This window comes from Eucalyptus grandis, chromosome 9 (assembly GCF_016545825.1).
Source record: "Eucalyptus grandis isolate ANBG69807.140 chromosome 9, ASM1654582v1, whole genome shotgun sequence".
NCBI lineage: Eukaryota > Viridiplantae > Streptophyta > Magnoliopsida > Myrtales > Myrtaceae > Eucalyptus > Eucalyptus grandis.
The window spans coordinates 31,490,399-31,629,178 of NC_052620.1; the positions used below are offsets into that span (position 1 = coordinate 31,490,399).

The 138,780-nt window shown below is 40.9% G+C and overlaps 16 protein-coding genes across 20 annotated transcripts; 10 read left to right on the forward strand and 6 right to left on the reverse strand.

Moving 5' to 3' along the window:
• Nucleotides 1-8,719: 8,719 nt before the first annotated feature.
• On the forward strand, nt 8,720-13,114 carry LOC104420644 (UDP-glycosyltransferase 90A1-like). The gene is made up of 7 exons (XM_039302675.1): nt 8,720-10,681; nt 10,794-10,842; nt 11,141-11,254; nt 11,445-11,664; nt 11,760-11,875; nt 12,230-12,490; nt 12,581-13,114. The coding sequence occupies exon 1, from the start codon at nt 8,813-8,815 to the stop codon at nt 10,088-10,090; it is 1,278 nt and encodes a 425-aa protein (XP_039158609.1). The 5' UTR covers nt 8,720-8,812; the 3' UTR covers nt 10,091-10,681; nt 10,794-10,842; nt 11,141-11,254; nt 11,445-11,664; nt 11,760-11,875; nt 12,230-12,490; nt 12,581-13,114.
• A 266-nt stretch (nt 13,115-13,380) lies between these two features.
• Nucleotides 13,381-17,701, reverse strand: LOC104419280 (benzaldehyde dehydrogenase, mitochondrial). Its single transcript, XM_010030904.3, has 12 exons — nt 17,238-17,701; nt 16,905-17,011; nt 16,618-16,752; nt 16,357-16,499; nt 16,025-16,178; nt 15,700-15,929; nt 15,272-15,361; nt 14,789-14,962; nt 14,527-14,664; nt 14,143-14,280; nt 13,960-14,021; nt 13,381-13,880 (listed from the first exon to the last, which is right to left on the reverse strand). Exons 2-12 carry the CDS (start codon nt 16,963-16,965, stop codon nt 13,607-13,609), a joined length of 1,599 nt encoding a protein of 532 aa, XP_010029206.2. The 5' UTR covers nt 16,966-17,011; nt 17,238-17,701; the 3' UTR covers nt 13,381-13,606.
• Nucleotides 17,702-27,197: 9,496 nt separating this feature from the next.
• LOC104419281 (benzaldehyde dehydrogenase, mitochondrial) lies at nt 27,198-30,546 on the reverse strand. Its single transcript, XM_010030905.3, has 11 exons — nt 30,486-30,546; nt 30,198-30,332; nt 29,939-30,081; nt 29,610-29,763; nt 29,285-29,514; nt 28,849-28,938; nt 28,377-28,550; nt 28,114-28,251; nt 27,729-27,866; nt 27,549-27,610; nt 27,198-27,471 (listed from the first exon to the last, which is right to left on the reverse strand). Exons 1-11 carry the CDS (start codon nt 30,544-30,546, stop codon nt 27,198-27,200), a joined length of 1,599 nt encoding a protein of 532 aa, XP_010029207.1.
• Nucleotides 30,547-32,916: 2,370 nt separating this feature from the next.
• Nucleotides 32,917-34,136, reverse strand: LOC104419283. The gene has a single exon (XM_010030906.3). It carries the CDS (start codon nt 34,004-34,006, stop codon nt 33,029-33,031), a length of 978 nt encoding a protein of 325 aa, XP_010029208.2. The 5' UTR covers nt 34,007-34,136; the 3' UTR covers nt 32,917-33,028.
• Nucleotides 34,137-34,702: 566 nt separating this feature from the next.
• LOC104419284 lies at nt 34,703-35,909 on the reverse strand. Its single transcript, XM_010030907.3, has one exon. It carries the CDS (start codon nt 35,789-35,791, stop codon nt 34,823-34,825), a length of 969 nt encoding a protein of 322 aa, XP_010029209.2. The 5' UTR covers nt 35,792-35,909; the 3' UTR covers nt 34,703-34,822.
• Nucleotides 35,910-41,441: 5,532 nt separating this feature from the next.
• On the forward strand, nt 41,442-42,616 carry LOC108955245. The gene has a single exon (XM_018862585.2). It carries the CDS (start codon nt 41,721-41,723, stop codon nt 42,240-42,242), a length of 522 nt encoding a protein of 173 aa, XP_018718130.2. The 5' UTR covers nt 41,442-41,720; the 3' UTR covers nt 42,243-42,616.
• Nucleotides 42,617-44,100: 1,484 nt separating this feature from the next.
• Nucleotides 44,101-55,845, forward strand: LOC104419285 (DNA repair protein UVH3). Of its 2 annotated transcripts, XM_010030908.3 has the most exons (19): nt 44,101-44,246; nt 44,357-44,607; nt 45,244-45,413; nt 45,502-45,613; nt 45,863-45,928; nt 46,026-46,079; nt 46,180-46,268; nt 46,343-46,457; nt 46,874-46,951; nt 47,057-47,110; nt 48,401-48,585; nt 48,678-50,505; nt 51,608-51,802; nt 51,989-52,074; nt 52,333-52,630; nt 52,747-52,883; nt 53,126-53,210; nt 53,455-53,979; nt 54,887-55,845. In XM_010030908.3, the coding sequence occupies exons 1-19, from the start codon at nt 44,159-44,161 to the stop codon at nt 55,571-55,573; spliced, it is 5,103 nt and encodes a 1,700-aa protein (XP_010029210.2). In that variant the 5' UTR covers nt 44,101-44,158; the 3' UTR covers nt 55,574-55,845. The 2 variants fall into 2 exon arrangements, with proteins under 2 accessions (XP_010029210.2, XP_010029211.2); XM_010030909.3 differs by lacking the exons at nt 44,101-44,246; nt 44,357-44,607; nt 45,244-45,413 and having other exon boundaries at nt 45,506-45,613; nt 45,795-45,928; nt 54,887-55,843.
• A 2,136-nt stretch (nt 55,846-57,981) lies between these two features.
• On the forward strand, nt 57,982-61,204 carry LOC104419286 (WAT1-related protein At3g28050). Its single transcript, XM_010030911.3, has 7 exons — nt 57,982-58,393; nt 58,498-58,563; nt 58,764-58,877; nt 59,632-59,866; nt 59,946-60,101; nt 60,176-60,327; nt 60,674-61,204. The coding sequence occupies exons 1-7, from the start codon at nt 58,203-58,205 to the stop codon at nt 60,828-60,830; spliced, it is 1,071 nt and encodes a 356-aa protein (XP_010029213.1). The 5' UTR covers nt 57,982-58,202; the 3' UTR covers nt 60,831-61,204.
• A 495-nt stretch (nt 61,205-61,699) lies between these two features.
• On the reverse strand, nt 61,700-67,083 carry LOC104419287 (protease Do-like 9). Its single transcript, XM_010030912.3, has 9 exons — nt 66,347-67,083; nt 65,634-65,833; nt 65,373-65,553; nt 64,930-65,121; nt 64,123-64,355; nt 62,643-62,744; nt 62,475-62,525; nt 62,277-62,381; nt 61,700-62,195 (listed from the first exon to the last, which is right to left on the reverse strand). Exons 1-9 carry the CDS (start codon nt 66,951-66,953, stop codon nt 62,097-62,099), a joined length of 1,770 nt encoding a protein of 589 aa, XP_010029214.1. The 5' UTR covers nt 66,954-67,083; the 3' UTR covers nt 61,700-62,096.
• A 927-nt stretch (nt 67,084-68,010) lies between these two features.
• Nucleotides 68,011-71,282, reverse strand: LOC104419288 (protein ALTERED XYLOGLUCAN 4-like). Its single transcript, XM_010030913.3, has 3 exons — nt 70,947-71,282; nt 70,570-70,844; nt 68,011-69,006 (listed from the first exon to the last, which is right to left on the reverse strand). Exons 1-3 carry the CDS (start codon nt 71,221-71,223, stop codon nt 68,239-68,241), a joined length of 1,320 nt encoding a protein of 439 aa, XP_010029215.2. The 5' UTR covers nt 71,224-71,282; the 3' UTR covers nt 68,011-68,238.
• Nucleotides 71,283-85,491: 14,209 nt separating this feature from the next.
• LOC104419289 (xyloglucan glycosyltransferase 4) lies at nt 85,492-88,475 on the forward strand. Its single transcript, XM_010030914.3, is given in 5 exon segments — nt 85,492-86,341; nt 86,645-86,953; nt 87,039-87,443; nt 87,583-88,114; nt 88,117-88,475. Coding segments are annotated over 5 exon segments (2,001 nt in total). The 5' UTR covers nt 85,492-85,687; the 3' UTR covers nt 88,218-88,475.
• A 1,491-nt stretch (nt 88,476-89,966) lies between these two features.
• On the forward strand, nt 89,967-95,405 carry LOC104419290. Of its 4 annotated transcripts, XM_039302713.1 has the most exons (10): nt 89,967-90,122; nt 90,204-90,364; nt 90,841-90,999; nt 91,377-91,460; nt 92,009-92,164; nt 92,724-92,816; nt 92,914-93,057; nt 94,324-94,431; nt 94,979-95,030; nt 95,110-95,405. In XM_039302713.1, exons 2-10 carry the CDS (start codon nt 90,266-90,268, stop codon nt 95,136-95,138), a joined length of 924 nt encoding a protein of 307 aa, XP_039158647.1. In that variant the 5' UTR covers nt 89,967-90,122; nt 90,204-90,265; the 3' UTR covers nt 95,139-95,405. The 4 variants fall into 4 exon arrangements, with proteins under 4 accessions (XP_039158647.1, XP_039158648.1, XP_010029217.1 ...); XM_010030915.3 differs by having other exon boundaries at nt 89,972-90,364; XM_010030916.3 differs by having other exon boundaries at nt 89,975-90,364; nt 92,009-92,131.
• A 2,036-nt stretch (nt 95,406-97,441) lies between these two features.
• Nucleotides 97,442-99,058, forward strand: LOC120288150 (pollen-specific leucine-rich repeat extensin-like protein 1). The gene is made up of 4 exons (XM_039301607.1): nt 97,442-97,569; nt 97,674-97,703; nt 98,093-98,467; nt 98,748-99,058. The coding sequence occupies exons 1-4, from the start codon at nt 97,513-97,515 to the stop codon at nt 98,826-98,828; spliced, it is 543 nt and encodes a 180-aa protein (XP_039157541.1). The 5' UTR covers nt 97,442-97,512; the 3' UTR covers nt 98,829-99,058.
• A 3,007-nt stretch (nt 99,059-102,065) lies between these two features.
• Nucleotides 102,066-104,183, forward strand: LOC104419292 (gibberellin-regulated protein 14). The gene is made up of 4 exons (XM_010030918.3): nt 102,066-102,235; nt 102,321-102,359; nt 103,032-103,293; nt 103,622-104,183. The coding sequence occupies exons 1-4, from the start codon at nt 102,176-102,178 to the stop codon at nt 103,804-103,806; spliced, it is 546 nt and encodes a 181-aa protein (XP_010029220.3). The 5' UTR covers nt 102,066-102,175; the 3' UTR covers nt 103,807-104,183.
• A 713-nt stretch (nt 104,184-104,896) lies between these two features.
• Nucleotides 104,897-115,043, forward strand: LOC104419293 (GPI ethanolamine phosphate transferase 1). Its single transcript, XM_039301700.1, has 18 exons — nt 104,897-105,390; nt 105,822-106,013; nt 106,140-106,299; nt 106,906-107,198; nt 108,100-108,314; nt 108,396-108,470; nt 108,635-108,701; nt 109,089-109,414; nt 110,138-110,371; nt 110,478-110,665; nt 111,205-111,346; nt 111,454-111,562; nt 112,118-112,220; nt 112,342-112,531; nt 112,975-113,073; nt 113,157-113,215; nt 114,222-114,327; nt 114,464-115,043. The coding sequence occupies exons 1-18, from the start codon at nt 105,153-105,155 to the stop codon at nt 114,626-114,628; spliced, it is 2,961 nt and encodes a 986-aa protein (XP_039157634.1). The 5' UTR covers nt 104,897-105,152; the 3' UTR covers nt 114,629-115,043.
• A 1,821-nt stretch (nt 115,044-116,864) lies between these two features.
• LOC104419294 (senescence-associated carboxylesterase 101) lies at nt 116,865-120,674 on the forward strand. The gene is made up of 4 exons (XM_010030920.3): nt 116,865-117,207; nt 117,380-117,740; nt 118,904-119,437; nt 119,670-120,674. Exons 1-4 carry the CDS (start codon nt 117,035-117,037, stop codon nt 120,513-120,515), a joined length of 1,914 nt encoding a protein of 637 aa, XP_010029222.3. The 5' UTR covers nt 116,865-117,034; the 3' UTR covers nt 120,516-120,674.
• Nucleotides 120,675-138,780: the final 18,106 nt, after the last annotated feature.

The following is a 138,780-nucleotide window of genomic DNA, read 5'->3' on the forward strand; positions in this document are numbered from 1 at the left end:
CTTGAGGCAAGTCTTTTGGGTCTTGCAGGAGAATGATTTGTACATGAAACGTGAGAAATGCGCATTCACACAAATTAAAGTCCCATTTTTAGGACACACTGTCAGGGGTGGACACGTGTGGATAGGGGTGGACAAGATCCGTACCATCGTTGAATGGGAACCACTGATCAAGGTGACAGAGTTGAGATCATTCCTTAGTCTTACAAACTATTATTGATACTTCATCCGGTCTATTTGAACATCACCATACCACTCACGGATATGCTAAAGAAAGAAAGGCCGTAGGAGTGGACGGATCGGTGTCAAGAGGTGTTTGATCGGTTGAAGCGGGCCATGACCGAGGAATCGGTGTTTGTGTTGCTCGACCATGCCAAGCCATTTGAGGTAGAAACTGATGCTTTTGATCTTGCTATCGGCAGTGTCCTTATGCAAGATGGGCACCCAATTGCCTTCAAACCTCGGAAATTGACCTATACTGAGTGGTGATACACGATCCAAGAGAAAGAGATGGCTACGGTAGTGCATGGCCTTCGTATGTGGAGGCATTACCTCTTGGGACCTCGGTTTGTTGTGAGGACGAATAATGTGTCACAAGCTATTTCCAAACCCAAAGGAAGCTTAGCTCAAAGTAAGCTCAGTGGCAAGACTTCTTGGCCAAGTTCGATTATGTGCTGGAGTATAAGTTGAGGAAGGCTTACTTCATGGCGGATGCCTTGAGTTGAAAGATGGAGCTGGCCAACATAGTGAGCCGACCTAATTGCTCGTGGGTCGACTATATCAAGGAGGGGCTCAAGCTTGACCAAATGGCCCAAGCACCCTTTTGGTACGCACAAGAGTGGAAGACCAGGCGATTCAGGTGTGATGACGATTTCCTCTACATCAAGGGATGATTACTCTATGCGCCGCTCCATGGGAGATTGAGGAAAAAAGTGCTACGCAAGTGCCATGACTCAAAATGAGCAGTTCATATGGAAATCCACTACACCATGTCACTTTTTGAGAACCAATATATTTGGGAAAACATTGAGGCATACGTGCGAACGTGTCTAATGCGCCAACAAGATAAAATAAAACAACGTTCGTCGTTAGGGCTCCTTGAGCCGTTGCCCATCTCAAAGCATCCATGGGAGAGTGTCTCCATGGACTTCATTATGAACCTGCCAAAGTTCGAAGGATGTTAGACCCTCATGATCATTGTGGATTGCTTCTCCAAGTATGCGATGTTCATGCCAGCAACCAAGGATTGTTCGGTTGAAAAGGCGACCAAGCTATTCCTTAAGCATGTCGTCAAGTGCTAGGATGTATCTTGCACGATTGTGAGTGATCACGATCCTTGATTCATTGATCGGTTTTGGATCGAGCTCTTCAAGTTGCTAGGGTCGAACCTCAACTTTTTCACGAGTTTGCATCCCAAAACTTACGCTCAAACAAAGAGGGTAAATGTGCTCATAGAAATACACCTCCGGCATTATATGAGCAACACACAAGTGAATTGGGCGCAGCTGATCGACATGGCCCGGTTCTCATACAACTTACAGTGGAATGAATCCACAAATCAAAGCCCATTCGAGATCATGATGAGGCTACAGCCGCTCACACTGAGCGTGGTTGCCTTGGGCTACCAAGGGAGTAGTCCATCAGCGTATAAGTTCATGAAGGAGTGGGATGAACAAGCGAACTTGGTGCAAGCGTGCCTGTACAAGGCCATGGAACACATGAAGAAGTGGGCGGACGAGAAGCGATGACACATGGAATTTCAGGTTGGGGACCTAGTGTTGGCCAAGCTACACTTGGTCCTTTGGTATCGAAATGTGCATGAAAGGCTGATCCATCGCTACGAAGGTCCTTTTCAAGTATTGCAGCAGACTGAGAAGGTTGCATACAAGTTGGATTTGTTGGCCAAACTCAAAGTACATCTCGTGTTCCACGTGAGTATGCTAAAACCTTTCCATGCAAATGAGGAAGACCTAGATCGAGGTGAATCACAACGGGTGCCCCTTGGGACAAAAACCTTATATGATTGGGATGTCAAGTGCATCATGGCAAACTGAGTCACATGGGAGAGGTATTGCGTATCAAATAAAGAATACTTGGTTCAATAGAAGGGCCTTCTTGAGAGTGAAGTCAATTAGGAACCGTTTGAGGTTTTGTCGCAATTCAAGAGATGCACAGATGCCTTTCATGTCGAGGACACGACGAGGGCGTCACTTGAATAGGTGCGAGAGATTGACACGGCCCAAGGACGAGCATGATCCAAGACCATCCAAAATGATGGAGACGTGTCCCATACAAGGGCCAGCCCACAAGCTGCCCATGACCGACCCCAGAACAACCTATGATCAATGCGAGAGTCGGCCCATGTGCAAAGTGGGAACAAGCCCGTGACCATTCATCTCCCTTGTGTTAGGTGACCCTTTGGTTTCCCCACGGATTAATCCTGTAGACCCATGTCAAGCATCCATTGGACTTTCCCACGCTTTAGGGCCTCTTAAGCTGCATGCACCCTTATAATGATTGTACATTTTTAAATACTACCGTTGGATCGGAGAGGGTAATGGCTGAGATGAGATTCATCCATGTATAAATGAGGGATCCTCTCTCTTTAGTTGTACACTCTAGTTCACAAACTAATACATTCGAGCTTCACTCTTATATTTCATTCTTGTGAGCTGAGGGTGTGTAAGGTTGACTTGGTATCAAATCCTAAAGTCGCACGGGTGTGTGATCATTCGTAATCGATCAATCCGTGACACCTGGCTCTTGAAGATGGTTAGATGCCTGATCTGCTGGAGTCGTGCCAACTCTGGCCAGTCGCTAGGTGAGGGAAGCAGTAGTAGTGAGATTTGGCCTGGTGGCAGTAGTCGTTTTGAGGATGATGTTGGCCTGGGAATCGCAGAGTGAATCAAGAGAGAGAGGAGATCAAGTTGGTGATGTGAGAGTAGAGATTGAAGATCTCCAGGTAGTACCCAACCTAATGTGTGAAAGTTTCATTTTAGGTAAATCATAGAGCTGCACATGATGATAGAATGATTTGAGCTGTTCTAATTGCTCATAAGAAATTGTGATTTTGGCCTTTTTACCACGTAGTCGTTTAAATTGTGAGCAAAAAAGGCAATTTCCACCAATTGTGATCTCTCGATCATACATAAATACGTCTATAAATATAAGAATAGAAGGTTGTGCCCTATTCTATGACCGGATGTCACATTTTATGTACATCTCTTACTTTATAGAGGCATGCCCTTACGGAGTTGTTGTTGTTGTTGTTTTTTTTTTTTTTTTTTTTTTTTTTTTTTCTCAACGACGATGGCATATGTTGCAATAATGCTTCACAAATGAAGGGTGCTGGTTAAATTTCAATAATTGAGTTCATTCTCAAAACATCTTTCCATCTTTATTCTTTCATTTTGGATCAAGAGATTGTAGTCTATTTACTCATACTAATGTAATCAATGTCGAAGAAGGTTAGGGCCTGTTCGGCTCAACAATATCGTGCGACAATGACATTCCATTCTGAGATGGTTGCAGCATCTGTCGCATCATGTTTCGATGCACTGGACTATTTCTTGCTGATCATGTTTCGGAATTGAACATCAAGTGAATTAAAGAACGCTAGAAAAATCAGGCCAACGCGATGGGAGGACGTAATTGATGAGAGGAGATCCTCCGTCGGCATGCTTGGCATGTGGCGTGGGCATCGATTTGCATCATGTTTACCGGCGATGGATACAAAATAACCCTAAGGAAGCATATGTACCAAGCATATTCCCGAACGCATTGCCCCCACCAATGCAGTGCGGTTGGCGGGTGGGGTTGTCCCCTTCCCTAACTTCCGATCACACAAGTTCACAGCCACCCGCGTCATGTTATTGTTTTCCAAAACTAGGCAAAAAGAATTGCCCCGAGCATCTTCGCCAACCAATCGTGCCTCCGGTGGAATGCTATTTCGATCCCAACCACGTGGCCGAATCCACTACATCCGATATCTGCACTGATTCGGCTGTTCTATCAGCATCATGTTGAGCCAAACTTCTCGTCATACCTCCTCTTCCTCATCGACTTTTGGGAGTCCAGGGGAAGGGGAATGCGATGCGCTGTCTAGCATCGTGACCCTTGTGTCGGTACTGGATGTGCTGTATACCTTTCTTTTTCTGGTTTTTTGTATCGTCCGTTCTAGATTTATGGTTCAAACGACAACAAGAGCCGACTAGAGAAGGGCTAAAGTGCGCATGCGATGTGAGGTCTTGAGTTTCCAGCGCAAAGAGACAAAACTCGCTTCGCAGAAAAAGATGAAAGATGCGCCGTCTACTTTCGGGCGAGAAGTGCGCATGCGATGTCTGGTGTAGAGAGTTTTGGCTGAGTATCAAATGATGCGACCGCCGACAGGTACTACGTTTCCAAATAGTTTTAAGCCACATATCAAGCACCAGAGAGTTGCAGACCGAGAAAGATGGTATGTGGAGAGAGAGAGAGAGAGAGAGAGAGAGGCACGAAAAGAAGCTGACCCCATATGGTAAAACTTCCTCTAGGCTTGTCTTGATCTTCGTAGTCGCATGTTGTATGGAGATCCTTCCTCAATCGACAACCTTAAGCTTGGAACGAGAGGTGGTCTACGGACAGTTGTCTGCATCTATGTGAAAGTACAGGTATAAAAATGGGAAGTGAATGAGCGAGATCAGCAAGCTAGGAAAAGTGAATTTTACAAGTCCCGCTAAAATCATGGCACGGTATTTACCATCAATAACGGTGCCACAATGACCACAAATTCCCATACGTATGGATTTGGCAACCGGAGCTATGGAAATCAAAGATATTGAAGACCATAACTAAGGGATATTGAAAAGCAAATCCACGGAAGATTATTATTTTATTATGGAATTGAAAACATCGTGGAATATTATAATGAAATGTTATAATGCTCATAAAATAAGAATATTCACATTCAACAACTTTTTACTCTTGATAAATGTCGCAACATCTATATCATAAAATAAAACAAGAAACTTATGACATTCACTTGTTTACAATAAAACTAAGTAATTATCTAAATAAATAAATAAAAACACCCATTCTATGAAGTTTTTCCCTTATAAAGTAATGTTGGAAATTCTTTATATATCATCATAATCGTAATATTTAAAAGATCATATTTCACATACTATTTAATATGTTTCACTCAATGAAAAAAAATGTCATCAACAATGGCACAACGTTATAAAATTAAATAATAAGGCATTTTATAACATCATGTGTACATGATTACGATCAAATGTAATAAATCTTTATAGAATATCGTAAGATAAAATAAATGTATTTTACGATGTTTCAAACTTGATCACATTTTCGCATAGTAAATTCGCAAAATTCGATTTTGTTTAGATCTTACGCACTACATTGATTGACACCAAGTGGAAATTTTCCTAATAATTTATTTGGGTTGGTATACATATGACCAACTAAAATCATCATATCTCAAAAGGAATAAGTGAAGCAAAAAATTTAATCAAACAAAATACTATGAATTTTTAAATAAATTTGATATTTACAAATTGATCATGATTTTGGTTTTTGGGTTAACTTGCATTGCTTTGGCTCAAATTGAATTTATCAATGCTTTAAGTTGTATAAATAAGGTTCAAGTGTTAATTTTGGTAATTGTATTCATTTTGTTAAATGATGAACATATTTTTCATGACTATAAATGTGAAAAATGTTCTACATATTAATGTTGTGAATATAAATTCTAAATTTATTTGTCTTAAATAAAAATGTTTGAATTAGTCCTTCTACACGAAATTTAAAATATTTCATGTAGATAATGCTTTCAATAAAGCTCTTTTCAATTCCCTAAGATTTTTCTATTTTTTTATTTAATCTATTTTTTTAATCTAAAGATTCCCACTATGGGATTCACAGATTTCTTAAGGAAACCGGACAAATGAGTTGTCCGGTTCCCTTAAAAATCTTGTAGGTGGGAAGCTAAGTAGACCAATACACGACACGATACGATACATCGATACGTCATTTATCAAAAATAGAAAATTATGACATGTTGAGATATCTTGTATATTAAATGAATATTTTTATTTTTAATTAATTTGATTCAAATTTATAAATAAATAAATAAATAAAAAAAGAGCCTATAATGAATTTACACTAATAATATTAATAAATTGACAAAATTTATTAATGAAACTAAGAAATTTGAATCAACTTATTTAAATAAATCCATGATCTTCTATAATGACCAAAATTTACCATTCAACATTCAATATTTTTATTTTTGAAATTACTTTTTAATCTCATAAAATCTCATCATGGGGTCCACCCCAACCACTGCCCCAACTCCCTTCTTTCCCTCGTTTCTTGCCACCTCCACCCCAAATTTATTTCTCTAAAATCATCATAACTCAAAAGGAATAAGTGAAGCAAAAATTTAATCAAACAAAATACTATGAATTTTTAAATAAATTTGATATTTACAAATTGATCATGATTTTGGTTTTTGGGTTAACTTGGATTGCTTTGGCTCAAATTGAATTTATCAATGCTTTAAGTTGTATAAATAAGGTTCAAGTGTTAATTTTGGTAATTGTATTCATTTTGTTAAATGATGAACATATTTTTTCATGACTGTAAATGTGAAAAATGTTCTACATATTAATGTTGTGAATAGAAATTCTAAATTTATTTGTCTTATAATAAAAATGTTTGAATTAGTCCATCTAATTCAAATTTATTAATGTTGTGAATACAAATTTATTTCTCTTTTATTTCCCTCCCCCATCACCTAACACGATGTCACTTCCCCCTCTCTCCAAAATTAAAAATCAACCCTCCCTCCCCACTCCTTCTTTCCTTCGTCTCTTCCCCCACCCCCAAATTTATTTATCTCCCTCCCCTACCACCTGTCAAGTTATCACTTCCCACTCTCTCCAAAATGAAAAATCACGCCAAGTCCATACAATCCCCCCCTTTTTAATTTATTCTTTTTGAGTTGCCTTCCCAAAAACTCTAGCCAGCGCCCTCCTTCTCCTCCTCCTCCTCCTCCTCCTCCTCCTCGCCGCACAACCTCCTTCCTCTCCTCTTCCTCTCGATCTTTGCTTGCTCTCAGTCCTTGTCACAATCATTCACCACCTCGTCTCTAGCCCTTCCTCCCTCGCAACTACAGCCTCATCGCCGATCTATCGTAGCATCATAGTGGCGGCTTAAGTAGTACCAACACTGACATGTGACTTGACACGCAACTCAACGCACAACTCGACGCGACGCGACACGACACGCCGACAAATTATTTCTCAAAAAACAAAGAATTCCGATATGTTGGGACATGTTGTATATTAAATATATATATTTATATATAGATAATAAATTATCATTTTTATGATTATTTCAATCAAATTAATTTGAATCAAATTTATAAATAAATAAATAATAAAAAAATCCTAAAATGAATATACACTAAAAACATTAATTCGCAATTTATTAATATCATTCATTATTTCAATTTGACAAACTCAACTCTATTTCAATAATTTATAAAACTTGGAAAAAAAAAGACAAGCGATTCATATTCTGACTCGCATGTTAGATATGTTGGAAGAAGAAAAAAAAAACTTAAATGGTGAATTGTGTATTATGAGAAATAGGAGTCAAAAGAGAAGATAATACTAGATTTTTCTTTGCTCTCAATTTATTATTTTTATTATCATGTTTTATTTTTTTTCTGCGCGCGTGCACACACACACACACATATTCACCTCTCATTTATTGAATTTTTAAAATTGACCTCGATATCAAAATCATGTGTCGGAAACTCATATATCATAATTCCGACTCGAGTGTTGGAGAGTGTTGAGAAAGTTGACCAGATGTCGGATTTTCTGACACGTATTAATCAAGTGTCGGAGAATGTCGGACACGTGTTGAAGTGTCTGACACGATATGAAAACTTCTTGAAGAGTGTCGGTGCTTCATAGGTGGCAGCCCTCGCCTCAGTCTCTGCTTTTTCTCTCGCCGTCTCTCACCATCGCGGGCTCGCTATTCTCGTGGCCTCATCTCTGCTCCCTCACCCTCGCCTCTACTCTCTATTGTCTTCCAGATACGTGTGTCAAAACGCGTCGAAAAAAATTGATCACGTGTCGAAAAATCCAACACGTGTTGATTGCGTGTCCGAGCGTGTCGATGTGTCCGACACGCTCCGACACGACACGGAAGCATGTGTAACGTGTCCGTGCTTCATAGGGGGCGCACTGTTACTCCACCCCATCATTGTTCTTCGTACAAGTAAGGTATGAACTAGCACTTTCCCTCTTTGTGAGAAGAAACTTCAATACGGAAACAGTATTGTAGAAGGAGCCTTCGTACAAGTAAGGTATGAACTAGCACTTTCCCTCTTTGTGAGAAGAAACTTCAATACGGAAACAGTATTGTAGAAGGAGCCTACATTGAGTGGTACTATAGCATGTATCAAATAATTCATACCCATAATTTATATTACATCAGATTTCATTTGCGATGCCCAACACAATTAGGTTGTGAATTAGTTACCATCCCAAACAAATTTTTTTTTTTTTGGTTTTCCATTACCATTAATGTATTCTTGTTAATTGTACTAGTGACGTTACAGGTAAGAGAAAGGGACAAGACGATTGCAAACCAAATAAATTGATTCTCATATCAAATTGCATTGAACCACCTAATGGATTCTTGTCTAGATTTACTGAGTTCGGCAAAAAGATGCAGGACCAAATTACAGCAAGCAAAAAAGGAAGTAAGCTCTATATAAAGAACCTGCTCATGCACCCCCTCGATGTTCCTTCCACACACAGAAGAAGCACCAAAAATGGGTTCACTAACTTCCGACGATCCCATACACGTCGTCCTCTTCCCCTTCATGTCCAAAGGCCACGCCATCCCCATCCTCCACCTCGCCCGGCTCCTCCTCCTCCGCCGCCTCGCCGCCGCAGTCACTGTCTTCACCACTCCCTCCAACCTCCCCTTCGTCTCCCGCCACCTCGCTGGCACCCTCGCCTCTGCCGTCTCCCTCCCCTTCCCAGGCGATATCCCGGGCCTCCCCACCGGCGTTGAGAGCACCGACGCGCTCCCTTCCATGTCCCTCTTCCCCGCCTTTGCCACCGGCACGGTGCTCATGCAGCCGAGCCTCGAGGCAGAGCTCCAGAGGCTGCACCCGCGGCCCACCTTCATGGTGTCGGACGGGTTCCTGTGGTGGACCCTCGATTCGGCCTCCAAGTTCGGCATCCCTCGCCTGGTCTTTTATGGCATGAGCAACTACAGCATGGCACTTTCCCGGGCCGCCGGCGTCGAGAACCACCTCCGTGGGCCCACGGCGGAGGACGAGCCCTTCACCCTGAACGCTTTCCCGTGGATCAAGCTCACCAAGAACGACTTCGAGCGCTACTTCTTCCAGTCGTTGACGGAGGATAACCCCCAGTTGGAGTTCATCATGAAGGCCATGGTCGCGACGCAGAAGAGCAATGGCCTGGTCGTCAACAGCTTCCAAGAGCTCGAGCCTACCTTCCTTGACTACTGGAATCGTGAGAGCGGGCTGAGGGCTTGGTGCATCGGGCCGCTGCTCCCGCTTGAGCATCCGGTGGTGGGTGGCCCTCCCCTGCGGACCCCATGGGCGGAATGGTTGGACCGGAAGCGAGCTGGGGGCGAGCGCGTCCTGTACGCGGCTTTCGGGTCGCAGGCGGAGATCCCGGCGGCGCAGCTGCAAGAGATTGCGCTTGGGTTGGAGAGCTCCGGGGCGAGCTTCTTGTGGGTGATCAAGAGGAAAGAGTCGGACATCATGGCCGACATCGACAGCGGGTTCGAAGACAGGGTCAGCGGGAGAGGGATGGTGGTGCGAGAGTGGGTCGATCAGCGAGGCATCCTCATTCACGGGAGCGTCCAGGGTTTCCTGAGCCACTGCGGGTGGAACTCGGTGCTGGAGAGCCTGTGCGCCGGGGTGCCGATCCTGGCGTGGCCGATGATGGCGGAGCAACCGCTGAACGCCAGGATGGTCGCGGAGGAGATGGGGGCGGGGCTGAGGGTGGAGGCGGCGGATGGGACGGTGAGGGGTTCGTGAGGGGGAAGGGCTGGCGGAAGCCGTGAGGGAGCTGATGGAGGGGGAGAGGGGGAGGCGGCGAGGAAGAAGGCGAAGGAGGTGGCGGAGACGGCGAGGAAGGCGGTGGAGGAGGGCGGCTCGTCGTGGACGGCGTTGGGCACCCTGGTGGAGGAGATTTCCAGGCAGAGGAAGGACCACGCGGCCTGAGGTCACGAAGGTCGGGACAGAGAACTATAAAAAATAGTCTTGATATATTTCAGAAAGAAAAGTCCAAAGTCGGTCCACTTTATTGTTTTGACATAGACTTAGATCAGTTTTCATATCTATCAAATCAGCCATTGTATGATCAATCACTTTCATGCATCTTTTGAACCTACCACTTACGTGTACGGTCGATACTATTTTCTGGTTTTTATATAAATTAACTATTCATATTGAGATAGATATGGACCTTTTTCAATACGAGGTCGGCGATTTAAAAATATAACTGCACAAACAATACAGACATTTGTAGGTTTGCCATTCTTGTATCATTAACGAGCACCAGAATTGAAGACTCCAGTTATGTCCAGGGAATTTACAGGTGCCTGGGGGAACAAAATGGCAGCAGCGGTATGTAATATTGCTTATGCAATTGGTGATGAGAATAGTTTTGTTTGATTAGATGGTTATATTTGCTTTGCGGCAGAAAAATCATGTTTTGAATAGTCTTTGTCCTGAGCAGAAAATGAAAAAAAAAGAGCAGCCAAAGGGGAAGCCTAAACTCGGAATAGGTAACTTCCGGTGTCTCACATGGCAATTCAATTTTCATAGTAGTTTGTCGGAATAGTTCTATTGGAATATATTGATCCTCAAGAGTTGTGCATAAAGCAGGCATATGGGTTTTAATTGGTGTCCTCATCGGGGCTGTTGTCGCTCTTATCATTTCCATCATCATTCAGTCAAAACAATGCCATAAATTAAATTCAGAGCCAAAAAGAGCTGGTGTATGAGTTGGTTTCCAAAATCACATTAGACTCATAGTTAAAGCTTTCTTAAGTTATTTTCTCACGGCCTCCTTCTTGTCGACAGCATTCAAGGACGTGCTTCTCAAGGGACCTGGTTGTCCGAAGGTTCCAATTAAAAAAGTATATACAGCCACAAACAACCTACACGAGTCCAATTTCATAGGTCGAGGAATTGCTGGTGAGCATTTTTATACAACAGCAGTACCTGGCACTCAACATTACTGTGCTAGAGAAGAGGCAACTGCAGAGACTAATATTTTTTGTTATAGCAATATAGCATGCTTCCTCTATTTCATTTTCAGATGATCTCATGATTCCTTTGTCTCATACATAATCTCATGGTTCTGGTTGTAATATGAAACTGGCAGGAAGGGTGTACAAGGGTATAATGCCAAACAACCAGCATGTTGCTATAAAGCATATCATTTAGCGATGTGAACGTGGAAACTGTTGTGAGAGAGGTCACAAGCTTATTGCATGTTCAGCATCCAAATCTGGTTTCGCTGCTGGGCTGCTGTGTCAATGAAGATGAGTGTTTTCTTGTCTATGAGCTCTGTTCAAATGGAAACCTTTCCGAGTGGCTTTTTGGTAAATGGGCCACCACTTTGATGCTAAATTCTGATCCATTTTCCATTGTACCCTCAAGCTGTAAAAAATCTGATCACCATGTCAATGCACAACAGGAAAGGACAGGGTTCTCTCCTGGATCCAGAGGCTTGAAATTGCCATTGATAGCACAAGAGGTCTTCTCTTTCTCCACGCATATCCAGAGGGATGCATTGTTCACTGCGATATCAAGGTCAGCCACAAAATTTAGTTCTCTTACCTATAAAATCCACGAGGGCATGTAGACTCCTCTAATATTTTCCAGCATCTTAAACTGAAACATTAGCAGAGTTCCAAATCATCTAGCCCAATCAGAGTTATTCCTCACTCTTTTTCTTCTTATGGACATACCATTTCTCTTCTTATGAGCATCCAAGTCTCACCCTGCAAGTCTTCTAGGCCTGTAGGGCTAAATGGAAAGCTTAGAAAATAATATTCTAGAGCTCGGACTCAGTTGCACGAGTTTGTTTAAATTCATATGTGGATCCAACATTAAAATTCAGGACATCTTGCTTAAATTGCCGGAGCTCAATCATCTCTCTTGCAGCTGACGAACATTCTCCTAGGACCGAATTTTGAAGCCAAACTTTCAGATTTTGGACTATCTAAGGTCATCGATCTAGGTGAAGCTTATGTCAGCTCAGAGGTGAGGGGGGCCTTTGGGTACCTCAATCCCGAGTACCACAACAACCGCCAAGTGAATTCATCAAGTCATGTTTACAGCTTTAAGATAGTGTTGCTGCAAATCCTCTCTGGGAAGAAAGTTATCAACTTGAACTAGGAAAAGCCCATGCCGTTGGATAAAATGGTGAGTTGCTGCCTCTGTGCCTTCATTACATGCTGAGTTTAGTTCCGCAAGTTTCCTGATAAGTAATTGTTTGATGCTTTTGCTCTCCAGGCAAAAGCCCTTATTAGAGGTGGCGACATCACAGACTTTGCGGACCCCAAGTTTAAGGGCGAATATTGTGCAGAAGCATTTAATATTACACTTCAGCTGGCACTCTCATGCACTGGACTGAAGCAACAAAGGCCATCCATGGAGCAACTTGCCGTAAAGTTGGTGGAAGCCCTAGAAATATCAACCAAAGCAAAAGCTTCTTCTCCTGAACTGACCCCTGAATGGTTTTCAAGTTCAACAGAATGAATGAGAGATCCTTACATGTTTTGACTGTTTTCCGAAGAATCAGCAGATAACGTCTTTGTTAACTAGATCCAATAAGGGATACACTTCATCCATTTGACTGACATATATACATCCTTGCATAGATTTTTAGGATCAGAGTACAGGTTACCAAACTTTTTTATATCAAGAGTCTTTAGTTACTGAAACTAGTGTATGCAAGAATCCTACCATCCTTCCTCTTTCCTTCGATTATGAAAAATTGTATTTGATAAACTTGCCGTCTTTTATACAATGCTTATTCTTTGCTCATTAAATTTCTGCTTCTTCAGTGCTTCACTATATTGCGATTGTATCTACTCAAAAAGGTTAATTTCTCATGAATGCCCAAGGGAATCGTCACATGTTTCAGGATTTACTGTACTCATCAGCTATGTATCTACCAGTTATGGAACATGTTGTCCCCATACAGGGGGCAGACCCCCAAGCTGATAATTCGGTCAGGGAACTGATGGCAAGAAACCTGGCTTAGACCAGCCACAAGGAACAGACATACATGTCTGGGTGAATCAATCGAATGAGACGAAAATGGAAAAATTAAGATCTGGTGTACCAATATGAGAAGTCACCTTACTTTGACGATACTCTGTTAAAGAGTCCTCCATAAAACATGCCCAAGAAAGCTGCATCAAAATTTGTCTACTGCACCGCTCGATCAACAGTCAAAGATAACGCACAAGAAATTTCCTCTCTCTCTCTCTCTCTCTCTCTCAAGCTTACCCTGAAATTTGTTAAGACAGTTATTTATAACCATGCTGGGTTCTTCAATGGATTTACGACAGCCTTAACTTGCAAATAGTTACTGAGACTGTATACTCCCTTTTCTCTCCCAATTCCACTCATCTTGTAACCTCCGAAAGGAATTGCAGCATCAACAACATGGTAGCAGTTAATCCACACTGAACCAGCCCGCAACGCACGGGCTAAAGTGTTGGCGGTGTCAATATTCTGAGTGAAAACTCCAGCAGCGAGTCCATAAGGAGATTTATTCGCCCTTCTGATCACCTCATCAAGGTCCCTTTTTAGCAAGGCAAAGTTAGCCTCCAAACCTAAAAAATTATGAGTATGTGATGAAGTAAGTATGTGGCAGAGCATACTTGAATTTCGAGATGGTCTGCACTGGGCCGAAGATTTCATCCTTTGCTATCAGCATGTCATCCTGATTTCAGAAAGATGAGATGGAAATTTATATGGTTTGAGTGACAATATGAAATAGTTTTCGGCAAAGAGAGTGACATTTGAGCTTGACTGTGCTATTCAAGAAGCAACAGCAATATTACCTGCACATTTGAAAAAACTGTAGGTTGAATGAAGAATCCTTTCGAGCCATATCGTTCACCTCCACATTCAAGAGTGGCTCCACTTTCAATACCAGACTTGATGTATGTGTGAATCTTCTCGAATTGCTTGATGTCAACCTGAGAATCCAATCATTTCATACTTATTGAAGTAGGTACCTTTTCTTCTATAACAAGTATAGTGCATTCATGCTAGTCCACTAAAAGTACAGAAATGGAAAGTGATGCAAAATGGTTGGAGCTTTAACAGCTATCCGTAAAGCTAGCTGAGGAATGGTATACTATTGAAAAACATGGTGGATGTGCTGTCCATCCATTGCAGAACGGACATAAAAAAGTAAAGGGAGCTGTAAGAAGAAAAACCACCTGAGGACCCTGCTCCACTCCAGGCTTGAAAGGATCTCCAACAACACGTTTCATAGCCCGTGCCCTTGCTTTCTCCACAAATTCATCATACACGCTCTCGTGCACAAAAGTGCGAGAACCGGCATTACAGCATTGACCCTGCAAACAGAAAATGAATTATTTTGCATGGAACATGATATTATGAAAAGATAGCCAAGATGTGCCTACTCCAAGTAATCAGAGTTGAATACATTTTAGGGACACACGTAATCAGAGCACAAACCTGGTTGAAGAAGAGGGCAAAATGTGCCAACTCCACAGCCTTATCAATTTCAGCGTCCTTGCAGACAATGAAAGGGGATTTTCCTCCCAGTTCTAAAGTCACTGGTTTTAGATTGCTTTTTGCAGCCAGATCAAGTACAATTCTACCGGTTTCTGTTGATCCGGTGAATGCAAGCTGCAAGTGAAGCACATTGATGGTTTTAGCTTCGGGTCTTAAGTTTTTGTATCTTCTCATCAATGGTCTGAGATAGCTTGCACATGAAAACACAGAATCCCAACAGAATGCATTTGGAGGCAATTGACCTCTTTTGAGGTGCTTTTTTAACTTCGACATATGCACACAGGGCAGTACAATCTCTCATTCAAAACCAACTTCCCTTGTAAGAGTACAGCAAAAAAATTTACACGTACAAAAGTGATCACATGCTAAGCAGCTAATTTAAATCATAACTACTTAACTAGGATATGAGAAGACAAAAAGTACCTTGTTCACATCCATATGACTGCAAAGGGCACTCCCAGCAGTGCGACCGAAGCCAGAGATAATGTTCAAGACACCCGGAGGAAGTCCAGCCTGTTAGACATTGTTATGGGACCATCGCATTGGTTAATGAAAAGGTGCATCAACTTATTTCTTTCTTCAATCACATCTAGAAACTTCACAAGATAGTCCTAGTGGGTACTAGGATTAGAAACCAATTTCCAAATAGTGTCTGCTTATTGTCTTAGGAAGGATCCTCCATTAGCTTACTGTTGCAGAAGGGTAAAACCAAGAACGGACAAATATTTTCCTCATACAGCTATGCTGAATGCAATATGAAGTATCTTAATAAGACTTTCTGGCCTAACCTAAACCCTGACTTGATTGTTGGACAAGGGTTAGGGTAAACCGAAATCAACAGAAACACTCACCTCATGGAGTAACCTTGCCGCATACAGAGCAGAGAGTGGTGTCAGCTCGGCAGTCTTTAGCACCACTGTGTTGCCACATGCCAATGCAGGCCCGATCTTCCAAGCAAACATTCGCAGAGGAAAGTTCCACGGGACAATCTGCCCTGCCACACCGATAGGTTCATGCAGGGTTTGGACATGATACTCTCCATCTGCTGGGATGGTGAGACCGTGGATTTTATCTGCCCAACCTATAAAATTTACGGTATATAGTAATGTAAGTCGGCTTCTGGCTAAAAGATGAATCCTGCTAGGAAACAAATAGGACTGATTTCGTTTAACTTACCAGCATAATAACGCATCAATCTTATGACATCGGGAACTTCATCTTCTGCAGCCTGTTCGTAGGGCTTTCCATTATCCCAAGTCTCGATTGCTGCGAGATCATCAATATGCTTCTCGAGTAGATCCGCAAACCGAAGAAGTATGCAGGACCTTTCCTAAGTCATAATGCAGGAGTGGAGTTCCAAGTCATTGCATTTTCAAACATTAAATCACACAGCATCACCAACGTAACCTGAAATGTTCTAATTGCATCCCATACAGAACATGCTTAATTACATTTAGCATGGAGACTAAAAAGCCATTACTCATCTAGAGAGAAAGAGCTATATTTACATAGGCAGTCATCCTTGGCCATGGTCCCTCATCAAATGCCTTACGAGCAGCAGCAACTGCGCGGTCAATGTCCTCTGCATCGCCCTCTGCAACATGGGTGATCACGTCTCCTGTCCTAGGATCAAGGGTGGGGAAAGTTTTTCCTGGGTGCAATTTTTTGGCAACGAACGAGAACAATTACACAAGAGCTGACGCAATTGAGAGGCATCACAAGAGACAGTGGTCCTGCATTTATAGAACGAAGGAGAAGGCCAGACTAACCTGATGCAGCATCTACAAACTTCCCATTTATGAGAAGCTGAGTGTCGGCTATCTTAACAGATGGAGTGATCAGTTCGTCAACCACGGAAGAGCTGCTAGACGAGCCAATGCCTCTCACCCAGCCATGACTTCGGCCTGAAAATTGCATAAGCAAACACTTGCTCATGTCATAGATCACATTGGTGATGCACTTCGGGGGTCATTTGTGAGAACACCTTTGGACAAAGGCTTCGCGAACGCAAAAGACAGATAGAGGAAAGACAGATTAAGCGAGATTGAAAAGCTACCGATCGAACTCAGATGAGCAGATGAGTATCGAGAGAGTAAAAGAAGCTTCCTGGTGGCCATTTGCGTAGAGCCAACCCTGTCTCTATCGCTTCAGTATATCTCTCCCCTGTCAATATCAGAAGCAAAAGAATTTTCAGACAATCATAGGATCTTGTAGGTTTCACGTTGATCTTGTCAAGTCTGTTCGTAGATGGACGTAGGAACCATTCTCGTTCACCCTCTTTACTCTCAACTCGCAAAGTGGGTGATCGGTTGCTTGCATATGCAGTGCAACGTCCAACAGACAAGCACTGAAAAATCTCTACCGTAAAAAAATATCATTCATACGTAACTGAGATTGCAGACACGTAAGACTCCTCTCCCTCGATCTAGCGTTGCTTGTTGAAGATGAGATACAGGAATGAGGAGTGGACTTCTGTTTATATGCGAGTTACTCAGTTCACAACCGTAGATTTCCCATCGATCTGACGGTGGACATCGAATTCCTTAACTAGTAAAAGAGGAGGATGCAAGCTTTTGATTGCCGTCCAAAATGAGATAAGGCCGGATCAATATGGATATAATCCAAATCGGAAATTTTGCATCCGGTAACATAATCAGTGGATTGGATTTCTTTCCTAGAAACCTTCCCTCTAATTATCTTTCTCTAACACTCCGATGCACTGTTAGAAAATCCAACCAAAAGCTTTAGTAACAGGTGTACACGAAAAGTACATAAACCCCATAAAGAAGAGATTCTAATACTTTCACATGTTGTAATAACCCGTTTACTTTTTCTTTTTTTTTTGGTGTAGTTGCTGATTCCGTGGTTCTGCTATGCTGAAATGAGAACGAGTCGGGCAATAATGATCCAGCGATTGTCGGGAGGAATTGAGTATAGAGATCGCTTTCTGTCTTATTTCATTAGTGTTCAGTTCTTGTCTATTTATTTATTTTTTCCTGCTAATTTTGCAAAAGACATGGCTTAGTCTCGTCTGTTTTAATTTCCTTCCAACGTACCAAAGCATTCGTTTAATGTCCATATTTTCTGGAAGTGGGTTGGGTTATTCTGCCACTTCCAGTTCTTGTGATGAATCGTTGTTTTATTTTTCAAGATAATGCAAGTGCCCATAGTAGAAACAACACAAGTTGAAATGCTTTTAGGCGGGTCGCCAAGTACTGGGAAAATTCATGGAAGAACCGCAGAGGAAATCCAAAAGCACGGGACTTTCAAGATATTCGACCACTTGAAGACCGCGAGAGACCATCTGTTTTTGGGTTCCTCCGGCGTGGAGTGATGGGTTCACTTCTGGGCATTTTTTTTTTTCGGACTCCCATGACCTCACTTTGAATCTACAGGATTACTGTCTTCAGCGAGTCCAGTAAAGACGCCTGTTCCTTGCCCTTGTTGACAGAACAACGTCTTCCGGTGATGATGAATCGGCCAAAGCGTTGGGAATCTCATCAGACGCCTGATTTCCGGACCACCCTCAGTAAGAGACTCCACCATCTTCCAACCCCTCCACAATATGCAAATTTTCCAAAAGCAGTTGGATTGGCAAGTTTACTTTTTTTCCTTCCCATTCATTGGATTTGGAAGTTAATAATGATAATTTTCTGAAGTAGTGAGATTGAAAGTTTCCTGTTTTCTTTCCGTTTTTTGGATTTGGGCATCAATAATGATAACGGCGGTTCTTTTTCCGTGGCGTTGCATCTTTTTTACTTGTCATTTACATTGATATGGAATTTCTACCAAATAATGGAGATGATAGGACATGAAACAACTGGCTCTATTAATGCAATTCACTAAAACGTAGGATATGCCAAAACTATCTGGATTTCCTGTCCCATCCAATCTTGTCGGCCAAACATAGCCCTTGAATTTGGAGGCATATGCAGGTTACGTTCAACTCTGAAACTCTGCTAATTGTACTGGGTACCGAGGTCCAAATGCCTGCCAAAACCTTTTCTCTCTCCTGGTGATATTTTAGGCTGAGAATGTCACGGGTTCTGCACGGGAATACTCATAGCTCATCAGTAGTTTTCACCGGTGCAGATTAATGCACGCTCTAAGGTAGAAGGGTGTTGCCGGCCTATTACCCGCCAAATTGTCATCAATGAGAGAACACTTTGCACATTTGTGGACAGGCATTGATGCTCTTGTCCTCAATTAAATTAAACCAAGGGGTCGAGTTGGGTCAATCCATCGCCGGGAGGACCAAATCTGGTTCTACACACGACATCCTTATATCAAAACGAACCCATTATGCCTTATTCAAACTGATGCAAGATAGTACATACGCCACGTTACATACAGACGACAATGCATACAGAACATTACTTTTTGCCCAAAACCCTGTCTCTAGCTTTTCACAAGTTGAGCAGCTTTGCCTTCTTCGACATTGATCTTTTTCTCGAGAAACGGTTTCTTGCAGTCACAGTTATACACCACGAACACCGACCACTTCACCACATTCCCCAAACACACTAGATAGACTTGCACAATCGTTGCAAAAATCCGCTTTCTTCACTGTGCCCTGTGAAATCGAGGCAAAACTGTCTCAACGCAAGCCTTCGAATGAAGAGCACGAGCATGAGGGCGAGTCCCTTTCCTCTGCTCCCTCTGCACAGATATGCAGCCACTCCTAATGCAGTGTCACCATGCTTCTCCTCCAGTATTGAGATCACGATCCACGCGTTCCATATAGCACTCCACTCCATATACTTCGCAAACAAGGCCACAAGGAGCACGCCAGACAGTACCTTGGAGAACCCAACAGGCCCCATAGATGAAGACAGCCCCACATAAATTAGATGCCAAGGAAAGAAGTCCGAGCAAAGTGAGGCAAGAGAGCACAAGCGCGTACATGAAAGTGACCAAAGGCCTCCTGAAGCCAATCTTTCCAAAGGGTCGGATGAAAAATTCCCTCGGATTGGGCAAATTTTCTCCTCCATAAATCCCAGATGCGTTGTGAACAAACATGACAATGTTGAGGCGGTCTGGTGGGTTGACAATGACCAAGTACAGGGCACTCATCAAGACCGACTCTTTAGAGTCCTCTCCCACCAATCTCTTGAGAACGCTGATGGGCACTAAGATACAGCATATCCGGTGATGAAGTTGTAGAGTCTAATAGAGAAAAATAATGTTCAAGCGTAGAAACAATTTATCTTGGGCAAGTAATTCCTAGTAGGTCACTCATCTTGTCATGTTAAAGCAAACAATAGGACTTTTATTACTGCTAATGATATACATGTAATTTCCATCATAATTATATATGACTTTTATTACTGCTAATGACATACATGTAATTTCCATCATAATTATGTATGCTCTAAACTCCTGCTATATATAGAGGTAATATCTTTTATATTTTTAATGCAGAAACTTGTAATTCTAGAGTTTGTAACACTAATACTAATAATGGAAAGATTGCCTAATGCGACACCATGGTTTTTCCCTTTCCTTATTTTGGGAAGGGTTTTCCACATAAAAATTCTCACTTGTTTTTTGTTCTCTATTTTCTCTTTATATATTCGTGTGCGAATATGGACCAATGGAAGGTGAAGATTGGTCGGTTTGATGGCAAGGACTTTTGGTTTCCGGAAGATGCATATCAAGAATATGTTGTATCAAAAGAACTTGCATTAGCCTCTATGTGGAGAAAACTAGACCCTATTAAGCAAGAAGAGTGGGAATTGTTAGATTGACAAGCTTTAGGTTTGATTCATTTCACATTGGCGTGGAATGTTGCTTTCAACATTGCCAATGAGGTGACAATGGTGGATTTGATGGCGGTGTTGTCTAACATGTACGAAAAGCCTTTTGCATTATATAAGGTGTATTTGATATGTCAACTTTTCAATCTAAAGATGGACGAGCATGCTTATGTGACATATCACATCAATGAATTCAATATGATCACGACTCAGTTGAGTTTGATGGATATCAAATTCAATAAGGAGGTAAAGGCTTTAAATTTATTATCTTAACTATCTGAAAGTTGGAGTGCAACTGTGACTGTAGTAAGCAGTTCGTCTGGTAAGAAAATGTTAAATTTCAAGCAATCCAAGATTTGATTTTTAGTGAGGATATTCACAAAAGAGAATTGGGTGAATTTTCGGGTGCTGCCTTAAATACCGAAGCCATAGGAAGAAGCGATCAACGAGGACGGAACCACTACCATGGTAGATCAAAGTCTAGAGGAAGAAGCAAATCGAGACGACGTAGAGAAATAATTTGCTAGAATTGTGAAAAGAAAGGCCATATGAAACGAAATTGTAGAACTCCAAAGAAGAAATTTTAGTATCAAAATCGAAATCAAGACGAAGAGAAATATGAGAATGCAACTCTTCAAGAGACGCATGATAGTGATGCTCTAATTTTGAGCACTGACAATCCAATTGAGTTTTGGATTCTTGACTCAGGTGTGTTGTTTCACTCTACTTTGTGCAAAGAATTAATGCACAATTTTATTGCTAAAAAATTTGGAAAGGTTTATCTTACTGATGATGAACCTTTAGATATTATGGGAAAGAGTGATGTTTATATAAAATAGACTAACAGAAATCAATGGAAGTTACATGTGTCAAATATGTTCTCAGACTCGAGAAATTGAATCTCTATAATTCAATTAGACAACGAGAAATATATAACTATTTTTGGGGATGGCTATTGAAAAATAGTTAAAGGTGCTTTGGTTGTAGTACGGGAAACAAAGTCAAGAATGTTCTACATAACTAAAAGTAAGAGAAAAACCGCAATAGTTGCTAAGTCGGAAGCCGATTCCAAATTATGGCACCACAGGCTTGCGCACATGAGCGAAAAAGGGATGGAGTTGTTAGGGAAAATTGTCCAATCTAAAGTTCATAGAGATTGATTTATGTGAAGATTGTGTTCTAGGCAAGCAGAAACGGTGTCAGTTTTCGAAGATCAAGAGAGAACCAAAGAAAGAAAAATTAGAATTGGTGTATACAGATATGTGGGGACTAGCTCCTGTGAATTCCCTTGGAGGCTGGCACTGTTATGTTACATTCATTGTCGACTCTACCAAAAAGGTATGAGTTTAATTTTGTGAAAATTAAATCTGACGTGTTTACTACTTTTAAAAGATGGAAAGCTAAAGTGAAGAATGAAATTGGCCTGACAATTAAATGTCTAAGGTTTGATAATGGTGATGGGAATGATAGTAAGGAGTTCAACCAATTTTGTGTAGAGAACAAAATCAAAATGACAAGAATTGTTCCCCACAGATCGCAACAAAATGGAGTTGCTGAAAGGATGAACAAAATTCTGAATGAGCATGTAAGAAGTATAGGGATGTATGCAGGATTACCCAAGACATTTTGGACAGATGCAATTAACACGGGAAAATTGTCCAAAAAGTCCTAAACCTATTGCATTTTTGCCAATTCAGTCCTAAACATTTTCACTTTTTACTGATTCAGTCCATTCAGCCAATTTTGGCCGGAAAATGCTAACATGGATGCTGGCGGTGCCACGTAGGACTGTCGGCGTTGACGTGGACAATTTTTAATAATATTTTAATAATATTTTTTTTTTAAATTTTTTTGAATTTTTTTGAATTTTTATTTTTGTTTTTTTCCCTTTTTTTCTTTTTGGCTTTTTCCTTGGCCTTTTCTGGTGGCCAGCCACAGGCCGGCCGGGTGAGGAGGAGCACCGGCGAGGGAAGCTGGCGAGGCCAACCCTCCCCCAGCCGGGGTGGCCTCGCCGGGCGTCGGCCGAGTGACGGCGACGCCGGGCAAGGCCGCCCTAGCCCCGGTGAGGGCCGGCCTCGCCAGATCTAGCAAGGCCGGCCAGGGGCGAGGCCGACGCTCACCTGGGTGAGGGCGAGCCTCGGCGAGGCTCCCCTCACCAAATGCGGTGAGGCTGGCCCTTGTCGGGGCTAGGGCGGCCTTGCCCGGCGTCGCCATCACTCGGCCGACGCCCGGTGAGGCCACCCGGCTGGGGGAGGGTCGGCCTCGCCCAAGCTTCCCTCACCGTGCTCCTCCTCACCCGGCTAGGCCTCGCCTGTGGCCGTGGCTGGCCTCCAAAAAGGCCAAGGAAAAAGCCAAAAAGAAAAGAAAAAAAGGAAAAAATTCAAAAAATTTAAATATTATTAAAATATTATTAAAAATTGTCCACGTCGGCGCCGGCGATCGTGGTGGCACCACTGGCGTCCACATTAGCATTTTCCAGCCAAAATTAGCCGGATGGACTGGATTGGCAAAAAGTGAAAAGGTTTAAGACTCAATTGGTAAAGTTAAAAGGTTTATAACTAAATTGGCAAAAGTGCAATATGTTTAGGACTTTTTGGACAATTTTCCCCAATTAACACTATGGCATGTTTGATTAACATGGGATCTTCGGTTCAATTTGATTTTAAGTTACCAGAAGAAGAATGGAGTGGAAAGAAAGTAAATCTGTGTTTCGTATGTTCACATAAATTCTGAAAATAGAGGTAAGCTTGATACACAAGCTAAAAAATGTTTTTTCATTGGATGTGGTTATGATTATTTTGGTTATCGATTTTGGGATGAACAAAATAGAAAAATAATAAAAATTGCTAATGTTATATTTAATGAAAACATGTTGTATGAGGACAAATCCACGACAGAATTTAGTATGAAGAAACAAACAGTGGAGAATACAAAGATTAAATTAGAGGAGGTTTCTAAGAATGTTCAGGTTGAAATTCCTAAAACTATTGCTGTAGACTCTTATCAAATACCAAAAGAAGAATCAAGTACACAAGAACTTACTTTGAGAAGATCTAGTAGAACACCTAAACCTGTACAGAGATATTCTTTGTCATTGCATTATTTGCTTTTCACTGATGCTAGTGAACCAGAAAACTTTTTGGAAGCAGTGCAGGTTAAAGATTTTATTAAGTGAGAGTTAGCAATGTAGGATGAGTTGAATTCAATTGAGAAGAGTAGAACTTGGGTGTTAACTCAATTACCAGATAGTAAAAGGGCATTGCAAAACAATTGGATGTACCAAGTAAAAGAAAAACCTGATGGTAGCAAGAGGTATAAAGCAAGATTAATAGTAAAAGGGTTTCGACAAAAGAAATGAATTGACTACACAGAGATTTTTTTTTCAATTGTGAAATTAACTACTATCGGGTTAGTATTAAGTATTATTGCTACTAAAAATTTACATTTAGAGCAATTAGATGTTAAGACTGTATTCCTCCATGGTAATTTGCAGGAGGATATATACATGATAAAACCAGAACGCTTTCAAATTCCTAGAAAAGAAAATTATATCTACAAATTGAAGAAAAATATGCATGGCTTGAAACGAGCTCCTAAACAGTGATACAAATAATTTGACACTTTTATGTGTAGTAACGGGTTCACTAGAAGTGATATGGATCTCTGCTATTACTTCAAGAAATTTGATGACTGCTATAATATTTTACTATTATATGTGGATGATATGCTCATCGCAGGATCTAGCATGAGGGAGGTCAACACATTGAAGCAGCAATTATCAAAAGAGTTTGAGATTATGGACGTGGGCACATTGAATCAAATTCTTAGGATGAGGATCACACATAATAGATCCAAAGAAATAGTAATGCTATCTCAAGAAAAGTATATTGAAAATGTGCTAGAGAAGTTCGGAATTTAGAATGCAAAATCCAAAAGTGCTCCTTTAGGAAGTTACTTCAAGCTCTCAAAGAAGCAATCTTCGAAGACAGACGAAGTGCTTGAGTATATGGCTAAGGTGCCTTATGCATCAGCTGTTAGGAGTTTAACGTATGCTACGATATGTACTCGATCAGACATAACTCACGTAATGAGAATTGTGAGTAGATACATGATAATTTTAGGAATAAAGCATTGAAAAGCTGTAAAGTGGTTATTAAGATACCTGAGAGGCACTTCAGGTATGTATTATGTTTTATTAAAAACGATGTAACTTTACAAGACTTTGTTGATTCAAATCTCAATGGTGACTTGGATAATAGGAAGAGTACCTCAGGTTATGTTTTTACCTTAAGTGGCACTACAAATAGTTGGATGTCTAGACTTTAGATATATGTGTGTCTCTCAACCATTGCTATTTTTTAAGCTGGTAAGGAGATGATTTGATTGAAAATTTTTCCAAATGAGATAGGCAAGGAGTAGGATAATAATGTTATTTTCAGTGATAGTTAGAGTACTATTTGTCTTGCAAAGAATCCGATATTATATTTAAGGACAAAACACATTGAGTTAAAGTATTATCAAATTCATTAGTTGATAGATGATGGAACATTATCATTGAAGAAGATTCTTGGTGCATAAAATCTAGTAGATACGTTAACAAAGGTTGTCACCACTAAAAAACTGAGATTGTGCATTGCCTCATTTGGCCTCCGTGATAAGTGACAAGGGGGCCACCGCACTAGGACAATTTGGGATGTAAAGATGAAGACTATGTAAGATTATTGCCGTTTTTTGAAAATTAGCCTCCAATTGGTAGATTGATGAAGTCATGGAGCCTGATAGAGAAAAATAATGTTTAAGCACAGAAACAATTTATTTTGGGCAAGAACTTCTAGTAGGTCATCCATCCTGTCATGTTAAAGCAGACAATAGGGTTTTTATTATTACTAATGGTATACATATAATTTCCATCATAATTATGTATGCCCTAAACTCCTGTTATATATAGGAGCAATATCTTTTAGTTGTAATGCTAAAGCAGACACTAATAATTGTGTCATGTTAAAGCAAACGATAAGACTTTTATTACTACTAATAGTTGCATTCACGTTCCTAACATTGATATTGATAATGGAAAGATTGTCTAATGTGGCACCGTGGTTTTTCCCTTTCCTGATTTTGAGAAGGGTTTTCCATGTAAAATTCTAGCTTGTTTTTTCTTCTCTATTTTTCTCTTCATATATTCACGTTCCTAACATCTAGAACCTAGGACTATCTCTGCTAGTGCTATACTCAGACATTCCATCAACCTCAAAGTGGGTAGTGTTGAGAAACGCTAGGTGAATTCATCGGGTGATGTTCACAGCTTTGGGATAACGTTGCAGCAAATCCTCTTGGGGAAGAAAGTTACGAACTTGAATCAGGAAAACCGGATGCCGTTGGATAAAATGGTGAGTCACTGCCTTTGTGCCTTCGTTACATGATGAGTTTGGTTCGGCAAGTTTTCTAATAAGTAATTCTTTGATGCTTTTGCTCTCCAGGCAAAAGCCCTTATTAGAGGTGGCAGCATCATAGACTTTGCGGACCCCAAATTCGACGGCAAACACTCCGCAGAAGCACTTATTATTACACTTCAGCTGGCACTCTCATGCACTGGACTGAAGCAACAAAGGCCATCTCCAGAGCAAGTTGCCATAAAGTTGGTGGAAGCCCTAGAAATATCAACCAAAGCAAAAGCTTCTTCTCCTGAACCGACCCCTGAATGGCTTTCCAGTTCAACGGAAAGGAGAAGTCCTTGCATGTTTTGACCGTTTTCCGAAGGATCAGCAGAAAACGTTTTTGTTAACAAATTCCAATGAGGGATACCCTTCATCCATTTGACTGTCAACGAACTTTTCTTTATCAATAGTCTTTAGTCACTGAAACTTGTGTCTGCAAGAGTACTACCATCCTTCCTTTTTCCTTCACTTATGAGAAATTTTATGTGATAAACTGGCCATGTTTTATACAATGCTTATTTTCTTGCTCATTAAATTTCTGCTCCTTCAGTGATTCACTATATTGTGACCGTATCTAGACAAAAAGGTAAATTTCTCACGAAAGTCCAAGGGAATTGTCGCATGTTTCAGGGATTTTCTTACTCATCAGCTATGTATCTACCAGTCATGTAACATGTAATTCCCATACAGGGGGCAGACCTGCCAGCTGATGATTCGATCAGGGAACTGATGGCAAGGAACCTGGCTTCAGCTATGTATCTACAAGTCATGTAACATGTTATCCCCATATAGGGGGCAGACCCGCAAGCTGATAATTCGGTCAGGGAACTGATGGCAAGAAACCTGGCTTAGTCCAGCCGCATTGTCACAGGGAACAGACATCCATGTCTAGGTGAATTTATTGACTCAGATGAAAATGGAAAAATTACAATCTGTGTACCAATATTAGAAATCACAGACTTAGACAATACTTTATTAAATATTCCTCCCAAAAACATGCCCAAAAAGCCACATCAAGATTTTTGTCTACTGCGGTGCTCGATCAACGGTCATAGATAGCACACGAGAAGTTCTCTCTCTGTCTCTCTCTCTCCCCCTCTCTGTCTCTCCTGCTCGCTCTGAAGCTTACCCTGAATTTTGTTAAGACACGGTTATTTATAACCATGCGGGGTTCTTCAATGGATTTACGACAGCCTTAACTTGCAAGTAGTTATTGAGACCGTACACTCCCTTTTCTCTCCCAATTCCACTCATCTTGTAACCTCCGAAAGGAATTGCAGCATCAAAAACATGGTAGCAGTTAATACACACTGAACCAGCCTGCAATGCACGGGCTAAAGTGTTGGCGGTGTCAATATTCTGAGTGAAAACTCCAGCAGCGAGTCCATAACGAGATTTATTCGCCCTTCTGATCACCTCATCAAGATCCCTGTGTAGCAAGTACAATTTAGCCTCCAATCCTCAATATAAATACGTGATGAAGTGTGTGTGTGTGGCAGAGCGTACTTGAATTTTGAGATGGTCTGCACCGGGCCAAAGATTTCATCTTTTGCTATCAGCATGTTATCCTGATTTCAGAAAGATGAGACGGAAGATATGGTTTGAGTGACAATATGACATAATTTTCCGCAAAGACATTGACGTTCAAGCTTGACTACGCTATTCAAGGAGCAACAGCAATATTACCTGCACATTTGAAAAAACTGTAGGTTGAACGAAAAATCCTTTCGAGCCATATTGTTCACCTCCACATTCAAGAGTGGCTCCACTTTCAATACCAGACTTGATGTATGTGCGAATCTTCTCGAATTGCTTGATGTCAATCTGAGAATCCAGTCATTTCATACTTATTGAAGTAAGTACCTTTTCTTCTATAACAAGTGTAGTGCATTCATGCGAGTCCACTAAAAGTACAGAAACGGAAAGTGATACAAAATGGCCGAAGCTTTAACAGCTATACATAACGCTGGCTGAGGAACGGTATAATATTGAAAAACATGGTGGATGTGCTGTCCATCCAACACAGAACGGAGATAAAAAAAGTAAAGGGAGCTGTAAGAAGAAAAACCACCTGAGGACCCTGCTCCACTCCAGGCTTGAAAGGATCTCCAACAACACGTTTCATAGCCCGTGCCCTTGCTTTCTCCACAAATTCATCATACACGCTCTCGTGCACAAAAGTGCGAGAACCAGCAACACAGCATTGACCCTGCAGACAGAAGTTGCATTCATTTTGCACGGAACATGATAGTATGAAAAGATAGCCAAGATGTGGCAACTCCAAGTAATCGGAGTTGAATACATTTTAGGGATGCAAGTAACCGGAGCACAAACCTGGTTGAAGAAGAGGGCAAAATGTGCCAACTCCACAGCCTTATCAATGTCAGCATCCTCACAGACAATGAAAGGGGATTTTCCTCCCAGTTCTAAAGTCACTGGTTTTAGATTGCTTTTTGCAGCCAGATCAAGTACAGTTCTACCGGTTTCTGTTGATCCGGTGAACGCAAGCTGCAAGTGTAGCACATCCATGGTTTTAGCTTCGTGTCTTAAGTTTAGATATCATCATCAACAGTCTGAGAAAGCTCGCACATGAAAACACGGAATGCCAACAGAATGCATTTGGAGGCAATTGACCTTTTTTGAGTTGCTTTTTAACTTCGACATATGCACAAAGGGTAGTACAATCTCTCATTCGAAACCAACTTCCTTTGTAAGAGTACAGCAAAACAATTTACATGTACAAAGGCGATCACAGGCTAAGCAACTAATTAAAATCATAACTAGGATATAAGAAGACAAAAAGTACCTTGTTCACATCCATATGACTACAAAGAGCACTCCCAGCAGTCCGACCGAAGCCAGAGATAATGTTCAAGACACCCGGAGGAAGTCCAGCCTGATAGACAATTGTTGTGGGACATGGAAAATCATTGCATCAGTTAATGAAAAGGCATATCCACTTATTTCTTTCTTCAGTCACATCTAGAAACTTCGGAAGATAGTCTTAGTGGGTACAAGGAAAGAACCAATTTCCAAAGAGTTTCTGCTTATTATCTTAGGAAGGATCCTCCATTAGCTTACTGTTGCAGAAGGGCAAAACCAAGAACGGAAGAATATTTTCCTCATACAGCTATGCTGAATGCGATATGAAGTATCTTAATATGAATTTCTGGCCTAACCTAACCCCTGCCTTGATTGTCAGACAAGGGTGAGATTAAATCGAAATCAACATGAACACTCACTTCATGGAGTAACCTTGTCGCATACAGAGCAGAGAGTGGTGTCAGCTCGGCAGTCTTTAGCACCACTGTGTTGCCACATGCTAATGCAGGCCCGATCTTCCAAGCGAACATTAGCAGCGGAAAGTTCCATGGGATGATCTGCCCTGCCACACCGATAGGTTCATGCAGGGTTTGGACATGATACTTTCCATCTACTGGGACGGTGAGACCGTGGATTTTATCTGCCCAACCTACAAAATTTTCGGTATATGGTAATATAAATTGGCCGCAGGCTAAAAGATGAATCCTGATAGGAAACAAATAGGACTGATTTCGTTTAACTTACCAGCATAATAACGCATCAATCTTATGAAGCCGGGAATTTCATCTTCTGCGGCCTGTTTGTAGGGCTTTCCATTATCCCAAGTCTCAATTGCTGCGAGATCATCAATATGCTTCTCGAGTAGATCCGCAAACCGAAGAAGTATGCGCGACCTTTCCTAAGTCATAATGCATGAGTGGAGTTCCAATTCATTGCCTTTTCAAACATTAAATTACTCAGCATCATGAACGCAACCTGAAATGTTCTAATTGCATCCCAGAACATGCTTAATTACATTTGGTATGGAGATTAAAAAGTCGTCACTACATCTAGAGAGAAAGAGCTATATTTACATAGGCAGTCATCCTTGGCCATGGTCCCTCATCAAATGCCTTACGAGCAGCAGCAACCGCGCGGTTAACATCCTCTGCATCGCCCTCTGCGACATGGGTGATCACGTCTCCTGTCCTAGGATCAAGGGTGGGGAAAGTTTTTCCTGGGTGCAATTTTGGCAACGAATGAGAACAATTCCAGGAGAGCTGATGCAATCAAGAGGCATCACAAGAGACGGTGGTCCCGCACTTATGGAATGATGGAGAAGGCCAGACTAACCTGATGCAGCATCTACAAACTTCCCATTTATGAGAAGCTGAGTGTCGGTTATCTTAACAGACGGAGTGACTGGTTCGTCTACCACAGAAGAGCTGCTATACGAGCCAATGCCTCTTGTCCAGCCACGACTTCGGCCTGAAAATTGCACAAGCAAACACTAGCTCATGTCATAGATCACATCAATAATGCAATTCGGTCGTCATTTGTGAGAACTCCTTATGGACAGAGACTTCACAAACGCAAAAGACAGATAGAAGAAAGAGAGATTAAACGAGAATGAAAAGCTACCGATTGAACGCAGATGAGCAGACGAATATTGAGAGAGTAAAAGAAGCTTCCTGGCGGCCATTTGCGTAGAGCCAACCCTGTTTCTCACGCTTCTGTATGTCTCCTGTCAATATTGACGTAAAACAGCGTTCAGATAATCATGGGATCTTGTAGGCTTCACGTTGATCTTGTCAGTCTATTCGTGCATGGACATAGGGACAATTCTCGTTCAGCTGATAAGCACTGAAAAATCTCTACCGTAAAAAAAATCATTCATGTGTATGGGCTTACACCTGAGATTGCGGAAACGTAAGAGTTCTTCTCCCTCAATCTGGCGTTGCTCGTTGAAGATGAGATACAGGAATGAATTGAATTGAGGAGTGGACGTCTATTTATACATAAGCTACGATATTTACAACCGAGGATTTCCCATCGATCTGATGGTGAAAATTCAATGTCCCATGCATATAATAGGATCTCGAATGCCAAAGAAGGACAAAATCAAAATAGGATATGGAATTCTTATCTGCTAAAAGAGGCGGATGCAAGCTTGTAACTGCTGTCGAAAATGAGATAAGGATGGATCAAATAGGAATATAATCCAAATTTAAAATTTCCTACGCAGGGTAACATAGTTAGTGGATTGGATTTAGTGGATTGGATTTCTTTCGGAAAAACCTTCCCTCTAATGCTCTCTCCATTTGCGGAGCTCTTCTGTTTACTCCCGTAAGATCTGCCTTTAAAATGTCTGACGCAAAAACTTCTTTTCTTTTAAATAAAAAGAGCGCGTAGAATACTTCAACACATATGGCTAGAACTTGACTCTGACGCCATGTTAAAAAGTCCAACCAAAACTTTAGTAACAGGTGTATATGAAAAGTATATAAACCTCGTAAAGAAGCAATTCTAATACTCTCACATCATCAATGTCGTAATAAACTGTTTACTCTTTTTTCTTTTTTGTAGTTGCTGATTCCGTGGTTCTGTTATGCTGAAATGAGAACGAGTCGGCAATAATCACCAACTGATTGTCAGAGGTGGTCTCCTTTTGTGCATTTCGGGGTTATTATTTAGAGCACATCGGGAGAGAATTGAGTATAGAGATAGCTTTCTGTCTTATTTCATTAGTGCTAAGTACTTACCTATTTTTTCTTCTCCCGTTAATTTTGCAAAAAGACATGGCTTTGTCTCATCTGTTTTTGGTTTCCTTCGAACATACCAAAGCATTCTTTTCATATCCAAATTTTCTAGAGGTGGGGTGGGTTCTTCTGCCACTTCCCGTTCCGGTGATGAATTATTCTTGTTCTTATTTGTGTTGTTCTCTTGTTCAGGATATGACGTGCCCTCGGCAGTAACAGCACGAGCTTGAAATGCTTTCAGGCGGGTCGCCAGTTGCTGCGAGGATTCCTGGAAGAACCGCAGAGGAAATCCAAAAGTACAGGACTTTCAAGATATCCAACCACTTGAAGACTGAAAAAGATCATCTTCGTCGTCCTCTCTAATGCAGAATTACGTTAGATTGGGTGGAGTTCCATTCGTGTGGAGTGATAGGTTCACTTCTGGTGCATTTTTTCCGGACCTGCCATGATCTCACTTCGAATCTGCAGGATTACTGTCTTCGGCGAGTCCTGTCGAGACCAGAAATGAAGGAGCAACAGGGTGGGGAGCAGTAAAGACGCCTGTTTTTTGCACTTATCGACAGAGCAACGTCTTCCAACCTCCGACAATATGCAAATTTTCTAAAGCAGTTGGATTGGAAAGTTTTCTTGTTTTCTTTCCATTCATTGGATTTGGAAGTTAATAATGATAATTTTCTGAAGTAGTTAGATTGAAAGTTTTCTTTTTTTTTTCCTTTCCGTTTACTGGATATGGGGGTCAATAATGATAATTACCGTTCTTTTTCCGTGCGTGGTGCAAACTGTTTACTTGCATTCACATTGATATGGATTTTCTACCAAATAATGGAGATGATAGGATATGAAAGAGCTGGCTTTATTAATACAATTCATTAAACAGTGGATAGGATATGCCGAAAATATCTGAATTTCCTATCCCATCAAGATCTTGTCGGCTAGAAATAGCCCTTAAAAGTTCAAAGGCATATGTAATTCAGGTTACGTTCAACTCCGAAACTCTGCTAATTGTACTGGGTACCGAGGTCCAAATGCCTAACAAAACCTCTTCTCTCTCCTGATGATTTTTTGGGCAGAGAACGTCATGATTTCTGCACATAGATACTCAGCTTATCGGTAGTTTTCACCGGTGCATATTAATGCGCGCTCTACGGTAGAGGGGCGTCGCTGGCCTTTTACCGCCAAATCGTCATGAATGAGAGAAATGCTTCGCACATTTGTGGATTGGTGTAGATACCCCTGTCTTCAATTAAATTAAACCAAGGGTCTATCGGGTCAATCCATCGCCCAGAGGGCCAAATCTGGTTCTATACGCGACATCAAGAAACAAACCCATTTTGTCTTATTCAAACTTATACAAGACAGTACATACGATACGTTACATACGAACGACAATGCATACAGAACATTACATTGCCCAAAACCCTGTCTCTAGCTTTTCACAGGTTGAGTAGCTTTGCCTTCCTCGACATCAATCTTTTTCTCCAGAAACCGTTTCTTGCAGTCACAGAAATACACCATGAAGACCGACCACTTCACCACATTCCCCAAACACACTAGATAGACTTGCACAATCGTCGCAACAAATCCACTTTCTTCACTGTGCCCCACGAAATAGAGGCAAGACAGTCTCAGGGCAAGCCTCCAAATGAAGAACGCGAGCATAAGGGCAAATCCCTTTCTTCTACTCCCTCTGCTCAGATATGCAGCCACTCCTAATGCAATGTAACCATGCTTCTCTTCCAGTATTGAGATCACGACCCCCGTGTTCCATATAGCACTCCACTCCATATACTTCGCAAACAAGGCCACGAAGAGCACGCCAGGGATCACCCCGACAGGCCCCACAGACGGCCCAACTGGGTTAGATGCCAAGGAAACAAGTCCGAGCAAAGTGAGGCAAGAGAGCACAAGCGCGTACATGAAAGTGACCAGAGGCCCCCTGAAGCCAATCCTTTTAAAGGGTTGGACCAAAAATTCCCTCAGATTGGGCAAATTCTCTCCTCCGTAAATCGCAGACGCATTGTGAACGAACACGATAGTGTTGAGGAGGTCTAGTGGTATGACAATGACGAAGTACAGGGCACTCATCAAGACCACCTCCCGAGAGGCCTCTCCCACCCATCTCTTGAGGACGCTTTCGAGCCCCAAGAAAAAGCATCTCTGGATCCCAGGACTAGAGCTGCTAGCGATACACTCAAAAGCTCCATCAAACGTAAAGTGGGCAGTGTGGAGGAACGTCCGCTGGAGGAGTAACTCGTTCAACAGCAAGGAGCAGAACAGCGGGAAGGATGCGAGGAAGGCGAGGATCAAGAACCTGGGGCTGCCGGTGCAAATTCTCAGCGCTTCCCTGAGAATCCCGACGAACTCGAGCCTGTCCTTCGACATGATGCAGCTGGTGTCCATCATGTTCGGCTCTTGAATTTTCCTTGATCGGATGCAAGAACAAGGATGAGTGGTGGCCTCAGAAGGGGAAATTCGGGTTGGTGAGACGGAGACTTTGACTCTGGACGTTAGCCAAGTCAACTTCGTTGGCGCGCGGGAGACGGCAAAGCAAGTCTAGATGCAGGTGATCACGGATTGCCTTTCCTTATGTCGGGAGTGAGTGATGACATCAATACTCTTTTAAAAAAAAAAAAAAAATTGGGTTGCGGACTTGAATCTAGTTTGGCATTTTTAATGTTCTCCGAGGACAAGTGGCACATATGTACCCCGAAAATGATTAAAAACAAGAAGAAAAACTAACAAGGGCCAAAAAAGAAAAAAAAAAAATCGAATCGGATGAAGGGAGAGATATTAACTATGAACGTCAATGACATTTACTAATTACAAATAGGTCATTGGTTCCCATGATTCAAGGTCATTTATCGCTTCGACAAATTTACTAATTATTAATAGGTACACAATTTTTCAACATAAATATTCATAAATGAAGGTAAAAGAGTTTTTATTAAGGTGGAATCATTCATTGCCCTCAAGGAGCTACACAGATTTGTGGAAAGGCATAAATACCCTTGTCTCTAGTTAAATTAAATAAAGGGTCGAGTGGATTAGTTCATTGCCAGGAGGATCAAGCCCCATTTTAAATGTGAAATTCTTAGGCACTGAGACGGATATATTATGTCTTATTGATATTGATACGGAATGTATAATACCCACACCTAATTTCAAACCGACTACAATGCATACTGAACACTAAATCTTCCCCAAAACCCAACAATTTCTCTAGCTTTTCACAGGCGGATCAGCTTTGCCTTCTTCAACATCAGTCTTCTTCTTGAGAAACCGTTGCTTGCAGTCGCAGTAATACACCGTGAACACCGACCACTTCACCACATTCCCCAAACACATCAAGCAGACTTGCACAACTGTCGACGCGACAAGTCCACTTCCTCTACCATGCCGTGCGATATAGAGGCAAGACAATCTCAGGGCAAGCCTGCAAATGAAGAACACGAGCATGAGGGCAACTCCCTTTCTTCTGCTCCCTCTGCTCAGATATGCAGCCACTGCCAATGCAGTGTCCCCCTGCTTCTCTTCCAGTATGGAGATCACGATCCCCACGTTCCATATAACACTCCACTCCAGATACTTCGTGAACGAGGCCGCAAGGACCAGTGCACTGGCGAACCTACCCAGCCCGAAAGGCGAAAACAACCCACAGAGGTTACCCGATGCGAAGGACACAATCACCAGCAAAGTGAGGCAAGAGAGCACGAGCGAATACATGGAGGTGACCAGGGGCCCCCTGAAGCCAATCCTCTTCAGGGGCTGGATGAAAAATTGCCTCAGGTTCGGCGGATCCTCTCCCGCATAAATCGCAGACGCGTTGTGAACGACCATCATCGAGTTGAGGAGGTCCAGCGGGTTGGCGATGACCAAGTACAGGGCGCTCATCAAGACCAACCCTCGAGAGGCCTCTTCTACCCATCTCTTGAGGACTCTTGTCGGCCCCAGGACGTCGCATATGCCGAACCCAGGACTATCGCTGCTAGCACTGAACTCGGACGTTCCGTCAAACCCAAGGTGGGCAGCGTCGAGGAACGTCTGCTGGAGGAGGAACTCGTTCAGCAGCAAGGAGCAGAACAGCGGGAAGGACGACAGGAAGGCGAGGATCAGGAACCTGGGGCTGGCGGTGGGAATTCTCAGCACTTCCCTGAGGATCCCGACGAACCCGATGCAGCTGGTGTCCATGTTCGGTGCTTGAATTCTCTTGATCGGATGCAAGAACCAGGATGAAGAGTGGTTTCACTGGGGAGCTTGGGTTGGTGGGACGGAGACTTTGACTCTGGACTTTAGCCAAGTCAACTTTGCATTGATCAAGCTGAATTGACAAGATGATAGAAAATTGGATGCATCCATAGAAATTGCTCCCGACTTCTGATTCGGTTTACATCCAGGTGATTATGAATTACTTCACTATTTCAAGAACTAATGAAATATCGGTAATTTTTTTTATATAAAATTAACTACAAACATCGAGATTTTTTTTTTTTTTTGGGTAAAGAACATTTAGAAATTTTACTAACTACAAATAGGTCAATTTTTTTCCTCGATTCAGAATTATTTATCCCATTTTAAAATTGCTGATTGCTACTTCGTATATAATTTTTTCGGTCTAAAATTTACAAATGAAGGGGAAAGAGTTTTTCTTTTACGGTGGAAGAATTTTAAGTACAATGTACTCCTTTTTTTCATGCATCCCATGTCCATCAACCCCTAATTCAGATTTTCGGTCGATTTTCCTAATTGTAACAATGATCAATGATGATGGTTTCACTTATAAAAATCCTTTATAATTAAGTCCTAATTCATAACTTCTTTTAATTTGAAAAATCATTGCCATTCAGAATAATCCTAAATCTATTGCATTTGGCCAATTTAGTCCTAAACATTTTAATAATGTCATTTAATCCTAAACATTTTAAACTATCACCAATTTAATTTTAAACTTTTTGATCTGGTATCAATTCAGCATTTCCAACTAATTTTGAACGAATATTACTAATATAGACATTGGCCAGCTTATATGACACTATCGATTTGGTGTGATATTTTTTAACAATATTTTAATTTTTTTTTCCTTTTTAATTTTTTTGAATTTTTTCTTTCTTTTTTTCTCATTTCTTCTTCCTTTTGGCGGTAGCTGAGCCAACTAACCTAGCCTGCCATGGTGAGGCTGAGCCTCGATGAGGGTCGGCCACTGCCTAAAGGAAGAAGAAAGGGAGGAGAGAAAAAAAGAAAGAAAAAATAAATAAAATCGAAAAATTATTAAAATTGTTCACATTAACTTTGGCAATGTCACGTAAGTTGGCCAATGTCCACGTCAGCAATACCCAGTCAAAATTGGTAGAAATAATCGAATTAGCACTTTATTAAAATATTTATGACTAAATTAACACAATTAAAAGATTTAGGACTTAATTGACATCAATGTAATAGGTTTAAGACTTAACTGATACTTTTCCTGCCATGTGCAAAATTTTCTAAGAACTTTATCTGAACAATAATTTTGGTTAAATAAACCAGGAAATTAAATATATCTATCCCTACAAAGATAGGGATTTCTACAAATTGTGTAGTTGATATATCTATTGAATAATCCCAGACTTCCAACTTTCTAATTTGGTTGGTGGATTTTCTTAATTTTTCCCGACCACCATACACAAGGCCATAATTTAATTAATCCCTAAGGTTTTTATTAATCCCTAGGGTTGCGTTTGAAAATCCGAATTTGAGTTTGGATACAATAACAAATTATTTTATTCGATATTTGGCTTTGTTAACTGGACAAGATATATTTGGATAAAATGTCATATAAGAAATCCAGGGTAAATGGTGGGATAAACTAGGATTGGATAAAAAGAAATCAAAACACTTACAAACTGTCATATTCGAGCAATGAAGTGATGGAGTGATCCCTGCATCAAACATCAATGACGAGCCCACCATTTTTGTTCTCAACTTGCTCATATTTGCGTTGGACTATTACAATTCCGAACCTCCACGCGGTTTGATTGCTCGAAATGGAGAATCCATCAAAATCAACTTTTTTACTGGCCCCTCCTCCTCCACTAGGTCCAATGGACCGTTGACCGTAAGGACCATATGGCCAATCTCTTTTGACAATTTGTCGCTATTAGTTTCTCCTAATTCAACCTTGTCATCTGATCCAGTAGTTTTTCTCGATTCAACCTCGTCATCTAATCCTTCTTGGGTGGTGGAACATTCATCTTTCATCTCAAAGTTATTTTTCCTCAAATACACCACGCACTTTTATTTCATTATCAGCCCGATGGGGAACACTTCACACATTTGTGGAAAGGCGTAGAGAAGGGGTCGGGACGGATCAATCCATCGGCTGAACGGTCAAACCCGCTTGTCTTATACAGGATAGATAGTACATACACTACGTTGCATACAGACAACAATGCATACAGAACATCACATTTTGCTCAAAACCCAGTCTCTAGCTTTTCACAAGTTGAGCAGCTTTGCCTTCTTTGACGTCAATCTTTTTCTCGAGAAACCGTTTCTTGCAGTCACAGAAATACACCATGAAGACCGACCACTTCACCACATTCCCCAAACACACTAGAGAGACCTGCATAATCGTCGCGACAAGTCCACTTCCTTTACCGTGCCACGCGAAATAGAGGCAAGACAATCTCAGGGCAAGCCTCTAAATGAAGAACACGAGCATAAGGGCGAATCCCTTTCTTCTGCTCCCTCTGCTCAGATATGCGGCCACTCCTAGTGCAATGTCACCATGCTTCTCTTCCAGTATTGAGATCACGCACCCCACGTTCCATATAGCACTCCACTCCATGTACTTCTTGAATAAGGCCACGAAGAGCACGCCAGAGAGTACTTTGGAGAACCCAGCTGGCCCAAAGTATGATGACGACCCATAGAGATTCGATGCCAAGGAAAGAAGTCCAAGCAAGGATAAGGCAACAGAGCAGAAACGCGTACATGGAAGTGACTGAAGGCCCCCTGAAACCAACCTTTTTCCAGGGTCGGAGGAAGCATTCCCTCAGATTCGGCTAATTCTCTCCTCCTCATCTCGCGGATGCACTGTGAACGACCAGTGCAGTGTTGAGGAGGTCTAGTGGGTTGACAATGACCAAGTAGAGGGCGCTCATCAAGGCCAACCCTTAAGAGGCCTCTTCGGCCCATCTCTTGAGGACGCTTATGGGCCCCAAGATATAGCATATCTTGAGCCCACGACTATCGCTGCCAGTGCTACGTTCATTCCATCAAACGCGATGTCTGGGCAGTGTCGAGGGACGTCTGCTGGAGGAGAAACTCGTTCAACAGCAAAGAGCAGAACAGTGGGAAGGATGAGAGGAAGGCGAGGATCAAGAAGCTGGGGCTGGTGGTGGAAATTCTCAGCGCTTCCCTGAAGAATTCCGACGAATCCGAACCTGTCCTTCGCCAGGATGCGGCTGGTGTCCATGTTTCAGTTCTTGAAATTTCTCGATCTGATGCAAGAACAAAAATTAGAGGTGGTTTCGTAGGGAATTTGGGATGGTGAGGATGAGAGTTTGGACTTGAGCAAGCCATGTCAACTATGTTGCGCTGTAGAAGTTAGAACAGCAAAGCAAAGTCTTATAAAAATCGCTAATTACTAGTGTGCACAGAATTCTTCAATATAAAAACGAAAAATTTCAAATAAGGGATGGAAGTAAATCTGTTTTTTCGAAAAAGAGTTAGAAGTGAATATTGCCTCAAATTATAGCTTAAAGTGACCATTTGATCTCATATTAGGGTCTAAGCTCACCCACCAGTAAGCACATACTTATTTGAGCAACATAAGCAGTGACTTTTTTGTCCATTGACATTCTTTTTTCTTTTTTTTTTTAATAATAATTTCATTATTCATCTTCTTGAGCTTGGAGGGAAATTGCAGGTCTCAAACTCTCCTCATTTTCACCAACAAGACGAGCTAGTGAGGACCCATTTCGAGTTCCCACTGGGATCAAACGACAAGGCAAACGGCACACATCGCAAAAACAGTTGATAACATTTGAGACCAAAATTGATAAAGTTGTATGGAGATGCTTTTTCTCTGTGCCTAAATACGGAGGCAGAGACATAATCTCAAGAGCTCTCACTACCCTATCGGGGCGAAAACTCCAACCCATCATATAATGAAGAGCCAGCAAGCACGCCATTTCAAGTTGAGAAGCCAACGTACATGAATTCACGGAAAATCGGTGAGAGATCCATGTTGGAGGAAAAGATTGGCTTCTTAGATTTTGTCAAACCAAGAGCAATTGTCATATTAATCACCTTCTCGCTCAAATTGTAATCAATTCATGCTTGAATCACCTTGTCAATCTTCAAATTCAAATCTAGCTTAGTCGAGTCATCATTAGCGACATAATAGGCGATCGGAGCAAAAGCGTTCAATACCAAGTTGTCGATGTCAATCGTGGCTTGGTTGCCGTTGATGTTGCCAAACTCAAAGTCCTGAATAGTTTTGACCTCGATGGCAAAGAGGTGGTTGAAGAATTGAAGTCGCTCGCATTGAGGAGGCCTAGGTATTAGTTGGGCAGGGGGTCGGAGGCCCACGGCAGTGAAGACGGCAAAACAAAGGTGGTGGCCATTGAGCTTCGAGGACGACAGCGAAGACGAAGGAGGTGGAGGAGGACACGTCGTCGTCCGGAGAGTTCTTCAACCGAAGCGGGAGTAGTAACATGCATGGCCCATTAAAGTGATTCGTCTCGTTGGTGAGCTTGAGGATGCCACTGTCATCAAAGGAGGAGAAAAAGGTGAGCTTAAGACCTGCACTTTTCTCCAATCACAGGCACAAAGAAGATGCACAATGAAAAGATCAAAAAAAGAAAAGAAAAGAAATGTCTCTGTATGGTGATGCCCCTGGCTGTGTTGTCGGAATAAGCATGTGCTCCTCGGCCAATCAGTTCAAACCCATACTTAAGACTATATAGACATTTCAAGTCTTCGCTTTGAACTCTTTTTTGAAAAAACTTATTTATTTCATTTTGAATACTTATTTGAAATTTTTGAAATTTTCTCATATAAATATTCAATTGAAGATGAAAGACTCTTTTTGCAATGGAAAATTTTTATGTAGTGTACGAGTTTTTCTTATATAGTATACCACTGATTTGGAATGCGGTCAATTTTTCTAACCGCAATTATCAATCAATGATCATGGAGATGGATTGCGTAAAAAAATCACAATTACACAAATTATGTACCATACAAAGTGCCCTTATGATTATCCCGTCACCCTTTTTACATGGAAAATTCACTTGCCATTAGAAGAAGTTTCTTACGACTTTATGGAGACAACAAATTTTCATCAAATAAAGCAGAAATGTAAATATATCTAGACCCCTAATAATTGCTAGATATCATTCAGTTCAATTAGGTACTGAATAATCTCGAGCTTCCTTAACCATTAGGTTCGCCCCAGTGGCCATTCTTCAAACTTAGAATAGGGAGGTGAGGGTTCAAATCTCCACCTTCTCGGTGGGGATTGACGGGTGGGGACGATTTCATTTCGTGGGTTTCGACCCGCATGGAGGCGGGACAAAGTCCGAGACCCGCATGGAGGCAGACAAAAGTACGAGTAAGTTAAAGTAGGATTAGAGTAGAGATCCAGGCAAAAAAAAAAAAAAATTCGGCCTTTGAGATTTTTTTTTTTTTTTTTTTTGGTCGTATATTTATAATTTATTTCTAATTCGGTCGGTGGGAATTTCCTTAATTTTTCTCCAAGATCGACATGAAGCCATAATTTAATTTAATTTAATTGGGATCCCCAGATCTCTCCGCAAGGAAAGCGCCAACGGACCTCTCCTGCATGGAAATGAAACCTCGTCATGGACACCTGGCGACCGGAATTCCCGGTGGCCCGTAACCGATCTTTCCGTTACCCCGCATCCCCTCCCTCCATTAATATCCAAAAACAAAACCACCGCAAAAAAAAAGAGAAGAAGACGAAGGAGGAGGAGAAGGAGGAACCAGAGGTTGCAGCATCTCTCTCTCTCTCTCTCTTCCGTCCGCCGTCGCTCTGCAGATCCCTCCGCCGGAGAGAGCCCCCGATCCGCCGCCCCCCCATCGCTCTTCGTCCCGGGTTTCGCGGATCTATCCCATGTCCTCCTTGCGTTCCCTCGAGGTGTCCCCTCGGCGGGACCGCGAGCCCGGCGACGACGCCGTGGACGCCGCCTTCGCCAAGCGGGGCTGCTGCTTCTGGGTGCCGTTCCTGGGCGCCTCGCCCTCCTCCTCGGACGACGAGGAGGACCGGCCGGCGAGGGGCGTCGCCGCGGCGGCCGCGGGGACGAACTGGTGGGAGCGGGTCGGGGACATGCCGGACGACCCGTGGTGGGCGCGGGGGTGGCACCGGGTGCGGGAGTGGTCGGAGCTGGTGGCGGGGCCGAGGTGGAAGACGTTCATCCGGCGGTTCAACAAGGACCGGTTCGGCCGGAACTCGCAGTTCCGGTACGACCCGCTGAGCTACGCGCTGAACTTCGACGAGGGCCCCGGGCAGAACGGGCGCCCGCTGTTCGGGGAGGACGTCGTCCGCCGGGACTTCTCGTCGAGGTACGCCTCGATCCCGGCGCCGTGCAAGTCCTCCATGGACCTCGGGAACCACAGCGGCCCCCTGTTCACGTGACGCCCGCCGCCGCGCTCCTGGATGTACAGATCAGACAGAGACGGAAAACCGTTGCGCCGCCGTCCGAAGGCCGCGTTCGTGGGGGCCAATCTTCGCGGCGGGGATCGCCGTCGCCGTCGCCGTCGCCGTCGCCGTCGCCGTCGCCGGAGGAGAGATGTGGAGCTACGCTCGACGGGTTCGGTTTTGGCCTCCGACGGAAGGGAAAGCCTAGCCGGTGTCGTGCGTGGGTTGACATTCTTGATTGGTCGAGGTGATGCGTGTTGTGGGTTTGATGGAATAATTGACTTGTCGTTGTCTGGGAGTTCTGTTAGGGTTTGGAAGGCGTTTGACACAATACGAGGTTGTATAGAAATAAACTGTCTACTTTTTACTATACATTCAGAGGAATCTCTTCAATGGTTTTTGTTCATTCATCGATTGCATGGCGTTCTAAATCCTTCTATCTAGCATCAAAGTACTCGCCTTTGTTTCGATTTCTCTTCTCTCGCCTATGGGTCTCGATCCCGACAGAATCAGCCCCGAGGCTCCTCTTTACTCAATTCGTTCTGACCATCCGTTATCGGAGTCCAGATAAATTGTGCAATGATAAATTCGCACGAAGGCAAGAGGAGTTGGACTGTTATGATTGTCGTTGTGGTTATGTTTGGTTAATAGTCAATGGAATCCAGTGGAAATCACATAATCTGGTATTACGTCATTTGGTCTTTTTGAAGGGCTGTAGGAACATTTCATTGGAATTTTCAAGTGGGAATTTATTAGGAGAGAATAACTTCGGCCATAATTTGATTAAGGATGGTTGATTCTTCGAGAGCAGATTTCGATTGTTTCTTCCGGGGTTCTGTGGCTTCTTGAATCAGCAAGTAACTATTCCGTAGTTCTCCGCGTCGGTGATGTGCGTGGGACATGCACAAAACTGAATAGTCCATTTCTTGTGTGAGAATCCTTGACATTTCATCATTTATGTATTGTGTGAGTTCAGGGAAGTCGACAGGGCTTTGGCTCATAAACTTGGAGAAAATTTCATCTCCTTCTAAATCATTGAGTTCTCGTCAAAATATAGATCATCTTCCTTCTCGACATGATTCATGTTTTTATCCATCTTTACGGAACTATTTACACGTAGATAGCACAAAAACACCAGCTAATTCTTCTAGATCCAAACCCTAAAGCATGTACAAAAATGTGATGTTTGAATAAATGAAAAGCCAAAAGCCATCACCAGATGATTAGATCCAACAAGTGAAGTTTTCAAAACGAGCGTAAAATCTGAAAGTTCAAGCTTTTATATACTTGAATGTAAGTTAGAAGGGAACTTGAAAAAAAAATGAAAGTCAAGAAAATGCTAGAACACGAAAATGAAATCCCCACTTGAGTTTATAAAGAGGACTAATTTAAATGAACAGATTCGGCTTTATATTTAATTTGAGAACTGTGACAAATTACTCATATTCTCAAAAATAGATGTGCATGAATCTTCTTTTAATAATAGAAAATGTTCTTTGTCATGAGATTTGGGATTCTTGTAATGCGAAAATTAGTTCGGAAGTACACGTAATATAAATGTCTTGATTCGAGAGAATTAACACAAAAAGATTGTTGTCTACGACAAAACGAAGCTTGTTTTTTTCTTCTAACGGGCCCGCATCCGACAATCCGGTGAGTCGACCGGCCCGCTCATAGCTCGAACGGGCCGGTCCCGGTTTCTTATTCCGGGCAAGGCGGGCGGGTCCGGAGACAGCAACGGCGCGGCCCGGCCTGACCTCCACCAACGAGCTCGGTCGAAGCCCGTCAAAGGCCCGCGCGGCCCGCCGGACCGACCGACCATCTCCCCTCCCCTGCCCTCTCCGGCGTCTTCATCGTCAACCTCCGTATAAAAGCCGAACAACTCGAAAACTCGGAGGCAAAGAAACCGGAAAATGGGGGTCCACGGTCTCTGGGAACTCCTCGCTCCCGTCGGTCGCCGCGTCTCCGTCGAGACCCTCGCCGGGAAGAAGCTCGCCATCGGTGCTTCCCCTCTCCCCTTCCTCGCTCGCCGGGATCGCTTTTTTCTCAACCCTCGCACCGCGCCTAATCGAGTTCCTGATTTTCGCTTTGCGCTGCTGCTGCTGCTGCAGATGCCAGCATCTGGATGGTGCAGTTCATGAAGGCGATGCGGGACGACAGGGGGGAGATGGTCCGCAACGCGCACCTGCTCGGCTTCTTCCGCCGCATCTGCAAGCTCCTGTTCCTCAGGACGAAGCCCGTGTTCGTCTTCGACGGCGGCACGCCCGCGCTCAAGAGGCGCACCGTCGTCGCGCGCCGGCGGCAGCGCGAGAACGCGCAGGCGAAAATCCGGAAGACCGCCGAGAAGCTGCTTCTCAACCACGTGAGTGGATTTTAGCGCCTTGCGGAGTGGTCCCGTTTTGATTCTTGCGAATTTTTTTAGTGCTATGTGGTGGAGTGGAGTGTTTAAGCAATGGGGTTCGGTCACGTCTACCAAATTGAGATGCTCCGTTGCATGAACTTAGAAATTAGTGAGTTTGGCTTTCGGACGATGGAAAGTGATCAACTTACGTCTTCATTTGATATTGCTGTGTCAGAATTTCCATACCCTTAATTTCCTTAATAACCACTGATCGAGCTTGGAGGCCAAAGAATTAACTTTTCCTTGAGGGAGAGTATTGATGTAATAAACTTGTGTATTGCGCTTTTAGGTGGTTCGATAGTAATGTCACATCATTTCGGTATCTAGGGTCTTCAGGGGTTTTATAATTATGATACTTTCCAATTACCTTGAGAGTTTAGTTTACTCACGCTCAATCCAAACCAAATATAGCAATCATCCATCTCGAATTAGTTTAGTGTGAATGTGATCTAAAAAGCTGTGCATGGCTTCTTTTCCTTGAGGCCTTGATTGTTTAGGGCCTCTAGTTTCTCTCTGCCGTGCTGCACGGCACCATTTAGGGATCTCATGCCATGGAAATGTTCTTGCATGAATCTTGTTCCCCTTTTACTGTCGCAGCTTAAGACTATGAGGCTAAAAGAATTGGCAGAAGATATAGAGAGGCAAAAACAAATGAGTGATGCCAAGGGTAAGAAGGTTTTATCTGACCAAACTGGTACAATGGGAAATTCTCACCATGCTGATTGTGAGGTTGCAAGCGGTCATGACCAGGAAAAGCTAGATGAAATGTGGGGTTTGCTCTAAGCATTTTACGATCCTCTTCTCTTGCTTCATTGATTGGTTCACTTGGTTGATTGTCGTAATGATTTTGTTTAGGTTGGCAGCATCTATTGCAGCAGAGGAAGAGCAGAGATATGCTAAAATCGCATCGACATCTCAAACTATGATTTCTTCTGATGAAGATAATGAAGATGAAGAGATAATTCTGGTAAGTTTTATTTGCTGGAATTTTCTTGCTTCTCGTGTTTCTATCGAGATGCCACCTACCGTTGGCTAACCTAGGTTTAAAGCTGCTATGGTGTATTCTAGCTTTGTAATTCAGTTTCAATACTTCTGTTTTGCATGGGATTATTGGTGCCCAACATGGACTTCCCCCTCTCCTGCCTTAGTCCCTGTTGATGCCACTTCATCTAAGTTGAAGATGTAAAACTGATATGCTCTCTTGATCGTTTCGTAGCCTGACATGATTGAAAAAATTGATCCAGCGGTACTAGAGGCGTTGCCACCTGAGCTGCGAGTCCAGGTATATACTGTTCTCTATCCTACAGTCTTTTTAGCATTATTATTACCCTAAGTTACCGCTCATGCTGGTTGTTAACTTTTCATTTATTCACATGCAGATGGGAGAGAGGCTGGAAGGTGCTGATAGTCAACACCACTTAGAAGCTGAAAAAGTTTGCTATTTTGATGCATTTCATCTGTTATTGTGGAATACTAGTAATTTGCCAATATAATGGTGTTGCTAATTTCACCTCCTATTGTATTATTGTTCAGGAGGAGTTATCAGGTCAAAATCACAGTGTCAAAAGGGATCGAAATGATCTAAATTCAACTCACCATGATCAGGGGAAGCTTGATGAAATGTAGTTTGCTCGCCCATTCTATTCTGTATGATGTATTCTTTGTTGAGTTTTCGCTAAATGTTGTCTTGGATTAGGCTGGCAGCATCCATTATGGCAGAAGAAGGTGAGGTAGCACATATCGCGTCAACCTCTGTGCCTCAGATATTTTGTGAGGAGGAAGATAACGATACAGATGAAGAGATGATTGTGGTAAGTGAGAATACAACAATGTTGGAGGTTACATATAAATGTATGTCTGATATCAACCGAACACTGTCATGAAAGTAGGTAAAATAGATGTCACTTTGTAAACAGAATGGCTCTTGAGAATGGCATATGGACATTGAGATCTTCAAAATGCCTTTGTTGTGTGACACTTTTGTTATTGAAAAGCAGCACATGTCCAAACGCTTGCTTTGTGTGTGTATATAAATACCTTTCTCAGGAAGAAGGAAAGAAAATGAAATTTGCTGGCAGGAATTTGCAGTCTTTACTGTCTTATGCTAGATGCAATAGTCTAATAGGTTTCACGTAGACAACCTCACTATTTCAAAAAGATTTGTTGTTACTATTGTTGTTGTACGTAAGGCAGAAACATTCTCATCAGCTGTTCATTTATCTTCTAGCCGGAAGTGCATGGGAATGTTGATCGTGATGTATTAAATTCTTTGCCTCTGTCAGTGCGGCTCGATCTTTTGGCTCAGGTTAGAAAATTCATTTCTCATGGATCTTTTTCAGTCTTGGTAGGGATTTTCAGCTTCATGTTCCCATTCGTAGATTCTTAAGGTCTTTGGCTGTTTTTTTAACAGATGAAGGAGCGACAAATGGCAGAAAACCGACAGAAGTATCAGAAAGTTAAAAAGGTCAGTTCTTATGTTTTTTAGAGAATACGAAAGAAAGCACATGTCACAGATTTCTGCTGCTGTGACAGTTTTGCTTGAAGCTGCATGGCTGGTCCATCCAGTGTCTTCTACTTTTGTTTCCATTTTGTTAGAATAATTAAATATTAAACCACGCATTCATCTAAAAGCTAAAGCTATTAGAACAGTTGATAGTAGTCTCACCAAATCTCATATGGTGTCAGAGCTGGAGTCCTGAATTGAAATCTTTCCAGATCCCATTTGCCTCCCCAATTAACTATTTTACCCTTAGTACCAGGCAAAAAGATTGGATTAAGCGTGAGGGGGAGTATTAGAATAATTAACTATTAAACCACACATTCATCTAACAACTTAGGTTTTAGAATAGTTGGTAGTGGTCCCACCAAAATCTCACACATATCATATGTGTATATTTTGAAAATGATACATATGAATGTTTCTTAGAAGTTATGTGTATCTTTTGATAATTAGTGGAGGCCAAACTCAGCACTACATGATGCATCCTCCCTCATGAATTAAGACAGCACCCAGTCACAATGCTTTGTATGACTGGCAATCCTAGAACACGCGAAGCCACTAGTATATAGGCGGCCATTTATTTCTAAAATACTGATTATAGTGGGTTGTGAGCTATGATCCATCAATGTTTGACATCTAGCAGAATGAATGGTGCATATTTTTGAATTTTATGTGCATCACATTGCCGGTATGATGACTTTTGACAAGTTGAATGAACTTATGATTGATGTTTCCAGTCCTTATAAATTTGTTTCAGGATGAGAAGTATTTGCTCAGGAAAAAGTAGCATGCATTTTAGATCAGTAATTGGGTGGGGTCATGGTGTGCTATTATTTTTTAACATCCTTGAAGAGATAGCATTAAGTCAGAAATCTGCTGTTGTCAAATGAATATAATAGTGACTGCAGTGATTTCAGATGAAGATGGTCACTCAGGAAATATGGTTATTTATGTATTTTCGACTTAAAATTGGTCCTTATGTAATGTTGTAGTTCTCACCATGTCTCTCTCTTGAATATACCACATATTAAAATGGCATATGCCAGTTGCCTCTACCTTCTTAGATCAAAAGTTATCCAGGACCCTGGTTTTTCTGCTACACAATCAAAACTTAATACGGTGTACCTACCTGAGTATGGAAAAATAATTTGGGAATGAGACTTATTAAATATGCTCTCATATTAATTTGTTGTTGAGATTAAAAGGAAGTTGTCATCTCAGCAGAATTGTAAGAGTGTCGATACTTTAGTGCAGGCTCCTGAAAAGTTTTCTGAGCTACAAATACAGTCCTATCTAAAAGCTGTTGCTCTTCGCCGGGAGATTAATCAAGTGCAAAAAGCGGCTGTTGGAAATGGAGTCGATGGAGTACGAACCGCAAGGATCGCCTCAGAAGCCAATAGAGAATTTATATTCTCTTCATCCTTCAGTGGGAATAAAGAGTAAGTATTCAGCTTTTGGTAACACTCAACTGTTTATTGCGACTCACCTCTGATATTTCTTGATGTTTGTCTATTGTCATTGAATCTCTCAGAATGCTTACATCTGCTGAAGCACAGAGAAATAAAAGTAGAGAACACCAGACCAGGATGGATAATCCTTCCTCCATTTCTGATAGTGGAGTCTCATCTAATGATAATACCAACGCAGTGAAAGACTCAGTTCCTAACAAATCCAGAATGCTTACATCTGCTGAAGCACAGAGAAATAAAAGTAGAGAACACCAGACCAGGATGGATAATCCTTCCTCCATTTCTGATAGTGGAGTCTCATCTAATGATAATACCAATGCAGTGAAAGACTTGGTTCCTAACAAATCCAAAATTAGCTTCAAAGATGGCGTTGAAACTTTTTTTGATGAGAGGGGGCGCATTAGAGTCAGTCGAGTAAGGGCTATGGGAATCCGTATGACCCGTGACTTGCAGAGGAACTTGGATATGATGAAAGAAATTGAGCAGGACCAGACACATATCAATACCCATTCAAGTAGTGCGCTAAACACTGAGTCTGGAGTAGAAAGCAATGTTGGTATTGTAAGAAGTGATCTTTTGGCTGAAACTGCAAGAAATGATGTTGCTAGAATTGCTGATTTGAATGAGAGTGGTGACCAGTCTATGTTTGGGGATGGTAATTCAATACAAATATCATTCGAAGAGGATGGTGAAAGCAAGACTTTGGACGGTGATGATCAATTATTTATTCAGTTAGTAGCAGGAGATTCAGCAACCTTATCTTCCCCTGGAAAAATTACATCAAGGACACAGTATTCTGGTGCCTTTTCAGATCTTGAGTGTCATGGGCAGAAAGGTGAGAGCTTTTCCCATGATGACCGAGTTGAAATCGAGCCTCTTGAACAGGGGAAAATTAGTGATGAGAGCGAGGTGGAATGGGAGGAAGGCTTTTCTGACATTTCAAAGGACGCCTCTACTTGCCCTGTCGAGTCCAGTCAGCCTGTCTCGAGAGGTTATCTCGAGGAAGATGCTGATCTGCAGGAGGCAATTAGGAGAAGTCTTGAGGATCAGAGATCAAATGAGACACCACAAATGGATCATGAGAGTGAAACTGATGGAGAAAAGAGTCATGAAGATACTATGCTCCGTGATTTAGAGAACCATACGGCAAAGCAAACTTTCGCAACTGGATATGCCTCTAAAGAATCAGTAAGAGAAAAAACATTAGTGAAGGGTTCTATAAATCCTGGTAGTCCTGATGCGGGTTGCAGTTTGCAGGTGGTTGATTCTTTAGAAAATGAAGGAGAATTTTCAAATTCATGTAATTTGGATAAAGTGGGGATGCCAATCAAAGAAGCTGATGAAACATTTCAAAGTTCTGGGGTTGCACCGTCAGGGCACGAAAAGCCTCTGAGGAAGTTGGCTTCTCTAGAAATAGAGAGGAATCTGAGTGCAGGTGAGCCATTGGATATTTCTGGTGCAAGTTGTGTGTTATCTGCTCCCAAGGATGGGTATTCAAGGGAACTATGCATGGATGATGAAATATGTGCTGAAACATCTGGTAATGGTAGAATTAAAGATGAGAAGAAAAATTCTGAGGCTGTACAAGCATCTCCCTATGCTGAGGAAACTAAGCTTTCATCTGATGCTTTGCATTCATTGAGAAGAGAATCAACATGTGATGTTGTTGAGGTTCATAGCAATCACGACGATAATTCCTCTGGACGGTTGCCAAATGTTGAGAGATTTGCATTTAAGGATAACGAAAATGTGCAGTTGGAATTTGCGAGGGCAAATTTGGAAGAGGAAATGCGGACACTGGGTCGAGAAAGTATGAAGCTAGGGGACATGCAGAAAAAGCTAGAACGCAATGCTGAGTCTGTTAGTAGCGAAATGTTTGCAGAGTGTCAGGTATGCACCAAGTTTTGGGTTTTGCTTTTGAATTTTGCGTCTGGTCATAGTTGCAATTGACAGAATGTTGAACAATAATGGCTCTTTCACTTGATGTAGTGGTTACTTATATCCTGCATGACTTCTAGGTCATAGTATTGGGAGCAAACTGTCCTCTGAGAAACTCAAGCTTATAGGGCACTATGAGGCCCGTTCATATGCTCAATTTTGATTGTGCGCAATTATTGGAATGATTGTATGATGACCGATTGGAAAGTTCAACCCCTCATACCCATCGGTAGCACTCTTACTAGAATGAATATACATTGATGTAATGTCAAGTTTAGCTTTCCATCCTAAATGGCCAGTGTGGTCCAGTGATATGTTTACAGGTGTCGTACTTCGCGTGCAAAAAATCACCGGATGCTTCTTAAAAAGTATCCTCATTAAAGTCTTCAATTTTGTTAGTAATAGCTGCGACTGGTGTACATCCAATCTCATTCTCGCATTTCCAATGCCTCCCTCCTTCACCCCCCCCTCTTCCCCCTCTCTCTCTCTCTCTCTCTCTGTGGGGGCTGCCCCTGTGGTGGTTGTGATTTTACTGTTTCGCATTATCAATCTTCATTATCGTAAATCACAGGAACACATAAGTTTGGTTTCTTGGAGCCAAAATGCACTTGGAAATTGGCTAGGAAACTTGAGATGTTGATGTAATTATTAATTATTTAGCTAATTTGTAACGTCCACAACTTTGATTACTTTATGTGATTGGTTTTTGTTGTTCAATAGTAGTTTTATTAAAATTTACTCGATCACTCTTAGAATGACTTTCTATCGATGATGATAATAGAAACTTCATTTACATTCTGTCTCCTCCATGACCTATGTTTTAGATCTGCCATTGAGTGTAGGTAAGAAGGGAATGCCCTCTATTGTAGCAAGTTTTGCATGTTAATTGCAGAATAAGTGAATGCCATGGAGTTGTTACAGTGCTTCTCTCAGTCTTTTTTCTTAAGGAACTGTTCTTCTTTTATGTATGCGTCCCTCGTGTTTTGGGATAAGTGGATAGCAATTACTGGAAAAGATGTGTCGTCTAATGCAGGGCAGATGTTTTTCTATGCAGGAGCTGTTGCAAATGTTTGGATTGCCATACATCATTGCACCTATGGAGGCAGAAGCTCAATGTGCTTACCTGGAACTGGCAGACATAGTCGATGGTGTAGTTACTGATGATTCTGATGTGTTCTTGTTTGGCTCACAAAGTGTCTATAAGAATATATTTGATGATCGCAAGTATGTGGAGACATACTTCATGAAGGTTTGGATCTTGCAGTTGCTAGCATTGAGTTAGATCTTTTTGTAGTTCTATTTCTATCAAACTATGTAATCTCATAGAAAAATTAGTTTGGGATATAGCCAGTTTATCCTTGAATAGGTCTTGTTCGATTTTCTCAACAGATTGTATGGTTTGCTCTGTAGCTTACATTGTTGTTCATTTTTCTAGGACATAGAGAAGGAGCTTGGTCTTTCCAGAGATAAATTGATATGTATGGCATTGCTCCTTGGGAGTGATTATACTGAAGGTGTTAGGTAATTCCATTCCAGATTTTCGTTCTTAATCCTTTGGGTGCTATTCACGCATCCTTTGAAGAGTTTGGCACTTCATTGTCTTTAGGTTTGCTGATATTATATTGTGTATTCATAAGATATTGAGATTTGTTTTTCTGCTTTTTAAATCATCATGTATGTTTGTTTTCTGTTCTTGGGTGCAACTGAGTTTCCGTATCCTTATAATACTTGGTGAGTGCTTTTGTCAGTTTGACTTTATTCGGATGTGTTTTACTGCAGTGGAATTGGCATTGTTAATGCCATTGAAGTTGTGAATGCATTTCCTGAGGCAGATGGTCTTCAAAAATTCCGTGAGTGGGTTGAATCACCAGATCCAACCATTCTTGGGAAGGTTGATGTTCCTGAAGGATCCACTGTGGGGAGGAGAGGGTCAAAAACTAGCAATAATGGCATCAACAGTCCAGAAGGTGCTCAAAGTGGACCACCTTCACTGGAGCAGAATATGTCCCCATCTTATGAGCAAAGAAATTCTTCTGATAAAATCCAAGAGATGAAGCAGCAATTCATGGAGAAGCATGTAACTTCCTTTTATATCCCTTGGGTCTATTCATTTTTCAGTTTTCATTGGTTTTAAAGTGTTATTTTTCTATGATTCTTATGATTGTCAAATGAACCATATGTTGTCTTATGTAGAGAAAAGTTAGCAAAAACTGGCATATTCCTTCTACTTTTCCAAGTGAAGCCGTAATCTCTGCATATTCGACTCCCCAAGTGGACAAGTCAACTGAGCCTTTCTCATGGGGCAAGCCAGATCATTTTCTTCTTCGCAAGTGAGTCTTTTGATATGTGGTTGAATTTTAGAATGAGATAGCTTCCTGACATTTAAGAGGAAAGTGAAGTAGAAATGAAAAGATCGTGTTTCTTTCCATTTTTCGTCTCGTTTTAAGGAGTTATATCTTCGCACTTTTCATCTTGTTTTAGGGAGTTATATCTTTAACTGATTACAAATTTGCCACCATCTTGACTATTTCAAATTGGAATGCATTCCTGCAATGTCCCTGATCTGTGGCAGATTATGTTGGGAGAAGTTTGGATGGGCTACCCAGAAGGCGGATGAATTGTTAGTGCCAGTCTTAAATGAATACAACAAGCATGAGGTTGGCATCTCCTACCATGCCCCCCCCTCTCTCTCTCTCTCTCTCTCTCTCTCTCATTGCATCCGACCTCTCGGCTGCAAACTACATACATGTGTCCCATCCCTGCCCACAATCTTTTTCCCCATACGAAGGAGATGAGTCTCCCTTATATTTTCGTGGACCATTTGTTAGCTCAACAGTTTTACCCATCTTACCTTTCTGATCAGAATTGCTGAACTTTTTCTTTTCTACTTATTTGATGCAGACCCAGCTGCGACTGGAAGCATTTTATTCTTTTAACGAGAGATTTGCTAAAATCCGTAGTAAGAGAATTAAGAAAGCTGTCAAAGAAATCACTGCTGGCAAATCTTTGGACTTGATGGGTGATGATGCCCAAGTTCTTAATGAAAGCGGAAAGAAAAGAAGAGGGTGTTCTGGTGATGTATCTGATGAAAAAACAACTGGAAATCTCAGCTACCGCTCGACAAAATCAAAGTCCTTGCAGTCAAAGAAAAGAAGGATCCATGGCAAGCCTATTCTTTCTGAAGTGAACTTAGATGCCTCAAAACTGGTGGAAAGCAGTGGAGATGCCAATAAACAGCCTCTTCAGACTGGAAGAGGTAGAGGTAGAGGAAGAGGAAGAGGCAGAGGCCGAGGCCAAGGAGAAATGAGGAGAGGTAGAAAGGCCACCCATGATAAATCAGAAGGTAGCTCTAGTGATGGGGATAGCAGTGATCTGGGGCACGAGGTCCAGTTAGAAGAGTGCAAAGGGCGGCAAGCAGTGCGTAGAGTAAGTAGAGCATTTACCTAATCTTGATTCATTTTATTATGGTACTGGGCTGCACTAGCTTTGTTATTATTTCAGGGTGCAATCTATGGTCTGAACTCATGTGATCAGAATATGAATGTTGTCATGCTACTACGAATGGGCTCCAGGCGTTGGTCTATAGAAAGTATTGTACCAGTTAAGAGTAAAGAAATTTTGTTGAAAGGGAATGGTAACCTTCCAAAAGTGTATCCGCTAAGGCTTCTTAATTTCCTGAACTTGACCTACGCTAGGAATCTCAGCACCAAAAATAAAGCTTGAAACAATTTGTTGTCATGGCCAAAGTGTTAATTAGGTAGAAGTATTGAACTGTCCTACTTGCTTGTGATCCTACATTTTCTCCTTGATAATGTTGAGTCAAGTCTGACATCATTTTTCCGCACATTCCTCAAAGTACTTAATGAATTAATCTGTGCAGGAAAGGTTGGTCTGCTGAATGCTAATGGGATGTCAGAATGCAACTGAGCAATGAGCAATAGTACGCTAGCATAATTATCAAGCAATTTAGAGAATGTAACTAATCAAATTGTTAAAATGGAATAGTAGTATTCCATGTAGAGGCAGTGCGCTGTCTTGCATGGAATATGTTGTCCAGATTTGAGCTGTCCACTACCGTATCATTCCCATGTTTGGTGAACTTGATTCTTGTGTATAATGCTTGCATGGAAGAAATAAGATTCTTGTGCTTTTAGGTCCAGGGAGGAGCCCTCTCCTCCTTAACTAATTAGTTATGAAGTGACCTGAGATTTGGGGTTTATTAGGTTGAAGACAGCTTGAAACATATGTATTTCTATCATCTAGAGCTTCTCTTCCTTTGTTTAAGTTACCGAGCCATTTTTAAGCACTTTTATTTCCCTGTTTTTGGTTGCAGTCAGCACGCAGTAGGAACAAGGTGAATTACAGTCTGGAGAATTTGGAGGACAATGCATCAGAGCGCTGTTCTGACGATGACTTTGAGAGAGAGGTTTCAGAATATAAATCTCCCTGTACTCAGATTGCACATGGCAGCGCTGATATTTCAGAACTTGAGAGTGAACTTGCAGCTGGAAATCCTCATCTTGAGGGGAGTAAAGAAATGGATTACCTTCACATTGGGGGTGGGTTTTGTGAGGATGATGCCAATACTGGTGAACCACAACACTCACCTCCAGAGGATCTTTCCGAAGATCATCTCACAATGGGTGGTGGCTTTTGTATGGACGAAACGAAGACAAGCGAGGATCCTGGAAGTGTTCATAATATAGCTGCCGAACCTTTGGGGGAGGGAAATGAAGATTCCTTTGAATATTTAGAGCCTGCAGATGAAGCTGAGCTCGAGAGTTCCTTGACTCAATTAATCCAATTGCGCAAAACGACTTCAGAGGTACCTTGTGATGTGGTTTCCAAAGATGTGGCTTCCATGCAGGATGACAGTGCCGACAATGTAAAAGCCACAAATGATGGCCGTTCTCCAGGCAATTTCCAAGCAGAGGATAATACAGCACATGATTCAGGAATCGCCACATATGGATCTCTAAGTGCCATGCCTTCCTTGAGAAGAAAACGGAGAAGAGGCTGAACCTGTAAAATGTGGAGATATTTATGTACTAAATTATAGTAATATGTTGGAGTACGTAACGGATGTATTCCTTGTAATTTTTGTCCTCGTAACTTTTAACTTATAATGGTTGTATATGAAGGGCATGCTCATAGAGCACCTATAATTCCCATGATGAGGAAATTTCTGTGGGAGGTTGCACGTAATTCTGGGTGCATCTATGTGCGGAAAGCCATGTGCCCCGAATTACTGTTCGATTGATGAAAGAAGTTCATACTAAGTTGTTCGGTTTACCGTGTGCCGGGCATGTTTAGAATTCACAACCATGATCCGAACACGAAACAATCAAAGCCATCCACCAAGAAGAGAATCAGGTGGAGGTAAATCCATGGACCATTTCCGCATCCGCCGATTACATAAACAGGCTAATCACATAAAGGGGACATGTTAACTGGATTTTGCAAATGTTAAAATCACTTAATTCTGGTTGTTTATATTTTGTATCGATAACTAGAATGTTGGACGGTCCCACGCAACGCAAAAACCTTTGGACCTTTCCGACCCAAATCACTTGTAGTGCGGATCAAACGCCGAATGCGACTGCCGGGTTAGTCATCGACGGCTCATGAAGATCCTCAAAGACAATGCCATGAGAGAGACACACTCCAGAAAAAGCAGAGAAACAGCAACGACTAAGTGGAGCTGGCTGCGATGGGAGATTGGAAAAAGAAGCAGCTTTTGACCAAAAGGGCTTGGTGGGAGCATGCATCAAATGGCAGAGAAAGGCGCACCAAAGAGAACGTATCTAATTAAAATAAAGGGAAAAAATATAATAAAAAAAATTTGTTAGAAAAGGTTGTCCCAACTTCTAACCTTATTGCCCCGACAGATGCGAGGGAGTGTGCGACACACGTTCCCTTACATTATGGTCCTTGTGAAGTGTGACGGACACGTTCCCTTTCTTTTCTTACACTTGATATAAAGTAAAAGCAGCGAAGATGCAAGAAAAAATAACCAAATCTCAGGACACCTTTTCTTTAATCGATCGTCCATTAGTTTGTAGCACATCCTTACAACAGAATAACAGAGGATCCATGCTCTTTTCTTTTCTTTCTCTAAATGGGTTTAAAGAGGCAACGGCGAGAAAATCGCTACATGCTCAAAATACAAGTAAATAATAGTAACTTATCGCATCGTGATATAGATCGGATTTTATAAGCCAGTCTTTATATCTCTGATACTATTACAATTTCATGCAAGTATTGCTTGTAATTATCTTTTTAGTAACGTACGAGATTAGTTCATTCAATTCCCAAAATGAAAAGGAAAAGTACTTTATGAAGTTGCTAACCAAATTTGGTTGGGCTGTACTTCAGTGCCACTTCTTCTCCTTAATACTGTGCTAGCATTTTGCATCTTCTTGTCCTTCGATTCTTTTCTGTTTTCTGGTCTGCCTTGGGTGCTCTTCAGAACATCTGAAGTCACTTCTACCTTTACCATTTCGCTTTCTTAAAACTCCTGTTAATTTCATAGTCTAATTTATTTATTATACGTGAAACCGACATGCAATTTATTTATTTTTCATGGTTCTCGAGTTCCGTTTTTTTTTCTCGGCTGAGAAAACATGAGATGAACCTGTCTAAATAAATACAAAGGAAGCTCAATTATTATCAAAATGGGACCACTCCCCACATCATCAGCATCGTAAGCACCGGATTTTGTCAGCTATAACGACCAAACGCACATTTTGGTTGTCATGCAGCTTGCTGTTGCACGCCTTCTCTTCTTCTTTTTTTCTTTCTAGTTAAAAAATTATTCTTTTCAAGCCAGTACCCAACCGTGCCAGGTCAACCCCAACCAAGTGACGGAGAAGTTATTGCCTAATGAGCTCAAGTCAAGATCTATTTTGAAATAGCATGCATTTTCACAACTCGAATGCGCTGTTTACAAATCCTAATAAACATTGCCACACAGCTTGATAATACTTTTTTTTTTTCATAAATTAAATAAGACGCGGGTCGAGATCTTAATATGTGGCCGATTTTGGAGGGTAGTATTATCTTTAATTTTGTGAAATTTTCATTCATTTATATCATCTACTATGCAAGTAAAAAAGGGATGAGTGAGTAGGACACACGCCAAAAGCTCTCAGAGAGATCTAATAGGATGCCGTGACGTTTCGATTTTTGGAATGAAAGCGACATCATACAGTCTTTGATGAAATGAAAGATGCTTTTCAGACTAGTACTCCAATCTCCCAATTTTCTCTTTTCTTTTCTTGCTTTCCTTGACCAGCTGATCTTATCTTCCTCTCCTCAGTAACAAGAATAGGCAAAGCAAAAAAACGAAAGTGAAAATGAAGATGCAAATGCCCAAGGGACCCATCATGACACAATTGGATGCTATTGCTATAAAATAAGAAAGAGTCTCTATTGACACTCAACATAAAACTTGAGAAAAGGCCAATTATTGTTCAAGAATCCACTCACCACCAATTGCCTGTCCACCTTATAAGCACTTCCAGATGATGCCTTTGGGGTCTCAGGAAAAGGAGATTGGAGTTTGAGCAACAAATTTAGGCTGTTTGTTTTAGTAGCTCTGTGGGAGAGCTGACTGACTGATTGAGAGAGAGAGAGAGAGATAGAGAGAGATGGGAGGGAGGTACTGTTACAGGGATGTGCTTCCATTCTCAGCCATGGTGTCCATGGAGTGCATGAACGTGGCGTTGAACACGCTCTACAAAGCAGCCACCTTGAGAGGGATGAACTACCATGTCTTTATTGTCTACGCCTATGCTATTGCTGCTCTTGTTCTTCTTCCTGCTGCTGTCATCTCCCGCAAGTACTCTCTCTCTCTCTCTCTCTCTCTCTCTCTCTCAAAGGAAAAAAGAGAAGATTTCTGTCCAGCTGTTAGCTGACCATTTCTCGTTAATGGTTTTTTTGCAGATCAAGAACGCTTCCCCCTCTCAGCAGGCCCATACTTGCCAAAATTGTTCTTCTTGGGCTCGTTGGGTACAACAGTTTACTCCGCTCATTCATGTTCAATTCAATTAAAGATCGGTTTTCTGAGGAAGTATGAGATTTTTTGTGCAAATTTCTCAGAGGACAGATGAAACCAAGAAATGGGTTTTTAGCTCTTGGAAATTTTGATCAGGCTGATTGCTTCTCTGTCATCTCTGATTTTCTTTTTTTGTTTTTTTGGGTGGATACAGGAGTTCATCACAGATCCTGGGATACACAGGGATCAATTTCAGCTCTCCAACGCTTGCTTCAGCTATCAGCAACCTCACCCCAGCTTTCACTTTCATACTTGCCATCCTTTTCAGGTTCTTATTCCCCTCTTGTGAAATTTACTGGTATGCCCTTCCCCAGATGAACTAAAATAATTTCAGAAGGCTCCATCAAAAAATCATCCACTACTATATTCTCCGATGCAAAGCAAAGGGTCTTAAGTTCTTTCTGCTTTGAAAAGTTCAACTTTCTTTTTATCCCTTGCTTTTTTTCTGTTTATGTAATAAGTTGCTTTCGGTGCTTTTGGAGCCTCATTCCTTTTTGGGCCAATGGTGGTCTCACCTCAGCCATGAGCTTGTGCTTGCCTTTTACTAATATTTTCTCAGGCTTGGCCCGGCTCAGTTTGAAAAAATTTACACCTCGATGTCTCTGAAATATCCTGCAACAATGGCCAAGAAGGAATAAACAATGCTAGGTGTAGTGTGACCAATCTACCAAATTGGCATTTCAAGTGAAAGACGTCTTTTGGATATTATATGTGACCCACTTGTTTAAAGGCCTGATTGCAATCTACCTAGTATACCAACGTAGTAGACCGGCCTTAATAATTCTAGCATTTTTCAGAAAGGAATAAGAGCGTGGAGTCCTTACCAAAAAAATAAAATAAAATAAGAGCGTGGAGTTTCATAATGCTTTTGTGTCAACCATAAAGTACTCAGCTTTACAGTATCTAAGCGCAGAAGTAACAGTATAAATATAGAGTTAATATTTATGCTGCTTAAACCTGATTTATTTTATTATTTATGCTACCTAAACCTGATTTATTTTGCCTTTTTCCCCTGCCAAAAGGATGGAATATATATCATTGAAGAGAAGAAGCAGCCAGGCTAAGATCATTGGAACCATAGTATCGATATCTGGTGCATTTGTCGTCACTCTATACATTGGTCCTCCAATTATTATCGGTACAAAACCTTCTCCCTCACTTCATCAGAATCTGCACTCAACGAACATGGGCTGGATCATTGGAGGGTCTCTTCTCACAGCTGAATATGTTCTAGTTACCTTGTGGTACATTGTTCAGGTATACAATACAACCCTGCCTTTCTTTCAGTTTATAATTAGAATCAACATGACTAAGGGCTCAATACATATTCTTACAGGCGCAGATAATGAAGGAGTATCCAGATGAACTGACTGTAGTTTTCCTCTATAACCTAATCGTGAGCTTCGTAGCTGCGACTGTTGCTTTAATTACAGAACGTGATCTGAATGCTTGGAGAGTAAGGGACATAGGACTGGTATCCGTAATATGCTCGGTAAGTGGTTAAAACCTGAGTAGATACTACTTTATTTTATCAAGAAGGTGTTTAAACCCTTGCTTTCAATTTAGGGAGTTTTCGGATCAGGCTTAAACAACTCTGTGCATGCTTGGGCAATCCGCTTAAAAGGTCCTTTCTATGCTGCACTTTTCAAGCCGTTGTCAATAGCCATTGCGGTCGCCATGGGCGTCTTCTTTCTCGGTGACACTCTTCACCTTGGCAGGTAAGATATTGAGAAATGCTTAAAGAAAATTTTATGTCAAATTGGTGACATCAGGATCTACACGTAAGTGCCGTGCAGCGGAAGAATCTAATGTGCACCCCTCTAATAGAATTCAAACAGATAAAGAAATGCTGCAACACAGTAAAAACCGTTGCCTTCTCACTTTTTTAGTATAAAGATGATGTGCCGAGATTTTTCAATCATTCTGCTCTTTATATGCATTATCACTGTGATGAGTGAGTGGGCTCTTTACTGTCAGTTTTAGATACGACCTCTTTTTGGTAAAGTTCGATTTATTTTCTAACTTGCGCCTTAACGCTTGTTTCCATGTGCCACGACTTTGCAGTCTCATTGGGGTGACAATTATATCATTTGGGTTCTATACTGTGATGTGGGGAAAGGCAAAAGAGCAGAATATTGAGGAGGCTGGAGAGAACCGGCCGGTCTCAATACCCTCTGAGAAGGTCCCTCTACTGCAAAATCATAAGGTGGATGAAGTGTAGATCAAACTTCTGCGGATAGAATGAAGCAACAGACACTGCCTAGAAACTTGTGGCAAGGATTACTCAGGTATAAGTATATGTAGGAAAAGGAATGTATATGTATCATAGCTTTTTAGTCGAAAGCGATGGTGGCAAGCATTTAAACTGAGAAATGTAGATGAAAGGTCTCAATCCAAGTATAAAATTGGCATGTGAAGTGAACGAAACGGAGGACCGCTGAGAGACGTAGATCAAAGGTTTCAATCTGAGTACAAAATTGGCATGTGATGTGGACAAAAATGGAGCGACGGATCCTCATAAGTCTCTGTCGCGGAATCCATTTCGGAATGTATACGTCTGGATTTATGTGGAAAGGTTGCTTTCGATTTGAATCATTGCAGCTATCTTTCTTGAAGGGGAACCCACAGCCGACAAGACCTTTCCTCACCGAGGTAATTCAAAGATCGAATGGTCCAACTAAAATAAAGGCATCAGCGCAACCAAGTTTAGATTTACCTGTCCTCGTTTCACCTTTGGCGAAGCTGTAAATGTGGAGGATGCAATTCTTCAAAAATAAATCGCTTAATCTTCATGAAAAAAATCCAAACTTCACTCTCTGCGTATGGAACCCTACATCCGTCCTACATCAAGAGAGGCGTTGGCTTCTCCACAAAAGCAGAGCTTCCAAACCAGAGAGGGTTTATTTTTCGTTTCCTGCAGGAGATCCTGCTCCAGTCATAAACTTGTTCAGTTGCTTGCCTCGACCCTACAAATCATGCTGCTGAGTCCGTCGACACGAGACCAACAAGATTGTAGCTGTTTCAGTCGAATGAGCAAAATCCAAAGCAAAGACTACAGAGCGATGATGTTTGATATGGTAAAATTCGACCAGCGTTGAAAGTTTGTGAACGCAATGGTTCACCTCACTTGAAAATGCTTTGCTCTGTAGTATCTGTTCCGGTAATAACATTACATGTATCTGTTTCAAGTCAAATTCCTGGTCTACTAGACCAACGAAAACAAGCATTGGCAAAAACCTTTCCGTTTCATGTTCGCTCCCTTCCAATCGACGAAAAATTGAGTACAGAAATAAGGGAGCGCATCGGCTGCGCAGGGCTCAGAAAAAACCTCTGAAGTTTTAGTCTGTTTAGCTTACTACTCTAGTGCAAGTCGATTTCAGTGCCCCTACTTAATTGTCCAACATATAAAGAGGAGAGCTTCATTGGCTAAATCACAGACTCACAGTAATATCCATGACAGAAACTTCATGCACCATATCTTCACGGACTAGGCTTTGAGGTCATTGGACATGGCAGAAGGTATGCAATGGGTTGTTAGTATATCCGAAGTCGCCACCTTGGCAGTTTTGGTCCTTAGCACTACTACCTGTCAAGAGAGGACCAAGAAGAAGATTAGTCGAAATTTCTTAAAGACACGGGAGAGTCAAGGTGAGAAAGAGAATTGTACCTGCTGATATTCCAGGTCAAAACGTAAATATTCATCCTCACAGTTCTCCACCATGTTGGCCAAACTCTTCAGATTCTTTACGGGTTCGCCATTGAAAGCAAGGACCTAAATCCACAAAACAACTCGTAAGTCACCGTGAGACATTTGAAAGCACCAATAACCATATGTCCAACCAATTTGTAATAAACCATCTGCAACCTGGGTATTGACAATGTCTTCGTATCCAATATTTATGTCTGCAACAAGGACCTATCACAATAAAAGATGATGTGGAATAGTGAATGAAAGCAAGTGCATCATCAGTATTTTACAACAAGTTACTCAATATGGCAAGTTATCAGAGTAAGGCTAGAGGGGGAAAAGAACCTGAGATACAACAACAAGCTGTTCATTCACGGATCCTGCCATTGAATGAAGAAGTTTGTCCAACAGTTTGACTGGAGCATCAAATTCATAGTCCTTCCCATACTGGAGCAATTATTAAAACAAAACATCAGCAATTAAAGTTAGCCCTCATCCACTCAACCAACCGTGGACTCTTCAACTTAAGCAGATGAGCACCATAAACTTTTTGTCGCTACTAATTTGCAAACTCCACAATAATGTATATCTTAGGTAGCTGGGCATGCTCCCTGTTGTGCTCAGTGTTCAAATTCAACCATCACATCTCCATTAAGGAAAGGCATCACGTGGCATGCAAAGAAATACACGCGTTAAGGTAGGAAAACCCAATGTAGCGAAGCCTGATCAGATAGTCCATTATCCCAAACCTAAGAATTAACAACATCATATATCTAAAAACTTTATGCTGAGGAGGCAGCCAGTACTGAAGCCCCCACATTGATTGACAGAACCCTATAGCAAAAGATTCGCCCAAGTGAGCAACAAAATGGCTACCCAAGAACTTATTCTGACAGGCATTTAGAACCTCATGGATTAGTCTTGAACATCATCCGCATGAAATCAGAAAATCACTATCACAGAACAACTATGCAACATTAGTATCCCGAAACTAGTATTAAATAAAGATTCATTCAGGTGTACTGTGGGAAACCAGAGGCCAAGAGTAGGGGATAGCTCTCTGGATCTTAATGGCATTTTCATTGATGAGTCTAGACTGCCAATCTCTACTAGCTGAGAGGGTTCAGTATACCAGAAAGTATGGTTGGGACTCCACAATATATTTTCATAATCTTTTCTAGTTGAGAACCACCTATGCCCCCACTGGTAGGATGATCTATCTATTTCTTAAAGAAATTAGGCTCGGCATTTTCCTCATTCGATAGAGAATTGGTAGTTGAACCCAAGGGCCAAGTCCTCAAATTATGGCCATACAGAATGTTTCCTGATTTGAGAATTGATGGAATTGCTTTCTACTATGCCAATTGAACAAGATATAAGGGCTTCCTATTATAACAGGTTGTTCAAAAGGATGTCCCCGGTTATCTCACCATTATGTGCATCTGTGAGTAGTCAGTTTTATGTTAAAAAGAGTGCTTTGCAAACCAACACCAGCGAACAGTAGAGAACTAATCAACTAAATTATCTACTGCCATTGACAAACAAATCAACAAAGAACACAATACGTGCAAGACCAGGCAAACAAGCAAATGCAACAACAATCAGATTAAAAAGAAATCATAAATTTCTCCAAATGCTGCAGAACCAAAATACCAAAATCACTAAATCAGATAGATAAAGAGGAACTGCCACTGAAACCATCAATCATACACAGACCCACAGAGCCTGTCAGCCAGAAATGCATTGCACACAAGTGGCACGCTGATGCACAGTGCATCTTTTTTTTGGGGGGGAGGGAGAGAGAGAGAGAGAGCAAAATATTCACCTCTGAACGGAGATACGGAACAGATACGGCAGTAAAAACAAATCCAGCAATTATGTAATAAGAAGGTGATTTCCCACTAATATGTGCAGGGATGAGCCGTTTGTGAGTAGCAAGTTTTATGTCAAATTCAAGAATCTTCGAATTTCTGAGAACTTGCACATGAGCTTTATCTCCAGTGTATTTTTGGGAAACCAAATAGCCAAAACCTATGCGCTCTCCATGCCTGAATGGAACTGAGGAGGATCCAAAGAGATGTCAATACATTCATAAAGGAATAAAGATGCACATCAATGCAAGAGCACAAAAATAAATGGTAAAGACATCTGTAAATCTTAAACCAAGCTGGCATGCAGAGAGTAATTAGAGCAATCGACTACCACAATTAAGGCCATCTTCTTGTTGAATTGCATAAAGACATGCATGCAAGCCTGTGCATCTTGTGATTGTAAATTTAGTTCTTCATTTGCAGTGTCACTGACAGAATCAGGTAGTTCAATTCTGGAAGAAATCAGAATAGGAGAGGTTTACAATGCCCTCAGGTACTAAGTACCAGGTACCTGCTATAGGTAAATGAAAATCCAAAGCAGGAATGCTCAAATTACCAGAGGAACCCCTGCTGACATCCTGCTAGGCACATGCCCTAGATATCACATGAGATGGCATTTGAAGTCCTTTGGTTTCTCAAGGTTTAGGAATACGCGAACAATGACAACAACAATCAGCATTCCAATCTGCTCTACAAATGCCGACAGAGAAACAGAAGCAGCATTGCTAAAGTAAGAGAGTGAGAGGATGGGGTGTATCTACCTGTCCCGTCATTAGCAATATTAATCCCATCAAAGCTAAGAATAACATCAGATGGCTTAAGGACATGTGATTCTGGAGCTGTAGGTTCGATTCTCCTAATTCGGACACCTTTCTTGTCCAGTTTCATTCCCATAGCCATGCGTAGGTCAGGATTTTCCATCTTCTGCCACTCAACTCCAAGAATGGGGAATCCTGATATGAAATAAGACATCAAGACAAAATTATTTCGAGGGCCTTTAGCATCAATTGCATCTGTGCATTTTAACTCCAAGGAAAAACAGTAAAAAGTAAGCTGGAAAAATGTTTTTATCCCTAAAGAAAACCAGAAAAAGATGTTAAAAGGCTAAATGAACAAATTTCTTTCACAATCATTTACAAAAAATACAGCTAATGGCACGACCAGTTTAGAAGTAAAGTACATTCAAGATAGAAAACAGAAGCACCTGTGTACAACCCATTCTTCTCATAATCATGAATGAAGTGCATGATGACTGGTGTTGGGATAATATAACCGATATTCTCTGCATCTTCATGTTTAAGCGACTGAAATGCAATACCCACACATTTTCCTTTGTCATTAAATGCAGGGCCACCAGAATTTCCTGAATTTATAGCTGCATCTATCTGCAGGAGAATCCCCACACAAACATGAGAATCCCAGCCATTGCAAGCAAGTAAGAAACAGTCATGACTGATTGAATAACCTGCACTCCCAGGAGTTCAGTTGATCCATGGGCATAGGAAAGCATCTCCATACGTGACACAACACCACTCGTCACGGATATTGTATCTCCACCAATGGGATAACCCACCACAGTGACAGCATCTTGGAGTGCAGGTAGTTCTCCGAACTCCACAGGCGCAACCCCTTCCCAGAACTCATCACTGTTGACTGTGAGCAATGCTGAAACAATAGCAAGATACAAAGGGCCTTTTAACTCAATGATATGAAAAGGAAATAGCTTTACTAATTTCTAACAAGTAATCACCTTTACTAAAGGACAGTCAAATTGCAAAGCAATATTTTCTGGTGATCAGATAAAACAAAACACCAACCATATTCTCACGTTGCTAAAAGGATGGTGATGATAAATTACCGACCTTTCCCCTTTGGGTGTTACAAAGCATCTAAACCTAGACACATTTGCACACTGTTCCCATTAGAAATCAAAGATTCACAGATGATATCAGCAAGAACCACTCACTCCTATCATCTCCTCAATTGCCAGTTCCTCCGGTCTTAGTAAAATCATGCCAACTACATTGGCAAACGAGATAAAGACTACAGGCATGCGAGCATGGCCACATAAAAACCCTCTCCATCACATGCCATTAACGAATTCAAAAGCGCTACACTACCTTACATATAAAACACTCAATCAGCTCAAACCTCATTGGACAATCCTATGTCGCTTACCGATATCACATTCGGTCCCGATAGCGAGCACAGTAGCCAGATACTTCGTGTCAGAGCCACGCTTCTTCACCTTCACCTGAGTGTGGTGCTCCACGGAATGCGCATTGGTCAGCACTCTCCTCCCTCCAATAATGAATCCGCTGCTGCTGCTGCTGTACTGCCTCTTACGCTGCCACGGGAGCGAGAAATTCGGCTCCGTGTGCACGCAAAACACCTTCACCACCGCGTCCATCGCGGGGACCACCCTCGCGACGTTCTCCCACTTCGGCATCGGCATGGGCGACGGCTCCTCCCCGTCGAGCTCCAAGTCCCTATCGTCGCGGCCGCCGCCGACCGCGACGGCCAAGGAGCAGTCGCCGTTCTGCTCGGCGAAGCGAGAGCTCCGGCGCTCCGGCGACCGGCGCTCCGGCTTCCCCCGGGGCCGCCCCCGGCCGCGGCGGGACGAGGGAGGGTCGGCGCTCATCGTCTTGTCCGCCGCGGGCGCCGAGGCGCCGTCGTTTAAAGCGGTGGCGGCGGCGGCGTTGGGGTGCTGGTGGTCGGCGGCCTCCGCGGATTCGTTGGGCGGGTGCTTGGACGGGCGGCCGCGTTTCCGCTTGTTGTCGACCATTTTTCCGGCGACGGCGGGGCCCGGCGGCGAGGTATGGCGTCGGAGACGGCGACGAAATGGGGTTTAAGGGTTTATTACGGTCGGAGCAATCTCGGCGAATCGCTAGCGATTGGCGATGTCGACGACGCTGTTTTTCTCGGAGATGGAGAAAAGAAGAGGCGGTTCCAAGGTAAGGACGACGCACGGAAGGGGCTTGGGCTAACATGGGCCGAAGGTTTGGGCCTCATATTTGGGCCGAATGGTTGGGCCGACTCTTCGGGCCCGAGCGATGTTGTTCAATTGCATTCCAAGCATCACGATTAGAACTCCAAATTAATTCGAGTCGGCCCTGCATGGCTTGGTCCTCGTCTCGGCTCGGCTCGGCTCCAATATTTAAGGCTTGAAATTAATCATTACAACATGGCTAACTTCAAATTGATATGAATTGGCATGTTATCATATCGGCTAAATTCTCTTGGCACTTCTTTAGCACGCTCTCAATTCAATTTGATGCCTTTTATGCATACATCTCTGCCTAAGAACCGATCATGTATGACGCATTTCCTCGGGTGCAAAGAGGTGGGAGATACAGGAGATGATACTATTTAGGTCTAGATTGGAACTTTGGTGCTTGAAATGAACATGAATTTCCCAAATTACCATTAGGACGTCAACAAACAAAGATCAACTCCTTTTGTTCTCTCCTCAAGTATTGCCTCCAAACTACAGTCTACACCCTTTGCACCCTACCAAGAATGATGCCAAAAACTGCCTTCAAAGCACTTGCTAAGTAATCGAACAAAAAAAAACCATCTTTGCAACATGTATAATCGATACTTTAAAAATCAAATATTTCGCAATAAAGCGTCAACACTCATAAAGGAAACCCTTCCAATTGCTTGTCAAATGTCCCTATCAAGTGTCAACGCTTATTAACGAAACCGTTCTGATTTATTATCAAACATCCCTATCAGTTGATCACCTCTTAAGCCACCAACAAATCAAGGCCCACAACAAGCTTTTCCTCTTGACAAGACCATGGACAACAAGAAGAAGAAAACATATATATTTTGTTCTTAACTATACAAGCTTATTACTAATTACTGGGGCCACAAAGCCCATGCAAAGAATGGAGTACATATCTAACTACATCACCAATGCAAGAAAAGAAAAAAGAAACACCATGAACAAGTATTATTTCTCTCTCAATTTGGCTCTCTCTCTCTCTCTCTCTCTCTCTCTCTCTCTATATATATATATATATATATATATATATATAAATATATCATATTTCCTCAAGTAAAAATCAAGAATTCATCCCCCCTTCAAGCCTCAAAGCAGCCATCAGGAAGTCATTCCAAACATCAATCGGGCCAGGCAAGCACCAGTGCACGCAGTCGTTGTACCCTCTCATCCACTTGTTCCCCCAGTGCTCCCCCGGGTGCCCGTCCGGCCGCATCAGCATCGCCTGTGTCACGTCCACCGCCCCGAACCTCTTCCCTCTCTCCCTCCCCACCACCTTTGCCCTCTCCATCTCCTCCATCTGCACCTTCCTGAACCCCCACTCGGATCCCCCCAGGTCGATCTCGCCCTCCTCGTAGGGCCCCGTCCGGGCGCACGCCCCACCCGTGTCCCACGTCCCGTTCTCGAAGTGCGCCGGCGAGAACGTCCTCAGCAACGTCGTCGTCCTCTGACTGCACCCGTTGATGTGGTCGAGCGCGGCGCGGAATGACATGCGTACCGCATGCTCAGGCCCGTAGGAAGTGACGTTCGGCTCGTTGCAGTAGACGCAGCCCACCAGGCTCTTCTGCTCATAGAGGTAGAGCTTCCGGAAGAACCAGTGCGCCGAGGAGACCACAGCGATGTCCACGGTGGGGACCTCCCGTGCCCACTCGCCGTCCACCTCGTTGAGGTTCAGGGAGAATGTCCCTGTCGACGAGCCGTTGATCACCTCCTCCTTGGCCATCACGAGGAACTTGGACCACAGGATCTTGAGCGTGAACTCGTGCCTGCGGAAATACCACGTCCGGAACCGGTCCTCCGAGTCCTTGAAGACGTCGACTGGCGTTTCCTCCTGCACAAAAAAGTTCGAATGATCTCCGGCCTCTTAACGTTTCTATCTAGCATCTGTCAAAAGATATGGCAAGATTCGAAACTTTTCTAATGACATTCCAGAAAAATGCAAGAAATGGAGATACACAAGAAGTTCCCAATCCAAGCAGACAAAAGACGATGATGTCTTCCTGGTTCCTGTTCGATAACTACACGTCTTCAGCAGAAAAGTCAACAAGCGATTCAGGCGCTTCTTCTCATCGACACTGATCACCCTTAGAGATCAGATGATCCTGCCTACGAATCGAGGGTCATCAGATTATTCCGCTCGTATCTCTCTCGTCGAATCTCCTCGCCCCGAGGGGCATATTGAAGAAGACGAGGGGGACCCGGCATGACGATCACGAGCAGCAGCAGCAGCAGCAAATAGCCGTTGACCAGCCATGTGCAGCTCAGGTACAAAAGGAAAAGGTAGGCCAACCGCGAATTGGCACCATACATACAATAATACAATCCGTCGGACTCGCCATCCTCGTACAACAAGGGCCCGAAAAGAACGAGTCAAGGCCCAAGAATCCTTGTCCCTCTCGTCAAAATCAGTAACATAATCCGAACTTTGACAGAAATATCACATTCTGGTTATTCAATCCACCCCTAGATCATCGCTCAATCAATCAATTCATCGAAGTCTTTAGGTGCACAGCTCACATGCATTTCGGAGGAAGATGGGTTGGGGAATTTTCCTATTCTTGGTACGTCGGTAGACATTCTTTATTAGTGTCGTGCTTTCTCTAGGATGACAATGACGCCTTCCTATCACTCGAAAATTTTATTTTTTTTCTTCCCATCTCTTTTGACAATTTTTGGACCGCCCGTTTGGCATCTAACTTTTACTTTAATCTTGCTAATCTTGGTAGCGAAATCTTTATGAACTTTCTATCCCCCTCGGCGGAACTTAATGCGCATAGGTCGATTGCCGGATACAAGGGGAAACCATTCTCAACATACGAAACGATCTAAGTAAACGACAGCGACATGCACGGTCGGTAAATTCCCTGATTACGAATCTCGTCGCCAAATTTAAACACGAGATAAGGTAAAAAAATCTTTTATTTATGGGTCGGGATGAAACCGATTCTCCTTCCAAAAGCGATAAAAATGCCAGCTTTTTTGTCGTCAGACGATAAATCCCAGGCAATCGCTCTTTTCTCTCTCTCTCTTATCTTTACTAATTATATTCATTAATTAAAAGAGGAGGAATGGAATCGAAAAGGGTTCACGCAAAGGTCGTGCATGGAGAGAATTCAATGCCGAAATCCCCCCCTTTCCGGGTGCAACACCGATTGGCGGGGCGGAGGACTCTTCGTCTTCGACGGTTCTTGACGGGCGCGCGGTGGCGGATCCTGAATCGGCCGCGCGGCGCCTCAAGACCAGGGCGCATAGCGCGAATTACATGCGTTTCCACTCGTTCGCTTCGCACCCCCACGAAAAAATCAGTAAAGTTTTCCCGAAGAAGACGACAAAAAGAGATTTTGGTAATGTCGATGACGTTCGAACAGTGCGGTTTGATTGGAAACTGACTGACCTGAGACAAGAGGCAGAGCAGGGACTCCATGTGGTTCCTGGCGACGGAGTCGCCGACGAAGGCGAGGGTCTTCCCGCGCACCATACCCAGGAACGCCCGGGGGTCGAACCTCGGGAGCTCGCACCCGTCGGGCTTCCATCTCCAATTCAGGAAGTCCGTGTCTTTCCTGCCGTGCCGGAAGCAGTTCTTGGAGTCCGGAATCGTCGCGCAGCTCGAATTCGTGTACGACGAGGCTCTGAAATCCGGAACCCAGTGTCCCCTGTACAAGTCACAATCTGGACACACGAACGACACCCATCATGAGCATGGACAAGAACAGTCGCGGACGAGGATAAAAAAATCATCTTTTCGCGTCTTCCCGCGTCGGGCTTCGTTACCCTGTTGAGGTCTGATGGAGGCGGAGGCGGAGGAACCGTCTTGCTGGAGGTCGCGCTTGATCGTGAGAGGGGAGGGAGAGAAGAGCATGAAGAGGGTGAAGAGGGTGGCGAGGAGGAGGGCGAAGAAGAGGAAGGGAGGGAGCGCTGGAGGAGCCGCGGCGGCGGCGGCGGCGGCGGCGGCGGAGGCGGCAGAGCCGCCACCATTACCGCCACCATGATTGTGGTGTCTGGTGTCCTTTTTGTGGGTTCTGTCTTGGACAGGACATGAAGGTTTCATGCTTCTTTCGAGGAGCGCGGAGAGAGAAAACTGAGAGAGAGAGAGATGTGGGGGAAGATGTTGGATTTTAAGTGTGAGGGGTTATGTTGCAAATTTTTTTTTTTTCCTTTGGAGAAAAGTAAATATACAGATACATATATAAATGAATAAATGGAGTTGAAAATGGAAGGTTTTGTTAGCTGGGGACAGTCTGATTACCTGCCTAATTCATTAAGATTTGAAGGCGGCGATTAGAGGCAGCGAATAATGGAGAGGAAATTATGAAAAGTCTATACCATACGGGGGGGCGATGATAATAATTGCTCCTCGTACTAACGTACTTCTTTCTTTTTATTTTCTGTGGTTCTCAAGTTTGATACAAGACTTTAAATTAGTATGGCGCTACCCAAAAGCCTGACTGAATAAAAATGGGTACATGTACTAACATTTCATTTTCATGGTCATTTTTAGCGACACGCCAACTTTTTTTTCTCGAGTTTTTGGAATTCGAAATCCAAATTTCATCTTGATTGGAAAATAAAAGGATGGTTCGCTTTGTATTTTGATCTCTACTCATATTTAACATATTTCGTATTTGCATAATCGCTTCTTCTCTATATCACATCAATTATGGAATGAGTTTCTAAAAAATAATAAGACTTGGTGAAGTCCGATTGCTTTGAGGTAAATAACCACGGGCTCTCTCGCATAAACTTTATTTCACAAGAGACTTGCCTATCGCGCACGAGTCGCTTTTTTAACCCTATGCACTTGAACTAGATTTGCCTATATGAATTATAAATTCATTTATTAACTCATCTCTATGAATCATAAATTAGTTTAAAACAGCAAAACTCAAAATAATATGTGCGTTAAGTTGATTTATAACTTATTCATACCTAATTTATCTCTATGATTATCTCCTCACTCTCTCTTGCTTCTATTCAATCTCACACTCGCTTACTTCTCACATTAATTTAGGCATGAGTTTTTATAAATTGAGTTAGATATAACAATGTTTTAGCAAAATGCCTCGCGGATATCAGTTGGGTTGAATGGATCAATTCGAGTCGAATCGTTTTTTACCGGACCCCTACTCACCCTTTTGATAGGTCCACTCTAAATCAATTCTCGAACTAGTAGCAAGAACAAGAAGAACATATAGTCTCTCGTGATGTGGTTTTATTAGAAAAGTCGAATGCACAAAAGCTTTGAAACATATAAAAGCGAAATTAGGCTAAATGGTCGAGAAAGACAAAGCACACTTCACATTGTGAAATAAATAAATAAAACGATATAAAAATGATCACTGGACTCCAGTATAATGTACAATGTTGTTCCCGAATCTCTAATTAATTCACCGTGGTCCTTCAAATTTTATCAATATATTGGACATACAACTTTTCATAAGATCTAAAAACTATGTTAAATACCTCATCGAACAAATCTAATATTTGAAAACCACACCATACATTAAGTAAAAAATCATTAATTTTATTGTATAAATTAAAAATTTAGAGACGATATTAAGCGTTAAATCAAAATTAAGAAATAGTTTTATGTTCCGAACCCTAGAGTCAACGATTCGCACGAACTCGGCGACGTGCGTGGGTAGTGGGGTGGTCAAAGGCGTGGGATCTAGAAAGTGCAGCCGATTCGCGTTAGGCGTGCGACGCCCACCGCGGGATGAGCAACACTTGGCGAAGGAGAAGGCGGAGAGATCTCTTCAGGCGATTTCCTCAAGACTCTTGACTCCCGCTCCCCACGTGAGAGTCCGGGGACGGCCTTTACTCCTCCCCCTCGTTTCACGGCGCAATCTGTTCCCTCCCTCCCTTTCCTCCCCCATCTTCTCCACCTTTAATTTCTCTATTCTGGAGGGTCCCGCTATAGTTCTATTCACATTTTAAGTTCAGACTCTAATATCACGAAAAACTCTAAATAAATCAGTAGGCATACGAGAAATTTGCTCCATTCTGTCGTTAGTCATCATACCACCGACTAAAAAAAAAAATTCATTAAGTATTACCGTCAAATTATTGAGTTGAGTAAGACAGATAATTAACGGTTGTACTATTTTAGAATTTTACCTTTTGTTTCTCACAGGTATACCGATTGGTAATTTATCACGATATTAATATAATTTAATGAAAATTAATATAAGATAAATTTATTATAAGTATATCGATTTGGAGTTTTTTTTTTTTTTTTTTTTTTTTGCAGTGTTACCCCTGAAGTTCAACCCACCCCAGAGAGACACCAAAATAGTACCAGCATGCGAAGTTACAAAGAGGGGGTTTTGCACTTGTTATGCACATTTGATATGACTTGTCTCCTTGATGCCCCAATGAGTGGTCACTTTGGAACAATGATGGCATTCTTTGCCCCTCTCATGCCTTACGCTTTTGCTTTCCGATCAATGGCTTTTCACTGTTCAGGAAAAGGTGAAAAGATTCAAATTTGCAGCGAGCCACGACGACTTGGTCAATAAAATTGAACGAGATGTGCACTAGTAGGTTCACGCTAAGTATAGATCCTATTGTTAAAGGGTCTCTCCGAAGTGTTCTCTAGTGTCTATAATGCGTTCGTGTGCATTCTTTTACCGATCAAGCCACACGGACTATTGTTCTTCGATATAAATAATCTCTGCCATTGTTTAAATCGCTTTTTTAATCGTTTAACGCGTACCACAAGAGCGACTTGTTGATACACGTTTTCCTTTCCCACCAAACAACCCCTCGGAAATTTCCAAGCATAACTCATCGTGTCGCGTGAAGTCGATTTCGACTTTCACCAACAACGACCGGGGAAAGGAAAGGAACAAAGTTGATGGAGCTGTGATAGGAGACTTTTAGGAAAAGCAAAGTCAATATCAAAATGAGATCAATCACGATCTCCGGAGGGATTCAAAGTGGAGTGGAGCCACTGTTTGAAATCATTCTTGGAGTGACATTGAAAACACAGATCTTCGCACGAGCGAATGATTGTGTAATACATTTATTTTAGGTTATTACTACAAAATAATCATAAATTAGTACATTTTATAATAAATTTATCATATTTATAATATATTTATCCTCTATTAATTTTCATTAAATTAAATTCAAATGCCAAAAAATTACAAACCTGAGACGTTTAATGACAAAAAAAAATAAAATTTTAAACCGATATATCTTATCAACCGTCACGTATCATTCAACTTAGTATTTAATGATAAACTTCAAATTTATCATAAGCATAGTCATTTGGAATTTTTTATCAAAAATTATTGACTTTGGATTTTTCATTCTATTAATCCATTATTAATTGTCTGATTCCTGTTACAAGTGACTAATGTCACGCTGCCGTCGCAATAGCGAATTGAAAATTTACCGAAAGTACAAATGACACTCGTGATTAAAAAAATGTAACTCATAAACAAGATAAAAAGATAAAAGTGTAAATGTCACTGCCGACATTCTTACGGAGAAAGCAAAGGGAGAAGTGACGTTGTGATGTGAACACGTGCAAACTGCTAAATTCGCGGGTCGTATTTCTGATGGTGCGAGGCGTGGAAAAATCTGGACCGTCCCACATGCGAGGCCGAGACCGGCTCGTTGTGATCGGGCTTTCTAGTTTATTCCCTTGGTAGACACGGAACGAACGTCCCCTTTTCAGCTATTACTAAGAAACTTCCAAATAAAAGTTTGAAATTTGAATTTTTTTTCAAAAAATGATAAAAAGTTATTCTTTTAAATAAGTATATAAGGGCGTGCATGTTCCGGCACACTTTTGTACGGAAAGTGTGCTTTAACAAAAGGAACAGAAACGCGTTTGGTTGCGTTTTGTTCCTTTTGTTTTTGTTTTTCGGAACGAAATAGGAACAGAAAAAGAAAGCAAAAAAAAAGTTGTTTCTCCAGAAAAGAACACTTCTCGGAAGAACAAAAAGAACAAAAACGACTCTTCTCTCTCTTCTTCTTCTCTTCTTCTTCTCTTCTTTTTTTTTATTATTTTTCTTTGGCCGGTCGCCGGCCTCGGCCATGGCCGGCGACCGGCCGTCGAGGCTCGGCCTCGCCCAGATCCGGCGAGGCCGAGCGTCGCCGGCCCCCGGCGAGGCTCGGCGTCGCCGGCGCGGGCGAGGCCGAGCCTCGCCTTGGCTGGGCGACGCCGAGCGTCGCCGGCCCCCGGCGAGGCTCGGGCTCGCCGGATCTGGGCGAGCTCGAGCTCGCCCAGCCATGGCGAGGCTCGGGCTCGCCGGATCTGGGCGAGCCCGAGCTCGCCCAGCCAAGGCGAGGCGAGGCGTCGCCAGCGCGGGCGAGGCCGAGCCTCGCCTTGGCTGGGCGAGCTCGGGCTCGCCCAGATCCGGCGAGCCCGGAGCCTCGCCATGGCTGGGCGAGCTCGAGCTTGCCCAGATCCGGCGAGCCCGAGCCTCGCCGGGGGCCGGCGACGCTCGGCCTCGCCGGATCTGGGCGAGCCCGAGCTCGCCCAGCCAAGGCGAGGCCGAGCCTCGCCCAACCACGGCCAGGCTCGGCCTCGCCGTGGGCCGGCGAGCCTCGCCGTGGCTGGGCGAGGCTGCCGGCCCTGTCGGCCAGTCGCCGGAGGCCGGTGACCGGCCGAAAAAAGAAAATAAAAGAAAGGAAAAAATAATAAATAATAAAAAATGTTTAAAAATTAAAAGAAACAAAAAAATAATAAAATTTAACCAAACGTGTTTTCGTTCATTTTTTATTCCTGGACCAAAACGTTACCAAACGCGTTTCTTTTGTTGAAAAATTGTTAGGAAGAAACACTTTTTTTGTTTCTGTTAACAACAAAAAGACAGAAATAAATCCATGCGCACCCTAAAGTGGCAAATTCAGTCTAAAATAAGGATCTGACTCTTTAGCCAGCGAACACATACCTCGTAGATGTCATTTCACTAGTCGTGGTGAAGGGCATTTTCGTCGCGGGCCTTTTTCTTCTTGTTTTCTTCTTTCATCTATTTTTCTTTCTTCTTTTTGTCCATTGGTCTTCTGCATTCCTCATTCAAGCCTCTTCGGTTCGTCGTCTTCGTTTGGAAACAGCCAACTCTTCATCATTTTCACAAGCTTGACAGCGATCCGCAACGACGGCTTGACTTGGACAGGAGGATGTGACGATGGTGGCAACGCAGAACCAAGTCGTAGGGCTTGATTTCAGGGTGATTGAAAACCGAGTGACGGTGACGAGCCCTCCAACCATGGTGGTGACCATCGACGGACGTCGATAATGGCCCGAGTGGCTTCCACAATGCAAAGCTGGCTTTCTCGGTGTGGTGTAGCTCAAAGCGTGTCCTAAGGGTTGATTTTGGCGACAATTTCCTCGCAGGGTCTTAGTGAAACATGACGAGCGCGTCTCTTTGAAAAGTACTTTCTTGCGCGTGGAAAATTTGGGCAATTTCAAGTTTAGGTGCATGAATTGTGAGGTTTCGATTTGGTATCTACCCTAAAGATGGGGAGAAGTGTTAAAAAAAGTCATAAACATTTTGTATTTATACCAATTTAATCATAAGTATTTTTATGCCAATTTAGCCCTAATTTATTTTTTTTTTTGTGCCAATGTAGTCATTTCCAGCCATTTCGCTAGATTTTGCTTGCCGGTATGACTTGATCGATATTAACATAGGCAACTTTAAATAATATTTTAATATTTTAAATACTTTTTTTTCCTTTTCCTCTTCATTCCTCCAGCCGGTCGTCGGACCTCGGTGACCGGTTAGAGGCGATGGTCGACAAGGTCGAGTCAACCTTGCTGCCACCTTGTGCTAGGCAGCGAGGGTGAGGCTTGCCACCTAGGCCTTGAGGGCGGCATCGTGTTGGCCTAGCAAGGCCCGCTTGGTGAGGAGGTTAGTGAGGAGGTCGACCGTGCCAACCAAAGGAAGGAGGAGAGAAGAAAAGGGAAAAAAGAAAAAGAAAAAAATTCAAAAATTTGTAAAAATTAAAATATTATTAAAAATTATTTATATCAATGCCCATCAGATCACATTAGCCATTCGGCACCCAATCGGTGAAATCCGACCAAAATTGGTCAGAAAATGACTAAATTAATATCAAGTAAAAATGTTTAGAACCAAATTGACACCAAAAAAAAAAAATTATGACTTTTTTAACACTTCTTCCCTAAAGATGGCTTAACAAAGGGCATGTGAGATACACGTGCTTGCTAGCTACTAAATATTTGGCCAATCAGAAACCTAAGCCCTTATATGAGATAAGATATATTATGGGTTCTCTTTTGAAAAAAATACTTTCATTTAAAGTTTTTATTTGAGAATTTTCTTATTACTATTATTGTTATTATTATTCACAATGGAATTTTTAGTATTGTACAAGTAATTCATTGGGGTCATGCGGAACATGTCTTTGAATGATCATGGTGTGAGAAAAATCAGAGAGATCAATTGTTATAGGCTCGAGAATCTTTTATGATATTTAATGCTATACGCATACCATTCCCTATTAGATTCAATTCATCTTCTCCATTCGATTAAAAATAGCTCATCATATGAGGAGCTTATTGGATTTTACTCAAGAACTGGCTTTATTAGAACCTGATCCCTATTGATAGGGATGAGATTACAAGTAAAACCAAGAACCAAACCGAACTACCCATGGGAACCGGTCATATTCCAAGTTTCTAGTGGGAATAACTTTTAGTCTGCTTGACTAAAAGTAAAAAGAAAAAAAGAAAATGAATTTATCAGTTCTTGGCTATACTTTGGAATTAAAAAACCGGCTTGGAACAATAGGTTCGGTTTTAGGGTTACTTCTAATGTAAATTGGGTAGGTTTCAAAATTCTAAAAACTGAGAATCGGTCTCGATAGGGTAGGTTTTAGGTGGAACTCAAACCTATCTCAAAACCACTCACGTCTACCAATCGGTTGCCACGAGCGAGGATTGAATCCGCGACCTCCGTGTTGTTGACTCCAAGCGTCAGTCCCAGTTAGGCGGATGGGTAGATCCCAGTGGCATTTTCTCTTCCTCATTGGGCCAACAGCGTGTTCTCTCTCTCTTCCTCGGTAGATCCAAATGTCGAACGAAGCCAGATAGGCATTGCTCGAGCTGAACCCGCCTCGATCGCAACAGCGCTCGACTTTAGGCCCGACAACGGCAGGATCACCCGGGCTCTACGCGGGCTTAGTGACCCGAGCATGATCCGGCCCAGTTCAGAACCCGATTCTGAAACGGGCCCCCGTTCGCGATCCACTCACGCCTCGAGGGCAGGAGTCGCCTTCTTCTTTCGGCCTTCTACTCAAAACCATCTTTGCGCGCCTCATCGATCTTCAGCCGTCGAAAGGGGACGATGGACCGGATATCACAGTTAGGGGGAGGAGGGGGTGTCCTGTGGGTAGGGCGCAGCCGCATCGGCGCTGTCCGTTGGGGTACTATGGCGGAGAGACAAAAGGGAACGTCAGCATCATCGCGCGATGTGTCGGTAAGAAATGGACACGCGAGTAATGCGCATCGCCCACCCCCATGTGTCTTTGCGGAATCGGTGTGCTGTGCGACGAGTACGTTGCCTTCGCATTGATGGGAGATGGGTCCTGTCCGATTTTCGGTTTGGTTCTGGTTCTCTTCCTTTCTCCCTCATTCTGGCTTCTCGGAGGGGGAGAGAGAGAGTTGTCCGGAGCTGACATAATTACTGATGCTAACTTTGGTTTGGTTGCTCCTTGTTTTTTTCGCACGGGTTGTTGCCCAACACGGTGAAGATCTGAGAGGTGACCGTTCTGGACACGACAAATTACTACCGGAAATCTGAACCCACTCGACAGAATCCGCCAACATCGCACGAATTTGATAATAACGTGAACACTATCTGTGTTTTGACGGCCCATATTTAGTGGAAACATATTCATCATTCCTATTGGATTGGATAAAGGCTCCGTTTATTTCATTTCGTGGAGAACATTTTCTAGAAAAATATTTTTCTCGTCATTTTGATTATTTAAGAAAATGAATTAACAAAAAATTCTATTTATTTCGTGTAAAATACTCCATTCCAAGAAAATGTTGTCTAGAAAATCATTTTCTAGGAAAATAATAATATATATGATGTTCGGCTAAAAATTGAATATGAATAGGAAAAAAAATTTCGTCATCTCGTAAGGAAAATCTAAATACACCCAAGCCTAGGTGTTGGGGACTCGATCCCAGGCACATACATATGAGTTTGGGGCTTAGGCTCAAGGATTTAGGCATGGGCACTGGGGTCTCGAACCCTAATGCATGGCACAACATCGATGGACTTTGATACAGGCATTGGGGGATCTCGAGCACGAGTATTGGAGTCCCAAGCCTTGGCTTCATTTGACCCGGGCTTAGGCTCAAGGGATTTGGGCACGGATACTAGGGTCTCGAGCCTCGACAAATGGCCCAACATCAATGGACTTGGGGACCCAAGGCACTAGCATTGAGGTCTTGAGTGCCAAGGGCATTATCTCAAGCACTGGGTCCTGAGCACGAGCTTGGCCTTGATGAACATGGGCTTGTGTGTCAAGGACCATGGCTTGGCCTCGATGGACTTGGGTGTGGGCGCTGGGTACTCTAGCATTGGCATCGGAGTCTTGGACCCTGCCTCAACAAACCTAGGCCCGAGCACTAGGGTGCCCAACTCAACATCAACGGACTCGAGAGCAAGCATTGAGGATCAACTGATCAAGGCCTAGTCTTGATGGACCCAGGCTCGGGCACTAACAACCCAAGGTCAACCTCTGCAAATAAGGGTAGGGTGCTAAGGAGTTAGGCATAGGCACTCGGTTATCGGGCTCAACTTTAGTGGACCCAAGACCAGTGCCTGTGCTTGTGCCCAAGAGTAGAGGTTTTGGCCTAAGTGCTTGTGCTGGGTTTTGGGGGTTACTCATGTGCAAATTATTAGTGTTCGAACAAAGTATGTGTATTTAGAAAAATCACATTTGATTTTATTTTCACATCTCAACAAAACACCAAAAATATCGTTGTTTTCCTTAAAAATGAGTTTCTGGAATTTTATTTTTTCAAACGTGCCATATTTTATGTGAAACAAAGGAGCTTAAATTGTGTCCCACAATGTCTGATGCCATCAAATTCTTAGCACGAGCACTTCACTGCTCCGATTATTATGTAGAGGATTTTGCAATTGCCATAAACCAGGTTTGTATACCGAGCAGAATTCGAGTTAGATCAACACAGAAAATTGCACCGGAAGTTCTATCTAATTGACACTGTATAGAGAGTGCAATCGAATGTTAAAAATATACTGAAAATTGTGCTCAAGCCTTGAATTTTTTAATCATTACAATGAAGCCCTAAATCATCCCTTCTAAGTTACAATCAAATCCTAACCATGTATTAGAAAATTCAAATTTGAGGGTTGCATATGGGCAATTTTCAATGCGCCGATACGGACAACTTCAATACTATTCACAAAAATAATAATAAAAAAGAACCCCATTGCAATTTTTGAAAAAAAAAAATGTTAAAAATTGATCGCAATGGTCGAAAAATTTGTGACTTGATTGCAAAAAAGATTAGGACTCTCGTAGCACTCTTCTCTAATCTTCGAATCACCATATAGACCAATTCTATATATTTTCCTTCGATTGCTCAAGGAACAGATGGACAGAAGAATATTATGATACCCTCGTGATCCTTCAAACTCCGTCAAGTCCCTGGACAATCTAACTGATCTGAAGGGCACCACAAGTTAGATGCATCTTTTAATCAAATAATCTCTCTCTCTCTCTCTCTCTCTCTCTATTTATATATTTGTACTATCGCTATCATCACAAAGACAATAGCCATCAGCTGGTCAGTGAAATGAAAGTGTACACAGGTTTCGCTAGCAGGGCGAAGCCGATCACATGGGTAGGGCATCGTAATTCTAGGAGGACAGTCTCCTCATACATGTGAGGCTGCCGCATTTAATAACAGCCACGAGACAAAGGGGAAGATCAGGGCAAGCGATGCAGAGATCTTCTCCCATGGCCCTTCCCATATCTTCTGCCCTAGTTGCCAATGTTTGGTCGCTGGGACGCGCGTCCCCCCAATTGCACAACCTTCTGCCTCCGCTTCTCTTATTGCTGGATCAAAAGGGTCATTCAAATTCACGCCGGTTAGCTCGCGAAGGGATTGTTAGCACATCCCCATCGATGGCCTCTGTCTAGTCCTAGTTTGCTTTTGCGCGGGTAGGATGAATGTTCCAGAATTAGTGACCATACATGGTCTTTGCAAAAGACTGGGGTCGGCCCTAAGTTTCGTTTCGATGATTCCCTATCTCAATACTGCCTGAGGGATTTCGGCTTTGGAGGAATGCATGTCGGCTGCTGCGATCTGTTCAGAGCTGTACATTTTACAGTTACTGTACTATGATTTTTCTAATCATCAGATGGATCAGAAGTGATGGGAGTACGTACATGCTGCGGGATCCAAAGTAAAGTGCACACGATTGGATCTTTTGGAGCTGCTTGTCGCCCCAAAACCCCTGAGGTTGTCATGAGTTAATAGCTCAGAGAAAATAATAAAAATAGGAAGGGGGGGGTGTTGGGGGCGATGAGCAAACGCAGACCACGTTCTCTTAAAGTAAACTAGTATTTAGAAGGTCAAATCTTGGGAAAATGGTCATTATTCTAACTTCTACATATTCTGTATTCCCTCCGTGGTCTGTGGCTCGCGTTCCAAGACCATAACAGATTCCTGAAACGGAGCAACTTATATTAAACGTTAGGGTTTCCAAGTGTAACACCAGAAGGTAGATTTCAGTACAGTATCGCCAATACTATACTGTATTTAAATCACATTAAGCAAGTATTGGGAACCACCGAATTGCTTCCATCTCATACAAACTTTCAAAACGGATGTTGCAGTCCATATACGTATTTTTCATATGACATGTCCTATGATTTGCTAAAAGTCACTTTTGAAGGCAATGCACTTTAGTAAATTCAAATTTGTTTATTGATGTACTAGGTTATGTATGCATTCCGTGCACCGCATTGTAATATAGGGGATCCATATTAATAATTAGCAACAACGATTTCATGCCTCACAACTCATATATTTTAAGCGAATATATGGACAGGAGGGTTACTTCTGCATCTCTTTCAGATAAATTATAGGAAATATGCTGTTTTTTAAAGGGCGACCCCACATCTAAACATGCATAACTTTAAAAAAAATAAAAATGCGAGAGGCATAGCTTAGTGGAAGCAATTATGATGTCTACGTAAATGAGGGGAAAGGTCTACATGGGTTGCATGGGTTCCTGTGTCAGATCCACCACATGATTATTTTATGATAATATATGAATCATGCGATGCATAATGTATAATATATGTCAGCTGAAACGCTAGATGAAGAGTTTTGTGATTGGTAACGATGGCGCTTGACTCGCACATCGCCATCTTGAGTTGGTCATTAGAGTCTCGATTTCATCAGAAAGCAACAAAGGATCGCCCCTTCGTCTGAGCTGTTTTCTCGACCAGGTTCTTGCATTGCATGTGTAATGGGTATGGAGTTCAACTTGCAGTTTGGCAGAACGTGGTGAAGACCGAACACAACTGTGTCTGTATTCCAAAGTTTACAATGGCACATGTGGGGGTCAATGTCAGTACCATGAGAAGCTCATACCAGTCACGATTTGAGGTACTATTCATCTTTAGGTGGCGTGGTCGATTTCAACACGGCATAAAAGAATCGGGTCATCAAACAACAGCTTGTTGCAAAAAAAAAAATTACAACTTGTTGCGAGTTCACCACTTTCTAAACATGAATGGTCTAATTGGAAGTTGACTATTGCTGAAAGAGAGAGAGAGAGAGCCCTATGATCTTTATATATTAGTGATTAAGATGAATAAAAAGAATTCAATTTTCCTAAGGGTAACCCTAGATGAGCAATGACGATCTCTCCTTGCCTGTAAAAAGTGTCTTCGAAATCCACTGAGTAAGAAAGACTAAATGAAGAAAGACGGTGATTTGGATGGGAGTTGCGTGTTACTCATGGTAAATTATACTCTATTCGACTTATACAATACCAAAAAAAGGAACGAGAGCGCGACATGATCCTTCGCCAAGCAGGTTATCGAACCTTAACGTCACGAACTCCAAAAAGTCAAAAGCAAATAAACAACAAAAGAGCCATGTCAAACATTATTATGCTCAGGTCTTGTTTCTTCATCTGGGTTTTTTTTTTTTTTTTTTTTTTGGGGTCAGACATCTGGGGGTTTTCATCATCCTTTGTTCTCAATTGAAAGAAATGTGACTGACATGAGCTTTCCTCTAACTTTGCACATTTAATTCTTGGAATCTGACACTCTTTCTTTCAACTCTACAAATTCTCAAATTCCGTGTTCTGTTCCTGCGGTGGCCGTGAAAGATGCTTCCACCTCCATAAAAGCCATAAATAAATAATTAAATAAAACCATATGCTGACAAATTAAGCCACCTAAAAACTTTAGAATTGACATTTCACTTAATAGAGTAGAATATCCTAAGGGTGTTAAACTAATCTGAAAAATGTAAGATTGAAAATCTGTTCGTTTCATGGAATGAATGATTTGAAAAAATTATTGTTTATAAAAATTAATTAATAAAAAAAATTTCATCAAATTTTTAGATATGAATTGTTATCGATAATAAAAACATTTTTTATTAACTAATTATTTTAAGAATTTTTATTTATTTATTTATTTTTTTTTTTTTTGCAAAATAATAGAACTGCAAAGCTGTCTAAGAGGTTTTTCCAAGACAGTAATGTAAAAGCAACCAATTCTATGTGGCTTTCCTCCTAATATTGGGGCAAGCAAGAGAGGTAGTGATGAACTTGCTGTATTTTCCCTAGTTATGAGAGATTTTGGCAAGCCAATATAGGAATTATGAAACTATTGAAGTAAATGACCAAGCTGAAACTTACTGACTGCTTCTGACATTAAAGAATGCTCATGGGCTAATCTAACCATAAGCTGAGGTGTCTAACAGTATATTCCCTGGATTTTCTTTCTCCATTTAATATTTCAGGGATACCGCGAACCAATCTTTGTCTGTCAGACTCGATCCACCTTTTTATCGCGATCGAATGCAGTTTTTCCATGCCCAGAGTACAAGTCAAGACAGATTTTTATGGCTTACTTTTGAGAGATCATGTCGAGCACGAATTGAACGAGAGATTTAACATTTTATGCAGTACAAAATGTAAACCGTCTTACTAAGCAGCTAATTATTTGCAGTTTTTCTAGATTCATCCGAAAAAATCAATCGAACCACACTCTGAACAAGATCACAGAAATAGATATAATAGTAAGCACATTTGCATTTCATAAGCTCTGTTTGGTAAGTGGGAATTATAATGCTGTAGCCAAAAAATAGTGGATCTACTATTTGTTTGTTTAAGGAAGAGTGGAAAATGAATTTTAGGGCACATCTTTTAATGGACAACGGCCACTCATTTGCTTGCATTTAACTGGCATTGCCCAACCCAGAAAAAAGGAAAAAACAAAAGGAAAAAGAATAACAAACTGGCATTGCCCATATGACCAAACATGAATAGTAGTGTGCAGTGACCTGCATTTTGGCTGGACCTGGGGGATGTTCTTGATTATCAGTAGCTGAGCTCAAAATGAATCTGCAAGACCAGATCACTTCATAATTTCAATTGATCCATACTTAGTCTAGCTAGCGGTGACGTGGAATCCACGTCGTTATATCAAAGTGGACAGTTTCGGAAGCTACAAAATGATTCAAGTTTCACGTTTTCCTTCAAAGTTACAACTCTTACATTGCGTGCTAGTAAAAACTGATCCCAAAACGTGAAACTGAGGGGAAGACTATACTATTTACAACTATATTTTTGAATGCTATCGATAATAATGAATCTAAGTTTAGCACTCTACTCCACTGGTTCATGGGGTTGGCCCAGCATTTAAATGCCGATGTAATGTTGACCCGCAAATTATTGAACGAACTGGGGTACATTCACATCATTTTACGCTTGTATGCATGTGATGACAAGTCAGTTCAAAGTACATAAATTAAAAATGTAGGATAGATCTTAACCATATTTTACTAGAGAGTAGAGAGCACGAGAGACCCCGGTCCTTTATTAATGCCTAGCAGTTCATTGAGCAAATTAGAACCGACACGCGTTGATACTTCTCATGGTCCCTCCCTCCCTCCCTCCCTCTCTCTGTCTCTCTCTCTCTCTCTAGCTCTGCCATCGGCATCAGGCTTTGACGTCGAAGATTTGGTTCTTCCAAGCCTTTTCAACAGCTCAAGTCTAGATTTTCTGGTTCTCTTCAAACCCAAGATCGAAAGATCCAGATTTGGGGAAAAAAGAATTCAGAAACAGGCACCCATTTTCATGGTCACTCCCATCTCACTCTCTATAATGTTGTGCAGTTTCTCTGCTGAGAACCCACTACAGCAGTTTGCTTCTGCTCCAAATTCTTGATCTGGGGTTCTCGAATTTCTCCCTGTTTTTCTTTGTTCATTTTTGTTTCTGGAATATCGAGCTGCTGAAGGCATGGCTCCAAACACGGTCGTGCTGACCATTGAGAAGCCAAACAACAACTTCTCATTGCTTGAGATCAGTGGTCCTGATACATCCCTGCTTCTGGAGCAGAAGCGAAAAGCCGCCAGTCCCAAGCAATTCACATGGCTGCTTCTCCTGAAAGCACACAAAGCTCTGGCATGCGTTTCTTGGTTGGCCATGTCATTGAACAAAACATTTGCCTCTGTCAAGAAACGTGTAAATTCCTCTGCTGACATAGCTGAAGAAGAGCCACAGGGCAGGGGAACTAGACTGTACAGATTCATGAAAGCCTTTCTCTTCATCTCAATCTTTGCCTTGGCGATGGAAGTAATTGCCCATTTCAAGAAATGGAGCTATCTGTCAGTGATTCATCCCTTGGAGGTTCAGGGCCTTGTGCACTGGTCATACATGGCTTGGCTGGCCTTCAGAGCTGATTACATTGCACCATTGGTGATCACGCTCTCTCAATTCTGTGTCGCACTGTTCATGATTCAGTCTCTTGATAGGATGGTGCTGTGCCTTGGGTGCTTCTGGATCAAGTACAGGAAATTGAAGCCCGTGATAGATGAAGCAGCATTTGACATTGAGGATTCTTCGAATTTTCCCATGGTTCTTGTTCAGATCCCTATGTGCAATGAGAGAGAGGTATGTAACCAAACATACTTGCACTTCATCAGAGGTTCAGTTTCCTTTTTTCTGGGCTCCCAGTTTACGTGTTTTAATAGATTCTGGAAAAATTACTCTGGGATGTAATGAATGGATTGCAGTAGAGTCTAGGAATTGATTCTGACGAATGATTGCTCAAATAATTGCGCTTTATTTGAACTGAGATCTTGTGAATTTCACTCTGGCCATGTCTTTCCAATCTATCACCCAATTAGGTGATTGCAGCACGTCATAATTTATTCATTTTTCACAATGAGGCTAAAGTATGGAACTTTTACATAGGTGTATGCTCAGTCGATTGGGGCAGCTTGTCAGTTGGATTGGCCCAAAGACAGGATTTTAATTCAGGTTCTGGATGATTCGGATGATGGAAATGTACAGCTTCTTATAAAGGATGAAGTATCCTCGTGGCGCGAAAAGGGGGCGAACATAATATACAGGCATCGATTAATTCGAACAGGTTACAAAGCCGGGAATCTCAATTCAGCCATGTCCTGTGATTATGTGAAAGACTATGAATTCGTGGCAATTTTCGATGCGGACTTCCAGCCTAATCCTGATTTTTTAAAGCTTACGGTCCCTCATTTCAAGGTACATACAGAGATTACAGTCACACATAAAATTTCCAGTTTTACTTCTTATGAAGAATGAAACAGATTATGTAAACTATTTGCAGGGCAATCCTGACTTGGGTTTGGTCCAAGCTCGCTGGTCGTTTGTGAACAAGGACGAGAACTTACTCACGAGACTTCAGAACGTCAACCTGTGCTTCCATTTTGAGGTGGAGCAGCAAGTGAACGGCATTTTCCTTAATTTCTTTGGATTCAACGGGACCGCTGGCGTGTGGAGAATCAAGGCATTGGAGGACTCAGGAGGATGGCTTGAGAGAACGACTGTTGAGGACATGGATATTGCAGTCCGAGCACACTTGAAGGGATGGAAATTCATTTTTCTTAATGATGTGAGGGTGCTTTGCGAACTTCCTGAGTCTTATGAAGCTTACAAGAAGCAACAGCACCGGTGGCACTCAGGCCCGATGCAGCTGTTCCGATTGTGTCTTCCTGCCATAATTACTTCGAAGGTGAGACAAATATAACAAATTAGAAGTGTGATAGTTCTCCATTTGCTAGCTGTGTCAGCATCAGCAACATGACTAATCTATGATTTCTGGACAAACTTAACTTGTTGTACTAATTACATGCTCGTCCATGTTCTTCCAGATAACGGTGTGGAAGAAGGCCAATCTAATATTCCTCTTCTTCTTGTTGAGGAAGCTCATACTTCCCTTTTACTCATTCACATTATTCTGCATCATCCTCCCATTGACCATGTTTATACCCGAGGCCGAGCTCCCTCTCTGGGTGATCTGTTACGTACCCATTTTCATGTCACTACTCAACATCCTCCCTGCGCCAAAGTCCTTCCCTTTCCTGGTCCCCTACCTGCTATTCGAGAACACCATGTCGGTGACCAAGTTCAATGCGATGATCTCGGGGTTGTTTCAGCTTGGAAGTGCTTATGAATGGATTGTGACCAAGAAGACTGGTCGGTCCTCTGAATCCGATCTATTGGCATTCGCAGAAAGGGAGGAGAAGTCTTTGAACGAGGAGAAGATCCAGAGGAGGCATTCGGATTCGGGTTTGGAGATGTTGAGCAAATTGAAGGAAAAGGGCGCATTTCCAGCGAGGAAAAGGAATAGGATATACAGGAAGGAGCTGGTGCTCGCTTTTTTACTCCTGACGGCGTCAGCTCGAAGCTTTTATCGGCTCATGGAGTGCATTTCTATTTCTTGCTGTTCCAAGGGCTGTCTTTCCTGGTCGTCGGCTTGGATTTGATCGGGGAGCAAGTGAGCTAACGCGGGAGTGTGTAAATGCATTGAGGTTAATATCACCGGCAGCTTTGTTGTAGTTTGAGCAAATGATATCCAGATAAAGAGAAGGTCGAATATCCAGCTCCATTATAAATTTGGATGGACTGGGACTATCAGATGCTAGTAGAAACAAGCGCATTTGTTGTTAATAGGGAGGTATAAAAGCTTATAGTCGGATTCATTTTAGAATAATTGTGTTATTAATGTTTGCAATAAAGACAAATTATCATATATTAAAGTAAATTTGTTTGCAGTGAAGGTCATTTGATTTGCTCTAGAAGGTGATGGCAACAAATTTTCGAGCAGTACCTTTCTCGAGCTTCCACGAAGTGTTTCGTGGCTTTCGGCAAATAAGAACTGTCGAGTATTGACCCAGATTAGGAAAAGGGGAAACAAAACCAAATTGAAGCTAGGAGCACAGTGATCCAAACAATGAGCACAAAAAGCCATCATCTACTGTTTAGTTTACCAGAAAGTGAAATGTAGCATCTACCTTAGAAAAGGTTGCCACATATTGTGATAGCTAGGAAAACAATCAATAAGCTGTCAGTATCGTCCTGGAAAATGCACATAGGAATTCAATATCTGCAGTACTTTTCCTAGTTGGCTGGGACTAAATTAGTCCTAGCTTTTCTATCTTTGACAAAATCTGAGTGTTGCCACTTCAGTTTCCCTCTTAATGTCGTCCATGTATCAGTCCATGGCATTAACATCTCTACCGTTGTCAAGATATCATCAAAGTTCAGGCAGTGCTGTCACGAAAATGCTTTGCTAAGCAGGCTTCACGAGCTATCGTGAGAATGGCCAATCGTCTCCTAGCCTTTCCAAATAATGAGCCTCATGCTTTGCATTTTGATGTTCACGAAGGAAGCACAACTCATATGAACTTGTGTAAGGGTTGTTCAGGCCATTAACTCACGACAATCATGTAGAAACCTCATAATCTACTGCTTTCCTGGTGTTTTTCTTTTTCTTTTTTTTTTTAACGTTGTAAAGACTGCATCAGTACTCAGTCGGTTTTTGGTGTCGCTGAAATTGTAAAGAACTGTCCATCCTACTGATATTGGAGTAGCTTTCCCGAAACTAAGAGTAAATCTCCATCCATTATTATGTACATCTAGAACACATCAAAGCCAAAATGGTTCCTTCAAACGTAAGGCAAAAATACGAAACAAGCACCAACCCGCTTCCCCTGTTCCTGGCTTACTTTTGCGTATAGATCCTGTCAATCTAAGGCACAATTAAAGAAAACAAAGCTGCTGTTTAGCATGCAAGTTGTTTTGAGATTGTTTATGCGATTAATCCAAACCGTTCTCGAGCGATAGAGTCACGATCTCTTGAGAGCGAATCGAATTATCTTAATCTAGACTGATTTCGGGGCATGTAGAGAGTGTTTGGAGCATGACCAATTATTTTATGCGTAGGATGCATGACTTGAAGTGATGTGTTTGACCAACTTAACTCTTTTTCTCGAATTTGACGGGCTTTGTCGCAAGTCGTGGCCACGTTTGTCCACAGAGGAAGAGCTATCGCATGGAGCAGAAGAAAAAGCCCAAAGAAAAGGAACAAGCTTTTGAGAGCCGGCCTATGGCTATGGCGACCTTTCACCTCCTTCCTTTTCCCGCCAGAGCCCATTCTCAGTTCTGATTTGTTTCACTTTTTGTACATCCGTGTCTTCTCATCATTCCCCACCTTTCTTGTCGAACTGATAATCACGGGCCACTGCAGAGGCCTGGCCAATTACTGTGCAGTTAACACGGTAGAGACTACGCTTACAAACTCCTCCCTCTCTCCCTCTCTCTCTCTCTCGCGCACAATTCGTAATTTCACTCGGGTTGCAGGCAGGCCATCTGGGTTCCTTCCCTTTTTCCTTTTGCTGAGCCGAGCATGGTAATTCGACGGTTCCATTGAGAGCGAAGTTCAAGCTTTCATTGGATTGTCGTCTCTAATGTGAGTTTTTGCTGGTGGAAGACCCTTTTTCTTTGCGAAGCTTTTTGCTCTGGAAAGGTCGAGCTTTTCTCTCTGGATCATCGATGGAGGAGGAGAAGAATGCTTTTTATGTTGTGCGCAAGGGGGATGTTGTTGGTGTTTACAAGAGTTTATCCGATTGCCAAGCTCAAGTTGGATCATCTGTAAGTTCTTTTTCTGGATAAAGAAGAGGGCTAAAGGTTGAGCATTTTCGTTGTTCTCATGCATGGTCTATTATGGTGGTGTTATCGCCTGAAATGTGATGTTTCGTGGGTGTTCTCTATCTGGTAAAATGTTCGAACCTGTCAAGGTGAAACTTCAGATAAGTACAGTTACAGATGAATTTCGTGCATGTAGTTGGGCTTACTGGGTCATGTTGAAGGTGGAGGGCGTCCTTGATGTGAAGATGTTTCTCTTATTCCCGACTGAAAACGTGGCCCTGTCAGCAGACTTTAAACTGATAACTCTGTTTTGTTCCTATTTCTATGGAATGATGCAGCTTTTGTTAAGATAGAATAACTCTTGTCTGGTGCCGTTGCAATGACCGTATGGTGGTGGTTCTATATTGTATTGGTTAATTATACCTGATTATCCATTTAATTGGAAGGAAAGAGTTATTCCATTTGCTCAATCATGTCAGGTACATGATCCGCCGGTCAGTGTGTTCAAAGGGTATTGTTTGCCAAAGGAGGCTGAAGAGTTCCTAATGTCACGTGGTCTTAAAAATGCTTCTTACACTGTCGATGCTGCAGATTTGAAGAATAATATTTTCGGTCATCTTGTGCATTGCCCTGATCAGGTTAGGTGATCTGGGTCATGTTCTGTTGTTGCAAGACAGTTGATGTCATACTATGGGTAGAGGTTCCTTTGTACCATCAAAAGGCTGCGCGTGATTGCCTTCGCATTTATCTATTTACGAGATGCTTGTGCTTGTGTCCCCATACATTCATGTGTAATTGGGTTGCTGACTTTTGTTGTTACTCTACACATGTTGGTGCTACCTAGAAATATTGGAGTTGTCTAAAAACAATTTAAGTAGATGGGCACCGTATCATTCTTCTGTGCTTTGCTGGCCCAGCATTCTATGTCACTATACGAAAAATTTTATGAGCTGAAATATTTTGATATGGAATATTTGTCACATTAATATTACAAGCCATGCATTCTCATTCTCAGCAACCGGCTTCTTTTAGAAGGTCTACCGTCAACAAGGAGTATCCATTACAGAGTCCGCAGAGATTGCTCACATCAGGTTTAAATGTCAGTTAATTTTTGCTTAACATACATCTTGTCATCTGATTTTCTTCTATTGTATAAACTTCATAATGGAACGGCTTCAACAGTGGTGTAGTTATGGCTTTACCAGGTTTATGCATCAACTAGCAACAAGCAGTTTGCATAAATTGACTAAGTACATTCTTAAGTAAACTTAAATTTGCTTCTTTCAACCTGGAAAATTTATGTAAAAATAGTCTTTTTCCTTAAAAAAGAAAGAGCTTAGTGAGACAGCTCATAGAAAAAAAGGACAGAGGCTCACTGTAATGCTTAAAGCGGCTTGAGACACTGAAATCAACAATTTTTTGCTTTTCCTTTGCCAGAAGATTTTACGTTTACTTTGGATCTTTTTCCCTTCTAGTACACTAAAATGAAGCCTTTGCCTGTTTTCGCACATTATATCGGCTTTTTCATCTTGTGCCAAATTTATGTCTTCTCATTAATCGATTCTATCACACTAGAAGGGCTGAATACAAGCATTAACCATGATGCTTTGGATTCTACAATGTGAATGGAAAAGTTGGCTTGTGCAGGCAGTTGGGTCATCCGCAATTTCCCCTAGTTCCTTGAGGTCTGCATCATTCTGCTTTGTGCAGGCAGTTGGGTCATCCACAATTTCCCCTGGTTCCTTGCAAAAGAACTTCAACTTAGAGAATGTAATTGCTAGTCCAACAATATCCTCCAATCATGTATGCTATTTTTGATAGTTCTAGTAAATGTGCATCTGGGTTCTTTTTATTCTCATTATATGCAGTCCTCATTTATACTGCCATACTGGATGCTGCCATACCGAAACAAGGTTTTCAGTGAATTTTGTTCTGAAAGTGATGTTGAAACTGAATAGCATGCCCCCGCAAAAATAAAGGGATCGGTTTGTGTTTGAAAAGCTAAGGACCTCTGGGGACATAATTTTTTTGTTTTCATCAGAGTTGAAAAAGTGGCCCAAGATTATTGCAGTATGTTTTCATGGTCAACTGAAATTTTCAGAGTGTTAGTCTCCGTGGTCAATGTATTAAATGCAAGTGTCCTACACTCAGTTATATGAGCATTATTCGTAGTAACTTTCCTATAATTCTTGGATTAGTTTTTGTATGTGACTATTGAGAATGGCTAGCCTTAAACCCAATGGCACTTGCTCTTTCATTCATCTGGGTTTGAGAATTGCAAAACTAAGACTTTGTTTCTGGCCTGTACAGGACAACTCTGCTGTAATTTCTAGCTAATTATCTTCTTTTTCTATATATGCAGTTGTCATGTATAATTGAATTTGATGGTGCTTCTAAAGGAAATCCTGGACAAGCTGGTGCTGGAGCTGTTCTGCGTGCCGCAGACGGAAGTGTGGTATGCAATCACCAGATAGAATGATTCAAATCAATGTTTTTAGGTTACTGTGTTCTTTTAATGACTTACTTCTGTTTCTGAACCTGCATCTTCGTAGTTTTGTCGGTTACGTGAAGGTGTAGGCATTGCTACAAACAATGTTGCTGAATATCGAGCCGTAATTTTGGGGTTGAGATATGCTCTGCAGAAAGGTTTTAACCATGTTCGAGTTCGGGGAGACTCGCAACTTGTCTGTATGCAGGTTACTCACATCCAAATCTTTCTGTATTTGATGTTCTCTTGTTTGCACCCACGGCCATGGACACACGTTTGTCAAGCAAAGTGGGAGAGTTGCTTTAGATGTGAAGCACTCCTCCATTGTCATTGCTTTAGATGTAAAGTTTCCTCTTTTGAGCAAAATTATTCAGCAGTGTGCTGCATCATTGGTCAGGGGTTGTCTATTTGCTATTTTACTTTGTTTATTGTGTTCAGATATTAACCTCTCACCTGACATTGTTTTTCCTGGTAATAACAGTGTATTGGCATACTGCAATGACTGTTATTGGCAGTATCTAGTATATCTATGTATTTGTTTATATCTAGTATATCTATGTATTTGTTTTTGGCTTCATCTGATTGCTTGTGGCTCAAACCTTTTCAAATGTGTCTAGATAGATCTGGTGATGCTTACATATCGGTATGTTGAAATGCATGAATGAAATCATGAGTTATGAATTAGACTTATTCACTATGTTAGCATAAACCATTAGGTGAAGGAGATTGCATCAATATAAAATCCAGTCAAACTTAAATTTAAGCAATGTGGAACATAGCTTAATACCCCCTCTCATGCAAGTTGGATGGAGGACAATTGTGTTGCATGTGGAATAGCAGAACAGGGATGGAAGAATTTGAGAATCCACATGAGAGGTTATTGATTAATTAGTTTATGGAGGATCCAGGAGTCCAATCCCAAAGAGAGAGACTGCAAGTGTAAGGCCCACTGCAACCCGTGAGTAATGTTGGATATACCTTGGATAGATTTTGACTAAGAAGGTCCAGTGAAATTTGTGCACCCATTGATGACTTGTACAGTGAGATATCTTATTAAGGCTTTAGTCAATAGTCACTATTTCTAAATGTCATAACCTCTTTGGTTGTCTAATTATCCTGCTGCAATGAACCAGGAAAAATGTGGCAGCTTTGCCCTATAGTTTACGCTGACTACTGCAGGAAGGCCAGGAGAGCTATTTAAGCATTCATATTTAAAATTTATTACCTGGAGGAACAATCTGTACATGAAGAGCGATTTCTGCATTTTGTACATAATTTGAATGCGTAGCTTTGAAGTGTATCTGTCAACTGGCAAAAGTTTTTATTCCCCCAATTTATTCTCACATGATTGGTATTTATATCTGCATCATATAACAAGACCCTAATTTTGGTCCTTGTGCTGCTAAATATCTGAGTGCTTAATCTTCTCCAAGCACATCATTGCTGTATTCACCTTTAAAGTTTGATCCAACAGATCCAGGGTCTATGGAAGACAAAAAAACAGAATATGGCAGACTTGTGTAAGGCAGCTAAAGAACTCACGGATCAATTTTCATCATTTGAGATCAGTCATATTGTCAGGGTACAGACAGATTATGTTTTTCCTTTTCAGAAGCTCTATGTGATATCTAGACTACTGAAAAACTATTGAATTTCAGTTTCAGGGTTGTGGTTAGGAGTCTTTTTACATGACCTTTATCAAATGTGCTTAAAAGATGCAATCTTAATGTTTTTTGGCATCTTAGTGTTAAGTTAATATAAGAATGGCCTCCCATGACAGATGTGAACTTGATAGGCTAATGTTTCATTTGGCATTTGAACTCCCCATTTTGCCAGACAAGCACTCGATTCTGGTTTAAGGATTTAGTTAGGTTCTATAACTATTAGCTTGTCATGTTGCATGGCCTTTTGATGACATTCTATTGGTTGCGGGGAGGGGGAGTTAACAATTTTCCTGAACTGTTTACTGAGCAACGAGACAACGAGACTGCGCTTATTGCCAGAACAAGTTAGGAAATACTTTTTTTGAGCTCTGAAATATAGTTGACTTAATGCAGTCACGTTATATGATCAACCATTTGTCATGACTGGGCGGTCTTCTTGTCTCTAATGACATTTTCGTTTTCCAGGATCTCAATTCCGAAGCTGATGCCCAAGCTAATCTGGCCATATATCTAAGGGGTGCGTGCTTGTCTTAAGCAAATTCATATAGCTTTTACTTCATTAGACATTTAAAGAAAGTCTCATTGTTCTCTTGCAGAAGGTCAAGTTGAGGTGGATCATATCTAGTGCAGGCCGGAGGCCTCAGCTGCTAATTCTGGGTAATTCTTGCGATCGTGTTCTATATGACATGGTGGTTAATTTAGGTGCTGGACCAACTATGTACATGTAACACTTAATCATATGACTCGTAGGTAACAATCTGGATGCTGTAGGACTAGTTATATAGCGAAAGTATCTATCTTGTGTGCTATCAAGCAGTCGTCATGCCAGTGCATGGGAAACTTTGAGTTCGCGCTTGGTGCATCCGAAAGACCCATTGGGGTTGCTTGATTATTTGCAGCTACGCTGCTGCGTAGGTCGATTTGCCATCTGGCTGGACGTTGGCCCTGCCAAGCGCCATGAGGAGGTGTGCATCGCTGTAACTTCGGAAGATTGCGATACATCATATGCATGATTGTCTAGGTAGGCATAGCAATCTGGGATGTGGCCACCAGTTCTCATGCACTAAGGAGTACCGACACACGATATGATCCGACACGTCGTTTTTCAATAAATAGAGAATTTCGACACGTTGAGACACGTTGTATATTAAATATATATTTTCTTATATACATAATAAATTATCATTTTTATGATTATTTCAATCAAATTAATTGGAATCAAATTCATAAATAGTTAAATAATTAAAAAATCCTAGAATAAATATATACTGAAAATATTAATCTGTCATTTATTAATATCATTTATTGTTTCAATTTGACAAATTCAAATCTATTTTAATAATTCATAAAATTTGGAGAAAAAATAAACGATTCATATTCGGACTCGTATGTTAGATATGTTGGAAGATGAGAAAAAAAAAAACTTAATGGGTGAATTGTGTATCACAAGAAGTGGGAGTCAAGAGAGAAGAGAATACTATGTTTTTATTATTTCTCCATTTATTATTTTTATTATTGTTTTAATTTTTGGATATACATATTTTGATATCTCATTTATTGAATTTTTAAAATTGATCTTGATATTGGAATCATATGTTGGAAACTTGTATATCAGAATTCCAACTTGAGTATTAGAGAGTGTCGAGAAAGTTAATCAGGTGTCGAATTTTTTTACACGTGTTGATCGAGTATCGGAGAGTACGGACATGTGTCGAAGTGTCCGACATAACACGAAAGCTCTTGGAGACACTGCTTTATAGCTCCTGCATGGTACCTCAAAAAGGTTTATCTTTGATGGGTACCTTGTTGGTGTCATTATTTATTACATCCTTGCATGTTCCAACATGAGTGTCTTAAATGCCTAAATGGCACGATCTCATGGGATTCCCGACGTAAAGCCGTGAGAACTGTTATCTGTTAAGGGCCAATTTGGTGGCATTACGATCTGAGGCAACAGTTTTCCTTTCATCTGCATTATGTTTGCGGTAATTTGTGGCGAGCACGTTGATCGGGGAGGCATTTTGTTATCTTCAGACTCGGGTATGCTAAGGTTGAATGGCGTTGCTCACTAGAGTCAACTCTTGTCAGACTCTATACACATGGGCACAGTTCTTCATTTCAGGGCGGGGAAGGTTCATCGGGATTATTTTTTTCTCGGATCTGCTTCACAGGATGCAAATGTCAGGTAGTACTCATTGAAAATATTTTTGCAAGCAAAGAAGCTGCAAGTAAGCTCGTCCTTAGTTGACACTGGAAACAGGGAAACGAGGCAAAAGTCAAAAGTTTCGAGGAAATGCATTGCATTTTCAAAGATTTCTGAAGTCCCTTAGCGCAAAATAGGTCTCTAGAGTTTTGGTATCTAAATGCTACCCTCATCACACGAGATGTCGCTGGTGAGCCAGATTTAGCGGCCAGCGCGCCGAATTTGACTCGTTGTTTGAGGTTTTCTAAAATATAAAAATAAAAAATGTCTATTTTAAGTATAGTGTTTTTTTTTTTATGCAGCATTTACCCCCAAAATTATTTCCCGATGCACTTTTAAATGATAAATTTTTAAATACGTTTTGCATTTATAAAGAAAACCCTTTCACCTCAAAACGCGGCCACGTTGTACGTGGGGCATTGGAAGAGGAGATTCCCTGCGTAGGAACTAGCATGAGCTGTACACCAGAATCGATAGTTCTCGACTGGACAAATTCATCGAGCCAAGTGTTGCATGGTTCAGGATCAGAGGCATGGATAAAGCCGCTCTCTCTGTCCAAGTACTGGGCTGATGCAGAAGATATACATTCATCTGGGGGAAGCTGAAACTGCAAATTCCTATTGCCCCCAAATGTCACCTTGCACATCTGTCCAGAATAAAAAAAAAAACAGAAAGATATTGAAGACCTATTGAGTGTCACTACTTGAGTGTATAAATACAATGAGGTTAGGTTCAAAGTTCATCACTCAACAAATAGACTTCTCTTCTCCTCCTTCCTCTTCCCTGCCTTGTAACCATGGCTTTGAAGGTTGGTCTCCTGCTGGTTGCAGCTCTGCTCTTAGTCAATGCCACGGTATGAAGCCCTTTTTTAGCCTACTGATCACTTGGTTTGCAATTCCATTTTTCTTTCCCTTCTACTTTGGTTGACTGAGACTTTGGCTTCATTTGTTCTTGTAGGCTATGGTCTCCGCCGATGTCTCTGAAGAGGTAACAAAAAAACCCTTGTGTCTCTCTCAAGATGTTATTTTCCTACAGTGGAATTATTAGGTTCTCCTTTTTTGTATGTGCCAATGTGTACACACTTAGGAAACTTGTGAGAATCATCCCCACTCAGGGGAAGGTGAAACTGAAGCTATATATGCTTTCTTAATCCCATTTCTCTCCCAACTATAAACTATACCACCATTATCACAGTGCTTATTTTTGTGTCCTTTGATTTGCCTTTCCTTTTACTAATATAAGCTCAACTGTTTTCACCTTGCAATGCCAATTATTAATACTTGAGAATATTAATCCATTGCTGAATTTCATTTAAAATTTCCCTCTTCTTTGAATGGGATAAAATAATCAATGTGGTATGCTTTTTGACATGACAGTCACACAAAAAGACAAGACTCCGCTGGCCGAGGCTCCTCATCACGGCAAGGAGAAGCACGAACACCACCACTTCCACCACGACCACGACCACCACCGCCACGACCACCACACCCCACCCCACACTTCCGGGAAGGTCGGCCAGGCCACTCCTCCCCACCCTGCCCCCACCACCCCCACCATCTCCACCACGCCACTCCTCCCCAGCATCCCCACCACCGCACCATCCCTACCACGCCACTCCTCCCGAACATCCCCACCACCCGCACCATCCCTACCACGCCACTCCTCCCGAACATCCCCACCACCCGCACCATCCCTACCACGCCCCTCCCCTCACCACCACTGAGAGCCACCTGCGTCTCCACCAGTACGCGGTAAGCAATCATCTCGAGAAAAACAAACTATGAAATGCGACATTAGTTGCATATTTATGCAAACAACATGGTGCATGATCCAATCGACTATACGCTACGTGAAAGCACGTTGCTGTCTGATCTATATCATTTTTCGGAAATCTATAAACGCCACTGATTTTTGACCGATCGGTTTCTTTTCTCCCTCTCTATGTCTGCTACTAAACGAATTAACATTCAAGAAAAGAGGACTCCATGAATGGAATGACTCTCCTGATCATGGAAATTTTCACAACTGCAGGGCATTAAGGACTGCAAAGCCTGCTGCGACAAGGCCAAGTGTGTCCCCTCTGCCAGATCCAGCTGCAAGCCCTGGGACTAATAATATGCTCCTCTTATAGGTTCTAAATTGTACTTTCATTTTGCTTGTGTTTTCTTCAATTGTGGTTTGGAAAGATGTTCTTTTGCTTCTCGTGATATCTCTGTAATAAGTCCTGTGGGGAGGACAATGGCTGCTTTCCGTGTAGAAACCCTGTATTTCTTCTTTCCAGACTGAGTGTTTCTCTCGTTTGGAATTTCTATGATACGAACGAATTGACTGAATTGCTGATCCACCGTTTTCTATGTCATGATCAAGATGAAACGAAGGAAACGGTTGATAAAGTGACCGAATGTTGAACGTTAGATGCTCGTGAATGGAAGAAACTTTATGTTTTGCAGCTGGTAAAAACTTGAGAGATTGATGGGTCGGTTTTGTCCTGGAATATATCCAACATCAATCACATCTCATGCTCATCTCCTTCCTTTTTCGTTTCTCCTTAAAAGACGAGATCTGCAACAGGTCCAGACCAGTTTTCATTGGATTCTCATTCCATCTGATCCTCCCACAGACCGGCGCTGTCAAATTGCCACTCATAAATATTTCCCAAAGGGCAACCATTTTGTCACATTGCCTCGCAACTCTTGCTTTACTTCGACTGGTCAAACGAATAAATTAGATTGGATTCGAGCCGAGTAGAAAATGACCCGATTCAACCAGACCTATTTAACTCGTATTAACTAATATCCAATGCAAATTTTGTGACTTAAACCTAATCCGTAGTTGACCAACCCCATTATTAAAACATATCTATATTTAACTAAATTTAGGAAGACTCATATTGAAACTAATCCGAAAACAGGGAGTAAGCGAACTTGAGATTAATTGAGGGTAAGAGAGTGTAAAGATAATCACAGAGGTAGATTAAGTTTTAATATAACACTAACCCATATAACAACCTAGTACCTTCAAAAATGGATTAAGAAATGAGTTTATGATTTATTTTGACATACTTAATTTTATGCTTGGTGAAGGTTGTATTCTCCCTCATTTTAGTTTGGTTTTGTTTTCTTCAACGTGTCTCCGTATAAGTACGATGTTGGTGGTAATGAGTTGAATTTAAACACCTTGAAAGTGATGGTCTTGTGTCAATCCTATCACCAAGAACCTTGTATCGGGTCACATTCATAGGATTTATCATACCTATCACCAAGAACCTTGTCACATTCATAGGATTTATCATACCTATCACCAAGAACCTCGTGTCGGGTCACATTCATAGGATTTTCCTCGTATGATAGACTCACCCAAACATAATTAATTTCCCAAAAATGGTCGAGTTAACGACAACCCGTGGAAATATTTCATTGAATTGCATTGCTCTCTCGTCATGCTTCACAATGCAAAAAATATTACTTGTGTTGACCGGTTTCTCTAGCATTGCATGTGATTTCACATGGAATTTTGTTATTTTGGTAGGCCGTTTTGATCGTAGTAATTAAATTAATAAAAATATAACGCACTGAGGGCACAAAAAAATCGCGTTATGAGAAATTTCTTGAAAGGGTCTCTGGAGTCCTAACAAGAATGGAGGTTTTTTTTTTAGCCTCTCTTAGAAATATCTTTTGACAAACGGCCAATTGCAATGTAATCGAAGAACTCTTGAGGCGCAGTGCGATTCGTTGAGCATTCTAAGAGGTTTGGCCATGTCATGTCTTAAAATATAGTTGCATTGTATAAATGATTATTTTTCCAATACGTTACTTGAAAGCTCCCGTAAATAATTCAGATATAGTAGGATATGAAAATTAACGTCCTGTAAAAATTAGTCCATGCAATGAAAGTTTATTGTTTAGTCACGATCATATTGAATTAATCACCTCTGGAGGAAAAATAAATTCAATTCCTAAGTAGAAATTCCCAAGTTTTTGATACCATCTTTGTTTCTTTTTCATTGGAATCGATTTGCTCTGGCTTTTTCTTGTCCGAATTCCATTTCTCTCTGCCCCATGGAGTAACTACGCGAGGACAATCATGGAAAAGAAGGGAATACCTATGTCAGACCGGAGGGAAACAAGAAAATCTCTTTAATTCGGTGTTGGCTCGTCCCAAGCTTCAAAGGACATGCCTTGCGTGCGGGTCAATGATCATGTGACGACAAACGCTCTTTAAGTGAAAAAAGGAAAAGGGTAGATGTCGCTTCCCGGTCCAGGGGGGATGTCCTGTCGTTCAACAGCAATTATTAATGCGACTGTAATATATACATTTGATTGAATTTACATCGTTGAAAAATGGTGAATTTGGGTGACTAATGACGTTGATGGTGGTCCGCATTGAATATAATGCACGTTTGAGGTTAATAGAATGGATAATGTCATAAACGATTCCTCAATTTTTGATCGAATGTGCAACGTGATCTCTAAATTTTTAATTTATAAATTTTATATTAATGTGTAATGTCATCCCTAAATATTTAATTTGTTCAATATAATTCTTAAAATCAAATTAGTCATCGGGCCATATGAAGATGTTTAATATCATTGTTACATGAATTCAAATTTAGAAAAAGTATTGAATATTTTCATATAATAGAGGAACTATATTGGATATGTATTTAAAATTCATGAATTGGATTGAATAAAATGAAAATATAGAGATAATATTGTATATTGAGCTAAAGTTTAAGAATCGTGCTAAATAAATTAAAAGTTCATGGATTACATTACATATTCGATTAAAGTTATGAACTATTTATGTTATTTTCTTTTAATATAATTCTTACTGGTGGGTGGGATAATTTAAGTTTCTCACGTTTGAGGGTCGAATATAATACACGTAAGTCTGAGTTCGGTGCAGGCAGCCAATTTACTCATGTGTCCGGGTGATTTGGGCGAGCTGTCTCTGTCATTACCCTTTTCTCACTTTTGCTTTTCCCATGACAGCTTGTAAATATTTCTCCAGAATTCCAATTTTTCTTTTTTTTTACTCAGAACATGTTAATCTTGAGTTTTTCTTTTTGGTGCATATATCTTAGTCTTAAGTTAAATGAAAGGAGAGTTTTAATCCCGTGAGATCGGCTTAGCGATTGAAGAATGCATAAATGTATTGTACAGGGTCGATTTCGACGAATGCATGGACACATGTATTCTCATGTGTTAGGCATCTGCACCAACTTTTGCTACGATTTGCACTATGGTTTCAAGAAATTAGTGCAACGTTTTATGGTACAGAATGTCTATTTGGCGCCATACTCTCTCTCTCTCTCTCTCTCTCTCTCTCTCTGTACTCTGAACCTCTATTTAAAGCTGGAGGTGGAGGAGTTGTATAATGCTGGTTCAGTGATTACTTTAGTAGGTGAGCTTATCACTCCAGCTCTCTCGCTTCAGCTTTCTGCGAGTTCCCACCACAGAATGGCTTCAAAAACTGTGCTCCTGGTGTTGGGTCTTCTTCTTCCTCTGATCACTACCCGGGTATGACCTCGTGTGTAATTTGGTGTGTAATGAGCTTGTTGCCATTTGGGGCACATCTAATCTGGTGTTAACTTCGTTTTGGTAGGTTTCATCTGCTGACAATGAGGAGAAACTCATTTTGAAGGTAATGTGTGGGATCAAGATAGTCTGTTTAAACGAACTTGTTTTCCTTTGGTTTAGATGATGAAGGTCATCAACTAAGTATTTCCTTTGGCCATGGTTCTTGGGCTATGTTTTTTTTTTTCTTTTCTTTTTTTGGGGGGGAGAAAATGATCCCTCAATAATGATGCTTAGATATCTGGTTTTTGAATGATATGCCTTGGTCTGCATCATGTGCTCTTTTTGGTGATGGTTGGCACCGTATTGGAAGTTTAGTCATAGGTTTAGGTGAGTGGGTAAGAGTGGGACAGCGAGCTATTTTAAGTCAAAAACACATGATCCCTCCAAAAGTATCTGAGTCAAACACACGGACTAAATACTCCTCCCAATTTGGGGAAGAACCTTCTATATGGCACCCTTGCCGCGCTGATCTGCTGTCATGGATGAACGGTTGTTCATCCTTGTTGAAGTGCATGATCACGTCGGTATATTTATTGGTACACTTGATAGATACATGAGAGACCTTTTAATGGCGATGCAAAATTTTTGTTCTATAGTCATTAAGGAGTAACGAACTGAACCGAAGTGCAAGATGACCTTGTGAATGGGAAATCCTTCTAGCTGAAGTTTAGATCTGCAATAAAAGGAGCATAACTGCTTGACTTGCTTTGATTTGTCACTGTGGGAATATGTGTAGGCCCCATATGCCGAGATCCCAACACCGGCTCCGGTGAAGGCGCCAGCTCCGGCTACAGTTCCTGTGAAGGCACCTCCTACCCCTGCCCCGGTCACTAAGACCCCACCTCCTCTGCCACCGGTCACTAAGCCTCCCCCTACTCTGCCTCCCGTCCCTAAGCCGCTGCCACCTCCGCTCCCTCCTGTCGCTAAGCCACCGCCTACTGTGCCACCGGTCACACCTCCTGCATCTCCGCCACTGCCACCGGTCAGGTCAAAAGCAGGTAACCATACAACGCATCCTTGACCTCTAGTCTATCATGCCATGTATTGTCACAACATATTCCGGTCCTCTCAGAGGATGGCGATGACGGGATTGTTAGGACCTTAACCATGGATACATAGTCCAACTTTTCTTACTATAAAGGAGCATCGTCATGTGGCGGAGGAAAATAATCAAAAGCATTTTCACATTGTGAAAATTACCGGAAGTCCCCAACACTGCAACACAATCTTATGTAGCCTAGCAACTTTTTACCAGCGTATCTGGTTTTCACAGACATTATGGATCTGATTACACTAAGTTGGGTGAGCCTTTTTTGGTTGCTGCAGATTGTATCCCTCTGTGCGACCAGAGATGCAAGTTGCACTCAAGGAAGAATGTGTGCACGAGGGCTTGCATGACGTGCTGCGACCGGTGCAAATGTGTGCCGCCAGGGACTTATGGAAACCGAGAGCGGTGTGGCAAGTGCTACACCGACATGACCACTCACGGGAACCGTATCAAGTGCCCGTGAAGGCAACTGCAAAACTCATGATCTCCAGCATATCAGTCTCACCGACGTCCTACAACAAAACAACGCAGATGCTAAATAAATTTGGAGGATGGAAAATTGCTGGTTCTCCATTGTAACTACATATGGTGGACAACGTCCAGGGAAGATATGATGGTCCGGGAATATCGGATCAGTAGTAGTATCCGTGTATCTGTCTGGTCTATGTTTGGGTTCTGTATGACTTTATTGTGGTTCTAGTTCTAGTGCTTGTGAAGGCAAATGAACTAGACAACAATCGTTGAGCGCTTGAATGAATCAGCTTGCTAAGTAAGAAAACCGCTTAGCTTATCGTCTGCTCATCTTTTGTTCCTAATCCAAGATAGGCGACAATTTTACTTTCTCTCTCTCTTTCGAGGCCATTGCTAAACAAGGTATCTGATTTGAAACGGTTCTTGAATGCAATGCTCCTGTTTGGATCGCAGGAACGAACCGTCTCCTGCCCACGATCATCGCGACTGAATGAATGTCGTGTCTGTGCTATGTTGTCAGAAGTACTTGAAATGCAATTGAAAGCTGTCCTAAGCTGTACAGGCAAATGCAACAGAAGCCCAATTTCTTTTAAATAGCATTGAAAAATTGTAATTTTCGTTTGTTTCTTTGTTTTGAGGATATTATTTAAACTCATTTCACTTAGTATTAGAAAGAGTTTTTACCAACCTAAGTTCAGGTCATCTTAAATTCTAACATCTGGCTGCTGTTACAATTATGACATGTACGACAGGACATGTTTGCATGTAATTAGATGAGGAAGAAAGCAAGGATGTAGATTTAAGGAAAAAATACTTACGTCATGTCAATTTTACTTAATAAATTAATCACTTTAAAATCAAGAAAACAGATATGAACAATGAATCTCAAATTTTATAGGGTCAAACGCGAATTTGATCGGACATATGATCTTGCTTTTCTTAATGCATTGGAGTTTTCAAAGAGATAAAGAAAACATTTAGTATCTTTTCATTATATCTATCTTTTTTGTTTTAGCAACAAATTAAGAAAAAAAAAAAAGATTTTTGATTAGCTTATGCCATGCCAAACCAAACATCCTCAGGTGAAAATAGAATATTTCCTCAACCCTCAACAGCTCAACAAAAATGTCTTTCCAAGGTTCCAACTTTCTTGTTTTTGACCAGCCAATCTTTCCCGGCGACCACCTATCGCGGCTCGCGCGTTCGCTCTGTCTGAATCGTTGAACCGAGCAGAGCCCCGAGCGCTTCCCTTCGAGCTCCGCTTCTGCACGAGCTCCATACCAGCAATCCCGAAGCCCCGAATACCAGGGGCAGATCCCGCGAGAAGGACGGAGATCAATGGGGGTCCAAGATGGGATCTTGGGGACGGGCGATGCCCGAGCCGGAGAAGGCGTCAGCGGGAAGCGGAGGTGGCTGAAGAGGCGGGAGCGGTGGCTGGTGGTCCTCGGGGTGGCTCTCCACGCCGTGTACATGCTCAGCATATTCGACATCTACTTCAAGACTCCCATTGTCCACGGCATGGATCCCGTCGCTCCTCGCTTCTCCGCACCCGCCAAGCGCCTCGTTCTTCTCGTTGGTATGGTGTCGCGCCCACCACCTGTTTGGGGTTTTGCCTTTTAAATTCGACCTCAAGTTTGCATTTTTTTCTTTTGGGTGTGAGCTCCCGCTGGGTCTTAGCTCAATGTGACTCTGTAAGTATGGAAACTGCATTGCCTGGACGGCGTTTGTTAGTTTTTCAAATGAAAGAAATGGGCTGACAATTGTAAGCTTGACGATTGGAAACTTGAAAGTGGAGAGGCTTGATGCTTCTCTGTAGATTTTTTATATTTCAACTGTGTTTAAGTTAAAGTTTGGGATGTCTTTATTAATTTGTCTGTCTATGTGATGGAGGACACTTAGTCTTGAACATTTTGTGATTGCTTCAAAGTTGGCTATCGAGCTTTCTCTGAGCCGGTTACTTCTAGCAAGAAGTTACTCTCTGACACAGGTGGAAATTTAAATTTGCAGCGGATGGCTTGCGTGCGGATAAATTTTATGAACCGGATTCGGAAGGACACTTTAGAGCACCTTTCTTGAGAAGTATAATTAAAGAAAGAGGTCGCTGGGGAGTGTCCCATGCTCGTCCTCCTACAGAATCAAGGCCTGGACATGTTGCTATTATAGCTGGGTTTTATGAGGACCCCAGTGCTGTGACAAAAGGTCAGTTATCGGTGTATTTTATCGAACTTTTCGGTTGCATGTAACATCTCCAACTTAGACTCCTATCTGCTAACGAGTGCTGGATGTGGTGTTATTCTTCACTGATGGGTGACATTCCTTTGGCAGGATGGAAAGCTAATCCTGTTGAATTTGACTCGGTATTTAATAGAAGCAAACATACGTATGCCTTTGGTAGCCCAGACATAGTTCCTATATTCTGTGGTGCCTTGCCACATAGCACTTGGAATAGCTACCCACATGAGTTTGAAGACTTTGCAACTGGTATGTGCTCACCCTGTTGAACTCAAAATCTTTTTGATATGAATTTGGTAATTTGCCATTAGATTAAGAAAAACTTCCATAGCTTGTGATACCTCAAAAATTAGATTTTTCTCATTGCCTACTCATGTTGGCAGTTAGTTCTTCCTGTGGTAATTTTTCATCTGGTATGTGCCTATAGTCTATGACAGATTACCCGAGCACCTGCCTCCCTCCCTCGCTCTCTCTCACTTAAGATATGCATGGAAGAGTTTTCTCAGAAAGTATTCTTATGGCATGTTTTTACTCTTTACTTTGTCTGTAACTTAGATTTAATTTTATTTCCTTAAATGCATCTGGGTGTTTTCTCAGTTGATTCAGTGAGCATTGGTGTGCCTTATAAAAAATAAATAGTGTTTTTCTGGGAATTCCTCTAATTCTGAAACTAGTGCTTATTACACTTTCTACACGCGGCCACTTCAGGCGTTAATATGACTTGAATTCACGCCTAAGTGGCTTGTCAGTGTTGACATAGACTCAATTATTTTGTTTATCTCCTCTTCATTTGCTGTCAGGGTGTATTTGTGTTTTTTCCTTTACCTCATATCTTTAACATTTGCTTTTGTTGTTGCAGATGCATCCTTTTGGATGAGTGGTCTTTTGATCAATTTCAAAACCTCTTGGACAGGTCTTTTACCGATGAGGACTTGAGAGAAGCACTTCAACAGGATAATCTGGTTGTCTTTCTCCATCTACTAGGCTGTGACTCAAATGGACATGCTCATCGACCCTTCTCATCCATCTATCTCAATAATGTTAAGGTCGTTGATCACATTGCCAAACGTGTTTTTGATCTCGTTGAAGGTTATTACAAAGATAATCGCACTGCGTATGTTTTTACAGCTGATCACGGAATGAGCGACAAAGGTTTGATATGACGCGTTTTTCTTTTTCATTTCTGGAAAAAGTTGCTGAAGTGAATTTTCTAATAAGCATGCGAAGTTGTTAAGCAAAATTTTTCTTGTGGTAATATAAAATTAAGGTGTGCATTTCTGCCGCCCAGTTATCTCTTAACTCAATTTCTAGCTTTTGTCCTTGCATTTCCTGCTGATCAAACTTGCCTCTGTTAGATGATGTGCTGTAAGTCATTGCTAGGGTCTTTTGGATGGTTGCAATTGGCAAATCTGTGTCCACTACTGGATAATCCATGTTCAACTTTTCCTCTTATGGTCATGTGCCCCAAATCTTATGGTTCATCTAATGGGATGTAAAAGTCGTCACATATGGCAAGGATTTCTCTAGTTTCACATGCTAATATATAGATTGAATTTTGTATTGGGCCGAATAATTATTTTATCAATGTCCAATCAAAATATGAAACCTGATTTGAATGGAAAGCTAGAGCTGTAGTCTGGTTAAATTGATTGTGTATTCATTAGTATTGGCAATTTAACTGCTGACCCACAGAGTTTTTTCCCAATGAGACCTTCAATTTGATATTGTACTTGAACTGAATTTAACCTCGATCACTTAATTAATAGCAATGGTTTGGTGCTTGCTGCCTCATTTGAGCATATCCATCCTTTTGCTGTTTTGCTGGGTGCACCAGCAATAATAAGGTGCTCCCTTGGCCAACCTTTAGTCCTTCATAAGCTAAAAAGAAAACAATCCTATAAGATAGAATGTTTTGCTGTTCAGCTATGAGGACTCTCATCATGCTCTTTTTCTTTTTGAGTCTGCCAGGCACTCATAAGTATTTGTTCATTCGTAATTTTTCTCCGGTACCTTTTAGATGCTGAAGCTAATATGATTAAGTTGTATCTGATAGGAAGTCATGGAGATGGGCATCCCTCCAACACTGACACACCCCTTGTTGTTTGGGGAGCTGGGGTTAAATATCCCAAATCAGCTTCTGCCAGTGACCACTCTGATCATGGCCGGTTTGTTGATGAGCATATGCATGACACGCCAACACCTACGGTGTGGGGCCTTAGTGGCATTGAAAGAGTGGATGTCAATCAAGCTGATATTGCACCTCTTATGGTATAACAGATTGGTTTTATTTTATCAATTTGTTAGCCTATGTGGATTGTTCATAAATTTTATTTGTTTGATTTATGGCAGTCAACTCTTATTGGTTTGCCATGTCCAATGAACTCAGTGGGAAATTTGCCTCTTGGATACATTGATATGAATGAGGTGAGTTCTAAGTAGTGTAACATCTATAGATGTTGAATTCTGTCAAAAGTATGATTAAATTTATTTATTAAATGATTTTTTCAATCTAAAGAAAACGTGGAATCTTCATTCTATGTTGATATTTTCCTGATGCAACAAGAGAAAACCTTTTCTTTCATTTGCAGGCAGAGGAAGTTGAAGCTGTGCTGTCCAATACAAAACAAATACTAAACCAGTTCCTTCATAAATCACGTATCCTATCCTCAAGTCAGGTTCAGTCTTGGTAAAATGATTTTTGAGGAAGCTTTCTTGGAATTTCAAATCATTGCAGTCTTCTTTTGAAATTTACCCTATTTTTTTACGTGTAATCTCAGTTTTGCTGTTCACATAATTTCTATTCGATACTTAGGCAATAGTTTAGCATGTCAGATAAAGTCTTGTAAATAAGATCTATGTTCTATATTGTTTAACAATATAAAGCGCATCCTCTTGACATATATTTCCATTAGATGAACTGCCATATGTTGCAAACGTACTTATTATGATATATATGTTTTTTCATATTGAGTTTCGGATTTGTGTGCATGGATTGAAAGGAGACAACATAGTTTCTTTTGACTATCGGCTTGACAAGTTCAGATATAAAGCAATCAAATACATTATTCTTCAAGCCATTCAAACCACTAGAGCACTATATGTCAGTTGTGGACCAAATTGAGGAACTGATCTCCATCGGAGATTACAAAGCTGCATTGAAGCGAAGTGAAGATTTAAGGAGTTTGGCTCTTGAAGGCCTTCATTATTTTCAAACTTATGATTGGCTGATGCTGATGGCTGTAATTACTTCGGGATATATTGGTTGGATGCTCTATCTCGTTCTCCATGTGCTGCAATCTTATACGTCATTGCCGGGTGTTCTATTCCGAAAGGAGAGAGCAGTGCAGCAGAAAAAAGACACCAGAAAAGTAATGTGTAAACCTTGTTTGTGGTTTTTGTATTGAATGAGAATACAGACATGAGGAAGAAGGGTTTAACTAGTAGTTGTCCACCCTTATCAAGATTCCAAATGCCTGAAGTTCAATTTATCTTCCTCCTCCTATATTACTTATCCACTAGGGAGAAAAAAGAAGACTGTAGAACTAGACATGAGATGTGCACACATTTCGGCATGGCATTATAAACAAATGTCAAGAGATTAAGTTTCTAGATCACAAATCCTTTCCCATCTATGCATTGCAAACTGCATGCTGAACGAAACATATGGTAATTTAGGTTGGGGGTGGGGTTGTGGAAGGCAGCCTTCGCGGTGGAAGCGTTGTCATTAGAACCAGTCAAAAGGGATTTAAGTAATCAGATGGGGATTGCAGCTTCTACCATACTCTTGACCTTTTCTTGGTTTATCATAGGCGCATTGTTGTTTGAGAAACTCTTTTTGTGCTTACTAGTAAGGAAAGTTACTCTTTTGCTCATGAGTCTCATGGCATAAACTCCGGTCAATTTGTTTTTGTCACTTGCTTTCTAGCTGGATTTTTCTTGGATATAATATGGTTGCCTTTTATCTGTTGAACAGTTCTTTCTTTTTTGGATGGGCCTTCTGATGGATCTATTTTCCCATTTTAGGGACAAACTCTGCTTCTTGCATTTTTTCCCAGGTTCTTCTTACTGACATTCAATTCCCATCATGGCAGATACTTGTATGTGGATCTGCTGCAATGGGACTTGTGTCTATGATTTTATTCTGGGAGCAGTCTCCTCCTCTTTATCATGCATACATTGCAATGACCATATTTCTTTGGACACGAATAATTGGCGAGCATCAGTTCTTAAAAGCACTTTGGAGATACTTACGTGGAGAGAAGTTAAATTATGTCCTTAAACTTCTAGCTACCCTTGCTGTCTCTGTCATGATAGCTGAATTCCTGGTATGGACGCAAATGTAAATTTGATAAATCTGGGCAAACTCCTTGCATTGGCCCAGGTGAATAGACAATTTTGCATTCTGAATTTTTCTCTTTATTTATTCATCAGGTTAACAGCTTCACTGAGAGGAAGCTATATACATGGTGTTTCCTTTTTGCGGGGGTTACTGCCTTTTGTTACCTGTTCTACTTGATTCCATGGAGATCTCAGATACCAGCTTTTGTTTGCTTGGCCTGTTGGTTCCTGTCTGGATTCACATTGATGCCAGCTGAAATTCCTGATAATAATCCATTGGTGTATGTCACTTTACTAAACTATGACTTATTTTTCAGAGTGTTAGAGTGGCAAGTCTGCACTTGTTCTTTCATACACTTATAAGTTTGTTTTTCATTTCTTTTCTTTTGGAGGGGTGGGCTTTGTATTACCTTTATCTACTTTTTTTCTTCAATATCCCAACTTGAGGGTCCTGCTGTGAGATTTTCACCATTATCAAGGATTGCATATGTTAATATAAACACTCTTTCTCTATGCCACATATTCTATTTGGAGCATCTGGTTCCTTTTTCATGCAGAAAATACCATGAAAAATTCTTTTTCATGTCACTGCCAATTAGGAAAATGGAAGCTTTGTCATCTTTGGTGTAGTTGTTCTACTTTATGTAGATGACTAGCCACTAATGTTAAGTTGTACAAAGCATTGGGTTCTCCATGGAAAGAATGAAAAAAGAGGCCTCCACCTGTATATACGTGTCATCCTCAGTTGACCTTGACTTTCTTTTGCATTAACATCAGCTGATTTTGCTCCTATGCTGGGCATTGTGACTATTTTGTATAGGATATCTAGCGGAGTTATGATCACTGTTATAGGAGTAGCTGCAAGGTGGCTAGACAAGCATGCAGAAGGCAGTAAGTATTGGTCAAGTATCTGTAGTCATGACATGAAAAAGTCAAAGTTCTCCGTGCTCTTCCTCTTGCAGGTGCATGTTGTTATGTCTACCTTCTCTTTGGAAATTTCATCAGCTTTCACGGGATGACTTTCTTACCATTCTTTCACTAAGACCAGTTCTTTTGCCTCATCTGATAGGTACTATTGGTGGGGTTGTCCTCAATGATGGTATCACTTTCGACATCGCACAGAATGCAGAACCAAGAGCTACATATACTTCACCAGTTCCTGAATTGGCTCATTGCTGGTATGCTGTGGTCCCTTCTTGCTGTTTACTCAAACTTTTTGCTCCATTGTGCGGCCAATTTGAAGATTAAAGTGGCTTTCCATTTTCATTATCTTTACTGGCATACTTATTTATGTTCTTTTGGAATGTCATTTTTCTCTGATTAAAATCTCCATCTGAGGGAGAGTCACTTGTATAACAATCATGACCTGGTTGCTTGGGTACTGGTGCTACAGTTGTGCCAAACGTCAGAAGTGAACTAGACATACTGACTTGTTGCATTGGCTGGTGCTTCAGAATCCGTCTATAGACAGAGAGGCCTTTGAGGAGGATCAACATAATCCATTGAAATGCAACTGTGTTCCCTGTAAATAGATATGTTGTGACATAGCATAGCAGACTTATTTTTGGAACTCAAATGATTGTTTCATTGCCTCATGATTTTGTGTTCTTTTACTAGACTTATATCTAGGTTCCTAGTCTGTTGTTTGCACAAATCAATTGATGCTTACTGCTATTATTTTGTGCATTTAACTCTATTTATCTCTAATCGTGCAGTGTCCTCTCTATTTGTAGGTTCTTCTATGATTCTTCCTTTGTTTTCGGAAAATACCCTCTTATCTCGGTTGACTTCTATATTTCTTGGTTTTGCTCCCCCTTTCCTTCTTCTATCTATTGGGTAAACCTCTTTTATATACTCCCTTTCATCTGCCTATGTATTTCTAACTTTCAAGACACACATCCTGTTAGAACAATGCTTCATGTATTTTCCTCTTTGCCCTTTATATGGTACATGGTAGATATGAAGCTGTCTTCTATGGAGCACTTTCTCTTGCACTTGTGGCGTGGTTACTTTTTGAAAACACACTGCTCTATTTAAGTAAAACTGAGAAGAATACTGTCTCCAATATGAGCATGGTGGAAAATGCGGTTCTTGAAACTGATGATAGATACTTGCGGCTCTCTGATGTGAGAATTCCTCTAATTTTTGTAAGTTCCTTCTCCTCTCTCCATCTTGCCCTTAAAATAATTTGGGTCACTTAATCTCTCTTTATTTTTCTAAGAAAAAATTGCATATCATTTGGAGAAAAGATGGCTTATGCATGTGTTATTTGTGGTTGGCATAGTTGTATCCTAATTGATTAATTGCTATAATTTTTCAACAGAGAATTTTTTCAGCTAAGCAAGCGCATTAAATAGATTCAATAAGCATGCTTGGAGAAAATGTGAACATAAAGTCATCATATGGGCTCACTAGCTGTCTTTTCTTATCAATATGGTCCTCAAGTAATTGTTGGCAATGCTAAATGTTTTTGGAGTGCAAAAACTTGCAGAATTGGGTGCCTTCCTATATGATTTCATATCTCCTTAAATTCCTTTCACTATTCAGATAATAGGAGCCATTTGTGTTATTTAATGTCTCTTTTTCTCAGATGGTACTCTTCAATGTTGCCTTTTTCGGGACGGGGAATTTTGCGAGCATTGCAAGCTTTGAAATTTCATCTGTGTACCGATTTATAACTGTTTTCAGTGTAAGTAACCCCCGTTAGTGACAACTTCTTTCCATTTCAAAACAAAGCTTCCACTAAGTTGATGTGTGTTGCCGTCATTGCAGCCTTTTCTAATGGCAGCCCTACTTATCTTCAAGTTGTTCATACCATTCCTGCTTGTCATGTAAGTTCTTAGTTTCTCCCGTGAGAGCAAGTATATTGGCAGATCAAAAGATGGCAGTCCATTGAAAATAAAAGATTTGTTGATTGCTAGTAGTTACAATGGACAGTTGCGCTTTGATCACCCGATTTTTGTTTTTTTTTTAGGGTATGATTTTTGGTTAGTTATCTTGTATTTTTTTTTTCCTTTTTTTGGTTTTCCCTGTGAGAGATTTTCTTTCTTTGCTTCTTTTATCAGCTTGTAGCCCATAGAGAATGTAGGTCATCTCATTGCGCTCAAAGCATTTACCAAAATATTTTTATGAGAAGACCCTGTTATTTTTAAATCAATCTTAATGGATGATGAGCCTTCTGTGTTGTTCATACTGCCTGGGGGAGGTTAACTGATTTTATATTTGCTACAACTAAAACCATGATTGGTTTTTTTTTTTTTTTTGGGTGCAATCTGTATATGTGGACCAAGATCTGGCAGAGCTGCCATGTATCCAGATCTAAGATATATCTATTGTCTGGAAAGGCTTAAAATTAAAAAATATTGAAGTCTCTGTTTATGGACTATCGTAAACCAGAGTTTCATGAGCGCTGAAATTTCTGGTTTTATCAAGGTGGTATGTAGTGTTAATTAATAGAACTTGGTATTCTGAATTATGTGTTCCTTTAAGAATGCTATACTGCAAAAGCAGCGAGCCGCACTGCAAGTCTAGTTGCAATTTTAGTTCTTGTGGTCAACCTTTGACCTAGATGCCATATGCTTCATGACTTTCTTAACTCGTGAATCATTGGTTAGTGGAAATGATTATTCGAACATATGCCTTTTGAAGGTCACTGATCCATTCTTTACTTCTGCTTTCTTGTGAGATGATCTTTTCTCATCGGTCGATTGTGTGCCATTTACCTTTATGATAATAGAACTAGTCTCTTAATAGTTTGAAACTTGTAGCTTTTGATGTGATAAATGTTGTAACTGCCTATTTACTTATCTGATGATAATCTGTCTTCTGTAAATGCAGATGTACTTTTAGTGCAATAGCCAAACTGATTCGAGTTCCGCGATCAGGATGTTATTTCCTTGTTATATTATTTTCAGATGTGATGACCATCCACTTTTTCTTTCTGGTAACCATATTTTTGCTGTACTTCTCCTCCCTATAATTTTATCAGCTTCCATTGTCTAGCTTGCTCGCATAACTTATTTCTAATTGTAGTTCTTGTTCTGCCAACCTAACTTGCCATCACTTTTATTTAATATCAGGTCCGCAATACAGGAAGCTGGATGGAGATCGGTAACAGCATCAGTCATTTTGGGATTGTGAGCGCTCAAGTTGTGTTTGTGCTGTTACTTTTCGCTCTCACCGACATATACACAAAGGACATCAGAACTAGATCAGATCGTCCATCGTCTCGTAAAGTACGATGATCCCTTGAAGTTGGACTGGAGCCTCGAGATCAGTTGCCAGTTTTATATGACGGTGGGATCTGAGGGACATGATTCAATTCTTTTCTGGTTCTTTGTGTCAAGGCCAAGATCACGTGGCCAGTAATATGGAGCCAATTGGTGAAGTCCGGTCATGGAGACTTCCATACACGAACGCCTCGCTGCACTTGCCTCCATTATATCGATTGACCTATACACAACAGTTTTGACAATTTTTCACCTGGCGAAATAGAGCTTAGTTTCTAACTTGATCTTGCGGAAGCATAGTCGGCTTTGTTCTAGCGTTCAACTTCCATCATGAATTAGTTTATTTTTCTGTTGATGCTGCTGCGGGACACTTTTGTATGGAAGAGATGCTTTTCCCATTTATGTGACGGTTTTCTCCGAGTCTTGTGTCCATGCCTACTTGAGGATAAAGCCTTTTGGCCGGCGCCCGCCAAATTTCCTTCGTCCCTAAGGTAGAAGGATCAGCAGGTGGACAAAACGCACTCAACGACTTTTCAAACGCTTGTAGAGAAAGATTCATTCGTACATGATGCAATCGTCAACGCGTTTTTAAAACGCATTGATGAAGAAAAGACCTACAAGGTAGTGCACGACCAATTGGAGAAACACGTTCTCATTTCAATAGATATTGGATGGAAACGAGCTCGAACATGAAAGACTACTCTACCCAATTGACTCAAGAGTCTGATCGGTAATGTAATTCTTACGTTTGTCAGTATGCATATTTTTATTTTATTTTGGTTCGAGTTTGAGCTTTGGCTTGTGGAAGTTTACTCTTTTCTTACACTTCACGAAAGTGAGTTTATGCTAAAGTCATAGACTAAGTTATGCTCAAATTGAATGTCGAGCAGCATCCGAGTCTAGATGGTTGGATTTGACTCGAGTTATGAAATCGTGTCTAACTCTAGTTACACTCAAAGGTTGCAATCAAGAAATCCTGGCAAAAGGAATAAAAAGGAAAAAAAAAGAGAAATGATTGAGGGATGGTTTTTAATTTATCGTGATAATGACAGTTCAGAAAAATTAAATAATAAATAATTATAAATTGTTGTGAAGTCAACTTTTTAAAGAATTTATAGCTTATAACAAGTCATAACCGTTATGCTAGCAAAACCCTAAATAAAAAAGAAGAAGAAATCTCAATGGAGACTAAGACACGAGGAAGTCATTACTTGCCTTCCTTGCCATATAATTGCCAACGACTTTCCAAAGCACCTTCCTCATACAGACTCAGCCAAGAAAGAAAAGGACATTTTGCAGTTGAAAGATAACTTATTACAAAAGCAAACCGGCTTTTTTTTATCCTTATCTTTTTTGTTGGGGTCAGAACAAAAGCAAACCAGTTTAAGGCACGCAAAGGACATATCTGTTTTCTAGGCCACACGGTTGAATTTAAAAAAGGGATAAGTGTTCCAGGAAGTCACATATAACTTTGTTCACAAAATGCGTTTCGATCCTAAAACTTGCAAAAAGTACATTTAAGTCCTAAAATTTGTTAAATTGTTTCAATGAATCCTAAGATCGACGCCGTTAGCTTTTTCCATTAAAAATGCTGACGTGGCATTTTAAATAATTTTTTATTTTCTAGGTTTATTTTTTAATTAATTTTTATCCATTTTTAAAAAAAATTAGATTTAAAAACTATAAAATTAAATTTATTCTTATCTTATTTTCAACAAAAACTAAAAAGAAAAGTTAAAATTTTTTTTTTTAAAATTTTTAAAAATAAATTTAAAAAATAATGTTAACTTTTTAAATATGTTTTTATAAATATTTTAACTTAAAAAATATTTTTAATTAAAATGTTTTTTTAATAAATATTTTAACTTTTTAAAAAGTTTTTGGTGAAAATAAGATAAAATGAATAAATTTGATTGTTTTAGTTTTTAAATCTAATTTTTTAAAAAATAATTAAAAAAATTCATGTAGAAAATAAAAAATTATTTAAAATGCCACGTCGGCATTTTTAACGGAAAATGCTAACGCGTCGATTTTAGACTCGTTTGAAATAATTTGACAAGTTTTAGGACTTAAATGCATTTTTCAGTATGTTTTTAGGACCAAATACATTTTGATAAGTTGTAGAACTTAATACTTATTTCTTTAAAAAAAAGAAAAAAAGAAAAGACGTTAATTTCCCGCGTGAATATTTTGGAGTTCGTGCCCGTCGTCCTCTTTTCCCATTGGCCTGTTGGGGGAGTTGAAACAGCTTTTAGCATTAAACAAGGAATATTGTCCTCGAACGTCGACGCACGCTCATTTCCGGAAAATTCACCTCACAATACCATAAAATTTACAAGAGAAAAGGAGCTCACCAAGGAACCGGCCTATTCCTTTTGCTCGGGATATCTCGAGCTTAAATGCCTGGTTTTGGGTTTGTCCATGGGGAATTTGTGGAGCAAACGCAAACGACCTCTTGATCCTGACTGTATCAATTCTCCAAATCCCAAGAGGCGCAATTCAACAGATATCGACTCGCCGGTTCTGCCGCAAGAACAGCAATCCAACAACCGTGCTCCTCCGACGATGGACTATGAAATAGCCGCTGAACCTCTGTACGTATTGTAGCAAAAGGAGCAAGCTCCTTTTAGCTTTCCTCGACTTTATGGTTTGTTCCGAAAGCGAAAGAGACCCATCTTCGGAATCCGCGAAAAGGAGACGCGTTCTTGTTTTTAGTTCCTCAAGTTGGTCTCTTGTTCTTGATGTCGTTTTCTTGTTTTTTGGCAGATACAGCAACGGACTCGATTTGGCGAACCTGGCCGTGTCCTCCGGTATTCTTGGCAATTCATGGGCTGCAATCTCTAAACTCCGGTCCCAGGTTGACCGCGACCACCAAAGCCCCTCATCTTCCGAAACCGTGAAGATTCAAGAATTTGAATACCCGAGATACAAGGTCATTGCTTTTGTGACGCCTCCGGTTGCTGCAAGTTATCTCCAAGAAGAGAGCGGTTTGGTCGAATCTTCTTCATCGGAGGCCTCCGAGTTTCAGTTTCTCTGCTCCAAGAAGAACCCGTCTTTTGCAATAAACAAGGAGGCGATCTCTCTGTTCAACTCTCTCCAAGATAAGCTCTATGACCTGAGAACTAAGGTAAACATCCTTTTATCTATCGTTTCTTTTCGAGTAATTTATGAGCTGGAGTTACTAATTTTGAAAGTCAACGAGCTTTGCTTAGTCTCTCAGATTTAGAAATTAGGTCTTGTTGAAGTGGGGTTGCTGCAATACATACATGTGCTCTGATAATTGCTTCGCCGATGATCGTTTTGAGCTGTCTTCTTCACATAAAGTTAGCTTTATTTGAGTGAAAAGTGGATCGCCCCCTTTCTTGCTTCTTTCAGAGCGTGGCTTGCATCTTTTGGCAAAATGGGTGATGATGAGCAGTCGGTCAAATTGTCTGAACAGTTCCTGTGGCATCAATGGCCCGTCGCCTTTTCCAATCTTTTTCAGTTGAGTTGACCTTAATCCCATTCGGAGCCGATAAGAGAAATAAGGATCAAAACGTTTCCAGTTAATCTTAAGCATGCCACTAGTGTCAATTGTCAATGTCTGAATCTTGAGTCTGGTGTGAAAAAGTTCGTTCGACATCTTTTCTGACTGACCACAATATTTGCTGAGAGCACTTCTAGTTTGAGGGACCCCGTCCAAGTAGAAATTCCAAATCGGACTTTTGATGTAAATTAGGAAAGTCTTGAGTGGACTTTTGGTAGACCGAACATATGGAGCAACGATGAATCTGGTTTGGAGTTAGACTACGTTTGAATAGATCTCCTAATTTGAGTATGCTAAAAGGGGTTGGCTGATTTGGATCAAAATATTATGTATATAAGAGATGGTTTTGGTTTTTTGCCTGACTTTTGGCTGTGACAATCAATTGTGCGGCTTGCAAGTGAATTATTTCACCAGAAAAATAACAGTGTTTTGAAACCAATTAATTTTGTGGGAAAATCTGTGAATTCCTTTGTGAGATTGATAGATTGTATTGTGAGGAATTGTGAGGTCTAAATTCTATGTCAATTATTGAGTGTACTAGTAGTTGGGAAATAGTGAGAATCTTTGAGTGACTTGAGTGTGATTGTAATTTTGGTGCATAATTTTATTTATATTATTATAAATGCCTGTTTTCCGCAATAATATGAAAAGGGAAATGTTGTGATTATGTCTGCAAAACTGACTTCGGGACGCATGCTGCAAGTTGGAAATCTGACTGGCCCCAGAGACTTGTGTTTGTCGATGCTCATCCAGTTTTGTTGCAGGTAGTGAATCCCCGCGAGTCTATTCCACACATTATAACTGGAGATTGTTTGGGTGGATCCATTGCCTCTCTTTTCACATTATGGCTCCTACACACACTCGGTACGGAAACCACAAAGCGTCCGCTTTGCATCACATTTCGTTCGCCCCTCATCGGGGACAACGGCTTCCAACAAGCAGTATTGCAAAATCCAACCTGGAGTGCTTGCTTCATGCATGTGGTTCATAAGGACGACTGTTTCCCCAAAATCTTTCACCCGTCGACCACGGAGCAGAACCTATACAAGCCTTTTGGAACATTTCTTGTGTGTTCCGAATCGGGTAGTGCATGTTTCGAAGCCCCTAAATCCATAATTGAGTTGCTAGCCCCCAGGAGCCTAGATAGTGCCCAAATTGTCAATTATGAGAGCATCATTAAATGTCTTGAACAACAATTGATTTGCAAGAGCCACTTTGAATTTAGTGTGCCTGTTACTGATTTATTTGAAGCTGGGATAACTGCACAAGTTGCAGCAGTTGGCCTTCTGCAAATTCAGGTAACTACTTATTATACCTTCTTTTGCATACACGTTCTGAAAACATCTCAGGAGGGGATTTCACAATCGTTCTAGTTGAAACCAGAAGTGTGCTTTGTCGTATAAATCAAAATGCATTGTATCCCAGCTTTTAGCTTCACATACTTAACTAGGAAAATTCGCTCCCCTTGTTATGAATGCTTTCCTCTTACCTTTTGGAAGTTCATTTACTGAACTTACATTGTCATGGCAGCCGCAGAATATGGATGTCGATGCTCTGTTGAGGGAGATAGTTAAGTCTGAAAAAGATGTCCTAGAACAAAAGAATAAAGCATTTGATCCAGCAAAGGATTTGAATGACATGAAAGTGTGCATGGCTAATTTGGAATGGTACAAGAAGAAATGCGAAAACGATGGCCACGGTTGTGGTTATTACGACAGCTTCAAAAACAAAATGGCTAGGCGTGACTATGGAGCCGTTAAGTTTGTGAGAAAGCTCACTGATTACTGGGAACAGGTGGTGGAAAATGCGGAGAAGAGGCCTCAGAGAGAGGGAGAACCGCTGCGGAATCGCTGGCTTTTTGGAGGAACAAACTATCGGAGGTTGGTCGAACCGCTCCACATAGCTGACTACTATAAATGGGGCAAAAGAGGTTACATGTCTCAAGGGAGATCCAAGCACTTCAAGCTATTGAAAGACTGGTTGGACAAACATCCGAAGCAGACAGCAAAGAGTGTCCCTAACGATTCGAAGATGAAGAAGATCATGTTGAGCGTCACGGAGGATTCGTGCTTCTGGGCACATGTGGAGGAGGCACGAATATCGTGTAGGTTGTTGAACAGCGGAGGATCGAACAGCACAGAAATAGAAAAATTGGTCTGGTTCGAGGGGTATGTCATGAATTTGCTCAAGAACTACTCGGTTTCTACTGATATTTTCTTGGATAGCAGCAGCTACATGCAATGGTGGAGGGAGTATGACGATATATTGGCGAAGCAAATGATGGGAGCTTCTCACAACTCGCAACTCGCTGATTTCATGACAAATGGCGACTTGTACCGGTATAAATCAGGTACCTCAGCATTTGAATGTAAATGATAGTGTACCATAAGAGCAAGAATGTGCCCATTTCACTCGATTTGTTGATGCTTTGCTTGAATTGATTTGGATTCTCTTTGCACCATTGCTCATCTCGAGTTCAAAAATTTGATTCGGAAGGCAATAATTTATGTTTTTAAAGCCTTTCTGTTTTTTCCACTTCTGGAATTACTCATACGTTTGTTCCTTACAGTGCTGGTTCTGACTCGATGGAAAATTATTGTCACAAGACTATAATAAAAACGAGCAATTTCAACCACAACAGCATAGCAAAAAAGGCAAAGAAAAAAGATTGCTGTAACTTTATTAAGCATTTTTAATGCTTTATTATCAAAAGGCCCCTCTTGTTGAAGCGGAGAGATTGACTGAATCATGCCAAATACAATTTAAGCTGAGTTAACAATCTCTCCCTACGTCCGCTGGAACTGATTACTCATTTCCAACTTGTGCTTTACAAGGATCGTCGCATTTATCATTGTTTTGGCTTCTGAAAGAGGCTTTAATAGCTCCTGGGCATGGAGTTGAACTTGAAGCCTTTAAAGCCCAGAGCTCCGTCCTTCTCTTGTCCACCGCGTTCTCGGCATCTTCCAGCCATTTACTGAATACCACAAAATCGTTAAAGCTAAAGTTTTCGAATTGCAGGGGCTTAATATCGCTCAGCTCTTTAGCTCCTTTCATCCCAGCTTTCAGTTGCTCGAGCACATCGGCATATTGTTTGTTCAGTTTCTCTGGGATCTGCCGTCTATCAATTTGTGCCTGTCGAGATTTATTTCACTTGAGGTTGTGTGCCATTTGGTCCTACCATACCAAACTTCATGATTTTTTCCTTTGACGTACATGTGAGCAACTTCTTAAGAGGTCATCTATCCTAAGAGTGTTTCCATTTGAACACGCCCAACTTACGAATTAAGTATTGCCGTTACATTAAAAGTACTTATATGAGTTAATTCCATTTTTAATGTGTATATCACAAAATTGCTCTTTTTACGTCCTATACATAATTTGGTTCAATTTTGTCCCCTTCGCTAAGCTAGAATATTGTCAGGGGTCACTCCTTGTCTAAGGACTCCGGGATCTTTGGCTTCGGAAATCATTTCACGCCCTCATCAGACCTCCTTGTTACACATTTTGCATGGAAGAGATGGTTTTCACATTCATTTGCCAATTTTCTCTTAAAATGTATGCCCACTTGAAAATAAAAGCTTGGGCTAATTCTCAGCAATTTCCTTTGTCCCACGATGGAAGGGTCCACACGGATTCATCAGAATGGACGACTTCACTCCACGCGACTTTTCTAACGCTTCAGAAAAGGAAGACACATTCTGACATCTCAAAGAGAGACCCGATCGCATATTGACTTGAACAACGTGACTCTACTCACCGTGACGTTTACATTCGATCTAGGTCTGGAAGGTAGTGCACGACAGGTCGGAGAAACATTATCTCGTTTTGGACTAGATTCTTCTTGTAATAGTGGCCTTTAGTGGGACCCAGCCAAAAAAATTAAATAGATGATAAAGAAAAGAAAGGTTGAAAAGCAAGGCGTTTTTTTTTTTTTTTTTTTTTTTTGGGGAGGGGCGGGGGTGGTTGGTGTTGGAGGGCTATTAAAAGACAAGAGTACACGCATGGAAGAAAAGAAAGAAAAGAGAAGGAAAGTAAGAGCGCGAAGAGGGTGGTGCGTACACGCCTCGCGAATTTGCCAAGCCGAATCAACTATAGATCGCAATAATAATAAATACGTGGGCTCCTCGTTCGTCTAATCAGGATAATTTTCTGAATTATGGCTTAAATTCAAATATATATAAAAATCGAGTCACGAAGTCTAACTCTTGAGTTGTGGAGCTTCGAGATTTCATGAAAATGATGAATTATGTCATTGTAAAGCTATGAGGTTTGTCAATAGTCCATTTAGAACAATGGTTTAGTTGAAGTGAAATTTTAGGGTTTAGCGTTTAAGTTTTGCATTGTGAACAGTTTGAATAATCGCGTTGGATGTACGATTTGTTAGTGCATATGAGTTGTTTTATTAGTGTTTAAGCATTGTTTAGCCAATTCATAATTGTTATAATATTTTACTTAGTTTTGATATCAATTCTTGTTTAATTGTTAGGATTACGAGATTATTGGCGCATATAATTAGGTTATTTGATTGTAGGCTTTCCCGCGTGAGTAATACTAACTCTTTTTTAGTTTTGTAAAATCCATGTCTTGAAAATGATATGATAATAAATCATGGGTTGAGGAAACATTATATGATTTGATATTCCTTTGAAAAGTAACAACGATGGTACTTAGAGTATATTGAAAGCATAAAAATAGATCAATTATTTACAACCTTCTTTTCTATTGGAAATAACAAAGTATATCTTGAACATAACTTGAGTTGATTGTTGTGAATGGTTTGTGAAATGTTTTATGAAAGACGTTTTGAGAAACTTTTTATGAAAGACATTTCAAAAAGTTATATATATCAATTTATGAATTTGGTTTATGAAGAATTTTGAAATATGTGAGAAATGTCTTGTGAAATGTTTTCGGTTTGATGAACAAAGTTTAGAAAAATTATGCGTTTTGTTTTGTGAAATTAATTAATGATATTGACTGTGGATTTGATTGTTGGTATTGGAGGGTGGGGATTTGGTGCGTATTGAGGAGCTTGTGGGTATGCATATTGGGTTTCTTTGTAGGTAGAAACCTTGCCAAGAGTTGTTACTAGGTATTGTGTCGTGACTATGGTTTGATATTGAACAAAAAATTAGTTGATGAATGGATCATTGACATGTGTTTTAGTATGAGATGAATAAATGGAATAAACCCTTGGTGTGTGATTTTAATGAAAAGATCAATGGATTTAACCATTAATATTTCGATGATTTAAATGAGTGTTTTCCAGAATTATATAAAACTTGTTGAAATGAAATGACTCATGCATGATTTGATATTAATATTAAAGAGTTGGATTATAAGTTTATGGGAAAATTCCAAATAAGGCATGAAGCGCCTTCATTTTCTTAAATAAAAGCACTTTAAAGCTTGAAGTGACATCATTTTCTCAAATAAGAATATGAAATTGATATTGTTTTAGATAATAGCCTAAAGTAACTATATATGTTTCTAAGAAGGGCTTGACTTTTCCGGTTGGTCAATGACATTTTAGTTATTTACATTTTTTTTGAATATTTTCCTTTTATTTATTTATTTTTCCTTTTTTTCTAGTTTTGCTTTCTTCTTCGTCAGTTGGCCGGTCAAACACCAACAATGTCGAAAAGGGCTGGGCGAGGGTCGCCCTTGCTAGCCACGGGTGAGGCCACCCTCGCCTAGGGACAACGAGGACTCATCAACCCTTGCCTTAGGTGAGGCCACCCTCTCTTGGGGCTGGTGAGGGTCGCCAAGTCCTCACTGGCAATCGTTGGCCCTTGTTGGAAAAAAAAAGAAGAGTAAAAAAGGAACGAAAATAATAAAAAATAATTTAAGATTTAAATTGTAGTTGGATGAAAACTCTCTTGACTAGTCGAAATATTTAGTCGGTCGATGATCGGTGAGGTGAAACCCTTATTTGAAATGACCATGATCACTTTAAGCTCTTATTTGAAACAATCATGACCATTTTAGGTATTTATTTGACACAAAGTCCACTTCATACATCTATTTCAGAAAATGAAGGCACTTTAGGCCTTTATTTGAAATTTACCCTAAATTTATTTTTATATATATATGTATAGTGGTTATTTGATCTACTTAAAAGAGATCTGTACTACTCAATGAATTATGATTGCTCATCTCTCTTCTTCCCAATCTTTTAAGGTTCCTCGTTTAGCAAAGATAGAGCGAGAGCGATTTGACAATGACTTTTGGGAGTTGATATATAGGTGATCAAAGACTACCTCTTTCAAGTGTAAGGACGGTCATGTCATTTCCTTTTCTACTAGGATTCGGGGTGTGACACTTCTAGAATTTGACTTGTTCAATGGCGTTGAGCTAGAACATGAAAACTACTCAGCCTAGTCGACTCATGAGTTTGATAATATAATTTATTCGTTCGGTATATTTATTTTTGTTGTATTTTCAGAATCTCCAATCTGAGCTTAAAGGGAGTATACTTTTCTTGTCGTCAAGCAATCACTCAAGTACAGAGAACACATTGTGAAGTTGAGAGGAGGCTGAAGCCATAAACTCAATTGAGCTCGAATCAAGTTTGAGCAGCATCCGAGCTGAAAGGCTCGACTCGAGTATAGAGATGTGTCCGATGCAATTTGTATGAAAAATTCAGGCCTACTCAACTCCAAATCAATTGATTGAAAAAAGAGAGCTCCCAATCAAGAATTGACGGGAGGAAGTCATTACTTGCCAATAGCAGGGAAAGGAAATGGCGCACCTTTTACAGAAAACAATTTATTACTGACGAGGGAGTTTATGGTTCGCCAAAGAATATATCAGTCCTTTCACCGTCTAATTGCAAAAATAAAACATTATTTTCCCGCGGAAATCCTTCTTTGTTTATACCCAATCTGGCTATTTTGACAGAATGAAGGTTACTTAAGTTGAAATTACTTAGACTCTTTGCACACCAGAAGGATTGAAAGAGCATTGAAACTATTCGGGGACGGAGAAAGCGAAATTGAAAAGGCATTACAAGCTATTCGTAAGTGAAAGGGAGGGGCAAAGGAAGGCTTAGACTGATTTCTTTTTCTTTTTTTATGCGAAGAATTCCATCTTACCTGACTCGTAGTCTTCCTTATAAAATGAAGGATTTTTCCAATGGGGAAGACAAAAAAATCCGTTTTGTTAGATAGCGCAAGAACAGCCTTCTTCCATTCCAACAATGGCATTCGGGGTTTATTTCGTTTCCTTCTTCTAGCTATGATATAGTAGGATGATTACCTTCGCACACTTACTAATCTTAAAAAGGCAAGGAAGAAGTGAAAACATGGTTTTCATGTGATTAACTTAGGGAAGATTCCTAGCTACTTAATTGATTGATCTTCCTCTCGCCCGAAGGAGTTCATTTTCAGCGGGAATCGAATTCAATGACCACATTGCTATATCGAGAACAAGTGGTGAGACGGGGTTCAACTAGCGGAGACTCTTGGAATAGCTGGAGCAAGAAGTCCCCAAATGAGTGTTACGAAATCGCACGTCGATTCCAGAAAAATAACGCTCGCAAACAATTCACCAGACATAATGTAATAATAAAGGAGCAGAATTAGATGAACACGCCAGAAAATTTGTTATCAAAGTTTACCCAAACCTGGGCTACATTTCCGCGTAGAGGCACTCTGCTAATCCACTAGATTTCAGAAAAAGTTGGAATATAACGATGATCTTCTCTCAAGATCAGAGCACAAAGAGATTGAGAACCCTCATCAAGAAAAAACTCACTTTTTTCTTCTCTCTTTTTCTTGCTTCTCTATTTCCTTTTTTAGCGTCTTGACGGCTAGGGTTTTTTTCATCGCTAATATAAAGATACCACTTTTAACCTAAAAGGAAATCTAATAGAAAAGACAAAAAAAAGTCCATAAAAACAAATATTTGACTTCATCTATAACAATCTCCCACTTGAAGACAAATACACCCAAGCACCAAGCAACTTTGCATCCATCTTCTTCAAGAAATAGTAGTTGAAAAACTTGTGCCTCTGCGATACTCCTCATCAATCAGCATGGAGTAATACCAATGGTAATAGTACAAAAAAGATGCTTCTCTGTGTCTACTACCTTGGTCATCATGTCAGCTGGATTCTTCGAGCCATCAATCTTCTGTAGCTTTAACTCATTATCTTTCAATGCTGACCTGATAAAGTGATAACGCTTCTTGATATGTCTAGTCCTTGAGTGATAAGCTGTATTCTTTGCTAAGTGCACTTGCACTTTGACTATCACTCCAAAGTGTACTTGCGGCTGTTTTTCGATGTAACTCCTCCATATAATCTTGTAACCACATGATTTCCTTGGAGGCTTCTGTAATCGCTACATATTCTGCCTCTGTCGTCGATAAAGCCACTACTTTTTGTAGTTGAGATATCCAACTCACTACTGTACCTGCAACTGTAAAGATATATCCAGTGGTACTCTTACCACTATCTCGATCACTCGAATGATCTGCATCTACATAACCCTGCAACTCTAGAGATGTACCACCATAACAAAGTGAGTAATTAGAAGTACCTGCTAGATATCTCAATATCCATTTAACTGTATTCCAATGCTTTTTACCTGGGTTTTGCATATATCGACTCACAACTCCCACTGCATGTGCAATGTTTGGTCTCGTGCTTACCATGGCATACATCAAACTCCCCACTGCTGATGCATATGGAACTACCGTCATCTCATCTTTCAAAGCCTGAGTGCTTGAACACATATCCTTGGAAAGTTTAAAGTGACTCGCTAGAGGAGCTGCAACCGGTTTTGCCTTGTCCATGTTAAATCTCTTTAACACCTTGTTCACATAGTCTTCTTGCGACAACCATAATTTCTTATTTTTCCCGTCCCTAATGATTTTCATTCCTAAAATATTCCTGGCCTCTCCCAAGTCTTTCATAGCAAACTGTAATGATAACATCTTTTTCACTTCTACGATTCTCTTCATATTAGAACTAGCCACCAGTATGTCATCCACATATAAAGAGAGATACACAATATCACCATCATCATATTTGCGAAAATAAACACAGTGATCAGACTCACAGTGTGCAAATCCTTTTTTCTTGCATGAAAACATTAAATTTTAAGTATCATTGCCGCGGAGCTTGTTTCAAGCTATACAAGCTTTTTTTTAAGCGACATACCATGTGCTCCTTACCTTTGACTTCAAAACCCTTAGGTTGTGCCATGTATAATTCTTCATCTAAGTCATCGTGTAAAAACGCTGTTTTTACGTCTAACTGCTCAAGATGAAGATCCTCCACTGCAACTATACTCAGCAAAACTCTAATTGATGTCACTACATGTGAAAATATCTCGGAGTAGTCGATCCCTTCTTTTTGAGAAAAGCCCTTGATTACAAGTCTCACCTTGTATCTAATACTACCATCTGCTTCATTCTTAACCTTATACATTCATTTGTTTAATAAAGCTTTTTTACTTGTGGGCAACTTGGTCAACTCCCAAGTTTTGTTCTGAAGTAACGAGCTCATCTTGTCTTTCATAGCACACTCCCACTGCAAGTGAGACGTGTCTGCCTTCGCCTCATCATAAGTCTTCGGTTATCCCAAATCTGTATATAAGACATGGCTTAGAACAGTATTAACTGATGGATAAAAAATTACCTTTGGCTTTCTCACATGTGTAGACCTTCTCAAGACAGGTACTTCAGGGTCATTCGTTTACTCCGAATCACTGCGTTCTTCTTGAACTACCTCTTCACTGATAATAGGCTCATCTTGAACTCCTCTTTCAGGTGAACTTTGATCTACTGGAAACATCTTCACGGGCATTGTGTCTAATTCAACATATTATGGTTGTACTACCTTCTCATGCTCTGTCTCTGTCTGACGATTCTTGTACATCTTTTCTTCATGGAATATCACATTGCGACTGCGGATGACTTTGTTATTCTCATAATCCCAAAGCCTATAACCGTACTTGTCACCACCGTATCCGATAAAGACGCACTTCTGGGACTTAGCATCAAGCTTTTTCCTATCCTTCCCGTCAATCAAAGCATATGCAATACAACCAAACACCTTTAGATGTGAATAATTAATCTTTTTACCTGACCACCGCTCCTGTGGTATTTCTCCATCCAACGCACTAGATGGACTTACGTTGATAAGATAAACAGCTGCATCAGCTGTGGCAGCTCATAAGTGTAGCGGGAGACCCGCGTGTAGTCTCATGCATCTCGCACGTTCTAGAATAGTTCTGTTCATTCTTTCAGCTACACCATTCTCTTAAGGAGTTCTAGGAACAGTCTTTAGCCCGTGCTTTCTCGACTCAGATATTCTGCAAATTCCTTACTTGTGTATTCTCCACCATTATCAGATTTTAGAGCTTTAATCTGATAACCTGTTTCTTTTTCTACCATGGTCTTCCACATTCTGAACATCCCAAATACTTATGATTTTTCTTTAAGAGCATAGACCCAAGTCTTCCTTGTTGCATCATCAATGAAGGTGACAAAATATCTCTTACCACAATAAGAGAATTCCTGAGCAGGTCCTCATACATCAGTATGAACCAACTCTAGCTTCTAGCCTTTATTTTGTCGCCCATTCAATTGAAAACTAACAGCCTTCTGTTTTCCATAAATGCAACTCTCACAAAAATCTAACTCAATTTTTTGTAAACCCGAAAGTAATTTCCTCGAGTGTAACTGCTTTACACCTTTTTCACCAAGATGTCCCAAACGATAATGCCAAAGAGTAGATAAATTACCTGTAGCCATTGTAGTTGCAACCATATCACTGATATTGTCTCCTTGGAGAAGGTAAAGTGTACCTGTACGCTTTCCCTTTGCTACTACTCTTACCCCTGAGGTTATCTTCCACTCTCCGCAGCCAAAGGTTATTACCAAACCTTCTTAGTCAAGTTTACTGGTTGAAATTAGATTTTTCTTTAATTCTGGAATATGCTTAGTTTCACGCAAAACTAGACGTCCTCCACCTGAGATGTTCACAGTCACAGTTCCTTTCCCAATAATTGGACACATGTGGCCGTTTCCCATAACCACTTGTCCAAAATCTCCACTGGCATAATCATTAAATATGTCTCTTTGTGAGGTGCAATGAAAAGAAGCTAGAATCAATAAACCATTTATCTGTTGTCAAGTCAAATCCTGCAGACAAACATAAGTTATCTAGCAAAGATTATTCGCTAACTATATTAGCACCTTGATTCTCATCTTGTTGCTTCTTTTTGTAGGCTTCACACTGAAACCTTTGGTGTCCGGTTTTGTGACAAAACCAACACTTATCTTTTGCAACCTGTCTCCCACCCCTTGATTGTGATCTGCTACACCCGCTGAATTTTCCTATACTTTTACTTCTTCCACGGTTCTCCACTGCAAGTGCCGTTGAAGATGTAGATGCAGAAAAATTATTTCCACCTGAGACTTTCTTTCGCATTTCTTCATCCATGATACTATTCACAGCATTATCAAGAGTTAAATCATCCTTCATGGTGCTCGAAATTCCCTGCACTGCGGTATTGTAGCTTTTTGGAAGAGAACATAAAATAATAAAGCTTGAAGCTTCATATCTAAATTTATGCCTGCGGATTTCAATTGACCCGTGACTGTGTGAAACTATTAATATGCTCGCCACGAACCTCTATCGATAACTTCATATTAACCAGTTTCTTCAGCAAAAATACTTGATTTGATGTGGACGGCTTCTAAAAATTATTCGTTAGAATATCCATGGCTTCTTTTGTAGTTTTTGCTTTCGCGATGTGGTACCTTGTCTTTTTGTCAACCCTAGACGAATCACACCTAATTCCTTTCGATCAAGAATTTTCCATCTGGCTTCTGCTGTCAGATCCACTTCCGCCATCTCGGGTTTCCAACCCTCAAGTGGCGCATAGAGATCTTTTTGATAAAGATAATCCTCTATTTGTAGTTTCCACCATCCGAAGTCCTCTCCATTGAACTTATCAATTCTGATTTTATCTTCTACCATCTTGTTTGCTTTCAATTGAACGTCACCGAAAAACCCTCGATGTTCTCGATTAGCCAACCCAAGTTCTGATACTAGTTGTTAAGAAATCGCACGTCGATTCTAGAAAAATAATGCTCGCAAGTGATATAGCTAGTATAAGTACCTAGAGGGGGGGTGAATAGGTATAACGAGTAATTTCTAATGATAATCGCACAATACTAGACAGTTGATAGAAATAAGATAACTTTTCCTCGTCAATAAACAAACAACGATCAAAGTAAGACTGAGAGTAGGGAAGAGAAAATTGAACACGAGGTTTATAGTGGTTCGGCTTATTTCAAGCCTACGTCCACTCTTCTGCACTGACAGCTCACTAGCCGGATTCCACTATGAACAAAGAGATATTACAGCACTGTTCTTCCTTGATTTCTTGGTGTAGAAGATCTACCACACTCTCTCAAGGTATCACTAAGTATGAACTCTCTTTGTGTGTACAGTTTCGCTCAATATGAATCGACTAATAATCAAGGAGCTTCATACTCTGGAATTTCTCTATCGAGCACACACTAGAAATAACTGGAACGTCTTCTTTTTATACTCCTTTATGCCATTATACCCGTTGGCACTTACCAAAGGAATTCTTCCAATCTTCCCGTTGGACATAATCAATTAAGAAGGTCATTCGAGCTATTAAAGGAACATGTCGATAGCCCATCAATCCTGTTCGCCCATACAATCAGGATCTTGGTTTCCAAGAATAGAACCTTCCAAGAATATTTCGTCAATCATCGGATCTTCAAACGATCTTGATTTCGAATAAATAATCCGTTATATCAAATCCAACCAAGAGATCTTCTCCATTCGATAAGACCAGATCCTTAACCAAACACTTTAGCTCTGGATCGTCTTCGTCGCTAGATTAGAAACTGTCAATGAGAATAGTTTTGAGTCTTGAGACTTGTGTGCTGAGTCTGGTGATCTGAAAGTCTTCAAACTCAAAGTACAAGAGTCTGCACAGCTTCCAGACTAGACTGATAGAAACGTTTTGTCAGCTTCAAAACACTCTAGAGAGATTTCTCCAACAATCTCCCCCTTTTTGATGGTGACAAAACTTTCTTGTAGATTTGAACAACTTTGACCTGCAAAAACATTACTCAAGCAATATGGATATCTCATAAAGATTAATAACTCAACTAGATTCTGCATCCACAGAAAATAGGTTAGTCTTTCATGAGTAAATCTATACAATAACACTTGATATAAATGCAGAAGTCAATTTCAAATCCACACACTCAAGTCAGTCAGATTCACCAAGTCCACCACACCCAAGTCATACTCAAAATGAGTATCCAAACAACTAAAATTAAAAACAGATTCAAAGTCAAAGTTTTAGTTCAGTTCAAAGCTGGCAAATATCCCCCTTTTTGTCATCATTAAAAAGGTGAGAAAGAGTCAAGTCTGCTTGGGAACGCGCACAAGCTGAAAATCTCCCATTGACTGTACGACGCCTTCCAGCCTCTTCAAGTCTTCTCGTAGACGTGTCACCTCTACTTCTTTGGCATTTGCTTGAATTTGATGAGCGAGGTCTTGCATTTGATCGACGGGGGTAACGAAGATGCTTGTCCAGCATTCTTCATGACTTGAATTTCACATTCCAAAGCATATATTTGACCCTTCATTTCCAGAAGAAGATCAAGGATACGACGAAAATCTGCGGTATTGTTCGTCTACGTGCTGGCATTTGCTCTATCAAATGGAGTAAAGGTAGACGATGGAACTTCGGTGTAATCACGCAAATGTGTCGTTGAGGTGTCATGTCCTTCCTCAGGCATTTGAGAAGCCTGAATATCTTCTGGATTTGCTTGCGAGTGACTAATACCTTCACTGTGATCAAGATATGGTGTAGTCCTTCCTTGCTCGTCATCTCCCCCTGTTTCTAAGGCCTCATTTGGGGAAGAGTGATGGTCATGCTTAGCAGAATCTTGATTGCCTTTCTCTCCAGCTTCATCTGCAGACTTTTCTTTGACTGCTTCTTTTCTTCTTCAACTTCTTTCGCCTCTTCTTCTTTTTCTTTCTCTTCTTTCTCCTCTGTTTCTCTCCCTTTCTCCTGTCGTTCCATTGATTCGGATACAGAACGACTGAGTCTTTTTAATGACAAAGCAGAGATAGTGAGTTCATCCTCTTCATCTTCATCCTCTAAGATTAGAGCTCTTTTCTTTTTGGATGGAGCACCCATGGGCTCCTTCCCTTTCCTTTTTGACGCAAAAGAGTCTGAATGAGATTTAACTGGAGTTTTCACTTTAAACTTCTCTATTGCCTTATCAAGCTCTTTCAGACGCATTTTTGTCAGCATTTTCAAACCCACCACCATTTTGTCGCATGGTCGAACACAAAGAGTCTGTGGAGGTTCAATGTTCAAGTGTCTGAAGATCTTAGTCACAAGACCTAAATAAGGCAACTCGCCCTTATCCTTCACCATTGCTCTGTACATGTGGAAGAGAATGGTGTGAGGAAGAGAAAACTTCTTTCCTGAATTGATCGCATACATCAATTTCGCCTCAGAATTAGACACATCTGTCTTGGATGTTGATTTTGGCCTGAGACAGTTGATCACGATTTTGTGCGGTAAGATGTTGATGGCATTCATTCTTGTGTAGGTAACTCTTCCTTCTGTACTCCTATCTTTGACAAGTTCCAGTGTGGTACGAGCGATTGAAACCTTGATCGGTTGATATCGTCCTCTTTCAACTCCAATTATGTCTACCAACATGTCCACATCTATCTCATAGTCTTGGTCTCGAACACTGAAGGATATTCTATTCGCATCTAAAAAGCTGAGATTCGAATAGAAATATGTTGTCAATTGTGCATAGCCGTCTGTGGTGTCGGAGCAAAATTGCTCTAGTTGAAGCAGATTGAACTTCTCCTTTAAGTTCACATTGATGGCATCCAGAAAATCAAAATCAACGCTCCTTGGGTTTATTGCCCCCCGTTTCAACAATTTGAAGAACAAATCCTCCTGTTCATTTGATTTGAACAACTCCGTTCTTTTTCCCTTCACTTTCGCAGCAACACCCATCCTGGGTTGGAATTCTCTAAACAGTTTATCATCGTCATTCCCGTTAGTCGGATTAAATCCCCCTACACGAGGGTCACTTGGAATGTTCGCAAGTGCTTCCTCAGCCTTTCCTTTGGAAGCAATTCCCAAATCCTCCATCCGTCGCAAAAAGATATACTCATTTTTATACCCTTTGTCTTTAAGGAAGGCATCCACATAGTTTAGTGGTGTACCTATGCTTTTCAAAGCACGATAGAGCTTATAAATAAAAGAGGGTTTTGGACTCTTACGAGTCCGCTTCCTCGATTATTTCTTCTGTGGTAGTTGATCCACACTCTGTGGGGTAGATAATGGAGATTGATGTGGCTGAGAGTGAATCGGGCTCTGTTGCTGTCTCGGTAACTCTTCTTCCTCGGTGAGATCGAAATGGGTAGGACCCTCCCTCATTCTCTGTGGTCCCCTGCTTGCGATTCTTGAAGACCTTCTAGAAGAAGACATTGTTTCTTGTCGTTGAAAGATTCCTTGACTCGCTTTCCCAAGAAAAGATGACAACTTTCTCGAAAATGAACACAAAGTCAAGACAGGATTGGGAGGAGAATGCCTTTTTAGGGTTTTGGAGTTAAGCGGAGAAGACATCCGACTATATATATAACCCAGTTAAAAAGGAAAAACCAATCGTCACAAAGGAAAGTGAACAGTCGTCCTTTTAAAAAAATGATTACTGCCTTTTTAAATAGAGGTTATCTTTTTGAAAAGACAAGATTCCGTTTTTCTCGGAAATTAAAAATAAATTTAACTAAACGAAAGATCGTACCTTTTCGGGATTGAATGTTAAAACAACTTACAGTCTATGGCCGTGAATGATTGAGTCTGAGAGTCTGAGAGTCTCTAGACTTTGATTTCCTCAAGCTTCAAAATGTTGAGTCTGGAACGGATGATATCGAATTGATTCTTCTCCAAAGGCTTTGTGAATATATCCGCTAGTTGGCTCTTTGACTCAACAAATTGAATCGAGATTTCTCCATTTTGAACATGATCTCTAATGAAGTGATGTCGAATCTCTATATGCTTTGCCCTTGAGTGAAGGATTGGATTTTTAGTAAGATTGATTGCGCTGGTGCTGTCACATCTAATCTCGGTGCATGAGTCTTCAATTCCAAAGTCTTGTAGCTGTTGTTTTATCCACAGAATTTGCGAACAACAACTTCCAAGAGCTACATACTCTGCTTCTATTGTAGAGAGAGCCATAGTGTTTTGTTTCCTTGAAAACCAAGACACTGTCCTGTTCCCAAGCAATTGGCAAGTTCCCGAGGTGCTCTTTCTATCAACTCTGCAACCGGCTAGATCTGCGTCTGAATATCCAAGGAGATTAAAGTCTCCCTTCTTAGGATACCAAAGACCGATGCTTGAAGATGAAGCGACGTAGTTAATAATCCGTTTCGCAGCACTGAGATGAGATTCTCTAGGGTCTAATTGAAACCTAGCACAAATGCACACACTCAACAAAATGTCAGGTCTAGAAGCAGTAAGATAAAGAAGTGAACCGATGATACTCCTGTACAGCTTTTGATCAACTTTCTTCCCTTCTTCATCTTTGTCTATCTTCAAAGAACTTGACATTGGTATGTCGGTCTTTTTGCACTTTTCCAGTCCAAACCTTTTGACAAGATCATTAGCATACTTTTCTTGATGAATGAAAGTTTCTTCCTTCAATTGTTTTACTTGAAGTCCAAGAAAGAAGGTTAACTCTCCCATCATACTCATTTCAAACTCATCTTGCATAGACTTAGAGAATTTCTTGCACAGACTTTCATTAGAGGATCCAAAAATAATATCATCCACATATATTTGAACAAGTAAAAATCTTTTGTTTTCCTTTTTGATAAATAGAGTAGTATCTTCTTTACCTTTGACAAAACCATTATGTATTAAAAACTTACTTAGTCTGTCGTACCATGCTCGAGGTGCTTGCTTTAGACCATACAAGGCCTTTTTTAGTCTGAAGACTGAGTCTGGTTTCTTTGGGTCTTCAAACCTTGGTGGTTGTTCCACATAAACTTCCTCATGGATAAATCCATTCAGGAAGGCACTTTTGACGTCCATTTGGAATAATCTGAAATTTTTATAACAAGCAAAAGCAAGCAATAATCGAATAGCTTCTAACCTTGCTACTGGTGCATAGGTCTCATCATAGTCTATCCCCTCTTCTTGTGAATATCCCTTGGCCACGAGTCTTGCTTTGTTTCTTACGACTTTTCCTTTCTCGTTCATCTTGTTCCTGAAAACCCGTTTAGCTCCAATAACATATTTACCTTTTGGTTTAGGAGTCAATTCCCGGACATCATTGATACTTGAATTGCTCGAGCTCTTCTTGCATAGCTTTAATTCAGCTTTCATCGATAAAGCTTCTTCTATGCTTTTGGGTTCTATTTCGAAACAAGTGCCACAAAGACTAGACTCTTCACGCCTTTTGGATCTGGTGCGAATTCCTTCATTAATTTCGCCAATAATGAGATCTTTGGGATGACTGGACTTATGCTTCCGGTTATTGGTTGATTTGCCTGATTGATGATCTCTTTCTTTACTTGATTCTTCACGAACAATTTGATGCTGGTCTTCCAGAGTCTGAGATGCTTCTTGAGTTGTAAGCTTTGGAGAGTTTGGAGCAGGTTCAAACTCTTCATGATGAGTCTGACTGGATTCATTTTGCATTGAATCTTGAAATTTGACATTCATTGATTCCTCCACTGATTGACTCTTCTTGTTATAGACTCGTAGGCTTTGCTTGATGTAGAATATCCAAGGAAGATGCCTTCATCGATCTTTCTTCAAACTTACCAACTCGATCTTTTGCATTTTTCAATATAAAGCATTTGCAACCAAACACATGAAAGTACGAAACAATAGGCTTCTTACCTTTGAATAACTCATAAGGGGTTTTCTCTAAAATAGGTCTTAAAAAGATTCTATTTATGATATAGCACGCTGTTGAAACAGCTTCAGCCCAAAATTGTGAAGAAATCTTACTTTTGATTAAAAGAGTTCTAGCCATTTCTTGAAGAGATCTATTCTTTCTTTCCACAACTCCATTTTCTTTGAGGAGTGTATGGAGAGGAGAACACATGCTTGAAGCCGATTCATCACAAAATTTTGTAAAATCTTGATTTTCAAATTCACCTCCATGGTCTGTTCTTATACTTGAAATAACATATCCTTTTTCATTTTGAACCTTTTTAGCAAATTTTTCAAAATACGAGAAGGTTTCAGACTTACTCGCAAGGAAATATACCCAAGTAAATCGGGAGTAATCGTCCACGATTACTAGGCAATATTTCTTACCTCCAATGCTCTGGGTTCTGGTTGGTCTGAAGAGATCCATATGCAGCAGCTGCAATACATGAATAGTAGAGACATGATTTATTGGCTTAAATGAATTTCTTACCTGCTTTCCCAACATACATGGGGTGCATAGATCAGACTTTTGGTATGATAAATTGGGTAGACCACGAACAAGCTGCTTTGATGAGATTTTGGCTAACTGCTTCATATTAATGTGACCAAGCTTTCTGTGCAATAAGCTTGCTTCGTCTTGAATTGAAATTAAGCATCGCGATTCATCCGGTTTCACATCCAGAAGATATATATTTCCATGCCTTCGACCCATGAAAGACTGAGTAGAGTCTTTGCTTGGTTCCCGAACATATTCCTTCTTGAAAGAAGATCTTAAAACCAAGTATCACATAGTTGGCGATCTTTGAGAAGATTGTAATTGAGTCATTCTACTAGGGAAACATTACTTATTGTGAGATTTCCAATTTTCACAGTTCCAAATCCCACAATTCTTCCTTTGCTATTTCCACCAAATGAGACTTTTCCATCATTTACTTGAACGAGCTTTATAAAGCAATTTGAGTCTCTTGTCATATGTCTTGAGCATCAATTGTCCAGATACCACTTTACCTTTTCTTTGACGGAGACCTGCAATTAAAAGAGAGTCTCAAGCTTTCTTTGGTACCCATATTTTCTTGGGTCCATTGGTGTTAGTAAGATAAATAGTATTTGCCCATGTTTTCTTAACAGGTTTCCAAACCATAGGGCACTCTTTTTCAAAATGGTCCGGGCTATTGCACTTTGAACACCTGAGATCATTTCGACCTACAGACTTTACAAAAACCTTCTTGAAATGATTTTTGTAGGCCTCTCTTGAGGGTCTTTGCTTAATTCTTTCTTTTACTTTAGGAAAATCAATCAAGGGAATAGTTTCCGCAGTCATACCTAAACCAGATTTATTGAAATAAGGTTTTGAGCTGAAAGAATTTTTTCAAGTTTCTCGGACCCTATTGAAAATTTCTTTGAAATATTTGATGAGTCAATTTTCAAAAGAGCATTTTCTTTCAAAAGATTTTCTTCACTTTCTTTAAGAGTAGAAACATTCATGTCTAAACATTTAACTTTTTCATTCAACACATTTTCCTGTTGTTTTAGAACAGTATTTTCCTTTTTAAGTTCGGAAATCCTTTTAAGAGAAGTCTTAAGACTAAAACACAGCTCATCAATATACTTAGAAACCTTGACAAGAATTTTAAAATTACTTACCTCAAATTCACTGTCTGAGTCTGATTCAGAGTTTGAGTCTGAGTCTGATTGCGCCATCAGACACAAATTGGCATATTCATCATCACTTTCTTCGCACTCTGTATCACTCCAGGTTTCGGCTTTGAGAGCCTTTCGAGACTTTTCAGCTTTTCCTTTATTCTTCTTTAGAAGATGACAGTTGGGTCTGATGTGTCCCTTTTTCTTACATTCAAAGCAAACTATATCTTTGTTTGATTCATCATCATCAACGTACTTGGTCATTTGTCTTTGAAAGCTTTGTTTCTTTGAGTTGAATCTTCTTCCTTTTCTATTAAGCTTTCTGAATCTTCTTATCATGAGAGCAAGCTCCTCATCGTCCATATCATCTTCGAATCGTAACATCGAATCATCATTTGATTTTAATGCAATGGATTTCTTACCTTTTGGATCTTCGTCTTCGTTAATTCGTTCCACTTCATAAGACCAAGAGTTCCAACCAGCTCATCGACAGAGATAGTGGCATGATTCTTTGCGTCTCTCTTATTGAAGTCTTTATGTGATTCCAATCCTTGGAGAGTCCACACAGTAGCTTGTTTATCTTCATGGGATCAGAAATTGGTTGTCCTTGATTTTCAAGACCATTTACAATTTCTATAAAACGGCTAAACATGTTAGTTATAGATTCTCCAGGTCTCATTTTGAAAGCTTCATATTGACCGAGAAGGATGTTGATTCTGGTCTCTTTTAGTCGATCAGTTCCTTCATAGGTGATATGTAACCTATCCCAGACTTCTTTTGCTGTAATACAAGAAGATATTATGTTATATTCAATAGGTGACAAGGCACAATATAAAGAATATATAGCATTTGCATCAAGAGTTTGTCTCTTGATTATCTCTTCCTGAGACATTCCGCTGGTCTCAACAGTTTCTTTCCCTCTTTCTGAGACGGATGCAACTTTAGGAGTGATTCCTTTTTCTACAACGTCCCATTCCAAAGGATCCTTTGATCGAAGAAATGCTTTTATTTTGTTTTTC

Bases quoted from the DNA above. Each gene is read 5' to 3' on its own strand.
- LOC104420644 (XM_039302675.1), top strand. From the start codon at position 8,813: ATGTTCCTTCCACACACAGAAGAAGCACCAAAAATGGGTTCACTAACT.
- LOC104419280 (XM_010030904.3), bottom strand. From the start codon at position 16,965: ATGGCCACCAGGAAGCTTCTTTTACTCTCTCGATACTCATCTGCTCAT. The intron at 16,500-16,617 runs GTTAGTCTGGCC...AATTGCACCCAG, and splicing joins GTTTGTAGATGCTGCATCAG to GAAAAACTTTCCCCACCCTT. The intron at 14,963-15,271 runs GTACTTTTTGTC...CTTCACTTGCAG, and splicing joins GTCATATGGATGTGAACAAG to CTTGCATTCACCGGATCAAC.
- LOC104419281 (XM_010030905.3), bottom strand. From the start codon at position 30,546: ATGGCCGCCAGGAAGCTTCTTTTACTCTCTCAATATTCGTCTGCTCAT. The intron at 29,515-29,609 runs GTAAGTTAAACG...AAAATTTTGTAG, and splicing joins ATTGATGCGTTATTATGCTG to GTTGGGCAGATAAAATCCAC. The intron at 27,472-27,548 runs GTACGCTCTGCC...CTTGCTACACAG, and splicing joins CAGACCATCTCAAAATTCAA to GGATCTTGATGAGGTGATCA.
- LOC104419283 (XM_010030906.3), bottom strand. From the start codon at position 34,006: ATGATGGACACCAGCTGCATCATGTCGAAGGACAGGCTCGAGTTCGTC.
- LOC104419284 (XM_010030907.3), bottom strand. From the start codon at position 35,791: ATGGACACCAGCTGCATCGGGTTCGTCGGGATCCTCAGGGAAGTGCTG.
- LOC108955245 (XM_018862585.2), top strand. From the start codon at position 41,721: ATGTCCTCCTTGCGTTCCCTCGAGGTGTCCCCTCGGCGGGACCGCGAG.
- LOC104419285 (XM_010030908.3), top strand. From the start codon at position 44,159: ATGGGGGTCCACGGTCTCTGGGAACTCCTCGCTCCCGTCGGTCGCCGC. The intron at 48,586-48,677 runs GTAAGTATTCAG...TGAATCTCTCAG, and splicing joins TCCTTCAGTGGGAATAAAGA to AATGCTTACATCTGCTGAAG. The intron at 52,884-53,125 runs GTGAGTCTTTTG...GATCTGTGGCAG, and splicing joins GATCATTTTCTTCTTCGCAA to ATTATGTTGGGAGAAGTTTG.
- LOC104419286 (XM_010030911.3), top strand. From the start codon at position 58,203: ATGGGAGGGAGGTACTGTTACAGGGATGTGCTTCCATTCTCAGCCATG. The intron at 58,564-58,763 runs GTACAACAGTTT...GGGTGGATACAG, and splicing joins GTTCTTCTTGGGCTCGTTGG to GAGTTCATCACAGATCCTGG. The intron at 60,102-60,175 runs GTAAGTGGTTAA...CTTTCAATTTAG, and splicing joins TGGTATCCGTAATATGCTCG to GGAGTTTTCGGATCAGGCTT.
- LOC104419287 (XM_010030912.3), bottom strand. From the start codon at position 66,953: ATGGTCGACAACAAGCGGAAACGCGGCCGCCCGTCCAAGCACCCGCCC. The intron at 65,122-65,372 runs GTGCTTCTGTTT...ATTTCATATCAG, and splicing joins GAAGAATGGGTTGTACACAG to GATTCCCCATTCTTGGAGTT. The intron at 62,196-62,276 runs GTACAATTCTCT...CTCTCTTGACAG, and splicing joins TTGACCTGGAATATCAGCAG to GTAGTAGTGCTAAGGACCAA.
- LOC104419288 (XM_010030913.3), bottom strand. From the start codon at position 71,223: ATGAAACCTTCATGTCCTGTCCAAGACAGAACCCACAAAAAGGACACC. The intron at 70,845-70,946 runs GTAACGAAGCCC...TCGTGTGTCCAG, and splicing joins CTCCATCAGACCTCAACAGG to ATTGTGACTTGTACAGGGGA. The intron at 69,007-70,569 runs GTCAGTCAGTTT...TTTTTTGTGCAG, and splicing joins TGCTCTGCCTCTTGTCTCAG to GAGGAAACGCCAGTCGACGT.
- LOC104419290 (XM_039302713.1), top strand. From the start codon at position 90,266: ATGGAGGAGGAGAAGAATGCTTTTTATGTTGTGCGCAAGGGGGATGTT. The intron at 90,365-90,840 runs GTAAGTTCTTTT...CAATCATGTCAG, and splicing joins AAGCTCAAGTTGGATCATCT to GTACATGATCCGCCGGTCAG. The intron at 92,817-92,913 runs GTATGCAATCAC...GCATCTTCGTAG, and splicing joins GTGCCGCAGACGGAAGTGTG to TTTTGTCGGTTACGTGAAGG.
- LOC120288150 (XM_039301607.1), top strand. From the start codon at position 97,513: ATGGCTTTGAAGGTTGGTCTCCTGCTGGTTGCAGCTCTGCTCTTAGTC. The intron at 97,704-98,092 runs GTAACAAAAAAA...TTGACATGACAG, and splicing joins CCGCCGATGTCTCTGAAGAG to TCACACAAAAAGACAAGACT. The intron at 98,468-98,747 runs GTAAGCAATCAT...TCACAACTGCAG, and splicing joins TGCGTCTCCACCAGTACGCG to GGCATTAAGGACTGCAAAGC.
- LOC104419292 (XM_010030918.3), top strand. From the start codon at position 102,176: ATGGCTTCAAAAACTGTGCTCCTGGTGTTGGGTCTTCTTCTTCCTCTG. The intron at 102,236-102,320 runs GTATGACCTCGT...TCGTTTTGGTAG, and splicing joins TTCCTCTGATCACTACCCGG to GTTTCATCTGCTGACAATGA. The intron at 102,360-103,031 runs GTAATGTGTGGG...GAATATGTGTAG, and splicing joins AGGAGAAACTCATTTTGAAG to GCCCCATATGCCGAGATCCC.
- LOC104419293 (XM_039301700.1), top strand. From the start codon at position 105,153: ATGGGGGTCCAAGATGGGATCTTGGGGACGGGCGATGCCCGAGCCGGA. The intron at 108,315-108,395 runs GTATAACAGATT...GATTTATGGCAG, and splicing joins CTGATATTGCACCTCTTATG to TCAACTCTTATTGGTTTGCC. The intron at 111,563-112,117 runs GTATGCTGTGGT...CTCTATTTGTAG, and splicing joins CCTGAATTGGCTCATTGCTG to GTTCTTCTATGATTCTTCCT.
- LOC104419294 (XM_010030920.3), top strand. From the start codon at position 117,035: ATGGGGAATTTGTGGAGCAAACGCAAACGACCTCTTGATCCTGACTGT. The intron at 117,208-117,379 runs GTACGTATTGTA...GTTTTTTGGCAG, and splicing joins GAAATAGCCGCTGAACCTCT to ATACAGCAACGGACTCGATT. The intron at 119,438-119,669 runs GTAACTACTTAT...TTGTCATGGCAG, and splicing joins TTGGCCTTCTGCAAATTCAG to CCGCAGAATATGGATGTCGA.